At 40.2% G+C, this 144,179-nt stretch overlaps 1 protein-coding gene across 1 annotated transcript; it reads right to left on the reverse strand.

The window, feature by feature from the left end:
* Positions 1-264: 264 nt before the first annotated feature.
* On the reverse strand, positions 265-68,304 carry LOC118795370 (XK-related protein 4-like). The gene is made up of 3 exons (XM_036553817.1): positions 67,427-68,304; positions 20,201-20,400; positions 265-3,116 (listed from the first exon to the last, which is right to left on the reverse strand). Exons 1-3 carry the CDS (start codon positions 68,107-68,109, stop codon positions 2,152-2,154), a joined length of 1,848 nt encoding a protein of 615 aa, XP_036409710.1. The 5' UTR covers positions 68,110-68,304; the 3' UTR covers positions 265-2,151.
* Between the last annotated feature and the right edge of the window lie 75,875 nt (positions 68,305-144,179).

Below are 144,179 nucleotides of genomic sequence, written 5' to 3' on the forward strand. Positions count from 1 at the left end.
AAATGGGTTTTAGAGGTTGCTCCTCTGTAGATTTACTAGAATACCTGGGGCAAAAGAGATTGTATATCAGACATATGAATATAGGAACAAGACAGTATGTGATGATGTGATAATTACTGCCAGCATCCACTATGGATGAGAAAAAAATACATACATTTTGTGAAACAGCAGCACAAACAAAAGTAAAAACACAAGCAAATATTCTCTGATAAGCCATTATTTGTACTCTGAATAACCAGTTATATATAACAATTTAGCCAGCTAATCAATATAATTATAAATCAATGTGTATAGGAGGTGTTACATCACATATAACTCATTTAATAGCAGGGGGAAGGTATTAAGTCTTTTTTTCCTCTTTCATGTGTCTTCATGTAATGAGGGAAATGAAAACTCCACCAACAGCGCAGTGATCTTTCCTCATGACAGCTTTTTGTGCTTGCTTTTGCTTCCGCAGTTTACCTTTTCATCCTTTTCAAAAGAGTGGGTTGTGACCTAAAACTGGAGAGGAAGGTAACAACATTCCTTTCTGTGGTGAATCCTTCACCAGGATTAAAGACACAGTATTCATTTTTTAAAAGATATGCCGTCCAAAGTAGTCATGTCTGAAATTTTACTCAGAACACTTTCAGCGCTATTTTTTCAGCCGCTGTCAAGTCCCGCTCAACACATTTGCTTTTCATAAGGTTGGCTATAGGCTGTTTCAATGACATTACTGGTTTAAGCCCTTACTTGGTCTTGTGTAAAGTAGAGCAGCAAAGTGCACATTAAGTGCTTCAAATGCATAAGATATCATTTTTTCTTTTTTTTTTTGTTTGTACTGAATGGTAGCTACAAGTAAACCAAAACGCCAAAGAAAGCAGAGGTTAACCCAGGTACCCGTGTCATTTTCACACTCACGCAACTAGTCACATATCATGTAAAAAGGAATGCTGCATCTTTAATCCTAATGGTGGAATGGCTCCATGTGTTGTGATGTGCGAGTTTGGCAGGAAAAATGCACGGCTGATTCCCTTTCTTTCTCTGACGCGTTCCGCATGTGTCCAAGTGCAGCTCACAGACTCGTCATCAGCCTGAAAGCCCACATACGAGGCTGTGTGCTGAAGCTGCCAGAGATGGGTTTTCCGCTGCCGGTGTTCTTCCTCCCGGTGGAAAATTTAACAGCAGAGTCTGACCTCAAGAACCTCCACATGAGCGTGCCATTTTGGGTGGCACAGGTGAGAAAGTTGACCAAGCACTTTTTTTTACCCCCCTCAAATTCAAGTAAATGACAATCTGGTTACTGCTTCCAGTTACAGTGCTTGGCGGTGACCCAGAGTCTGTGAGACGCAACAGTAACTGAGCTTTTGGCACTAAGAGGGAGATGGCTGACCGTAACAGCGCACACAGGCCCAGCTCTTATTATCCTCTAAACTTGCAAGGTCACAATTGTATCCTCTATATTAATTACAGCACGTAGGTCCACTCATATTCATCTCAATTTGGTCCCCCGTTTGACTCAAATAACAGGTAGAATTTTGTTTTCGCCACAAGAACAGTGATACAATATACCACAAGACAGTTGTGTCTGCTGTATCGAGGAGCAGGCTATTTTTATGGATGTGTTGTTTTTGTGAACTATATCCGGAATTGTAATTTCAGTGTAGGGAATCACTGAATAGCCAGCTCAGATAATTGATTGAACATTCTCAACCTGAGGTCACAAAGGAAGCCTATCTATAGTAATTTTCTGTACAGGGAGATGACTGGAGCTGCAGCCACTCTGCTAAGCCATGGCTTGTCTTAAGTGGTCACAGTTGTTCAAAGACCCAGGGAAAAACTGTGAGATCAGCCTTGTATTTATCAGGGGGTTTCAGTCGGGTGAAAATGTGGCCTTTTACTGGTTAAGGTATTCCCTGACAGATATAAGATAAAAACAACAACAACAACAGCAACTAAGTTACCTAAAAAATCATTAAAAAACATTGATAAATCATTTCATCAACAAATAAATCGTGCCTACTTTTGTCCATGACAATCAACATCATGGCTCAATGCTATTTATAGAGAGAGCAACTAATTTATTGCCACAGTCCTGCTGTTAACCCAAATTGATCGTCTAAATTTTTGTATTTATATTCATATATTTCCATAACAGGTACCCCCCACGGGCTACAGCGTGGTCTCGTACTCCAGACGCTCCTGGACCAGAGCATCATCTTTGTACTGGAGCCGGGGAGGAGAGGGAGAACATTCGAAGGCCAGGATGGCCTTCCGTATACTTCTGTCCAGCACGTGCCTCTCCCACGCGGGATACCTGTTCCGGAACAGGTCTATCTTAATCACCGTCTCCTCTATCCGCGGCGCACGGGAGGATGGCGTGGAGGGGGCAGTGGGCCTCACCTGAAACACAGGCACGCAGCCGTCCCTCTCCGTGAATTTGGGATCCCTGTCCGCCGCCGCCGCCGCTGCCACGGGAGTTCCCCGGGTCTGGCCGGCCCGCAGGGAGTTGGTGGCCCCCTCGGCGGGAAGGGACGAAAAGGTGACGGTGGTGTCCTCCAGCGTGCAGCTGGGCGAGTGACTGAACCGCGGCCCGTTGGGGTGAAAGAAGGCATAGTACATGAGCATGAAGACTATTCCAGTCAGGAAGCTGCTGAAGATGACGCAGAGGGCGGGGATGGCGAAGGCGTCGGTGCTCGGGGGCATCCGGTACAGGTACCAGAGGGCACTCAAGGCAGTGTTCTCCAAGAGGATCACGAAATAGTAGATGAACAAACGGCAGCGGGTCCGGCCCTCTTTGACGTTGAACCAGCTGAAGATGTAGATGATGCCCACCACCATGTCGAAGACGATCTCCTCCCACTTGGTGATGCAGAACTCCGTCTCACAGTGGACGATCCAGAAGGTCATGATGCACCAGTGCAGGACGATGAAGATCCCGAAGTAGAGCTGGAACACGGAGGCGAAGAGCGCGAAGGTGATGACGCGGGCGGCGATGGTGAAGAAGTGCCAGCAGAACTGGATGATGACAGCCAAGTAGCTGATGGGCTTTTTGTCGTCTCTGGAGTCACGGAGGGCCTTCTGGTATGAGGCCAGAGCCCAGGCCAGTGACACCAGAGAGGCGGCTGCCGTCAGACCTGGGGAGAAAAGGCAAGGACAAACCGCATTTAAGGTCTGTGAAATCTCAGAAATGACTCGTTCTGTGAATGTCACTGATACATCGGTTATAAATGTATAATACAGTACTTAGACTTCTATAACAAGCATGGGTATTGTGCAATTTAACGTTTTGACATTTCTATACAAATGAAACCAGCACAGAATTAGAATATTACTTCTAAACTGGGAGACAGGATTTCTTTCTTTTAATATATAGTATAATATAATATAATACATATGATATTTATGATATAATAGTAATATATCTGCTGTGGCTGTATGTATTTTTTGCATTACAATTAATTTAACACAGCTTCAGTCCGCAACAAGCTGCCTCTAGGAGTTGTCTTAATAGTAGTAGCTAAATTGACTGGCTTCCACAGAGAGTCCTGGTGCCACGGTTACAATGATGTTTTGCAGCCTCTTCCTTTGGCAGGGCTCCCAAGTCATCAGTGGGAGAGCAGGTTCACATCTGAGGTACCTCTTCGCAGGTAGCTTTGCAGGACACCACAGATTCAATAGCACCAACCCAAAAGTTACAGGACACAAACACTCACATTCAAGTAGAAATACGTACATACAGGATGTAAGAATATCTCCTATTGTTTTTCCCCTTTATGCAACCCTATTTTGGACTTGCCCATTGGAGAGGTTTTGCTCGTCTCACCACGGCAACTACTGTTCTTGTGAAGGAGTAATAGGGAGTAGCAAATACAATCCTCCTATACACTCACATACCAACACACACAACTGCGACTTTTTTTTTATTTTTCACACTGCAAGTCACCCAGCACACAACAGTGAGCTAATAGCCAATTGCCAACCTGCAGAAGCCTGATGAGTCAAAGATTGCCTGAGAGTGGCGAGATGAGCAGCCCCTGCTGATATACCCACCGCTATTGCTGGTGAAACCAAGCCAATTTGTTTTTCCAATAAGGTCTCCTAGTCATTACTGGCTGACAATCAAAGCATGGCTGTAGAGCTCAGCATGTACACAAAGACAACACCTTAACCACTAAGCTACCAGGGAGCCTATGTAAGGCAACATTTTAATCAGGCTATTCAAGGGCAAGGTCAAGGCCCTGTATGTGGGAATTACAAAAGCAAATTAATCTCTGTACACCAGAGATAGGGAGACACGTCCACCCTGTAATGAAACATCATAGCCGTACAGATCTATGAGCATCTATGTCTGCGTGGGATGTTTCAGCCCCTGTCCTTCTTGGGACAGAGATGAACTGACTAACACAGTGCATTCAATACAGGGCTGAATACAAATTTCCCATGTGGGTATGTGCGAGAGGCTGACCCTGAGCATGTTTCGCCTTGGCTCAATGAAAATGAAATTCAAGAAATACGAACATTTCCTCTGCCTCTTTCGGCTTAATCTGCCATTGCAAATGCTGCATTTTTGAGCTCAGAGAGGCTTATTGTCTGGGCCATGTAGTTTATCTATTGCTAACAATGGCTGAGCACAACAGAGTTGCCTATTACCGTGCAAAAAAAATCCATAACAGTACTTTCATTAAATGTATACAACCAAAGAAAAAAAAGATCTATTTGTTATGCCGGTCAAACATGCCAAGCTGTTTCCGTCTGAATCCATTGAGGGAATAAATGATCTAAGGCATGCGAAAATATTCTTTGTCACAGGCCTTAGATCACAGGAACACCGTGTCAAGTCAAGAATAATTAAACGTGATCTGTTCGTATCAACACAGCTGGGGTTCTTTTGAGTCTAAATTGTGTCAGCCGTGTCTCAAAACATACAGAACTCATTTTTCTTCAGAGGCAAGATAAGATTACTTAAAGCCCATTGTTCACTAACATAAAACTACCCCTGTTTAATTGAGCATACAACCAGTTTCTAAACTGAAGCGTTTATGCACTTTTTCTCTGTGATACAGCAATCTCTTCATTTGAAGGATTGCTATCAGCAGCTGCAGAAAGCAGTGGGTAAACAGGAGGTTTAATTACAAAACAAACACTGCTTGAGGCAGAGGAACTAGACCGAACAGGGAGCGTAAAAAGCTGAAAAATCACATCAGCAGGGCGAGATTTCATTCATTGTTTCATCTCACATTAAAACCTGACGGATTGAGACCATGCCCTCCTCACTCATTTACTTTGAGATATTGAGCTCTGAAATCCGTTTTTCAGACGAGCAATCAGTCAGCGCAGGTCAATAACTCACGTTTGTCATTTTTTTTTAAAAAAGGGTGTAATATGAAGTGCAATTTATCGCGGTAATAAACAGTGCATCCGTTACGCTTCCACTGTGCTAGAAAGGTAGGCCTCCCACTTAACACACAAATACACTCCGTCTTTTATTCACCTCTTAAGAGCATGGGGAAAAGCACACAGAGGAAATGAAAACAAGTGGAGCTGTCACTCCTGACCCCGGTTTAGCCTACTCCACTTCACCATCAATAACCCCGGTGAGAAACTCCTCATAAATCTTTATCCCGCCGCCTGCCCGCATTACAATCCCAATGAGACCATTTTGGGGGTGAAATTAGAGAGAGTGATCCCTTTCATTGATTGTTATTACAACAAAGCTCCACTCGGCCTGTCTGTGATGCAAGACGCCTGAAAGATGCTTGCCTTGGCTGCAAGCAAAGCTGGATGATGACTTTTGACTTTTGAGTGTAACCACCCCCTCTTCCTAAAACAAGAGCAGAGCCTCCCTAAACACCTGCTGTGAGATCCTCACCTTTGTTTATGGAGTAAACTGAAAAAATAACACTAAGAAGAATAATGGCAAAAACAATAATACCTATTGTCATTGTTTATGTTATACAAGCAATAATGTTGGATTTCATATTCTACAAATGTAATGTCTGTGACAAGAAACATGCAAACACTGTATGTGGCATCACTAATTTGCTTTCAGTGTACAAAACAGACATTCTCTAAAAATGGTGGCAAAAATAAGTCTATCATTAAAAATATTGAAATGAAATGTTACACTGAACCAGGGCTGCATTGCGCCCCCAGACAGACCACAGAGCACCCCCTGTTGTCTCCTTATAGTATTTATTTTGTTTTTTTTTCAGATATGACGTTTTGTGCCCCCCCTGGATTGCAAGAGCACCCCTCTGTATTTTCTCCGGGCACCGAGGCTGCACTAAAGTATTTGCAACACATCACGTAACACCAACATGTTACACCAACTGATCAAGGACTATTCCAAAGGAATAATACTAAATTATGTAACCAAGCCCTCAATGTAATAAATTCCCCAAAAGGCTCTCTCTGTGCTTCATTGGAATGGAATCCTGTAACTTGGCATGTACTAGTTCAATCCTGTAATGAACATAATGAAGCAAAATTCCCAGTATATATATAAAAAAAAACACTTACTATTTCATCAAAGGATTTTTTTTCCAATTCATAGATACAGGACAGCTGATTTGAGGGTGCTAAAAAATAGGCAATAAATAAATAAATAAGTAAAAATATGATTCAGTTATTTCAGGTCTGAAATAACTTCCACAAAGACTTCCTAGATTACATCTGATGCACAGCGAGGGCCACTCAGAATTCAGGCTTTGTCAGAAAAGAGTACAAAAATGATCTCCAAGCGACAGTGATTCAGTCAAGTAACAGGATCATTTAATATCGTTCTTCTCCGAAGCATCAAAAGCTGATCTCTCCAAATAAGCTGCTATTCAACTGATTGCACACAATATCATACTAACTGCAGAGAAGCAAGAACTATTATCTTAAAAAAAAAAAAAAAGTCATAAGAGAAGAGGTTAGCTGTAGAATAGCTATTCCATTACAAAGCGGGATAATTACACCCAATGAGGAGAGTAATTATAATCTACTGGAGTGCAATTAATAACACTTAAGAAGCAAATGGTTAAATGCGAGCTATTTGTTCACAATCTATGTAATATTTTGATGAATTAAATATTCGCTTATACAATAGAGCCTATATATTTAAAAATCATACTGAATTTAATTGCAATTAACTGGATTTTTGTTTGGTACTAATCTTTTACATGAGCTACAAAGATTTTATTTAGATTTTTGGGCCCTTAATTAAGAACAAAAAACTATTTTAGGATCAGAAAACAAACAGCAAGAAAAAGAAATAATTCCCTTGACAGACACGGGTAATAGATCTTCAGCTTGTCCTGTGGCCCCTCTAAGCAGTTTTCACTGAAAACAAAGATGTGTGTTTCTTGGAGGGAAGAGAGCAGAATGTAATTTACGAACAGCGGCTGAGAATGAAGATGACAATTCAGGATAGTAAGCCTGTTAACATGGTAACACTTAGGGTTTAAATGAGGCAACTGACTGGTATAGAATATAATGATTAGAAAAGTATCTACCGGGACACAATGGCTAAATGACTTTGTGATTACGATAATAACCAGCGGGCACTAGGACATTCATAAGAATGTTTCTACACACATGTAATAATTCATGTTTTATTATTGGAGTTATTATTGGAATAACCATTTTCAGAAACTGAGACACAACTGAGACACAAAACGATGGTGGCTTGACCAGAGACATGTAAAATACTTCATTTGTTGCAGATTATCTGCAGGTTATACGAATACTTAATTGTGCTTTTCTACTGGTTTATAACCAGCTTGAATTCTTACATCTATAAGAAGCTCTCCGATGAAGTTATCCAAACTGGGACACGTGCAACACTGTGTCTGTAAGCATGAGAAAGTCAATAATTTGTGGAAGCTGAATACAATTTCAGTCTCATCTCCTGGTTCTTGCCCTTTAACATTGGGGACCATTACAGTCAATTACATTGTTATCAGACTTGAACATGTGCTGACTGTCATGCTCTTTAATTACTTTCACTTCAAAGCCATATTGGATGGTTTCAGAAAAACAGCTTTCCCTTTTCTCTTCAGCGCTGGTACATCAGAAAGGACAGAACCATTGTGTGCCTTAGTTATCAAAGTTGGCAGAAAATCAGTCTTGGTTTCGTCCTATTTGCCCTCATATTGTACAAATCTGTAAACCCTCTTACTCCCTCCTTTTAATATATTTAATGAGCAGGAACTTAAATAAGCAGAAACTTTGCTGGAAAATGTAGAATGACACATTTGGTCAAATATGCATATATGTAAAAACTACTGTCATCAGGCCCTCACCGATTAACTGAGCAATAAGCTCCCATTAATCAGTGAGTACCTCAAAAAGGGACACTACCATTCATAGAGCCGCTTTCCTGAATTAAAAACAAATAATCAAAAATAGACACATATAAAATTGAAAAAGTTGGTCAAGGTGCTCCAATGGTGTAGTTGACCATTGTGTCCTGATAGTTTTTGACAAATACTCTCACACAAGGCTGACACCAGTTCTATGCTAAATTGTGAATGACAGGCAAATACTGTAATATTCAATGGGGGGCAAATACTGCAATACAGTATGTATGATATACGGTGGTGACACACTGTGGCTTTTCAACCCACGCAACCCACATAGAACTTATTTTCAAATCTGGACAAGAATGTGTGAGAAATCCAGAAAATTAATAACATATCTGGCCACCAAGGATATATGTTTCATTTGAATAGGTGGGGGACCCACAAACAGTACATTTTCTATTGTCGGGGACAAATATGATGCAAACATTATAGGTTGGCTAACAAATTACCTTTCCCTCTTACCACTGTGACATATGGAGATAAATAGATCCAACTCACTGTCAGATTCAAAGGAAGGTGCCACAGTCCGACGTATAATCGGCTTGACCTATGACATGAAGTAGTTGATTTCATATCCCGTCTGTCCTTCTGTAAAATATGAATGTTTGTATCTCATTACGTTATTGTCATTCAGCAGATGCTCTTACACAGAGCAACTTACAATGTTATGCCTTTATATGTAATTATTAGTTAGGTACCTTGCCCAAAGGTACAACAGCAGTACGGCAGTGTGGAATCGAACCAGCAAGCTTTTTAAACTCATAAAATATACTCAACGTCAGAGTAATATATCTTTTGTATAAAGATTACATATACATTATGATATATTGTCTGCCCATTTTATATTTCTTTACTTCAATTACACACAGACTACCAGACAACACCTTGTATATTCCACATGATTATACCAGGCAAAAAATGCATATAAATATGCAATCATACAGGAGCATAATCGAAGAGTTCTATCTCCTAGCCTCACACTCACAGTTTGTTATTTCAGAAATTTCAGGACCCAAATGCTCTCGTAAGGGTTGCTTCATGAAATGTGCAAGTGAATCTGATTGATTCATGGGGATTTGTTTTGGCATATAAAACCATTAAATTAGATAATATGGAATTTAATATTGTGAAACAATAAGGGCAACTGTCCTCTATGATGGATTAGTCATATTGATGTCTGGAAATATGTAGACATCTACTTCATCATCACACAATATTCTGGATGCTAAAAAGGAGCTTTTAGAAGAGTGCACTGGCTTAGAAAAATTGATCTTTGAGATATATCAGTCTTTACTGTCAGGAAATCTTTATTTGCTGAATGGGTTTTTATATAACTTATTCTTTATGAAATCATTTCATGGTCTAACTCAATAATAGTAATCACATTAGAATTTACATGAAAACAGGTATATGATGCATGTTAAACAGACACATGATTTTACTGTGCACAATAAGACTGGAGTATCAGGTAAAATAAATAAATAAACATATACCCATGAGATACATGGAATGGATATTGTATGCACATTCATCATCAAAACTTCAAAACTTATATGTTGAGCCATACTTCCATGCTGAAAATTTAAACTATAATTCCTGCCTGAAGATAAGCAACTTTTGGACAGTTCATTGCCATCAAAAACACTGAAAATTGTGTTATACTGTATCATATTTTCATGTCTATATGAAACAGGTGAGCTCACAAAAGCTCCTAATATGATATTTAATCTTTGGTGTCTTTTGACACTTTCACATATGCCCTTCATTTATGCTCTCAGGCTCAGAACAGCTTGTCATTTTGCTAAATTGGTTGTGCATGTACATGGTCTAAACTGTGGATTGTGCCAATTTGGCATGTTTCCAAAGGCATTGCTGACAGAGTTGACGGAGTTGGTCTGCTATATAGGCAGGAAGCAGCCCCAACAATATGAGCTGACTGCAGACTCTTTATCGTTATCACAATAACAACAGCAGGAACAGAAAGTAAATAACCTGGAGTGTGTGAGCCACTTTGTGTTCTGTACTGCTGTAATGAAGAATGAAACGAGCAAAGCCTATCCCGTGTTCAGGGGAAAGACGTTTTTAAAAAATGCAAAGCACTGGTAACGGTAAGGGCGGGTGAGAACAATGAACACCAAATGCCAGCCTGAGTGCCAACCTACTCGGTAACATTAGCCTTTTTGAGCTAAACAAGGTTCCGGTGTTCTTTATTACTGCATTTAAGTATAAAAATATTCCACAGTAATGGCGGTTAAGTGCAGAGCAAAACCAAACACTTTTAGCAAGAAGGAATTGTGAGCTAAAAGTGTTTTTAAAAGTGTGAAGCTCAAATGTTAGCTATCAGACAGGAACACAGGCTAGATAAACACAATTAAATAGGAAGAAAAAATCTCATTACTTTGAAAACTATGCCAGGTTTCTTGTGCGCGCGCACGCACGCACGCACACACACACACACACACACACACACACACACACACACACACACACACACACACACACACTTTGTACTGCTGCTGTTATGAACAACACAAATCTGCATTCTATTTCTTAATAGTGGTGCAGGTAGCACTACAGGGTACAGTATGCATTATCATCCTTCATTCCCTTCTGGATCCATCCAGTATGCACTCGATTCACTGACACAGCGATGTTCACAACCTTCTGAGGTTTTTACAAATGTGTGTTTTGACTGGAGGATATACCGAATGCCTCAATTTGACATGTTTATACTGTTGAGAAAACTAACCATGAGTAATGCTAGCATTATTTAATACAATGAAATATTGCCTATAAACATTTTGAAAGCACAACACCTTACACCTCATGTAAGTCAGCCAGTTCAATTAGAAATATTTTCCTGTGCTATGTATTGTTGTAGCTTAGAATTTCAGTATGAAGTTAAATGCAACAGATTCAAAGAGGTCACAAAGAATAAGTTTGTGTCAGAAGATGTTAAGGTTGAATAGAATCTATGCATTTAAACTCTGAGTAATGGTGGTTTTCCTGTAATTAATAATGTGTCATGTATGATTATGACAAGAGAACAACTAAGAATATAATAACACATAAACAATAACACATAAGGTGATCTTTGGTAAAGACAACATATTAACAATGTTGCCTCGAATGTCATCTGCATTTTATTATTAACATTGAATTTGATATATACAGTAGTATCTCTTGATTGTTACTATCAATGTATTTATCTTAGGTTTAGCCATTATTTCTAAATAAATGATTGAAGCTGGGACATTAGTACATTGTGTCATGGGTCTAGATAAAATCCTACTTTCGCAGGTCACAGACATTAGGATTTAACACACACAGTATGACAAACTATGAACCACAACAGAGCATCAACCCTTGGTAAATATATTGAATGGTTCTTTCTTCTTTTTTTTCCAACCAGTTAAATTATAGCCAGCCCATTAGGTGGTGGAGCAGGATAAAAGGATTTAATCACTACTTTCTGAAGTGGGATAATTAGCTGGTGGAGCAGAACAGTGGCAGGAGACTAGGGCTGTAATTCTTATTCCACGGCAGTTTCGCCTCTGTGTGCGTGTGTGTGTGCATGTATGTGTGTGTGTGTGTGTGTCCGTGTGCGTTTCTCTGTGTCCGTGTTTGCTGGCTCCCGCGAGGTTTTGAAGGAACCTGCCGTGAATGAGTACCCAGCTCCTGGACTGTGCAGTCAGGAGGTGATGTAACGCTCTTCCTTGCTTCTTTCTACAGAGTCTGCAGTAATTCAGGAGAGCGGTTATGTAAACCATGGCAAACCGCAGCCTCATGTTGACCTCCTTGAGCACCCTCAACCACGATGGCCTGTGAATCGCCACAATGGGAGGCACTGCCTTTGCTGTCAGAATCACGGTAATGCCTTTTCGTGCCATACACACCACATGCAATTAAACTTCGTATTTATAAGCCCACTCCAGTGACTTCTTTATTTAAATGTTGTAATATTCTAACACAATTCTAAGCATCTATTTAAACAGTTTTTACCACAGTATTTTTATATTAAAGACAATACTGCAACTACTACTACTATTACTACTAACAGCAACAATGATAATGGTAATATACCTAAAAGAATTGAATATGTGTTTGATGTCTTTGCTTGAGTCTTTACAATATGCATATCTACAAAGATTTATTAAACACATGCTGCCTAGAAATGGACTGATTGCCCTCGTCCCCAAAACCTGTGAGACAGTTGGTAAAAGCTTATCTCAATTTGCCTAGCAACTGTCCTAGGAATCATACTGAGCAGACGTCCACCTTGGCTTAGTTATTGGACCTCTTTAGTTCTCTTTGTACCTTATTTTAGGCTTCCAAAGAGAGACGTAAAAAACATATATCTTAGGTCATAGATTATAGTATTACTACTGTTTGCGGCATTGGCATTTGGCATACCGTAAATGGCAAATGCCAACTGTTTAATACTAGTTCAATTGTTGAGCATTCACTTTCAGGGCCTGATGCTTACTGAGAGAAGTGACAAGCATCTGGCTATGTGTGTGCTCTTTTAACACCCTCTTTGGAAACCAGGTAATTTAGCACGTCCAAATACACAGGAAAGCATGCCTGCATAACTTACTTAAAAAGTAAATATCGCTAAGTATTCATATTACCGGACATTTTGAGTTAAGTTGTTCCTTAGAATTTGATACTGGCATGTAATGCTACCATGTACATGCACATTCACATACAGCGTCAAAGAGTCCAGGGATAAAATGAAAACCTGTTCTGTTATGAATGTAAATTGATGGCTTCATTCTAACACATGGCATGGAACCTCATGGCATGGAATCCTTGCAAGCTGAGGATTATGTACAAATCATGGCAACATCATCAAAGGAACACCTTGCAAGACTGCAGGGGTTGGAGCAAAATCTGTAAATTGTTAGCCAGCCAAAATGATCTTTCAGCAAAGCAGAAAACAACCTTGTGGAAAACTGATACAATAACCTACAATAATATCTTTCAAAGCGGTATTATGTGTTACCAAGGAGTCTATCCAACCTATCCACAATACAGAATCCATGGTATAACATGAAATGTTCTATCATGCTACTTTAATCTACTTTAATTTCATTAGGAATTCATAAATATTTTGCTAGAACCCTTTGCTTTGGATTAAGATGAATAAACCTTTAATAATAGTATATTTTTCACATTATACGAGGTGTAGATACATTTTACTAATAGTAATTTTTGGTATGCATTTACACAAAGTGTGTGAAAACATTCCTTGAATAATCGTTTTCAATTAAATACATCTACCCTGAAAAACATGAATACACCCCAAACTGAAGTTAAGTTGAATCACTGTGATAGAGCTTCCCCACCACTGGGTTTTTACAGGGTTTAAAAAAGTTCAGTTAAAGATTGCCAGTTGGGTTTTGCACTGTTTTTATTGTTGTCATAAGTCTCTGTCCTTCTGCTGTATGACCACTCAGATTGGATTGACTTCTGATCTGACTTCACAGGACATGCACACCTCTACTCTCTACAGTGCATTATGTACTACATTACATTACTAGATCAGCCAGTGGTTATGGACTAACCATAATCTAGACCTGTACTGTAATACTGGTTCGAAAGTGTTGGGAGTTGTGTGAGTGTTGCCATTTAAATGATATGAAGAAAATGAAGAAGATTTTTTCCTCTGTAAAATGTGATGACTGTGAAGCTGGGCCTAATTCATCACCCAGTACGTCAATTCATCAAGAAGTGGCCAATAATGTAACTGCATTGTGAAAACATATCAATCTACACTAAACACTATTGTGCTGTTTTTTATCAGTTTGTTAATTAACTTAAATATTATTATTTTATTTTAAATATTGTACTTAACATGCACGCTGCACTTTCTGTAACAAAAGAATGGTGCTGGGCTTTGCCCAAACATATACAACTGAAATACAATGAATGAATTATATAATGAATGAATGAATTAATAACGACACACCCCTGTATTACTTCTTCACTCATCACCCAATAAAGGTGACACACATTATAAGCTATTACATAATTCATTTGGTCATATATAGGATGACTCGCCATGTTAACAATTTTACACTAATGACACTTACTCATCTTGTTAATTTGACTGATTTATTCATGTAGAACTGTGGTTGGGGATTGTTTGGAGTTGTATGGGAAACCCTGGCAGTGCCTCCAACCAGGACGCAAATTCAAACGATCAAACCAAGAACAATACAGAGGAGTCGACTTAATCATTTCAACCCATTTGCAAATGAGCTGAATGCATTTTTGATTTTGGTTTGCTAAATTAACAACAACAACAACAACAACAATAATAATAATAATAATAATAATAATAATAATAATAATAAAACTGGTTACAACCAGGACAAGCAAATCAGAAACCTATAGCAGTGCATTTGAAGAGGGAAAGTAAGAGTGGATTATCAGTTAAAACTGTATGCTTGGGGCATTCAATCAAACCATGATAGCCCTTTGCCCTCACATTTGAATATACATTTAAACAGCTATTACTATTACTATTACTATTACTTTTTAATCTCAGTGACCACTGTAATTGTGAAAATCAAAATTCAGGATAGTTACAGTGAATACCCATATTACGCCATTATTAATTCAATTCAAGAATTCAGGTTCAGAAAACTGAAAATGATGGTGGTGAAAAAGCACCATTAACAGCAGCTAGTGTCATAGCAGCCAATTCAGTTCGAACCATTTGGATGTGGCAGTGTTCTCCAATAGTTGGTCTTAGTAATGTGATACTCCTAACTTGCTCTGTCCTTGAGATTATTTCCGAACATTGTGCTTCAACTACAAGGCTACTGGACCTGGAGCCTGGACCATCCGGCATGGACATCCCACATTTTTACAGTTTGCCATGTGGTGGATTGGCCTCTTGTGACAGCACTGCATGCTGTGCCACTTGGTATAATGGTTTCTGAGTCACAATAGAAAGCCTGTGCTTCACTTACATTAAGCAAACTGCTTTCTGCAAGCCCCAAATAGAAAGGACTCAAAGACGCTTTGGAGAAAAGGTGAGGCCTGCAGCAATTGTGGTGCAATTGTAGCAATTCTCTGACTTTTGGAAACACAGAAACATGCACTTAAGAAACATTTGCTTAATGAAAACTTTTCCATTCTGCACACTCTTTCAAAGGGCAAATTCTGACAAGATGATCACATCAACAACTCAACAGCAAGGAGGTAAGTGAATATGATGTTCCACAGTCCATTTTGGCAGAGAACTCCGCCTGAGACAGAAACAGAGTTTTCCGTCTGAGAATTCTGAACTGGAGGTACCATGGTGCCCAGACTGCAACCACCACCATCACCACCATCACCACCTCAGATCCTCAAAACAACACATTACACAGATCCCGCGTTGCAACAATGATGCAACGCTATGCTGACGACACGCTGATGACACGACAGGGTGTTTTGCAGCACTTGGGGTAACAGACACAGTGAGGCACTGAGGTCTGACTCAGCCACGTGGAGAGGCGGTGGAGACCTCTGTGCTCTAAGAACTTCCTCGGGGGGAGGACAAACAGACCTGGCCAGCCGAAAGATAAGACATGAGCATCTGCGTTGGGGGGGGGGGGGGGGGGGTTGCCAAATAAGATATTCTCATAGGTCTGGAAGTCAAAATGGTAACATTTTTTTTTCCCCTGTAGACTTAAGAGAGAGGGAGAAACACAATGGAAGTCTAGCTGACTCCTTGTGAAAAACAACTGTCACCATGGTAACTTCACGAAGAGATTAAAAAAAAAGACTCTTGAGGAATTAGCAAACCCAATAGGAATATACATGAAATGCATTGTGTTGAACGCTGCCTGACATCAGCTGACTCATGACAGTTAACCACACGTTTGTTCCTCAGCTGAAAATGTGCAAAGTGACAACATCAAGGAGAGCAACGCTGCACAAAAACGCAAGCAAACAAGTAACAACAACAAAAAAAACTACCTCAGACTTAATAGCTGTCAGCTCAAAACACGGAGTGATAAATGAGTCAGTGGGCTTTAACTGATCAGACTAGCCCAGGTACAAGCGATGCGTTTTCAGCTTTGGTATTCTCTCCGCGTCGGAGCCGGTCTACTCCGGTCTGCGGTCGCGTATCAGGGACACAACGTGTCCGGCACATCACCGCAATCTCACTGGAGGCGCATCCCCGAAGACACAGACAGATCTTCAGAAGCAACACAGGCATCAAAGAGAATGAAGAGGAGGATTTGCTCTTCTCCTTACCGTTAGAGGTCTAGAAATTCCCAAAGCCGATCTCTTTTTGCCAAGCAAGTACACAAGAGAGACACAACACCCAGCAAATACCAGCATGTGGTATGTTTTGTTTATTTATTTATTTGTTTTTTTTTTTACAGTTTTTTTTTTTCTATTTCTTGTAGCTATGGTGTGGCTGAGACTTGAGATACAAAGTTCCATTTGACTAGTTACAAAATGAACTGAAACAGAGTAAATCACCTGAATATGTATTTATGATTCAGTTTACAGTTCATTGAAATTCACACCCCAAAATATAATTTAAATATAATTTAAATATAATTTAAAATATAATTTAAGAGGCCACGCCTTCCACCTCTCCCTGCCTGCTGTCAGTATCGACTGAATCCTTCCCAAAGAAGTGCCAGGTGTATATAGTGGAACTGAAAGCAATGAACTTTTTTTTTTTCCTTGCCAACAGGGACAGAGCAGCCCTCAAGGCCCAGGTACCTCCTGACCTTGTCTGCTCCATAGAAACAAAATCAGCCATGTGGGGCAGCAAGCAGTGGCAATATTTAACAACAGGGTTCCGTGTGTCTTACAGACAGCTGTTAAGTAAAACTAAATGAGACTAAGTGGTGGGTCAGACCAAGGTCAATGACACCACACAGCGTGGTGAGTGTCCCTGCCTCACTACTAATCCTGTTGAATTTCCCCTCTTTATCATCACCCATATGGAAATGGGCCATTGATGAACAGACTACAAAATTTTCAAGGCAATTAACTTTTTTTTTCCTCTGACCACATTATCCTGCCACAGCATATTTCATGCAAATATTAATTTATGGATGTCTGAAATAGTTCCCTCTTTCTTCCCCTCCTGAAAAAAAAAAGTACAGGAAGCTCAAGACTCTCATCTGCATTGTGCTGTGCAATCCATGACAATGAGGGGCACTGAGGTCCTGGCGCAGGGGGGTGTGTTAAGAACTGGGTGTACCTCAAACGCTATCCTCGAGACCTTTACAACTCCGTGAACTGAGGAGACCTCGTCTGGTTGACGGGGCCGCACAGGCGGTGCCATTCAGTCCTGCGGAATTATTCAGCACAGCTCTGTTTTACAGAGCAAAAGAACATCTAGTTTTGTGCGGAATTTTATTCTCAGGGGTGCGATGGAAATGGAAGCCTCCTTTCAAGCGAGGCTGGGATTATCGCGCAGCTGAAAGATGGCTCCCCACTTGTAGGATATCAGAGGGACACACGCGCTACAAGTATGTTATCACACTCAGCGGAAAAAAAATGTAATCTCAAAGCTAAAGCAGCGCGCAAAAGCAAAAACATGTTCATTGCAATGCTCCACCACGAGATAAAGACAGAGCTGATCTTGGGCCAAAGTGCCTCGCTTTACCTCTACAGGACATAGCAGTGATCGCTGTAAATTGCTTGCTTTATGTGTTAACGGTGCTACACTTAAACTCAATAGTACAGAGGACAAAAAAAAAAGAGATAAACCTGTTCTACTACAGTAACACGCCTGACTTGCCTCTTAAGTGCAGACAAGCCTCACAGTCCGGCAGATCAGCAATCCAAATGAAAGGCAGTCATGTGGTGGGAACAGATAGAGGATGACACATGAACAGTGGAAGCCAACAGCAGGCCTGGAAGCTCCCCTACTGCTCTGACAGTGGCCGGACCCACACAGCCAGGCATAATTAAACGTGACTCACTGCTCCCCAGTGGGGATACATTCTGTGTAAAACGTGCGGTGGGGCCATACATTACGGGGGCTTCAAACAACTCCTCACCAGAGATGGAACTCATGCTGCTTGTTTTCAGAGAAGAGGTGAAAATATGATTAATCGACCAAACCATTGTACAAACCTCTTTTTTTAGGAAAAAAGAGACAAAAACAAAAAACAAAATACATGCTGTAACCACTACTGCTGCTACTACAACTATGACTACTATGACTATTACAACTACTACTACTACTAATAATAATAATTATAATAATAATAGTAATAATAATTGTAATAATAAAACAACATTTCAAGGATAGGTATAACTAGGCTTATTTCGATTAGTTTAACATCATTTCTTCTTCCTGGAATGTAGGAGAAAGATGGCCATTTCTATACGCCTGTGGTGAATTAAAAAAAGACTTACCAGTGAATTGATTTATATTCACGCTCCCTCTGGCTTTGAGTAAATGATTACACTTCTTTGATTGTACACTCTTTGGTTGTCCCCTTCCAATTACCTTGTCTGTGAGAGGCTACATTCCAGATGACAACAGCTTCAGAAACAGGCAAGTTAGAAGATAGTTGCAGCATGTTAAGCTGCTCTTGACCCCCTCCCATAACTCCCAGGATGAGAACCCAACATGGCTGCGCGAGCCTCGGAGGCAGGATTGCTCTCAGATCAGCTCGCTCAACTCTTTGACAGGTCAATCTAATCCACAGCTGTCTCTGAAGCATGCTGCTTCAAAGAGAGGATTCACTGAGCCTCCAGCAGCATAGTGTTTTACAGGACCAATCCTTACCCAGCTAATGGACTTCAGAGTGAAAAGAAAAAAAAAACACGCTGAAAAATACTTTTAAAATACTTCTAAAACAGCAATACAGTGTTCTGTGGATGAATATGTGTATGCTTTGTGTGTGTGTGTGTGTGTGTGGGGATGGGAATCGAGAACCGGTCGGAAGCGCATGCCTCCGAGGTTGTCGATTTCTTTTATCGATGCAGGCATGTTTTTCTGTCAGTTGCGCATAGGTTCTTTGCATATGACGTCACAAACCAGCGCGCTTTCCAGATGGAGGGCTGGCAACTGGAGGCAGGTTCTGAGGCAAGTTGGCAACGACCACTAACACTGCAGCAATGCCTATGGTAGCAAAATGACTGTAGCCTTACCTTTCACAAAGTGGTCACTGCATACACGAGTATTGTCGGACTCCGCTCCACCAGACTTAAGACGGAGGTTTTTGATCCATGTCTGTCGCAGTTTCTCTGTGAGTTTTTTAAACTTCTCCCCTTTGTGTACCACTATTTTCGGGACTATTGTTGCCCTTGTTTTTTTCCCGATTTGATCGGTTGGAACAGCCGTAAACAGCACAAATCATAGGCATTGCCACAATGTTGGTGGTCATTGCCAACTTGCCTCGCAGTTTTAGTTAACTAGCTAGTTAGAACTGTTTACTTTATCAGTCAGTTTTATATTTGTTTTGCAAGTTACATCCTTTTAAGAAAAGGAGCAGTGTAATTTAACATGTTCAAATGTTATTAGGCAGACATTCTACACTGTGTTCAGACTCAGAGATAATTATACAGCTGCGTTGATGCTGAAAACCTGTGTAGGCCTACTTTTCCACACAGAAAATTGATCAGTGTGATTATCTACATGCTTGTATTCCATGTGTCATAAATGATGAGATAAGATGGAGATTTTGCAATTAGAGTCTTCCTACTGAGCACCCCCTGGAATTCTGAGGCAAGGTAAGTTTACTTAACTGCTGGGCAAACCTCTTGCTTAACTTGCCAGCACATGTCCTTCGTGTTTCATAAGCGGGAGGGGCTGGCACTGAACTAGAGTGGGGAGACGTCAGAATAGATCACCGCTGAGGAGGCTTGAGCGGTCTCGGGCCCGGCACTCTTACCTTGAAGGGCCTGCAGTTTGTGCGTCTGGATTATAATGCAGAGCTGAAGCACCAGCTGAGGAGCACTCTCCAGGAAAGTGGCCAGCAGATGCAGCATGCTGACGTCTGCGTACTCGTACACCATCCGCCAGTAGAACCGCCATCGTTCGTGTTCGCTGCTCCGCCGACTCCGTATGCCCAGGTAGATCGTATGGAAATACCTGCAGGTACAACGAAGGCCCCAGTTCAGACCCCATGTCCCCGACAGAATTTAAAGCTTTCCTGAAGCCCGTGTGGTATGTTTTGCTTCTCCATCTGATTTTATTACGCGTGCACTTCCCCCCTCCTACACTGGCAGGGAGTTCTTTACGAATGGCTGAAATGATAGATATCTGTCTGTCAGGTACCAATGATGCCCTCAGTTGGAAAAGGTGACCTGTAGAGAGAGACTTGACAGCATGCGTTTCATGTCAATGTGTTGACATGTGAAGCTGAAAAAAGATTCACTGCAATTGTTAAACTGGGTATCTGTGTGTGTGTGTGTGAGAGTGTGTGTGTCTGTGTGTTTATGTATGTGTTGGTGCTTGTACATGTGTGAATGTGTGTCTGCGTGTGTGTGTGTTTGTACTTATGTGTTTCTGTGATTGTGTGTGTCTCTGTGTGTGCTTGTGTGTGTGTGCATGTGAGCCTGCCTCTTTGTGTGCTGTATGTGAGTCTGTATGTATGAGACATTAATGACTTCATCTGTCAAACCGTCACTTAACCAGTGCAGATACCTGACAGATACCCTGACGGATAACTTGAACATCTATGCAGACACATCCTAAATATGGAATAGAATATTCCTCTACAGACTGTATGACAAGAAACCTGAAATAAACAAAGCATAGGTGGTGGAGTAGAGTGCAGGATGTCCAAAGAAGGAAAATATATACTTATGAAACTGAGCAACTTTTATTTATACATTTAACTTACAAACATATTGGTACTGCTGAAGTAACACTTTGGTCAGTGCGGATGTACATTTCTTTCATTAGTTTTCAGGAAAGCTTAAAATTAATTAATGAACTACAGACCAGTTTGTCAATACATGTTCCAGCATCACCCCACAGACACCCCCAAAAATCACACTCGCACACATTCCCCAGACAGGCCACCAACCACTCAACTCCCCCACTTCTAAACAGCTTTTTACTGACACATAGCTGGTTATTGCTATAATACACCTACATGATTTATGAGTCCCAAAATGTATCTTCACACTGTAACTTAATGTTAATGAATGCCGTTAAATTCTGGCCTTGAGAGTCCCATTAGCTGGCATTTAATAGACCTAAATTCCAGCTTGATGACAATATTGACTTCTAGGTAAAGCCCCTTAGATGATCTCTCGGCTGTGATAGGCAATCAATTCATTTAAACTGAGAGGCAGGAGATCCACGCTTCTTCCACCAGAGAGCCTGTGCTTATGTTTACTTCCATTCTTTAAAATTAGAGTAAATTAGAGTCTTGTTCTTTATTAAGAAATACACTATTTCATTTTATCCAGGTTTGTGAATTTCAGGAAAGATTCTGCTATTGCAAGGTTATTGAACTGGGCAAGTAAAACTTGGTAAGTAAAACTGGGTAATTAAATAACTGCGTGTTACAGGAAATCAAAATTAGACTAAAAGCAGGTTAAATCATGATTCTGATAAACATAAATTTTATTGTTGTCATATTCACTCAAAATCTTTTTTTCAGTCATATTCTGAATCATTTCAGAGTGATGGATGCACTCTGTGAAACAAATAGTGCCACTGTGATTTATATAAATCATGCCAATACTCAATTGAAAAATATGCTAGCACATCAGCAAATATATTTATTTATCAATAATCATCTTTGAATCATCGTCACATTGTCACACATAATTACAACAATAATTCAAGTCTCACAGACGCAGGCCTAAACATGCACAACAACAACGACATTAAACAGGGGACCTGCCAGAGATGTTTGTATAAGAAAGATTAATAACAACGCAGCCGATGCAAATGTAATGCACAGTGACGCTTAAGCAAAGCTATTTTTAGTCTCGGGAGCGCAAAGACTGAATTCAGCTGTGAGGCTTACGGACAAGAAGCACTCATTTCAGGTGATTCTAAATATACTCTCCATGCCCCACACAGAGATGAGAGGAGCGTCTCTGGGCTCAAGCTGTCTTGAAAGCTCTCTTCCTGCTCTCCTGAGCCTCTCTGGGCTCTGAGCTGGAACAAATAATTAAAAGATAAACTGGAACATACAGCTCCTTGAAGGTCTAGCGTGCATGTACCATTCTCACAATCTTCAGCACCACCGAAGCGGACACCACTATCTTCCCGGAGAATTAATTAAAAAGGAGGTTTAATTGACGGTGCTTAACTGACGCTCTCTTGACGTTATGTGTCTCCTTTACATTCTAGTGGCATGAGGATATTTCAGAAGTGCCGGTATGAAGAATCCCCAATTCTAAGAGTGGTGTTTTGTATTGTTTTTAATTATGCTTCTATTATATTCTTTTCCTGAAGCTTACAATGTGTACTGTTTTAGTGTGCTCAGCGCTAAAAACATTTCTGATACTGACACAGTATTCATTTAAAATGAAAATTATAAAATTAAAATGAGCAAATGAATAATACTTCTTCACACAATAGTTTTGTGACTGTCCATAAGACCAATTATGACTGCATCCATTTGATTGAAAATGTGTTTTCGAAATGTGACACAGACATTTAATTAGCCATAGCCATAACAGAAAGGTGCCCATGTGAATTACAAAAAAAGAATTCTGCAAGATGAAAACATTGCTTAATGTCAAGAATCACATACATTTTCAATACCAAATTTACAGTTCTTGCACTGCTTCAGCACTCAGTATAAAAGCAATATTTGTGGCATTCAGAAATGATTAATGATTTGAATGAAACATAAGCATTTGAGTAGTAATATTCGTGATGTTACCGAAAACGATGAATGATGTACATGAAACATAAGCTACTGGTACCATGGAAGTACTGAAGTTCACATGAATTTGCCACTGAAAACAATGAACAGATGCAAGCAATTACACAGATAACAAGCATCAATCAAGGTAATGAGCAGATAAATCTACAATAAAATTTTCTAATCAATCTTACCGGGTGATAATACAGTACCACACTACCGCGCACCATTAAACTATGTTCGCTTCCAAAACACAACATCAAAAATATTTTTGTGACATGATAATTGCAATGTAGCTAAAATGTAACAAAGGAACAAAGCTTCTGGCTGTGTGCCTCTAATGTGCAGTGCTACTGTTATGATAATAGTGTAAGAGGGTGGCTGTAACACAGTCAAGTGTTCTATTTCTGAAATGCCACTGCCATGTCTTTCAACATCAGCATGCATATCCACCTTTTCTGGGATTCCTTCTGTAGCTCTCACCCACAAGCAACACATTAGTGCCCACAAGCACCCTTTGATAGATTAAAAAAGCTATAATAAAATAGATGTACAGAAAGTGATAATCAGCACAGGACGTGAAATGAAAAATTACACACTCTAAAGCGATAAGGCAAGGGGTATGTAGAGCAGACTGGCATCATCAACATAAGCTAGTCATATTCTCTATATTTGAAATATTGTCCACTCAATAGTTTTGTTCCTTGGGCTGGTTTGATGCCACCTAATGTGGTCTCTCTAATATAAACTTCATTATGATTTTGCTGAAACTGCTTGACTTAAATTAGTGCAGGAAGACCCAATGTTTTAAAGCATGTGAGTTAGGAGTGGACCTAAATCATTTAACTACCGGGCTCACTGACTCCAGTGCCAATTAATTAACTAACCTTGAATCCTGTCGGGGAGAATGAGGAGGGTTTATTGGACTCCTGCCCCCACCCACCCCCGAGCTGATATTAGAATTCATTTGCTTCTCATTTTAAAATGGAAACAGTTTTGTTCAAGCTGCTAGCTATTTAATGCAAATCACCTATATTTGCAATGAATTTGATTTAATTTGAAAGAATGAAATAAAAAAAACAGCTTAACTTCAATACCTGATGCATACCTTTACAGCTGAGGAGACAAGAAATTAGGTGTTTAAACACTGCACTCTGCTACTCACCCAGCAGTGAAAATCTGGGCAACAGCCAAGACAGAACCCCCAAATATACTCTACTTTATCCTGGGGCTATTTGAGTGCTGCAAAATGGATAGGATAGTCTACGCCATTGAATCAGAATGTGCTTAGGCAGGCTACCAACTAACACTGGAAGAGAGCAATTACTGCTTCTGTAGTTAGGGGCTTTTATTCTATTTAATTTTAGATAATGGTTCCTTTAACTTTCATTGCCTATTGGTGGGAACACTGTCATGAAATGGACAAGCTTGTATCCTCCCCCAACACACACATGCACGCACGCACGCGTGCACACACACACACAAACACACACACGCACGCACACAACACACACACACACACAAACACAAACAAATATGTGCATGGCAATGGTATAACATCTGCAAACTCACTTGGAATTGATATATTCTGATATGTTCAGATAACATAACATCCACTTTATTGAGATCATAGATCTATAGATCTATAAAATCAATCGCTATTACACTCATTTAAGCTAGCAGTGACTGCTAGCTGGACCTGCACTACATTTTGGTTCTATTATGTTACAGTGTTTTTTCACTTGTTTGCAACAGGGACACTATTCTTGACATCTCCCACCAGAAAATCGAATTAATGGTTGTGTTAACATTCAATCCTGTCAGGTATAATATGTTTTGCAGTCTCCGGGCATTATACATACTGCATGACTTTAAGCACAATGCCAATTTATCTGGTTACATCTGAGGGAAATCAACTTCATGCACTGAGCACTGAACAGTTGGGCCCTAAGGTGATTGCAAGTGGCTCATAGGACAAATTACAGCGGCCCTGAAATCGGTCTTCAAATGGATTACTATGGTAACTAAAAGCGGGTTCCTTTGACCGTAAATCCAAAACCTGCCCAGCAGAAGGTGTCATAAAGAAACATGGATATCATTGCTGTGAACTGGGTCACTGGTATTGAACGCTTCCTGAAAATGAAAACCTGTTTTCCAGGGTCACCCCATGGCTTTGTCTCTGCTGGTCTGTCAGTGCAAATGTCCGTGAACGTCCCACACAGCAGATCTTAGATCAGGATAGGCCATAGTCCTCTCACTGTGCATCTAGCTCCTGTGCTGTAGCAGATGACGCCAATCCTTGTAGTACCTCCCTGGACTGTGCAGAGACAAAACTCCTACCTCTGATGGGGTACCAGTCAGCAGAAGCCAATATTATATATTTTATTCCACTAGTACGCCATCACAAACTCGTAGGATCTGTGAAATCTACAAACCCTCTTTAAACATCCCAAATCAACTTTTGCAATTACTTTTTCCATACTGGCTCCAAGGCCCATCAGTGCTGCATAGAATGTGCTTTGCTCATCAATATGTTGCATGATTTGAAAGTGTTGTTTTTTTTTTTTCTTAGTGCCTAAAAATGTACTGGTGAAATCTCCTGAATTAAAGGTGCTCGGATATATAGCCTGTCGGTCATTCTATGGGGTTCTTTTCCTTTTTACTATTTACAGTATTTAGTACTGTATTACTATGTTTTGTTCTGTAATCCTGTGACATTTTTTGTTGGATCTATTGCATCCTGTCTTGCACCAGAAGATGGATGGTTTTCAATCATGCACACACACAAACACAAACACAGACACACACACGCACACAATATTTTACACTATGTAATATATAGTTCCCTCTAAAAATACAAAAATATAAAACAGCCCAAATGCACATGACATTCATGCGGTGACTGTCAAGGGGGATAGAGAATGGCACTTCTGCCCTGTGGTGCTGTTATTCAACGACAGGGGAGTGTTCCTACGCATGGTTTTGAGTGTGCATAAATTTCCATGCAACCTTCTGTGTTGATAAATCATATACTTTCCATGACAATGTGATTAAATTCGATTTAGAATGAAATTTGTGTGTGCAGGGGATTCATATATAAGACCCCTAATCCCACTTCAGTATATCTGTGTAACATGTACGTTAATCCATTTCATAAATATCCACCAAACCTCTTCAATACGAGCTAGTAATAATTTTTTCTGCACTATATGTATTTTCCATACATTGTTTATTTTTATTTAGATTTACCCACCTTTCATTGCAAGGTCTTTATAAGATGAATTATAACTTAATTATAGATTAATTGTATGCCATTTGACATATTGTATCTATTACATACCCTTATTGTTGAGCCAATAGCCATATTACAGTCCATGTTGTGTGGTCTTGTGTTAGTCCAGCCCAATGACACTACTGGTGTTGGCCCTCTTACAAGGGAGCTCTGGACAAGTTAAACAAGCTGCATAAATGTGATACTTCTGTCATGGCTAAAAACTGAACTGACCAAGAGGCAAAGGAAACAGTATGATCATTGATTACACACACACACACACACAAAAACGAATGACAGAAGAATATAGGGATATTAATAGAGTATTTTTCAGGAATATTTTGAACTACAATGCAAAATACAAGCAGTTGTGCCTATCTGGAAAAGCTTTCTGTGTGATGCCATATGCTATAGCTCTGATTACAGGTAATCCAATGGAAAACAATTGTGCAGCTGCACAGGGGGAAATGAGTATAATGAGCCAGCCTGGTTCCAGCGGAAAAGCTCTGTGGAAGGATATGGCTGCTCTCCTCTGCACCACATCTTCTATGCTACTACTGCTACTGTGCTACCGTTTCTTCAGTAACTTTCCTCCTCTCATATTGACCGGAATGACTAACGCAAACTCATGCAATTTCCTTATTCATCACTGGCTTTCATGTGTAAGGAGACCTCCTGCTAGTGCAGCTCACCCTCTCTAGTGTGACCAAATCCTGCCATTCTGCAGCTGTAACTCCCAACAGCAAATTATTCCTATTGTGGGGGACACATGCCCACTGATAATTGTTTTGAATAAACTGTTTCTGCGAAAATTTCAGTTCAATTGCTGCTTTTATATAGTAATAGGATTTGCCCAATTTGCAACAATTTACAATTACAATATGTGGTCTGTCATGGATTCAAAGGGATGAACAAGCCTTAAAATGGTGGCCCCAGTGCAACTCATTGCATTTCTTACTGAATTTAAGACATGAAATAATTAACTTTAATCTGTCAAAATGGAGCTTTGTGTAATAAGAGGTTAGTTTACTGGCCTTTCCCAGATTAGTGCTGATTACTGGATTTTAAAGACATATCCTCAGTTGTATTAAACTAAACAGAAGGTAGAAACATCTGCACTATGAGTAACACCACTAGATTCCTGTTTGCATGGGGCTGCTGGATATCTTAGAACAGTTGTGTAGGTTTGCTTGTGGATTTCCACAAATGGTGTCTTATTTAATGAATTAATCCTCATGCAGACTGTTATGCGAGCATGTTTTGTAATAACCAGGTCAATTTGTTGCACATCTCAGCTCGAGGGTGGGTGGGGGGGGGGCTCCTCTATTGACAAGAGGCGGGCTGGCCTTGAGACGATGGGAGCAGAGATTGACACTGGCCATGCTTTACGTTCGAGCAGTAATTACTGAATCACTTACCTGTGCATTCATCGATACTTGTGTGACAAAATTTAAGAGTACACATGGCAGCAAGTTGTTAATTCCCTGTTCCTCCCTATCCAAATGTATGTCACATAAGGAATTTTATTCCTCTTACTGTTAGTGAACATATATCTATGACATGGTAATGATGATGCAGATCTTATAAAAATATTGATCTGAGCTAGTTCTATATTTTGATACCCTTGGTAAGTAGACCTTCACAGACCTGGCCTGTGAAAAGGTGACATTGCTTAAATGTTACTAAATGCTACTCATTACATTATTGGCATTTAGGAGACACTCTTATCCAGAGCAATTTACATCGGTTACGTTTTTTTTTTTTTTTTAACAATGTTATCCACTTATACAGCTGGATATTTACTCAGACAATTCTAGGTTAAGTACCTTTCCCAAGGGTACAACAACAGTGCCCCAGCTGGGAATTGAACAAATAACCTTTCGGTTTCGAGTCCTACTCCTGAACCACTCTAGTACACTGCAACCCATGCTACTCTATGATTCCCCGTTTTTACAGATGTCCATGTAACCATGCAGGCAAAACTGGCATCGCTAAAATCTCTGTCTTCTCCTCCATAGAAGCACCAAGGACACTGTGTATCAGCACAAGATACAGTGGTCGCCAAACTAGACAGGACTACAGTGTCGTCATATTCATGGTGTGCAATGAATCAATTTCAACATTATACTTTACCCTGGGTAAAAAAGATGAATCACATTATGTCTTTAACAGATGAAATGTAAATGTATCCTGTGAAGAGCAGAAAGGCAAATTCTGAAATGTCTAAACTAATGAATAATGCAGTGCTCAGCAGACTGCAGGAAAGAAATCATGAAGTTATCAGACATTACTAACACAAGGACATTTGGGTACAGTGTTTGACGCTGTCACAGCATTAAAACCAACTGTAAAACCACTGTCTTTATCTCTGGTGTCCAGTGAAAGCAACTGATATAATGCAGATAGCAACACTTTATCTGTTGCTCTCAGTGTTCAAAATAAATGCTCTTACTGTATGCAGGCACATATTTCCGGAATTCATATGAAAAGGCATGCTGACTTATACACTGTGATCTTGAAACAATACATTCCGACATTACTGCTTACCTCATTACACTAACCCCTGTTGTTCTGAAACAAATTCCACAAAGCGCCAGTTAATATTTCAAAGCCCAGGTTATTTGAGATAAGTATGATTGAACCTGCCTTAAAAACACCTCATATGAGAAATATAAATAAAGTTGCATTTAAGTACAGTTTGGAGTCAACGTAGAGCAAAAAATGTCATGTTATCTTTGAATTCACATCATTCAAGCAATGGTCTCTTTTCTTGTTCCTGCACGTACAACCAATTGCACAGTTTCAAGCTGTATCTGATTTGCATAAGAGGAATGCATATAAGAATAACTTTTTGTTGTCTTAATATTAGTGTTGAATAAGCGCTGCTTAAGAGATCCAGCAAGTATTGTAATATTATATGACTTACAGATTAAAATTGACACTTACAGAGGAAACACATTTTAAACCATTATGTTTGCTGTACAGCTAAATATGCAGTCTACCCTCGATTATAATCAAACCTGAACAAAGCTCAATTTTCAACATTCAAGTTCAGTAAAACTGAATAACCTTCATGGTGTAATGTAAACTGCAGTCAGTCGCTGACTGCATTCTCTTAATCAAACTTGTTGTGCCAGTCCCTTATATCTATGCCAAGCAAGGGAGTCTCCATGTCCTTGTTGAGCTCAGTCTTTATTTGTGTCTGGGAGAAATTAATTTTCCTCTTTCCCTCCTTCTTCTGGAGACAGCATTGAGGAATTAAAGACAGGGAGGGCTGAACCAAGATGTCAGGGAGCTACTGCGTCAACACATCTGAAATTCTTAGAAATGCTCTCATTTGCATTAAGTAGCCATTCTGGAAGTGTCAGAATAAATATTCTCTGCTAGATTTCCTCAGCTTCTCCCTTAGAGTTTTAACACACACAGCAATATGCAAATATTAACTTTTTATACCAATAAATTTTTGGGTCAAATTAAGAAGTTACATATACCTAAAGCACCGTGCAGTGTGATCCGTATAGGAGAAGATTGCACTAAAGCAAAAAGCTGTTCATAGGCATCAGCATGCTTTCATAACATCTTCAAATTATTTCAAGTCCGCTACATACATCAATGTTGTGCAAGTAATTAAATTAGTAGCACTGTAATCAATTTATTAAGTAAATCTGATGAAACCTGAAAACCATTTGACTGACTCAACCCCTTGCAGCTGTATAAACGTAATCAAACATGCAATGCAATATCAGTAAATCCTTGTTTCCTTAATAGCTATGTTGCCAGTATTGTATATTGTTGAAAAGACCATCAGCTCCCACTATATGTGATATTCTTGCTGTTATTCTTGTAGTTTTGGAAAGCTTCCTTGAGATAATCTCCATGACCTTTGTCTGAACAGCTATTGTTTTCACAGTGGCACTGAGCAGCATGCTGCCTTTAAGTGAAGTTTAAGGTTTTGGACAAAGGGGCATTAGGCACATACAGTGGTTAAGCTTTGCTTGTCATGAATGGCCATGTCTGTCCAAAAGCTTCCAGATGACCTTATGTGAGAGCAGCAACCTACAACAGCGCGCAGAGCCTCTGACCAAGGGCATGCACTCATGATATCCCAGCTACTTTTTGAGGCCCAGATTTCAGAGAAACCTTAAACTGATTAATAACATTCTTGTACAGAAGAACAATCTTGCAACGGATGGCACTCGTGTACACAATAACACACTTGTACACAACAGCACACAGAAGGATAACACACTAAGCTGTAATTCCAGACTGAATTTATTAGTTTTTATTTAAGATACATGATAATGTATCTTAAAATGTTTCTTGTTATTATTATTATTACTTGTAGTAGTAGTAGTAGGATGTGATGGCATTTAAGGAACAGCACTGTGCAAGGCCTGGTAATGGCACAGCATAGGCAAAATCTCATCAGTGCAAATGGAATAAACCTGGAATTATGTACTGCATAAATGCTGTATCACTAGATATAACCGTAATTCATGCTGGATGTAATATAAAATCAACAAGAAAACAACAACTCCAAAGCTGACAACCCACTGACTAATTCACCAGATCCCTCAGCTCTGAATATCTAATAAGGATAACCAAAACCCTGAGAGGAGTGGGTTTGGTCTTGATGTATGTAAGACCAGCAAGACAGATGAGAAGTAACAAGGTTTATCTCAGACACAAGCCTTTTAAATGTCCAGATGATTACAGAAGTTATGCTGAACAAGTGAAAGAGGAACAGCACAACTTGAGCAAAATTACAGCCAGAGATGCAATTCATTTGCATTTCAGAAAACGTGGGAGAACAGTCTGAGCTGATTACAGCGAGATCAGTACTGAGATAAAACCCAGATACCCTTAAGATATAACAGCTTTTAGGGCCAAATTACACCTTTAGACTAATATACCATTGTAATTATCCACAATTATTCAATATAATGGGACCAATGGAGAAAGAGGAGTATAATAAACTCAGCAGGGAGCTGGAATGGAAGGGTGAATATACACTAATAAGCCAAAATGGAGGACATTGCCATGCAGTATGATGATAAATCTCCAGGAAGGATAACAGGGCCCATGGCTGCAGTGACACATAGAGATGTTCTTATCTGCATGTTTGTGAAAATTATAATTGCACATAGGCCTTGCACATATGAATTTTAGTGGGCAGCTCAGAAATCTGAAGGGAATTGAAGGGAAGCTAAAATTTTACCACCACATTTTTGAGGTGCAGCACTCAAGAGAGTGGCCAAGCTTGAACCGCTGCCCCTCAGAGAGCGACACCTTCTCAGCGGTCTAAAAGGGTAATTTGTCTCCGTGTCATGTTAATTTGCACATTTAAGAGCAGGGGCTCCGAGTGGAACTCTGATAAACATCATTCAAATGGGATTAGACAGATGTTGATGCGCATCCTTCCTTTGATGGGATTAGATGTGCAGCTCTGTTGCTCCCAGCCTGGAAGCTGACCACAAAGTGTACCGTGCATGCACTTGCATAACAACACGGAAAATCCCAGGGCTGTCGGATCAGCAGCTCAAATCTCTGCCGCCGTTAGAAGTGCTACAAACGCGTGTGAATTCTTTTCCGGGTTTTGCACAAAACGCAAGGTGGCATTTGTGAAAGGGAAGTTATTCTGGACAGAGTGGGGAGTGGGGGGGGGGGGGGGGGGGGGGGGGGGGGATGACGGGAGAGCAAATCACCAGATACGTGCCACACGGTAAAACCGCCTGTGAGGCGTCCTTTCAAGGCCAGACTCGGCAGTGTGTGGTGCTCTCTCTCTCCCTCTCGTCAGAGCTGCTTTGCCAGCCCCATCGCTGTCACTCCCCGGCCTTCAGCATTAGCTTGTGAAGGAGAGGAAAGTGCGACCTGCGTCACCTTTCAATTTGTGGGGCATCTGCGGGTTGATCATGAGCCCCCAAGTCCTTTTACTGTCTGAGCCACTCCAGAGCTCAGAGTAGATTTTTCCTTTCGCTTCCAACCTCTTGCCATAGGCATTGAATGCAAACATATACAGTATAGCAATGGTAATGGTAAGGAGCAGGGCTTGCAACCGAAAGGTTGCTGGTTCGATTCCCTGCTAGGGCACTGCTTCTGTACCCTTGGGCATGGTACTTAACCTAGATTTGCCTCAGAAAATATCCAGCTATGGATAACATGCAAAAATTGTAACCTATGTAAGTTGTTCTGTATAAGGGCATCTGCTAAATGACAATAATGTAAAGCAATGATTGGTTCTCTCATGAGAAATCCTGACTTCTTCTCAGCTTGTGTGTGACCAGGAGTTCAGAGTGATGAAGGCTTTTGTAGACCTTAAGCCCAGAGTTGACACTCTTTCCTTCTTCCAGTAACAATGCAGCAAGAAAACGCAAGAGCTGCCCTTTGTCTGCTCTCTAAAGCCACACAAGAAAAAAATGTCTTTACACAGATGACTGGGAACCACACCGCAAGGATAACCTTGGCAACGAGGTGCTGACTGGCAACTGCCAGCAAATAATTTAAATATTCGGATATAGCACTATCTATATCGTTATCTATATAGCACTATATTGATAATAATGGTCTATTGATTAAAACAGGAAATATTACCACATTTGGTTAATGTTGAAGAAATAATCCAGGTGGAGCAGTTGTTCTGATTCAGAGGAGCAAAGCCTTATTCTCTTACCCGGGGAGAGTTAACACATGCACGCTAGACAGGTGATGCAGTCATCTCTGATATATTGTTAGATACATTCTCTTATATAGGGTTTTTCCTTCAGGAGCATACATGATTTACTATGTGATTTATGACACACATACATAATGTGACTTCATTCTCATCTTCCTGTTTTGGTTCTATACAAGTGCTCAAAACTGGTTCTGGATCGCAGGAGTCCCTGTTACCAGGCAGAGAGACCTAGATAATGCTAGCATACACGGTTAGCTATCTTCCCAGCTGGGAGGCACCTTGCTAATATCAGCAGTACATTCAGCTACACAAAACAGGTCTCAGGTCAGCAACAGGCTACATGCAGCTTCAAGAGAGCAAAGGTCATCATTTCATGTTCTTCATGAACCATTCAGCACTCACACTCACATTTTTCTTCCACAGATAATATATTCTTGAATATGCTAAACTGGTCATCAGTGTATTCCTTTCCCACAGCACAAAAGTTTCTTGTTTAACTAAAGATTAAGAATTAAACAACACACCTTTCAATTTGTCATTCAAAATAGGTACATGTAGCAAGACTACATCCGGACAATATGTTAATATTTATTTAATGTATTTACATTTGTCAGGATACAGCTTTATAGCAGTAGCAGACAGCTATAGCACAGCTTGGGCAGCTAGGGGCTCACAAACCAAAAGCATTTGGCATTTTTCATTTTCATGCTGTAAGACAAGACATTTGAAATATTGACAGTATAAAACAGTTGTCATTGATCAATATTAGTCTTTTTTTCAAAAAGTCAAAATATACAAGGATGCAAAAAAAAAAAAAAAAAAAACATGGAGCCTGGGCGATCAAGCACTCATCAGAAGAAGAAAAAATGAAATGCTCAAATTCATTTTGGACAACAGGCTTTGCCAGCCTTCTGGTGCTTTAAAAATATCTCTACTACAGTGGTAGATTCACACTGAGTGACATTTACAGTACTTCAAGGTGAGAGTGTGCTTTGACAGCACTTGACCTGCTAATCGTGGCTGGAAACCTAAATGGTCAGCAGTACAAGTCTTTGCTTTTACACTGGAAACAGCGGTGGAAATAGCCTGCCAGGAGACCAGACCACAGCAAAGCCCGGAGAAGAGCAGAGGCACATACAAACTTGTCTTTTCTTTATGCTTTCAGTTGCTAAGCAACGGGAGCTGCTGAGTTCGAAAGGAGTTATATTCAGCAGAGAAGCAATTAAAGGAGAAATACTGTAACCTGCACTGTATATAAATCGGAAAAGGCAATATTTTCCTACATATGATTAAAACTTCCACAAAAAAATTCCACAAAATTCCAATACTTCCAAAGATTCCATTGCCCCCAAAAAAACATTTCCTGCACTCAAAAATCACTTTTGTGCCCCCACATAAAGAAAACCGCGCATGACACAAGGATCAGTGCACAATGAAATTATGAAAATACGGTTTGATATTGAATTGAAGGCATACAAATTTCAGCCATGGAGCACCCAATGGCCAATGATTACAGTGAAACCAGAAAGACATGTTATGGCTCAAAATTCCAATTGCAGGCCAACATATTACACTGCATGTATGGCTGCTTTCCTTCCTTGAATGTATTTACTTGACTACATACCACACATTTTAGTCATATCTGCACAGCACAGCATACCTATGCTGACTAATAGATATTTACTGCATTTCTGACCCGGGCCTGAGCAATTACTTGGAAGACAGACATACATAAATCTCAGTACTGCTAAAGATTTCTTGATTTGATAATTTTTTGTAAAAAAAAAAAAAATCCATCTATGAAAAAGTTAAATATGTATAAACAGAGCAGTTTATTAATGTATCTTTCCTATCTTGTTTCTTGAAAATAGCACCAACTGTTGCAATCCGTCATGCATGAGCACAACCACCTGCAAGCATACTGGCATTGCTGGGAAGCTTTGCTAAACTAAGAGAGTAATAAACTTAAATATTATAAATGGCTTACCCAATTGCTAAGGATGAGGGCAGGAGTATATTTACAAAATCCTAATTGACTCATGCCCCTGTCACTCTGTGTATTGTCAGCTCACTGCCTTGATAGCCGCTGATGGTCATACCTTTGTCATGGCTTGATGCATACTGTAACCATAATTTGGGTCTCATTACAAACCTTAAAATCCCTTGTTAGCAGCACATATAGATGAATCCTGTTTGCCTTTTTGTTCACTGACCCATTTTGCTGTCCCGAGGCTCATTTATCCTGGGGCTCAAACATGGATATTTAACCCAGGTTCTGCTCTCCCTCAGAGAGGCACATTACACAGGAGAGTCAGTGGCGGTTATGTTCTTACGACCGCAAGGACCTCTCAGGCAGTGAGCCTTGCGGATGATGAACGCCGCAGAGACCCTGCCAAGCGGAACCGTCTCATCCAGAACCAACTGATCCTTGTCGTTTAGCAATTAGTAAGTTCAGCTTTATTTGTGCGTGATGCAGATGAAAGTCAATGGGATACGCTGTCATATATAAAGTGAGAGTCGCATAACACTGGGAGCTACATTCTTATCATTGATAGGACTGAAGTTAAGGCGCTTGAGTCCTCTGAGAGGAGTACTTCATTTTCAGACAAACCTTCGCTTGATTGATAATACCAATCAATAGAGTCGCGCATCAGAGTGACAATGACTGAGCAGCTTGGTGGGAACACTGGTTGATAATACAGTCTGTGCAAACCTTTATCTTAGATCACTTTCATAAAGGTGGCAATCAGTGTTCTGTTTGCGTTGTTCATTTGATCAGCCTGCACTTTTTGTGCTTATCCTGTTTGAACAAAATATTACATCTGACTCATACTGTGCGTGCATTTGATGGTAGAGAGAACACAGGTTAGGAGCTCATTGCAACCAGAAGCTAACTGTTAACTATAGCATGGTCAATCACCACACTTCTTAGACGGAACTGATGATTTTCTCTTTCAGTCTCTCTGTAGGTGCAACAGTTATCTCGGCACTGGATACAAAGGTTTTTATTTATTTATTTACTTTTCGAGTGGGAAGTTGGGACCGACTAACAAGTCGTAACAGAACATCGCATTCATGTTTTTTTTTTTTGGTTATGAGCGCTTGCTTCAGACACCCTGTTCTCCTTTATAAATACAAGCGTCCAGCCGCTATTTACAGAGGGCCCCAGGCAAGAGAAGGCATGCACGGAAGCGTGTTCTCCCAGGGCCAGCCGGGCTGCGACTGGCCGTGTTCGGCGTTCGGTAGCCTACAGATCTCACTGGTGTGTCACGTTGTGTCAGGCTCAGCCCGGGTGCCCGCGACTCTTAAAGTGGGCTCTGACATTATTCTCCAGCAAGCCTCAAAGCTCTGCTTCTCTTTTCTTTTAAAAGTGGGAATCAGAGAAAAGAGCTCTCTGCTGAGGCCCAGCCTCCTGGCCACACTGACTCAACAGAGGCTGCATGGAGTGGAGAGGCTGCTGGGAAGGCATAATGTGCCCCTCAGTAGACACGTGGAGGGCCTGTCCCCTCACTCACATTATTATTATTATTATTACTATTGTAGTAGAAGTAGTAGTAGTATTGTTGTTGTTTTTAGTAGTAGTATTGGAGGTAGCTGTTGTAATAGGATTGGTTGTAGTAGTACAGATGGTCTCGTTATTTTCAATGTTTATTATTATTATTGGTTGTTGGTAGGTTTCCATAATGTGTGAAGACAGCATCAGCAATTTTCCTCGGACAAATTTCTGAGTGCAGCATTACTGGTGTGTAGCCAGTGTCCTATTAGAGGGGGTCAGAGAGGCATATCTTTCTAAATTTGTCATTCCCCTCATCAAAGTCTGCTTTCTGACAAGCTGAGATTCAGATCAGGACATATTTTGATTAGGATTCTATGCACACCCATACAATGTGGATTTCTTCAATTTTATAATGTATCCAATTAGGTTAAATGGCAGGACTCAGTATCGGATATTTGATTCCAGAGGGGTCCTTGATTGTTCAAAGTCAAAAACTATTTTAAAAGGGAAATTGGCAGTACCAAACACATACCAAGGGTATAACTTTTGCAAGAAAGCCTTATGAATGCTTGTATGTACAACCAAACACAATCCCTGAATGTTATTCTCTCATAGCACCGCAGTAAATGCCTTTTAGCTCATCTTCTGTTTGTTTGGGTATTACTCGGTCCTACCAGTACATATATAATCCTTTGAAGTTCAAAAGGAAAAATTAAATAACACAGTCCCTGTGAAGAAAGAAAGGAGCAATGTTTAAGGGACATAATCCTATTTTGTTTTTGTTTTTTATTGCTTTTCCAATAGGATGTAATCTGTGTGGTTTCCTTGTTTTGTAAATATTTGCAAAGCATATTTTGCTAATCCAGAATACAAACAGTTCTGAAATATAATATTAACTACATGAATTAAATAGGAGGTTAAGAAACTGTGTGAAATGAGTGAATATAAAACTTGACAATACTAGCAGACTATCTCATTTGAGAACGACTTGAGCAAAATGTACAGTATGAAACAGAAATAATGAAGTATGACTTAGATAGTGTGACCTCGGTTGGTATGTCTTGACACCAAGCTGCATTCCCAGAGGTTTCAGACAACCCACGCCTGGCTCTCTGATGACAATGATCTGTGTCATTTCATATGTAAATATTGTGAAATGTCAATATAGCTGTGGATTTTTTTTCCATGATTATTCCTCTCATTATATTGCTATTTAAATTTAAACCAAAAAACAAAATGGCTGGTTACAAGAGCCGCTGCTGTTCAGACATACTTATCTGTATGTGCACATGAATAACTCTTGTTTCAAGAGAGGATGTTACATTCAGACAGGATCAGTGCCAGGTCACATAACAGCATCACATGACCATCGTTCTCAAATGTGATTGGCTTTTGGCCCTAATGTAACAGCCAGACATGTACCTATCTCAGATTCATTTACAATTAAAGATTGTAAATGCACATTCGTTTACATTATTCATGGATTTTGTCAATTGTTTATGTATAATTTGCATTTAGCTCTTCATGTTCATATGAAAAAGAAAACACATCCACATAGTATGTTTTATAAAAGAACGGCCTTTGCACTCCCATGCCACAGATGTTCATAGTGGGTTTCCAGGTCTGTTATACAACATACTCAAAAAATTCATCATGAATCAAGTCATTATGTCTCTAAAATTCTTGATCAGTTGCTGTCTAAAGAGTCCCTGTAGTAGGTCACCCCTTGTGTCCTTCAGTCCACATCGGCTCAAGGCTTGTTTATCACAGATTTGAAATAAAAGCAAAATGTTGTGCAAGTAATGAAGAAAAAGTACCGCGTCCATAAATGTGTTGTTCAGCGCTAAGGCCAAACTGCAAAGCGGATGGGACTGAATTCCACTCTCAGGGGGGGAAGGTGAAGGGGACCGATCTGAAGGAGTTATGGTCCTGAAGAAAACTCCCCTGGAACCTGGCTCCACTGTTGCGCTGCCGTGTTTATGACAGCCATTTATCTGCCCCTCAGCGTGGGGCTGCGGTGAACGGTCCGCAACACATGTATTACTCCTCAATGAAATCCCATTCCTTATGACAGCTGTAACTGATGAAATAATGGCAGCTCTTTAAAATAATGGATACAATTCCCAAACTAAATAATATATGGACACCGCAATAATAACACCTGTATGTCATGTGGTTCCTGGGGTGTCTGACTGTTGTTGCCACGAATAACACCGATTCAGTCCAAAATTCATAAATCTACTTTACAGGTCAGGTCTCCAATCCAATGACTATGGTAAAACAGGGCTTGCTCTCAGCAGTGTAAGCCTAGATTCAGTCTATGGCATTTTTTTCTCACACAATGTTTTGATAATATCAGTGCCACAGGTGACAAATGTTGCAAAAACACTAGGGCGCTTAAATTCATTTTTTAAATTCTCAAATTTGAGGACATTGGTGGTCATACTGAATGTGTTTTTTGTTCACCAAATGTTTTCACATATCATGGCAATGGCAAACTGGTGATCAATATTTCAGCATGCTTATTTTGTGAATTTTGCTCATTGTCAGTGCTACCAAGTATAGTGAAAATGAGTGGATATGAATTTTCTGCAAACACATTTTGTTTTCCAATACATTTAGAGTAAACCTAACCACTGAAGAGCAGGGGTCAGGGATGCATGGCTGGTGGACAAACTTCAGCACAGTTCAAATGGTATTATACACACCTGAGTAACTGACAATACATTTCATTAGAAACAGGTAATATGTCCCATTCTGCTGCCCCTATTACATGTGAGTTCCCTCCTTTTGCATTACATCCCATTGTGTTCATGGCCTACTGCACATGTTAGCTCTTCAGTGTGGGACCAGACCACATATTGTCCCATCACTGCAAGTACCCTGTACTACAAGCACTGCTGCCTCTGAGCAACCCTGAATATGTTTAGCAAACCATGAATGCTGTGATTTCTTTTTCCACCTGCATTTGCTTCTCTTTTCACAATTACAATGAAGTAGTGTAAAGTGTAAAAGAAGAATGACCACTTGTGAAAGGATTACATTTAATATGCAAGATGATGGTCTGGAGAAAATGTCACTACAATTTATGATTGCTTACACAGATCACTGACTTTAACGTGTGCTTTAATGTGTATGGTGGTGTGTGTGTGTGGTTGGAATTATACATTTATGGCCGGCTCAGCAGTAAAACAGCTGAATGATCACTGTTGAGGGGATAGACATGGCATTACCCCTGGTTCTTCCCACCATACCTAATCAGAAATCTAATCTGATACACAACACATTTCTCTCTAGGACATTGTTAAGGATTTTTACGTTGCAGTGAAGACTGCTGCCAACACTGCTTAGGAAGGCACGGGCAATCATTCTTTTGTTAAATTAGCCCTACCAATGAACAAGTTCTTAAACATCAAGAAGACAGATTTAAGAACCTCTACACTATGATTTGGATAAACTTGGAGCCTTAAACCAACCTGTGCCTGCACTATGGAATGTAATCACTACCAGCCTTCATGGAGGGAGGCACATATCATTTTACCACAATATTTTAAATGAACTGTTGGTAAATTTAAAAAGTGCCTTTATCACAGTGTGCGAATATCTGGTGCTTTCATACTGCCTGATGAGGAAAAAAAAACAGCTGAAACATTGCGTGAAAGGTTTCTCTGTTTTCCATGCATCTATCACGCGAAAGTAGGTGTGACGACACCGGGTCTGATAAGATGCTATAACGTGAAGTGACGTTCCGAGCTGACCGGAGGACTACAGTGACACAATGTCATGTTACCTGACCCGTGAAACATCTAGCCCACAGCTCTCCTGATTCCAAGTTGCTCAAGGCAACACTAATCGACAAAGGGAAATAATCATTAAAAAAACCCTGCTTTTGGACACAATTTTTAAATTTTTTATTTATTTTAAGGTAAATATAAGGACAAATGATTGAATCAGGACATGAGCATGCTCTGCTTTCTGTGGCTTTGGCCATTATGACCCATTCACGCATACGTGGCTTTGAAGGGGCTGTGAGCAAACCGGGCTCTTTGTAACTGAGACAAATGCCTTGCAACCACAAATCAGATCAGACTGGTTTGTCTACTACTCCTGTGTTATCAACATTGACTTCATTTTCCTCACTCTCCTCTTGCCTGAAGCCAGATGAATAATGTCTCAGAAAACAATTTGACATCCTAGCGCTTGAGTATCCTTGAACTTAACATTTTGTTGCTTACAATAGAAAGCAGTCTGGCTGCTACATCAAACTGACTTATTTATTGGTCTAGACAACCTTTTGACAAAAAAAGCCTCCTTTGAAAAAGGAGAAAGGTCAATGACACTAATCACCCAGCATGTGTTTATTTATTATTAACACTATACTTTATTAAAACCTAGATAGTCTTTGCAATATTGAAAAATGGAAAGGTTAATGACACAAATTCCTCAACATCTGTTTATTTATTTATCATTATTTTGCTTTATTTTATTAGTTCTAAATAATCCAGTCCCACCCTAATAATACATGTGACTACATTCCTGATTACTGGCAATAACAGTATTGATTATGGTTAAAACAAACCTGACTGTGATTCCTGCTTATAGTAAGTATCATAAAGTAAGATTATTTGCTATTATATCCACTGGGATACCAACATTTTGACTTAACATATGTTATTATCTGTCATTCTTTAAACTTCAGTAAATTGGCCCTTTTACCCTCACTAAATGAGTCAGACACATTCACATATGTCCAATTCACACACTAGAAGAACAGCAATTTGTATAATAAATAAAATTTATTCTGCTGACTCATTAGAATAATTAGCAGTCAACACCTGTATTTTTCCATCTATCAGGCTGTCAGAATCATGTCTCTCAACTATGGTGCCAAAGCTTGCTGATATTTCAATGGTAACATGAACTGTATGTGATTTAATTAATGCATCATGAATTAATTAAGCTGAGGAAGAGACTGTATGGATATAAGATGGTAAGGCACATTGTCTGGAGCTTTTGATATCATTCAGCATGAATACTGTATGTGTGAGACATACAGGCGCCTAAACATACATACACACATACATGCATTCATACACACATACATACATACATATATACGCATCACTGGCAATAGAGCATTACTGCAGATGCCTTGTCATAGTCTCTTATGGCAAAAAAGGTGAGCAGATTGCCTGTTCTGGTCCATCGACGGACTGCAGAGAGAGTGTAATACATTACCTACAATATGATGCGTCTAGAAATCCAAAAAGACCAGAAAGAATAATCATATTTTAACGGTTCAAATCTCTCCATGCAGTAAATTAAAACTGTAGCTGCAAAATACCCTTCTATTGTTTTGTTTTCCTGTGGCAGGTTCCTTTTCATGTTCAACAAGCATGCTGACTGACATTGATAAAACAACAGGACACTTTGGGGTAAACACAGAGGGCGCATGCAAGGTCTTCTTTGAAAACCAAAATAAAGCAGAAGAAAGGGTACAGAAATGTTGGATGTGTTCCGTTCCAGACAGCCAAACACTGGCCATGGTAAGCTGTAAATTTCTTCTATTAGAAGGATGCTGACTGGTGCCTACAGGTACAAAGATGTTTGTCAGTTCTGTGGAAAACCCTCAGTAAGTCAGTTTGTTGACTTATTTATGGATTTTTAATGTCTCTCAGGGCCTAATTCAATCTAACCACAAAGCGTTGAGCCCGTAGCTCAATGACTCAGCGCGCTGTGCTGTAAGTTCTGTTGCCTTCTGACAAATTTATAGGTGGCTCATCTTACAGCCTAGTGCATGAGGGGACTCCCCACTTGGATAATAGCATCTGAAGTAGTTTCCAACTGGATGTGTGTTTCTCCTGACCCAACCTGGCACAGAGCAGACAGAAAACGCATCCTGGGAAAGCATTTAAAGCCATCACCTCAAAGACCCTGAGAGAATAAAGGTGAGGAACAACTGCTGGAAATTGAATTAACAGGTGTACTCTTTCCATTTGCGGGCCAAAGACAGGACTGGAACTACGCCACGGTCTCGCAAAGGTTAGCAGGAGAGACACAATGCAGCATTCGCATCTTTGGCTTTCTGAGTTTCACAATGAAATGAAAACTAAAACAATTTTTCTCAACTGACTATCTTTATGGAGTGTGGCGTCAAGAGGAAAATCACTTCCAGCTAAAATCTGGCCTATTAAATCAAACGCTTCCAGGGCTTGAACACTTAAGACCATTTCACCATGCAGGTCAAGATGTTCTATTTCAGCTACCACAAAGAAATGTCATCTACAGTCTTTCACTTTATTAATTGCCAATTTCATCTTTAACAACAGTCACTTGAATGATCGCTTTTGGTTAGCCCATTGCTGTTTCTTACTCTAAACTATACGAGCACTTAGGCAACAGGATGTAGTACACAGCAATAAAATGGCAATGATAGTCCAGTGCAGTGAAGTAAAGAATCATTACATACCCAAGCTACTGTTTTAAGACAAAATATTATGGCTGTTTTTGTTTATCCCCGCAAACAGAGGGATTTTGCTGAAATACATACCTCAGTTTGATGTAATGAAACCACTCCAAGGAATTTGTTTTTCTCAGGAGCATCACGATGGAGGCTCACGTTACAGTAGCACAGCAGACACTCTTATGCAGAACGACATCCACAGCTTACAATTTTCACGTTACCTTTATCCAGCTGGATATTTACTGATGTAATTCAGGTCAAGTCCCTTTATTAAGAGTACAGCAGCAGTGGTTCACTGGGGAATCCAACTGACAACTGGCCTTTGGCCTTGAAGCCTTGTTTCTTACCAGTATCCCACGCTGCTGCCCGAGAATACATATCTACATTGAACTGAAAATGTCTCCTCTGTGCTATCAGTGTGCTTAAAGCAGCTGACAGACACACAGCATATGAATGGCAGTGGGCCTCCTGCTAGAACATGCAAAATGGCCACAGATGTAGATATTGTGTGAAACCACACATTATGTCATGGCTCTGCAAAATACAGCGATACAAAAGATACTGAAATACACACTCCGCCAGCTCAGCCAACCAGCAATTCCACCTCTAACAGACTGCAGTCTTCAACTACCCATCGACGTCTGCTCATTTTCTTTTGATGGGGAAAGCCTATAGGCGTGCATCTGGAGGTTCCGCAGATTTTCAGAGGTAATGCGTTTACAGGCGTGAAACACAGGCAGTGACATTAATATGTTACCCACATTAAAACGGCACCTGCTGTAATTCCTGACAGCAATAATCTCTGTATTGAAATGTATTCATCTGAAAGTTAGAATTCCCTCACGGCATATCCAGGGCTGAATGCGTCAATCCTGTGATGTAAAGAGCTTAGAGGAAAGTGGCATGAAAGCAGCTTTGCATTGTTTACTGACCGTCTGTGATTGCTTTCTTGGGGTGTTTAAAAGTATCATATCTGACATAGGTGCTTTCATGTCTACAGCTGGAAAAATATGCACATTCTTATCAAATCGTTTTACCGGTACACTAACACTAACTGTACATTAACTGGTAGGACTGTTATATATATACCATCATACTGAGGTATACCACCATACTGAGATAATATTTGTACACTGTAGGTTATTTAATTAATTTATTACTCTCCTGCATAATTGCCATAGTTAAGACTGTATGTTGGCTGGGTCTGATTGAAATCATTGTAGACTTTACATGTTAATATCACTATATAATCTCCCAGATGTTTATTCTCACCCAAAATGAGTGTTGGGATTACTTGGTGACGAAAGAATAAAAATCTTACAACTTCTCTGTACATCACCAGGATGGTGCAAACGTCTCCAGTTTTTCTGGCAACAGAATCATCCAGGTGGCAATGCTGCCTGTTCCCTTTTCATGAAGAGCCCAGATTGTTAAAATGCTTTGGATCTGTGAAAGGTGCTTTACAAATAAAATGTGTTTTTATGATGACTGCAGTTCATTAAATCCGTTCTTTTTATATATTGTCCATAGGGCAAGGCTGTTTTTGTCTTTTCCATAACATGATTAATATGACTGTAGTTTATTTACTGTTTTTTATTAGATATTACATGGTTGTGAACTGTAGGAGCTCTTTTGCTGTTTGATTCGTTGAAAGTTTCATAGCTCGTTTTATTTTTATTTGTCTGTATTGACCTGTACGATGGCATGAGATAATGGTATATTTGCATTATTCAGTTACTTTTCTGCGTTTCAATTTTATCCCTTTCAGCATCCAAGCACCTCCACTACCCAGAACTACACCTTTGATATTATGTGATTTTTTTTTAAAGACATTAGAAAGCATGTCCTAGAGTGTAATGTGGTTTGCACAAGGTCAATATTGTTTACTGCAGATAAGGCAGCAACCGTAGGATTAAAAATTTGCCTCATTATCATTCAGAGCATTGACCTGCTTAATCAGGCCCAAAGCCGCCAAACCGTGATGTCATGTGGAAGCATTGCTCGCTGGTTACCAGCAGAGAAACACTTCTCCCATTCCAGAGAGAGAAAAGAGAGCAGACAGCTTTTCATAGCCCTCCAAGTACATGTGAGATTTTCAAAAAGGGAATTTCCCCTGTGCACATTCCACATTTATGAATCAAATATTAAATACGATAATGAATTCCAATGAAACATGACCTATATTGTATTTTGATGTTTTGTTCACTGCTTTGGTTTTTTTGTTAGTTTTTCAGTTGAATTGTTAGTGAACACAGGTGCGCTGATAAGTTAAAATTTTGTTTCACACACAGGAAGGTGTCCCAGGCATCCCAGAAGAAAACAAGTGCTTAGAGATTAACAGACAAAACAGAAAAGGAGGAGAAAACATACTTAAATTGGATAAACCTAAATGGTTAGTCAGGGGATTAGTCCAAGTTTAATGTATCTTATATACTGTACCTTCATCTGAACAGAAGAACCATATGAATCAGATCAATGAACCTTATCTGCATGCAGTATCGACAGGAGAGATTCCAGTACACGTCTTCCATTTGTTGAGCGCTAATTTGACTGCTGAAAGATATGGCTGCGGCTCACCTGATTCAGCTGCAATTACTTGCTGTCTGCAGGCAGACTATGCAAGAGGGGCTCTCTCATGCTTCCTGTCTGCAGGTTTGGTTGGAATAAGCAGCTCCTGGGTTTCAACACGCAGCGACCCCGAGGCTTCCGCTCCCCTCCCCTCCTGTGACATTGGGATCCTCAAGGTTAGGAAGCCCTGCGTTCCCATGGCCACTGCGCTCGGGGAAACTGATGTCACTGCAGTGCTCCAGGCCAATCTGGCTCCCAGGACGCCGTCCGTCTCCGAGCGCCGCGCGCGTCGCTCACACAAAACCCTGCTGACACCACAGTGCGGCTGACACACTACACCGCTGCCCGGCCCACACAGCACAGGTCCATTCACACAGCACAGTCCAGTAACATATGACAGGGAGGGCCCGCTTCCATTCCGTGCTGTTCCTGTTTGCACCTTCCGCAGGCTAAGAATCAGAAGCACTGTCTAGGAGACTGCAGGTGTGATTTTTCAGTTTTGCAGCTTTCAGTGCTATTTAAAACTCCTGCACGCGTGTAAAGAGTTGCCTGTAAAAATGCACAGTTATGAGTAGTTTTGATGCAATATGCTGCAATCTACCTTATATGCTGATGGTCAAATGGAAAAAGCAATTTCTGCTTACTGTTACAGTGGTTTGCTTTTTTATCTTTGGGTGTAGACTTCAAACGGAAGTGAGGAAGTGTGGATGCACATTATTGCTTCGGATTCCTCTGTCGCTGCCTAGCAGTGCCTTATTAATTTAGGTTAAAGATCGTTATTATGCTTTTTTTTTTTTTTTGCATTTGCATTTGCTTAACTTGCCAAAGTGTTCATTTTGCATGAGCTGGGCCACAGAAACACTGGGCAAATGAATTATGTACTACTACAATAGAAAATAGAATTACATTTCACATATTCATGCCCTCAAGGGAGACAGAAATGAGCTGAGTGAGACGTGTCTTTCTGTCAGATTAAGAACACCTATAATCAAAGACATTCCATTATGTAATCAAAGCATGTAGCTATTGCCATGGCAACAGAACAACTCCCTGGAAATCCATGTTAAAGATCACAGACTAAGATAAAAAAGAACTCCAACAAACTCACCATGAGAGCAAGTATGAAGGCAGACATTTTAAAAGATGCATTTAGTTCAGAAATCAAGCTTTTCATACAAAGTCAGTGGCATCAGTGAGGAGGTTCACTCAATAGCGACACACAGAGCATTGTGTTTTAACAGGTTGACTGTAATGTCACACGGAAGGTAATCTATACTGCATGTCAATCTGACCTTTAAGCACTTAACCTTGATTATTCTGAATGCGGCGTTTGAACCAAGGGGTGGTCTATTCCTGATCTCACGAGAAAAAAAAGCAAGCCTTGCACTTTCAATGAGTCACATCCTTTGAAAATATGTGCGAGTCATCTCTAGTTTTGTTCTAGTTTTATAGTCTGGCTTTTGTCTAAACATCAAAACAACGGAGTCTTCACCATGTACAAAACACTCATTTATACGCTCTGTACGTTCCCATGCTTCGTGGTTTCTGCAGGCGATAAGTGAGAAGTGCATGTCCATGGAAATATTTGCTACTTTTGACAGGGTTTTGGGTTTTGAAGTTCTTCCTTCACTGTGATGAAAGTCCCTAGCTGGCAGCAAGGCTAGTTTCCATCATTGACCAGAGGAGGAAGGTCACGTTACAGACTTACGGGGTGTAGCTTGGAATGATCAATCATGCATGCATGTTCTTGACTAACCTGTCACAAAACGCCTCATTTTTTTATTGTATAACCACTGCTTTCATTTAAACAATGTTTAATAATTGCTTGTGTTGCTTTAGGAAGGTGAAGTCTGTTATAGATCTAGCAAAATTATACCATATAAACTAAATCTAAGTACCTACATAGCAACAAAAACATGTGATATGGCTTTTTTTCCAGAGTTACAACCTATACACGAACTGTGATAAAGCTGTTTTGCGGTATGGTTTTTGTTCTTTAACATTCACAGTAGCAGTAGTAGCTTGCAGAAGCCAGCTAGCTAACAGAAGCTGCAATGGAATAGCACTGACAGCAACCACCAGTGAGACTGCTGTCACAAAAATGCAAACACCCCCCCCCCCCCCCCCCCACCACCCACCAACAACAACACACAGTAGGGCTGGGTCGTATATTGACTTTTTAAGTCATATATATGACTTAAAAATGAGATATACAATGACACAATACCGTTTATATCGATATAGTTTGATGTTGCGTTACATAACCCGTTTCTTCCGTAAAGTCGTGCCAGTGTTTGGATCTCTCCTCTCTCACACTTTTCACTCAAACCCGCCCCCACACTCCGTGTCTGCACGCAAACCCAGTGTTCTATGGATTTGTCCTATCTTATCGAAATGTCCTACTGTAGCGTAGATTGATAGTCATATCTGTCGATCTTTGCTACCGTATCGGAAAATACTACCGCAAGTAGGTTGTGCTACCTTAGAAGCCAAAAAAGGTTGGTAATTCATTTTTTACCTAATCAGAAAATGGTTCTACGCTAATGACATTATTGTTTTCATTAATTCATCCAACAGAAATTTCGAAAATGCTGTCAAGTAAATTTTAATAATAGGCATAGCCTACTTAGGCTACAATTTATCCATCACATAAACTGTATGTATTTCGACAGTCTACTTCACATGTTGACATGTAAATTTGTAGTCTAGTTTGTCCATCAACATGCTCTAATCAATACCAACGAAAAACTTTCAGTAGCATATTTTGATATCCTAACCCTATCATAAAAGACTACCAGGACTATAGAATGTTCTAATAGTCTGAATTACCTTATCAGAAAGTGCTACCAACATAAACCTATTTTTATTTAATATATTCTATTTATTTAATATATTTTTTTCATTTACATAATGATATATTGTGCAGCTGTATATTTTCAAACAGGGTAGGCTTGTTTTTATTTTTGTTCTGTTTACATTTTTATTATTTGCACAGCAGTGTGTTTTGTTAAGCAGGAGAGGAAAACCTTTTGTACTCTATGTTAATCAGTCTGTTGTTGAAAACAACTGAATGAGCATTCTCAGAGATAGCCTATATTAAATAAAAATAGCTCAATTTATTTTATAAAATTTTTCTTTTACATGTTTTGCAGCTGTATATTTTCAATATCCAGGGAAGGAAACCCTGTCTTAGCATTTTATTTTGATCACAGTCTGTTTTAATAAAAGTGCTTGTGACATCTCACATGTGGCTTTGACTTACAACTGAACATTTAGCCCACTTCATAGAAAAAACTGAGATATATATCATGCATCGCCATTCAGCCTAAAAATACAGAGACATGATTTTTGGTCCGTATCGCCCAGCCCTAACACACACACACACACACACACACACACACACAAACATCCTTGCAAGATGCCTTCACTCCAGTAAGTAAAACCACACATCAATGGCAAAAAAAGATATTAGACTTTATGTGTACTGGAAAAGAGGTATCACCCTCTCCAAATTCAAATTCCCCTTTCAATACTTTCAATCTGTGAGTACATCATCACCAAACAATACCTTCAACACTTTGATCTAATTTGTGTTTAATCATCTCCTAATGTGAACGGACACAATGACATGGTTAATGATTTATTGTGTGACTAGATAAAGTTAATGACTGTAGAAGCGATGTTAGACAGTACATAACGAAGCCAGATATATCTAAATAATTAAAACTTTTGCAGAAAACAAGGATTCTTAAAAAGAGCATCGTTTTTTTGGGGTTTCACGTTTGTTTTCTGCCGGTCACTAATGTCATCCAAATTTGCAACATGATTGCCGTTTGTCTTTTGATATGAAAATTGGGTTAGCTAACTGAAAGAAGATGGTTTTTTGCAGGACAATCCTCGGCCTCACACAATCGGCTTAATCCAATATATTCAAAGTATTGCTTGCTACCAAATTACCCCAGTGAAATGGAAAATCCTCCATTTTGAACACATTTTAATGGAATAGTTCTGGGTTGTGCCAGTGCTATCTAGAGATCAGCACTATAAACCTGTCTTTACTGATGTGTTTCAGAAACTGATCAGCCCAGCAGTCACAGTATGCCAGATATATCACAATAATTTGCCCTGAAAAGCACTGATCAGCACAGATAAATTATCTACAGATGCACAACAAAGAGTAGGATTTTTGAGTGTATACAGCAACTTAGTGCTTGCCTCTATTTTATGTACTGGTCTGCCACAGAGACAAAAATAAAGGTTTGTAATAATGGGCCTATAAATGGAACTGTGTTAAGAGTAATTTAACATAAATATTTGTTTGGTATGTGTGTGTGTGTATGGAAAACCTTAAAGAAACTCACTCTGTCAAGTTGTAGCCATATTTAAGATTCAAAATTAGCAATGACAGGAAGGCTAAAATCTATTTTTCATGAAAGGTCACTCCGGAGAAGAGCTTCTTTTTGGGCCTGTGCCTAGAAAAAAACATACTTGTAAATTTGCTGCTTCGATCATACTGCAAATGGCCAAGCGAGCTCAAAATTGCTGATCACCCACCTTTGCCAGGACCTTGGCCTCAAACCACTTGCTTCAAACAGACTGGTAATTACAGAAGACATCAGGGTCAAGCCAAGCTCTACAAGTTTCAGTCATATGGCTCCTTATAAAGATAAGAGGAGTTAGGTGCCTTCAAACTGTGACCAGATATTATAACATAACTTGTAACGCATAACTGGTTGCTCTGCTGGTGACGAAACAGACAACAGTGTGTAAAAGCTGAGGAGGACTGAAAATAATGGAACCTGTCTAAACAGCATAATTCTAGCGTGCTGCTGGTCCCTTTATCCAGCAGTATTTAACAATATTTCATGCAATGTTCAAAAAAGCCTCACACATATTTTTTTTTCTCTACATCATTCATACAGCAGTGTTCTTTCAAAGTGCCAAGGAGGAATAACATGATGACGTTATTATCATAGACAGTGAACATGTCATATATATATATATTTTTTGGGGGGGATCGGGTAGACAAATGTGTAACAGACAGATGCAATGTTCCAGAATGGTGGACAGATCGGGATAAACTGGCAGCCAAGCTGGTAATTAATGTTTTGGCATAGCTTTGGCCACACTAGCAGAACGAAAGCCTTTTCGGCTCGGAAGGCCAGCTGCTGTCCGCAGGTTACTTCAATGCCAATTTCACCCTCTGACAGACTCGCAAATACAGTCCCCCAGAATGGATCTTTGTGAACGGCGTACCCTGCTGGTCTTTGTACAGCAGCGTTACTGCCTTGTAGTTTGGACATACATAAAGGCTGTGTAGACCTAATGTTTTCTCTTTTTTTCCTGTATTAGATCTGAATAGGATGAGAGGGTGAGTCCATGACAGTGTCATGTGGAAGCCAGAAAGACAGTGTCACCCGAAGAAAGAAGTGTATCCTCCAGGCCTACTGGGCCCAGGTGCCCAGTGAAACTGGAGCTGCTGCTGTTCTCTCTGGCCTGCTCTGAAGTGGGATGTGGGAGAAGGGTCTTGGTTAGAAGAGCAAATAAAACCTGACATGCTGGTTATAAAAACTGTCTCAACCTGCTGTGCATTGTCTGCTGTTTTCCTAGTTTTTCCTAAAGACATCCCCCATTGCTTTAAAGTCACTACACATGGGCACGTGCACACTCACACACACACACACACACACACACACACATCCACACTGCACACATACACGCTGCACACGCACCGCTTTGGCAAAGAGCTTTCTCAAGTGGACCACCGTGTTGAAAAGATCCCCAGGAGTACCTCTGGGGATGCAGAGCTAAATAGAGTCTCGTCCTGGCTTGCATAACTTTCATTGGCAGACCGTTAAGCCTGCAAACATGAAAATGAGCAGGCGCCCTTCAATTACGGGGAGGGAACTGAGTGGTTAAATAATGCATACGATGGAAGGCACATCTCTCATCGCAGTAACACGGCACGCAACACTTAAACATTCATTCAGCCAGGGAACTACCGACACAAGCCACAGAGGGGTTTATCTGCGGCCAGGGCAAGGGGTTTTCATTAGGTTAGGTCACATAAACACTCGTCTTTGCTGTAATTGAAACAGTTACGCCGGGACCCCCTCCCAATGCCATTAACAGAAACTATTATTTGTTGATGTTATTTATATCGAACATCCTGTCTTATTACTCTTGTCAGGTGTAATGAAAAGGTGGGGAACCAAAGCCATAAAAGGAAGGGGAAAAATAAAAAGAGAACGATGGCAGCGTGTGCCACAGACAGAGCTGCACTGAGAATAACTCATTTACGATGTACATTTGACGACAGAGGTGAAAATGTATGGGACGTATAGTCAATAACAAGCTCTGGCTGCCTCCCCAACCCCCCCTCCTCCCCCCTCAGGGGAGCGTCGTGCGGAACAGAGCTCCAAGTACGCTCTTTCGCGGTCGATTATCGACTGGAGATGCTCTTGTTCTCTAGCAGCATAGCCGTGCAGGACACGCACACCGTTCACAGCCTTAGAAGAGTTAAATGGAGGCCACCCCCGCCCACATCCACGCTGCTCCGTGACTGCGCCCAGCCGGACGCCAGCCGATGCTGGATTTGCGCTCGCTCAAGGTGCTCAAATCCACTCTGTCTCTCTCCCTTTCTCTCTCTCTCTCCTTTTCAGGCTGCAGGTGGAAAGGCAAAGCCTCTGGATTTAGCAGAGGGAAACAGTGGTCCTTACAGAAAAGCAATACTTGTTAAAATATGAAATAAACCTTTTAAAAATGTCTTATGATTTATAGTAATTCACTTGGAAGTACTTTGTATTATACAAATATATAAACTATTAATATAACCATAATATAATTTTGTTCACATTTATTTTTTCCCTTCTACAACATATATAGTGTATATGTATGTATATATTAGGGGTGGGAATCACAGAGTAACTCACGATACGATATGTTGCTGATGGTATCACGATACAGTGATTCTGCCATACTCAATACATTGCAAGGCAATCATCTGCGATACATCATGATATCTGTGTAACTGAAGAAAATACCCACGGAAGGCGTCGGAAAATGCAGCCATTGTGTTACATATTTTGTGGCAATTAAAGTCATTCAGTTCAAGTCAGGAGTTCATTCTATATTTTACATTAGATGTTTTCTGTATGGCCTCCGTGTGTATTGAAATAGGCCTACAGGTGACAAGCAGTGGTGACTGGTGAGCTGGAAACAGGGAAAGCCCGAACACTACCTTTAAATCTATCAGTCCTTTCAACCTGTTCCCCTCTATCCGCCTTGATTAACAGTAAAACAAATAATTCACTGAATAGTCTAATCGACACCAATCGCGTAATTAGAATAAATGTTTATGCTCGCGAAAACCTGATTGTCTGAACTTTGTGTGCTATTGCGAAAGCTACAGCATGAGATTATTTAAGTAACAAGGATGGCAATTTGAGTAATTAAGTGGCAAGTAATCCCAAAGCTTTCTCTTAAGTGTTTGACATTATAGCTTTCTTTATAGCACGCAAACTACAGACAATCAACGCAATTTCGCGAGCTAATTTATCTCAGTTAAGTCGATGCCCTGTTTTCATCAGCCCATGACATTAGGCTATAGCTAGCCAACGAGCTGACGAGCTAGTTGAACGTACAGTTGTTACCCTACATCTTTATGGCGGTCAGTTGTCCGATAATAACATAACTAAGTAGGTCATCAAATTAACCATAAAGCAAGTTATTAAAATGAACGTCTACAAGTGTCAGGATTATGCAACCTGACGGTTTAAATTCGCGAACTAGACGTTAGCTAGCTAGTAGCCTACCACCGGGGTGTTGGTCTGGAGCTACGGTCAGGGTGGTCAGGAAAAACACTGCGTAACGTTAGTTAAGTAATTGCTAACGGGAACCAACGATGAACTTGATCTTAGACTGTGATGCTCTAACCACTGTTTTTTGGATAATGTTAGGTAGATAAGCTTTTGTTTAAATGCCTAATCACGCAGAATAGGCTACTAGCGATATAATTGTAAAGTACCTTTCAATTTAGACTATTTTGTAAGTAGGAGTTACCTAGCTAAGTTGGCTAACTACTCAACTGAAGCCAGCTATGTATATAAAACAACAGTCTCTGCCATCCAAACCGTTTAGTCAGCGTTACTTACTGGAATTGAGTTGAACAGGTCTCATTTCCAGGGAGGACTGAGAAAGAGAAGCTGTGCGCATTTCATCACGCAAGTTTACCCTCATTCATTTCATAAGCGCCACTACGAGGAGTCATGAAGTAGTGACTCTGGTAAGGCAAATTGGCGGGGGGAATCCGTTTAGAGCGCCTGCATGTTTTTTTTTTTTTTTAAATATCGATATATGACGCCAGTGTATCGATAACGGATCGCAAAAGGAAGTAATACGATATATTTGCGTATCGATATTTTGTCGCACCCGTAGTGTATATATAATTGTGTGTGTGTGTGTGTGCGCGTGCGTGCGTGCGTGCATGCGTGCGTGTGTTTGCGGCGCGTAAGATTTTATTTCTTCATAAACATATTCCCTAATCTCAGATCCATGTGAGGTGAAGGCACTAGCCGAGAGTGAATCAAGGCTTCGTCCCCACTAGATTACTACAAATGACAACCTCTGCGCTGAGGGATGACGACTCTGCTCTGGCAAGATAACTGGGACAGGCTGTAGGCAGAAAAATGCATAGCCAGTCACTGTCATTCTGCAGGCTGCATGCATATCTGCTTCAAGAATAATGCAGTTTATAAAACACCCTACGTCAAATGTGATGGAGATAAGTGCCATCAAAATAGAAATGATAACGACACTGTGTGTTGTAGAACAGCCTCTTTGCAGAGATAATGATATTTTATTAGGTAAAAATAATGTGTTAGGCTCTTATTTTCTGCTCATTGAGCCATTAATATTCTTTGTGCTTTTTGCTGTATCGCATATCATCTTGAGAGGCGCATTCTACATGTATTTCTACTTCTGCATTTAGCACACTGAATCCACTGCCTCCACTCAGACGATGTACAAATTCAAAATGACACCGTGAAACAGAAGGACAAGTTGATTAAAGTCTAATATTATCAACAAAATCATGTGTGCTGATTGATTTATGAGGTCGATGCAACAGCATATTTGGCTAGCAAAGGGAACGGCAGGTCCGTTAGTGACAGATTTTAGACATGAGGAGGGAGCTAACCAAGGGGTTCTGCCCAGTGTGAACCCGGTGGTAAGGAAAACGGAATATAACTATGATACCACAGAAGGCCAAGATCTACAATGTGTCTTTTTATGGCAAATCCTTTAAGAAAATTCTGATCTGAAGGAATGTGTTTGTAATAATTACAGTCCACCGCACTTGCAGGGAAATATCATTATAATGATATTTTCAAAAACAGAAAATTAATAGTACTTAGTAATTGATGTGTTACTAAAAAAGTGAAAGAAACACACTAACTGATAATCTCTGAAAATATTTACTGTATTGACCATATTTGACTTATGGTCAAATATGTACTCTATACATTCTCAAAATCAAACAATATGTGCATTTTAAGGGAGACTGAATTCACAAAATTTAAATTTGTTTTAGCAATGTAGGGCTGCATCTGTGAGCAATGTTGTAGCACCTGTGCTGCTCCTGCTGCACCACAGTTGTACTTTACAATGTTTCTCTGCAGCTTACATGCTGTGACATAGTGGTAAGAGACAGGAGCAGCTCAATTCCCTGGTCAGGCACTGCTGTTGTACCCTTGAGCCTGCACCTACATACCTAACCTGAACTGCTTCAGTAGATATCCAACTATATAAATGGAAGACAAGTTGTTCTGAGTAAAAGCATTAGCTAAGCAAATAATTGAATGTATTTTCCAAAAGATCAAAAGGATAAATATGCCGTGCATACACAAAGTATGCACTGGCTCTCCAAAGTTTGGCATTCTTTGCTAGCAGCACTATTAAATCAATAAAGCAATTCTGACTTACTCGCTGCAATAGACTGATTATATCTTGAGTTTTCACATTTAAAATGATGTATTATTGCCAATAAATGTTCAGACTATTCCTAGAGCTTTTTACATCCCAAACATTCAGAGGGAGCTCATTTCAAATGAAGGGTCATATAACTTAAAATCAGACTCACCTGAGGTTAACACAGTAATGTATTTTATTCGTCTCTATTTAATCATTTACCTTGTTTTTATCAGGTAGGTTTGCTTTAAACTACATTCTTTCTGGTGGTAACAACCTTGGAGGGAGGTGGAGAGACTCAAGGGTTTACATGAGCATTATGTTACCTTTCTGATTTGGGTGGGACACAGGTGAGAAATTCCCCACCCTTTGAAACAATAGCTATGGACCATGACCATGATGTAGGACCTTAGGAAAATCTCTTATTCATCTCATATGTGGCTCTCAGACAATTTGATCACATTAAGAAACAAACCCTGAGTGGAACAGCAACTAAACATAAAAGAATGTAGTTTGAGACTGAATGCTTAAAAACATCATCATCATCATCACCATTATCATCATCATCATCATCTTCACCATCGACATCTCCATCACCGTCATCATAATCATCACTGTTGCACTTTTTCTCAAGCCACGCAGTGCCACGTTACATAAGCAGGTGATGCCCCCACAACCTGTGCATCGTCTTGTTGCTGTAGTAACCATTCCAAAGCTCAGACTCAGAAACCCAGAAGAAAACGGTCGAAGCAAATCTCTGCCTGCGTCTGAATAGTGCCTGTGTCCTTTCCCGGGCATGCATTTAAATATACTCTCTATACTGCAGCCACTACTCTGCACTATTTTTCACCAACTTTGCACTTTTTAGACTGTTTGCTTGTGTGTTTGCCGCTTAAATGAGTCATTCTCTATTCTCAATCTATAATTGTATTTTGTACCATTAATTAAAGAAAGGCATTCTAATTGCAGTACTTGAAGAAAAAGGAACAATCTGTTAACTACATGTGGCAATTAGGAGCGAGCGGCACCAGTTGTTTCTGCTTGTTTCTGATTTCTTTGTGAGGGGGGGGGGGCGACCCATCTGCTGTGATCCCCTGAGCCCCCAACTCCATCTCTCGTCATCCTGTCACTCTCACTTACACAGCCCAACCCCGAAGACCTCACATTGCCGAGATGGAGAAGGGCCAAGAATTCTCCACCACAGCAGGCTTGCATGCTTTCATGCTTCTTTAAGTGGACGGCAGCCCAGTGAGTGGCATATTTCCTCAGTGAAATAAAAAATGCCAAAACACAACAAACAAAAAGCACCAAAATCCCATTTTCATCACGACATGAACTAAAACATCTTTCCAGCGCTATAGTAGTAATTTCCACATTGACCCCAAAACACACCAATGTTTTCTTAAAAATATATTTTATTTTTATATCAGTATTTTTAGGGTCCCCTTTCATTTGAATATATCCTATATATTTGGTGATACCCTTTACAGCTACTTCTATATTGAAAGAGCAAATCACAAACCCTATGCATACCTTTGGCAGTTCCAAGGTTGATGGTCTAATATTTACAGCAAACACCACTCACAGTGTTATTTTAGGGATTTCTACTACAGACAATAGTAACAGCCTGCGGAAACTCCAGACTACTGCTTTTTAAAGAGAAGTTTGTGAGATGTGTGATGCTGCCCTGCTATGAAATGTAAGTCATAGTTTCTGGCAAGACATAAAGCAGACCCTGCTAACAGCTGGCCAGAAGTTTCAAACCTAATACATCTCAGAAAAACAACCTTGAAGACAAAGACAGAGACACTGCATTACATACAGTATATAGTACAGCTATTTTCCCCAGAGGACTGAAATGACAAGATGTGGAGAAAAAAAAAATCTACAGAAGGTCTCTGTAGAATATGCTGAAGGCTGGGATTTTGACTTGGCATTTCTCCATCACTGCTCCTGATTGGATATGACACATCTGACACTGGGATCACTCTCATTGTTTCTACCAGTTAAATAAAGTCACGAAATGAAACCTGCTTGTAGCTTCCATTAGTTGGGATAATATTTAAGAAATTATTTAAACTGTGCTGCAAAACAACAATATGCACGCTTAATGTGTTATATGAGAAATGTCTCATATGAATATCACAAGAAGCAGTTTTTATCATATCATATTTTAATAGGACAAATAAGATGTTAATTGATTACTCCAGCAATGACATTCCACATTGGTAATTCAAATAAATTGGCCATATTTAAACTGAATTAAGGAACTGAAGTAGCACATCTGTGTAGAAGAAGCCTCTTCACATGATAAGTACAGTGAATGCTGAACGTGCTGGCGTACAGCGTTTCCACCACTAGTTGTCTTCGAATTGAATTATGTTCAAATGATCTCACCAGGGAATGTTCTGTGTACCAGTTTAAAGGCTGTGGAATAAAACAGAAACTGCAAGGAAATAACAAAATAAATTCTACCCTTCTGGACCTGTCATGTAAGTCTTTATTGTGCGGCTCATAGAAATATATGTATACTGACCAGATTAATGGGGCGAGAGGCTTTTTATTGTTTCACTCATCAAAAGGCGTTTGCAATAATGTTAATCAACACTTACAAAAAATGGGAATACATCATATATTGAGTCTAATATTTCATGTAATTGTGATTAATATTTGCCTTAATACCAGGGGGTTTTGGGTTTGACTGATTTACAATTTTTATGTCTTAAATTTTTATTTCATCTGATTAGAATAAAGCTCAATGACATTGTCCACACAGACCATCTGAAAACACAAAATAAATTTAGATCATTTTCATTAAATTTTGGGGCGTTTATTTAACTTTTGTACATCTGTGGTATTCCCGGACAAAAATGGATGAAATTAATGGATGAGGCTACAAGAAGGAGAAAAAGAGAGAAATTGATAGTTCAGGAGCATGTCCATCCATCAGATGGACACACTGCCACACCCTAACCTCATATGTTTGTGTGTGCATGCACACACACACACACACACACAAATGTGGATGGAGGTTAATCGAGGCTGGAACCAGGGGAAGACCTGTAAGAGGAGGCTACTCCTGGAAGAGCTGGGGAAAGCCATGCTGGCACCGCTTATACAAAGGTGCCAACATTTACTTAAAGCACTACCCTCTGCTGCGTTGGTGAGAGACATACAAGGGCCAGAACCAAGGTCTCAGGCAGAAGAGACAAAAGGAGGAGGTGCACACTGTGTGCACCAAGAGATGCCAAAACAAGCATTGTGTGTCTGTAACGCAGTGCACACATTGCAAGGCACATGCAAAAACCATTACCTATTGTCGCTCTAGATGAGGACACAAAACCATCATGTGATGGTTGATTGTTGATTGATTGCTTGTGAACGTTGTTAATGTTTCTGTTATAATTACTAATGTTGTTGTTTTTCTGTGATATGTTTTGCAATATGGCAAAGTGTTAATGTGTAAATAGGCTTAAGCCTATGTCCCTTCTTTACTAATAAAGTCACAATGGTCAGATTTGACTGGGGACACCACAGATGTTAGTTTGTGCCACTTTTTAAAAAAAAATTGTAAAACCAATTTTCAATTAAATTTTCAATCAAAACCAATTTTCTGGTTAAACATTAAAACATATAGTCTGTGATAAATAGCACAATACGTTTCCTCTGTTATTTACTATAGTCAAAATAATCCATAAATAATGCTACTTTTACTCAAAAATGTGTTGTATAAGCTCAGGTCAGTGAGGCCTACTGGCCAAAAGTTCCAAACAGAAATATAAAACCTGTCATAATTACTACAAATAACGTTGGTAAAAAGATCTAATGCAACATCTAATGATAAAATATGCATAATAAGAGATTTATAAACAGGTAAACAGGGGTCCCTCATTTTCAACCAGGAACACAAAAGTAGGTAGCATGAAATGAACACAACACAAGGGTTAATATACTAAACACTAACAACTGCACCTGTTGTCTTACTGGTAGCGATAGCATTTTAGCGTCTGATCGGGCAAAAGGTCTTGCCATGGACAGGTGATTGACGTTCAGGTAATAGACTTGTCTGAGCCTCTTCAGGGCACAGATCTCAGCATCGGTTCTTACTTGGTAATCTACCATATCTTAAACATACCTTTCACTATTCAACACAAACATTCTCTTTATTATGAGCAGATGTTCAGCTCCTGTGTTCCTCTGTGTAGGAGGCTCCAGCTTGTAACAGGAGGTTCTGGCACTGTCTGCTTTGCTCTGCTAGCTATTGATGTTTGGTTTTGACCACATTTTGCTGGGACACCAAGGAACCCCCTCTACTTTACAATGAATGCCTTGGGATCTTCAGTGACCACGCTGAGTCAGGACCTTGGGTTTAACGTCTCATCGCCACTGCGGGGTATTGGTTATACACGTGGTCCGGGGGGGGAGGGGGGGGGGGGGGGGGGAGCTCCCTCCAGCTGGCCCACCAACACTACTTCCAGCAGTAGCAATCCAGTCCAGCCCCACATAGGCCTCACGCAGGAGAAAGTTATGGGGTCGCACAGTTGCTGACCCAAGTTGCTGAAACCCTGTTTCAATTATACTTTTCGCCTTGCGCCAAGCAGTGATACCTTTAACAAAGCCATGTGTCACTCTCCATTTCACAGTGGCACAGCCTGATATGCAGATCTGTGTGTTTGCTGAGGTCAGGGCGGCCTCAGCTGGGACTGTGTGCCTGATGGAACTATTTCTGGGAAGAAAATAAAGTCAGTATCACTGGATGAAGGCCACATCCCTCACCAGCTTATTTCTCTTCCCATGAGAAACAAAATTTGCTGTATTTTTTCATATCTAAACCCTATGACCTTTTTGCTTGCTTCTTTGAAACAAATTCAAGCAATAGAGAAAACAGTTGCAGTTCTAACTGGAGCTCCGGAATTATGAATTTTTGACAGTCTTAGGAACACGACACAGACGTGGTAGTGAAATAAATGAACAGGCCTGTTTTATCTGCTTAATTCTGATTTTCACAGAACAGGGCAGCAAAAACTGCTCTGGAGAACAAAATAAAAATAAATGAACTGTATGTATTATTTTCATGGACATGTGTCTCCCACAACTAAGCACAATGTATCATACGTTTTGAGGTCTCTTCACTGTACAGAAGTGACAGTTAATAGACAAAAATTAAATCCTTTTTGTTCCTCCCAATGTAATATTATTTCAATAAAGAAACCTCCCAGTCAACCAAAGCCAGATTATCAAAGGTCTTTCCTTAGGCATTAGGCTACATAATTACTGCCATTCAGACCGACATGAGCATGACACTCATAGAAAGTACTTTAATTCTAGTAATCCAGCAACTGCTGCCTGTATGAAGAAAATCAATAAATTCTTCTCCTGAATCCTTACAGTAGTTTTAAATGCCACACTGAGCTCAGAGGGAAAGCAAAGCCTTTAAAGACATTTTATCCCTATAACATCAACAAAACAATACAGTTACAGTCTGCATATATTTGTTCTACTGGAACTGTCCTTCACTTTTAAGACATATCACTTCCTAAAAAAGTTTTGACCGGGGACCCTTTGCCTACACACAGCATCAATAAATTGCACACATTCAACGAATAGAACAATTTCTAAACAACAGTGCAGCAGCTCACACACACACACACACACTTGATCCCTCTCTTCAGAAAGTGGACAAACTGCCCCTCTCTGACGTGTCTGTTCCAGATGTGCTCTACTCAGTGTCTTTTATAACATGCATGCAGGTGGAAGTTTGAATAAACATATCTGATGCCAAATTTTGGTATGAGAAATTACAAATAACGTAGGATGTTGTTTTCTACCCACCAGTCTGATGAACAAATCTGTTCATTTTAACTGTGCAGCACCTACTTTACTCGTTAAATTCACTACTTCTGACGCTTTCGTTTTAATCTTTGCTCCCAAGAACAGTTATCTACATGGCAGCTACAATTTCCTATTTACCATTAAAATATCTTTATTTACCCAGAAGAAAAACAGTCATGCCTTCTTACAAGTACTGACACACTTTTTCAGAAAGCATAACATTCTCATCTGGAACAGCGTTAAAAGCTGGAAATCCCTCACATCTCTTCCCCCCTTCATGGTGCATGGTTCTCAGAAGGAGTGGGAGGTGTCTTATGCTTGCCTCTTTCCACGGCTCTCTTTAAAAATAATCATATGCTAATTATGTAAGCCTGAGCTGTTCCAGTTCAACCAGACTTTAATTGATTAAACGACAGTATACTTAATGCCAGCGTTACATATATTAAATCAATATCATTAAGTGCCTGATTGCATTGCAGTATGCACTCTGTGCTCTAATTGTAATGAAATGGTGAAGCTGTGTGCCAAACTTGTCCAGCTGCATTATATATGGCCCAGTGAACAACGTTTGCTTGTTATGCAGCTACAGATGCAGACAGAGCATGCATTCTCTTAGACCCCTCCCTCTGTATATGGGTTTAACTACCAGAAGTGATTAAGTTCACCAAGTAAAAGCTGTATCAGTGCATACGACAGACCGATGGACACCAAGTGTAAAAAGAACTAATATGAGGAAATGTTACACATGATTAGAAAAAAAAGTCTCATTTTGACACAATAGAAATATAGCTACAGGAAGATGAAGTGTGTCTTAGAGTGTGGATTGATGGTTATAGGAATGCAGAAATTTAGGAAAATACAATTGAAAGAATATATTTTTATTTATATTTTGTGACAATATTTACCAAAGCAGGTTTCTCAAAAGTTAACATACTAGTGAAACTCTTTTTTTCTTAAGAAAGCATTTCTGAAGAATTCAGATTAGTATTGCCATGTACTATCAATTTTAATACATTTGTGGGGAAAAATGGAATCTAAAAAAGCAAACAAAAATCAAACGGTCATTCTTTGTGGTTGTTGTAATGGTTAGATTTTAGTTTGTATTCAACCTTTAAAAGGATGACCTTTGGCAATGCACCTTTGGCTTTGAGAGTCTCAGTTCAGTGGTTATTGAGGAAAATGCACCTGCCATTGACCGATCTATAGGCCTATCTAAAAGAGTCCTTTCAGAAGTGCTGATCACAATCAGGAGCAATCAGACAAAATCAGATGGAGTGCTCTTTACTGTCATTCAATAAATGCTTAATATTGCATTTAGATCCATGTGCAGCTGCAAAAACATTATTCTGCTCTGGGTTGCACATTGTTTGCTCCCTGATGCTGGAGCTGGTGCAAGCTCATTTGCAGGGCATTCGTGTAAAGTGCACGTCACCAAACAATCAGTAAAGCTGTGAGAAAGATCCATGACCCAAAAAAGAAACTGGGGACATAATGTCTAAAGTTTACAATGTCCAAGACTTATATCTGCACTGAAACAGAATGCAAAAGACCGAAAGATTGTGGATTGTCATGAAACTCTTCATGTGTAACAAATGCTTAACTGTGTCAAAATAATGCACCGTTAAAAGCTTTCACAACAGCAGACAGCACAACAGCACTGTGCTGTATTATCCTGGGCTCTTTTCAGTCACACTCACCATGCCACTTGTTGCCATGCCAAGTTCATCCGCATAGCTCTTTATATGTGAGAGCTTGGACATTACAGTAACTTTTCCAGAACATGATATCTAGAAAAGGTCTTTTTACACTATTGTTATTATGAATTTTGGTATGAATATCCAGTTATTCAAACCAAAATCCAATATAAACTGAATTATATAACCACAAAAGGCTGCCAAACACATAGTCCTGGGGAAAAAAAAAAGCAATAGCCCATTTTACAAGCAATTTTAGTCTTTAAATTTTGAAAAGAAATGGCTCCACAGGATATCACACCTTTCATAAGCACAGTGCCATCAAAAGTGTGGCGAATATGTGAATATGAGCTGCATGAGTTACATACAGTACACACTGACATCATTATCCTGGCAGAAGCTCAAATGACAATGAGTGTGCGCTGTAGGGCATCTGACTGTAAGTGCCATTGACAATTTGGCCCTCTAAAGCTCAGCATCAGATATATTCACCTTGCTTCACTCTGGAAGGACCAGACCATGTTTGCACAACATATTTGGGTGTGGCTAAGTTACACTATGTCATTTACATAGCTGGTAAGTAGCTGTTTTTTCCCCAGTGTGAGAATATTGGTGTCATTTTTTTAAAAGAATGAAAGAGAAAACAAACTGAAGTACATTAATTATACAAACAAAATAAATATATAAAAGTAACAGTAAACTGTAGAACAAACATAAAATATTGTATGTGTTTATGAAAATGGGTGGTTGCTATTTCCTCAGATGAATTCAGGAGAGCAACAACCTTGAGGCAAGAGCGTAAGCTCATACTGAGAGCTGGATCTCTCTCTGTCTTTCTCACACACACACACACACACACACACATACACACTTATGCTCAAATATTTTACACATTCAGGGCACATTTTAAATTTCATTCTGTTTCAATGTGATTTCCAGTTTAGCTGAGTAGCCACAGACACTGTTCTCTGCACTAATACATCCCACAACATTACACTGGGCTATTTCTGGGACCAGCTCACACACAAATATTGAGCTAGACCTCACCTATACAGATTAGCTGCATTTCCAGACTATCAGAGCTTAACTCTTAAGGCAGCAAGCTGGGCTTTGCTACAGCTAGAGAACCAAACAGTGCACAAAAGGATTTCTCCAGACTGCTTCATCATGCTCTGCTTCTCCGCGCTGGTTTAAAATCCACCCATCACTAAGACTTTTCAAGCACATCACCTACAGCAACTGCAGTGTAAACTTAAGGGATGTTTCATGTCCTCAGAGACTACATTTGCTGAAGGAGTGTGTATATGCCTTGGGCCGTAGTTGGTAAACTGTTATATGAGTGAGATTTTTTTTATACAGCACTCAAAGCTTTAGCAACACACTTTAGAGACACACCTGAACAGGCATACACATGTACATACATATTTCATACATGCATACTGTTTGATAAACACACCTGAACAATATGTACCGTACGATGAACGCACCTGAAGATATGTACAGTATGATAAACACATCTGAATATACATACTATATGACAATAAGAAAATAACATGTCAATGATGGTTTTATGGTGATTCATCACATTCTACAAATATAATGCACATTTGTGTTATGTGAAGATGTGCAATACCACACACACATCATATAAAACTAAAGCATTTTTATTCCATTATTGGAAAACACCTGGTAACCGGCCATTCAGAAGCATGCCAGAATCCTAAAAGCAGACAGTGAAATTCAGTTCAGCATTTCCAGTAAAGCATGTGCTATTGCTACAGTATTCCATTCTGTACTGAGCCAGCAAAGGGGCTCTAGAGATTCAGCTCATTTAATTAAATGTCTAATTATATGCTGCAAAGGATACCCTGTTCTAGAAACCAGACTGTGATGTTCCAGGCTGAAGATGAAGATTGAAGTCAGCTCTACCTCGATATGGTATCAGCATTCAAATGCAATCATGGTGATCGGATATTCCCAGAGACATTTGAACTTTACAAAGGTATCCAAGTCACACATCGACAGAAAACATTCGTGAACAATTCTGTGCCAAATGCTTTGGTTGTTCTGAGGCTCAAGCCGTCAATCTGTCCATTCAGCCATCGTCAGGAGCTGCGTTACCCTGCAGAGGGTTACAGTGAGCCAAAGCCAAGCCCAGCACGCACAAGGCAGGGCTGCACGCTGACAGAGACATGGGTCCGCCGCAGGGCACACGCACATGCGCGCAGACAGGCACGATTTAGGAATGCCTAGACAGCATGTCTTTGGACTGTGGGAGGAAACTGGGGCACTGGGGGGAGATTCACATGGACTCTGGGAGAACACACAAGACCCTGGTGCTGTGAGGCTCTTAAAGGCAAATACACTCATATACAATTGAGAGTGTTCTTATTTCTTCTTCACTACAGTGGGCATGACTCCCTTTGTGTCTTTTTTTTTTTTTTCAAAAATTATTTCTCAAGCAAATAGCTGTGGACATTGTCATGTTTGTGTAAGCAAGTTGTACAGCTCTGAAAGTACTGAGGTAATGAAAAATGTATATACATATACATACATACATGCTTGCTTACAATTACTTACTTGCTGCCTTGCTCACTTAAAATGTTGCTTACTTAAATTTATTATTCACGGTTAGGGGAAAAGCACACTGGAGTTAGAGTGAATCTGGCCCTGAATTTGGCAATGGGCAGTTATGGAAGAAATCTTATACAACCTTAGCACCTTCAGAGCAATTGGACTCAAACTGGTTAATTAGACCAGAAATGTGTTCTTAAATTGGCACAACACATTATACAGTTTTGGGGGGAGTTACACAAATTAAAGAAGTATATTGCTCTTATTCCATCTTAAGGTACTTCTTGGTAACCCAACCACTAAATAATGGCATAAATCCTAAGTACGTATAATTAGTTCAATGACTCAGATAAAGATAGGGTAATACCTTAGGGACATTGGGTTTTCACGCATGTTTGTGTTATTTTAGAAAAAACACAAATATAAATTCATATAAAAGAATCAGTGAGCTGTTGTCAACTGCAGGACTTAAACTGAATGACACCTGTTATAATTTAATATTTGAGATTGCCAACTATGTATAATATTGATTAATATTGATATTGTCAAAAGGCAGATTAGATCAAAACATTGAGTTGATCACAAATTGCATAAAATGTAAGTGCATCCTCACTAAAACAGAACCATGAACTTGCTGACACATGAAAAAGCCATTAAGGATATATCTGCGCTCACGGTGTTTCTCTTCTATATAAGAAGTATCATTGACTGATCATTGATAGGAACCTGATTCTGAAAAACAACAGTTCATCCACACCGATGCCAGTATTCCAAATTGTTAACAGATATGTGATAAAGCTTTGATTTGGCACAGGTCTCAAAAATATAATCAATGTAACTTCATTCATCAAGCTCATGAGAAATCTGCACAATGATCTGTTGCTATAATGTAAAATCAACTTAAATTGTCTTTAGAAAGAGGTTCCATAAATTGCACAGTATGTTTTTAAATATCAGTTTGCAATAATATCATCACTTCAGATTGTTATAAAACGTAGCTGCGTACATCTTACAACAATTTTTTGATTTTATGCTTTCAGATGACTAAAACTAATGATATACATCCAGATGTATATCATTAGTTTAATCATCCAGATGTTTGTTCAAATTTATTGAAATGAATAATACAGAACAGTTCTCCTAATATAAGAGTTGTTCAGAGTGACCATGGTGTCTTTATATTCTATTTATAAACTTTGTGCACTTTTTTATTTTGCTGCTTTGGAGGTATTTAGTACAAAATCAAAAATGTCATGCAATACGACGCTTGTAGCTATACAGTTACCACACCATTCACGTCGTGTGCAATGCAGTTGTGCGTTCTTTTGTTTTTTTTTTTTACTTAAAGTGATCATTGCTAACACTCATAGGCATGTTTATACACAACTAAACCCATGACCAGTACATTCATATTCAAAGTCCACATTCCACGCGCACCACAAGAGTGTGCATTAGACTCCCCGAAGACTTTGGGGTGCACACACGGGATAGGCAGCATATATAACACAACTTGTGTAGCTTAATCCATCTAGAGATAAAGACTGTTTTTTAATTAGATAATACAATTACTACAACAAACCCTACCTCCGCCACCCTACCACCACCGACAGCGACTTCAATCGCTTTGTTGTGACAGCTTATTAACAGTAAGCTGTCAGGACACGGAGAAAGTGAACACTCCAATAGTTTCCTGGAGTCAGTGTGAGTAGGTAGGCTGTTAATTTGAATACTAATAGGCAATCTTACCTCCATATCTGCCCAAGCTGCAGGATGTGGATGACTGACTGCAGGAGCCAAATGCAGAACGAGCAGGATGCCGACCTTTTCTTGTTAGTCCGGGTCGCGGTGCTGCTGTTACTGCTGTTAGTTGCGGTGTTGCTCTTGCTGGCGGTGGAAGCCTGTCTCTGGGGTGTGGAAGGGTGGGCACCCACGTCCCCATGCGAGGCAGAACCGCTCATGAGCTTCCCGTCCATGTGGGAGCAACTGGCAGCACCACCGGCACCTGAGCTCTCCTCGGTGCTGAAATCGTGCACGAACCATCTAAAACTAAAAACCTGCACAGAAAACGACCCGAGCACCACGAAAAACAACGTGAGCCCGAACCACCAGTAATCGCGACGGAGGTAATAATCGACGGAAAGCCAAACATCTGTGCCCACATCGGCAAAATACACTGCAACTGCGGCGAGGATCCAAAGACAGTCCCACACCGAGTAGTTTTGCTGCTCCCTCCCGAGGCGAAGACACGTCGAAGAGGAGCCGCAGCAGCGCGAATCCGCATTCACGAAGTCTCCCTCTCCCGTTCCCGAGTCCGGCTGCGATCCTGGGGCGAGCCCCTGCACGGAGCCCGAGTGATCCGAATTTTGCAAGGGAGTAAATGCCACATCGCTCTTTTTCATTTTCAAAACCCCATCCGACTTAGCGGCCATTATAGCAGCCCTCCCTTTATCTAACCGACACCGTATTGCCCCTTCTCCTTCCTTTCTCTCCTCCTCCTTTCTCTTTCTGACTCGGTGTACCAGCGAGCAGAGACTGGGCTGGGCGAGCTCCTCTTCCGCCAGCTGCAGCGCCGCCTGTTCATAACAAAGCAACACTTCCTTTCGGCAGCAGGTATGAACCAAATGCTCTCCCATGGCACACATTTAGACTATGACATCATTGCTTTGCAACTCTTCTTCTGTCACTTATCACACTTATCCTCGCCATCCGCTGCTGCAGTGTAGGCGGCACGTACTTATTATATTATCGTGACAGTAAAGTACCACATAGCCATGGATACAGAATTTAACTAAAATAAAATAAAATATCCTGAAATTCGCCGCCCTCTAACCTCACATTTCTGTGAAAAAGCAGCAAATTTCAGCAGATATTTCTGTAATTGACATTGTATGAATTGTTATATAATATTTGTAAAGGAATATCTAGGACCATAGAAATAAACGCACGAATCTATCTTATTTCAGTGAAACCACAGTTAAAACCCATCAGATTTGCTCATGTTGGTACCTGGATATTTTTTTACACAGTCGTCTACAACCAATAAAATCCAGAGCTATTTTCCATAAAGCCATCAAAGTATAGAATGGGGACCGAAGTGCATCATCGTTTTAAGTTGCATATGTATGTTCACGCGTGCATGCGCGTGTAAGGGAAGCGTATTTCAGATGCATTGCCAAGTATGGTTGTACTATAGGTGTGCAAAGGATGCTGTACAGGAGACAGTTCAGCACCACGGACAGTACCCGAAATGTACAGGCGTTTTAAGATTTATGCCTTCTGAACATAACCACGCGCTCGTGTGTCAAAGCAGGTCTATCGTGGATAATCAAGTTGAATTGAAGACTGCGTTTAGTAGTCGTGGGAACCGCTTCATTTGCCTGCTTGCGACTAGTATGTGTATCTGGCGTACAGGTTTTATTGATGAGTTTTTAATGTCATGCCCTCGACATGCCCTCCATTTGGAGCTTACATTCCCATTCGCATAAAGCCACTATAAAACAGAACAATTATACTAGTTACTACTATTGTGCTAGTTATAATACTTTTATTCAAACACTGATTTGTGCTTTATGAATTTTGCATGATGCGATACATATAGTGGTAGTGTACGGTAGTAGTAAGTATGGCAACATATTCATTAAAACAATGAATATCCCGTATTAAGAACATCATCGTTAGCCGCACTCCTGGTACTAAATCGCGAATTGCGTGATAATCAATTCTCTTCAAATCCCCCGTTACGAAAATTTCAGTTGAAAAATGAAGCTAAATCCGTATTTTAACACTTGGTGGGTTTGACACTCTAGGAGTCTGAAAGATATAATTAGTATGTTTATTTTGATAATGCTGAGGCGTTTTGGCAACAATAATTCATTCATTTATACACAAATCCAAACCCCAGTAAAATCACAAATTACGAAAATTACTTTTGAAACTCAAGTAACCGATGGTAAGAAAGAAGGGTTTTAAAAGGGTTTGAAGGTTATTGGCTGTCTGGCTACATACTAAGCTGGAGACAGCGAGGACCTGATCCAAATCCTCATCGCCGTGTTACCTTTGCAACAGCATCGTTGCTGTAATGCCAATTTGAATAGCAGTTATTTTCTCCGCGCGTGAGGTCTAAGAAGAAGAAGCGCCCTGAATTCTTTTCTTTCACTATGAGGATTTCAGATGACTAGCTGACTGCCAGCGCGAGATGATGTGTTCTTAAGAGCCCTCTGCCAGCAAATTACAGTGAACGAATATGAGCTGTTGAGCAGTCAGGGGCATAGCCTCATGGTCATGCCCCCTGCTTTACACATCCACAAAGGCACTTTACTTGTGCAGAATTGCTTCCTCTCCATGTGCAAGTATATAAATTGGGGAAAAGATGTGTTAAAGTCAAAGTGACCTGGCATTTTATGATTTATAAATCGTCTGGTATCTAAGCAACAGATGTCACCAACACTTTTATCAAAGAGTCCCATGACAAAAAAAAATACACAGAGGGCTATGTGTAGTATTCACATGCTAGGCCGCTCCTGGTGTTTACTCTGAAACCTCCTGTGTGTGTGTGTCGTCACAGAGAGCACACCTTGTCCTGGTTCACCACGACACTCTCCGATTATGTTGAGCCCATCCCCAGTTGAACTCACACTCAGCTGAGTACCTTGTCCTTGCTCAACACTCGAAATGTGAATTCGCTTGCAGCAACCCCCTTGGTCTTCAATTATTAAATCTTGTCTATTTTATTTATATTTATTTTCCACCAACACATCCACCTCCCTCACCACAAGGTTCTCATTGTAATGATACATCGACACATACAATATAGAGCAACAAACCATACAATCAACACATTGTGGAGTGGAACATTATGAAAACAAAACAAAGCAAACAACCAAAAAAACATATATAATGTAATGAGTGACCAACAGTGTGTGACATATATCATCAAAATCAAACCCTATTATGATTTTTTAAATAAATCCTATGAAAGCTTTTTAGAAAAAAATTGACAAAGCCTAACACACTGGAGAAAAATGTTCCCCTTTCTCTCTTCAAGGCTAAATGTACTTCCAGTAGTATTACTCCAATTTTTGTTTGTGCTCTGAAACAAAGAGGAGCAGTGCTATGAAGTATTGCCGTGTGATTGTTTTGGTGACCATCAGACACAACACAACACAACACAAAGCTCACATTTCAGTGCTGTTGAAGCTTCTTTTAGAATTTCTGCATATCATTCTGCACACCCATGACAAAATGTAACATTTGAAATAGATGCACTTACATGAACCACACATTTAATTTAAGCACAGCAGTATGATTGCTGTAAACATTCACAAGTAAACTTTGCTGTTTATGTCAAATTTTGTAACATCAGAATGGTTTCAGAGTTCTATTTTTTTATGTCAGTGTTATGTGATTACAGTAATGATTAAAATCCTGGTACCGAAATTACACTGTAGAAAGATAAATAACATAATCTGTAAAGATTTTCTTCAGGGACACACAGGTAGACTGTGTCGGTCTCTTGCATTATGCTGTGTTTCCTCAATCATCTAGCAAGGGACCTGTAATCAATAAAATTAATATATAATCAACATACACTCGTTATTTCCTGTACAAAATGCATCACATTTACTTACATAATTACATCATTATTAGGTGCATCCGTTTTATTGACGTGCATCGGATGATCAGACAGATATGAAAGGGGGGAGATAGTAACCTTCGTTCTGCAGCTGAACAGTGGTTTTTCCATCCTCTTCACCTTTGGCCAGCCATCTGCAAAATCAGTCAAAATTTGCACAAGTGATTAAATCAAGGCACCTTCTGGGTTCAGTACACCTGAAAATTACAGAGCTTAACATCTAAATGTTTGAAATGACTGAACTGAACACACACCCCATACCTGGAGACTGCTTACCTGCTGCAAGGGAAAGTAAATTTAGCTTCAGACTGCACGTGTGTGATCTCCACTTTCTCCAGAAACCAGCCGCTTCCTGAAGAGCGGAGCACAGGTGGGGTTCAGTAACTGAGTTCATCTCACTGTTGATTGCTTTTGGTAGATATACTATTTTTTTCCTGGGAAGTCCATATTTTGTAATTTAACTCACATGCATTGAGGGTTGATATTACAATTTCTCAAGTAATTTATTTCAACATTATCATTATTATTGTCGTTGTTATTAAGTCAGGCAGTCCATTTTTATTTGGTATAGCATACGTTGCAATAACATAGTTTGAGCACTTCGATTATTGTAATAAATTACTGTTGTTATTATTATATATCTTATTTTTTCTGTCATCATGATTACAGTACAATCTGGTATTCATTGTTTCATAACACTGAGCACCTGACTCAGATCCAGTCCCACCCTGCCACTACTGACATATGTCAGAACTCAGCACGCTGGATGCAATGACATGAGATTTGCTGCACTGCACAACATAATGGCTCATGCTTTGTCTTACTCCAAATGGTCCAAGACATTTTGGCAGGAGTTTAATAGAGGCATGATCATATCCTGCCCTTATGAAATATGCATACCCTAATGGAAGGGGCATCCTTAGAGTCGACTTCATTCTCTATGACTCTTTTGACTACTTCATTTTTTTCCCGGTAATTAAATATCCATGCACATAAAATTTCATTCAGGATGGGAGCTCAGGTTATTGATTCCCCATGCAGTGTATAGTGCACCATGACTCTTCACCAATTAACTATTGACACTATTGGCTTTTAAAACCTACGTAAAATTGAAGTGGTGGTGACCGATGGTGTCATTTATTCATTTAATGTGTTTACACAGCACATTGTTGCATCTGCTGTCCTCTGTCTCAACGGATACTGAGGAGAGCAATTAGTCATTTTGGTTTTCTCTGGGCTGACAAGACGTTCGAAAAACAGAGGTATCTTGCATTCTTGCAAGGTCCCAGTGCCAAAATCTCTGCACAATGTATAAGTGAGTAGGTATTGGTTACTGTAATTTTGTTTGACCGACTCTTTCTGAAAGTTCAGGTGGAGCTTTGGTAATTTTTTCCACTAATTGGAATGAAGTTCAGAGTGCTTCCTGGGTGTTGCAGCAGACTTACCAATTCCTTTTCCATCATGGCCAATTTCGATTTTATTGAGCTTACCAAGTGACCTTGTAGAGATCTTAAATGTGTCAACCTTGGGAAAAAATATACAAATATTGAACGTTAATATTCGGAACAGGGCAGTTGAGTTTAATTATACATCCTGCTTTGGTAAATTTTTGTAATTGACTTCCTCCGAATGCTTCCCATTAGTTCTCACAGTATTTCCTTCAGATATGAATGATGAACTGAGGAAAATATTTTAAAGAAACTGACAAGAGAAGGCTGAATTCATCACGGGCAGTTTGTCCATTCACCACACAGCAGAAGCAGGTCTGTGCAGTATATGGAATTATAAGACCTTCAGCTGAGCTGTCTAGTGGACAGAAATGTCTGTCCGCATGAGAAGTGTTTACTATTCAGAAAGGATAGCCTTTCTTGTTGCTTGTTAAAATTCGAGTGACATAAACCCTAGGGTTATCACTGTTCTAAAAGATGTGCACAGTCTCTGCATCAACAGACCATGGCACATATGCCAAGGGCAGGTCTTTTTGAAAAGATTGCCCTGTTGAAGTGGCACATGACCAGCGCAATGAAGCCACTATAGAAATCAAAGTGCTACGCTGATTCCAGCCAACATACTAAAGATGGTCCAATTCACTGATCCTGATCAGAAAAAACTACCCTAGAGGAAAACATTACTCTGGGGCCTGTGCCTCTTGCTGGAAAAGACTGCTTTGCGATGGTGAACTGTGTAATCACCTGGCCTTTTTCAAAGGGATTACGTGTCTCTCGGGGTGCGTTGAGGGCAATGGGTTCAGATGAACCTTTGTCCCCACACAACACCAGAGAGACATTTGCATCCGTTCCTGCCCCTAATACATCCCCTGTGTATGTGCTGACAAGGTATTCGTTCACGTCCAAGCTGGTTTCAGCCTTATGTTCTGACTCCACTTTAGCAGACATCTCTGCAGTCTCTTCCTGTTGATCCTTTCTGATGACAGTGGTCAGCTGTACTTCTTTCACAGTGGGCTGAATACCAGCATGACAGTCAAAGTCCCTGGAAAGATTTAAAAAGACCACATTGCTGACATAATATGTGCATATGTTTATGACAATTCGTGTGTAATAAAATGCACAGTCTGCATAAGCCTAAATTACATGTGTCAAGGGTTTTTTGAAGCAAATAACATTTTGTGCCCTCATCTCCAACTCAATTTGCCGAAGGATTAAGAATTAAAATCCAATTACAGCCCATTTATTTTCATTCAGGGCTTTACTGCCACTGTATATCAACTGTGTCCATTTTCAAATGTAAAATAGAATACAAAAAGTACAAGTTGCTATACCAAATTGGATTGTTTTAAACATTTTATAGTTTTTGATGTTTCTTATTTTTTAACATGCAGTGAGACTAATGAGAGAGACATCTTTAATTAAATGGGGCAGGGGTAATGCATTAGGCGTGTTCACAAGCTGTCATATTGGTCAATATCTTACAAGTCGCTGGCCAGTACAGTACTAATAACAGCACTAGTAATTAAAGTTGCTATTTTTCATGACCTACTGTACATCACATTCATCTCATGTCATCCATGAAAACATTAATCATGACAGCCTTGTATGTGACAAGGAATTTTGTAAAAGCTCTGTATCAAACACCCCTGTACTGCACATAGTACAATGTATAGTGTGTCAAATATAAGCATATCAAGTATATGAAGAAAATTATTATTGACACTGATGTGTCGCATGGTATGTTACTTACTCATTGACCTTAAATACATATACTTTATCTTCGTCTGTATTTTCTTTCAGTTGTACTTCTTTAATATGTACTGACACCCCTGGGAAAAATGGAGGAGCAATTTTCATCACAATTTTGTTATCCGTACATATCTTTACTTGTCTATGAAAGCAGCAACACAGTAAGTAAATATTGAAAAAGGGACACAGGCAGCATGCTTTCTTTCAATCCACTTCTGACTGCTGGGAAAAGTTACACTGAACTCTCAAACCTCTCATTCAGGCATTTAGCTAATTTTGTAGGGAAGCCCATAAGCACTTCAACCTAGAGCAAGATTGTACATCACATAAAATTAAGATTACACATCTGAGTTCAGTGAGTTACAGAAATCAGAATTGGAAATCAGACAAACAGCAATAAAAGCAAACACAAAGGTTCTCTGTCAACAGATACATACTGTAGAAGGGGGAAGAAGCTCCCAACTGAACAAGGAAACAAAATCTGGTCGCTGTTTTTCAGTGTTTAAAAGCAAGTCAGTTTGTGGAGGGATGGACAGGAAAGCGAAGCGAAGTTTGATACTATATTCACCCTTAAATGTAAGCTTTACTTCATGTCTCCAGAATTATGCAGCAGATTCATCAGAGATTTATCAATGTTTTACTCATGGAATACAGATTTATGCAACACACTTACGTTTTTCGCTACAGATGGAGAGGGAAATCCTGTTCAGTTCACCCAGGTTCACAGCACAGATTTCAAAAGTGAATGCCTTAAAAGTAAACATGTTATTGAACTACCTCACATAACACTGCATTTATACATACTAAGATCAGACAAAAATGTAATGATTTGAATATATGGGGTCCTCCTGATATGCTGTCAGTCAAGTAAATGGAAAAATGCATTTTTTTTCCTGGATGCATGGTGACTGTTTGTATGAACAATGTCTGTTTTCTGACCTCTCAAGGCTTGTGATTTCAGCTTTCCTACTTTCATTGCTGGTTACCATGCTAATACATTCTAACAAAACCAATATTTAAAAGCATTTAGTGCTCATCTAAGACTGGTGGAAGGGCACGGACACTGCTGGCATGCCACACGAGCATGCTGGCGGTAAGACAGAAAACACTAAAATACTCTAGCTGCTGATTTTTAACAATGTTTGTGACAAAAACACTGTCTGACGAATTTTTTTGGTGTTGTTTTTGTTGAATAGCATGCTAGAAAGTTAGAAAGAATATAGCCAGAGGAAATGAAGTTGAGCACAGAGAGCTTTGTCACAGAGGGGAAATAAATAAACAATGAAAGAGACAGCTGATTTTCCCTTGGCCATTTCTAAAAGGAGTAGAAAGACATGGACTTGCTCATAAGAAAAAAAAAATCAATGGATTTCTATGAGGCGCAAAAAGAGGCTTTGTGAGAGATCGGGCTGTAGGGGCACTGCATTGTTGTAATGTGGAGAGGAGATGGGAGTGGTGGAACAGGGGCCCGCTCCAACTCTCCGCCCAAGATCGTGAAGCATCCCTCGCCTAGCTGACGGGGGGGGGACGACCGTGGCACCTCAGGCGGCTGACGCACAAACTGACAGAGCCTGCACAGAGCCGGGTAACGCTTAAAGATGACAACATCTGTCTTCATTAACGCCGCAGAGGGACGCTGTGTCAGAAATAAACACCTCGATGTGGACAGCAGGGTGGAGGTTTGATAGATCAATTAGAGGCCCGCTGACATGTGGAGACGGGCCTCGCTCCCACTGCTGAGCCGCACACCTTGGGGCCGCCTCCCTGCTCCCGGGACCGAAGCGGTCGGAGGAGAGGCCTGTCGCCAGTGTCCCCTCGCTGGCCGTACACACACAGGGCCACCTGTGCTGGCTGGCTCGCTCTGTAGATGTCACTGGAGAGTAACGTCATGTGGTAGGCGGCCACTGGGGGAAACAATGATACACGAAAAATCTGGTCATAGGCATTGTTAACTGTGGTTGGGGGGAAAAAAAGTGATAATGAGAGTCCCTGCAGAACCACGCGTGGTTTCCGGTGTCTGTGGATTCATGTAAATTTGCCAAAATTAATATTTTATTTCATACAAGGCAGAAGCTGAGCCCCAAAGCAGGTGTCAGCTCACTATGTTTAACAACCTCAATTTGGTTAAAAGGAATGCACAGCCTTGCCACTTTAATGACATTTGTCTACTGCATACAGTATATTGTGGCTACCATTGACAATCTGAGTCTGAAAACCTGTCACCATTAATGGGCAAAAATAAACAGTTTGGCATTTGTATTGCCTGAGCCAAAGGCTGTTTTATATAAATTCGGCTGCTAATGGATGTTCATTTTTCTCAGGAATAAGCACTTCTGTTATGTGGAATATCAACTATATGCTTCTCTAATTGTTTACAAATGGCATTTTAAAACTGCTATGAATATCACTGAAGCTGATTTCTGATTCAGAGTAAGTGACATGGTGAGACCTACATCTGAGTATTCATTCCCTGAAAGATGCTTTCAAATGGTTAACACCACATACAGAGTTTTCTAAAAATAGTAAAATCAATATGAATGGAGTGCACACAAAAAAAAAGATATGAATATTACAACATATCTACACTGTTATGTCTGCATCCTTTTTCGTGTGCTGCAAAGTCTGGCTTGGAGGGCCACAGTGTGTAAGATGAGACGCGGTGCTGTGCTATTGAATGTAAGCCAGAACCTAAGACACATAGCAACGAGAGCACTGAATTACGTTAAATGACTCTGGGAAGGTTCTGTGTTTCATTTTCAGAATTAAGATACACTATCCCCTTAGCATGATCTCAGCGACACTTACCAGATAGGGCGGGCCTTAATGGCCATTCCACCGGGACCTCCAGCCATCTGTCCCCACTGGAGCTCAGAGGGAGAGCCTCATTCACAGAGCACACAAAGGAGTCCAGCGTGTCAGCGTTCTGTAGCCTGAAGGGACGCAATACCACCCTGGAGCCCAAGTCTGAGGGGCTCCGCAAACCCATCCGAATTTTGTACAGCTCCCCGAGGTCTTCCGTGACGTTCACCTGAATACGAAGGTGTGTGCATTTTAGACGGGCCTTATAACAAGCTGAAATTATCTGACTCTTTTTCAAGTCTTAGCACTTTTTTTAAATGATCATAATCATAATTATTGTTATTACTGTTCTATTGCCAGAAATGGTGTAAAATATATCCAGACTCGTTATGATATAATTACTCATCCATAAATCTCTTCACACTTTTACCATTGACCGTGTTAGTCATTCTAATAGCTGGATTACTTACATCGCTGTGGCACTGCAAACACATTTTAATAAATGAGATCCATCCTAATTGATTTGTGCAGCAGCTCCTTTTGAGAGACAGGAGCGGTATTGCATCCCGTCATGAATGCATCCTAAGGATTCAAATATTCATTTTTCTAACGGTGTCAATCACGGCTCCTAATGAGCCTCCTCCAAGGGTGTGGCATTTGTCTGAGGCCGCATTGATTGTCAGGTGCAGTGCAATGCACCCTCATCGCAATTCAAGAAGGCACACACCGCGTGAGGCAAAACCACTCGCCGCTGATAGCCTCTGTCAGTCATTAACACTTTTACTTCGGCTGAGAAATAACAGCGCAATACCAACGAATCTGCATCTTTTTTCACTTCCGCCATTAAATGGAAAATATAAATGATGCCGGTCTTATCCTGCTTTGCTCCTCAGGCAATGACTGGAGACATTTCCATAAGGTGCTCACCTCGTAGGCTGCCGCGTCCGAGCTCCTCGGAAATGGCTTTCGTCTCCAGGAGAGATTCGCAGACCGCCCTTTTGTGCCATACATCACCATAACCAGGTTACCCACAGTTCCCTCTTCATCTTCCAGAGGCAGGACCGGGTAAACATTCCAGAGACCATCTGCATATAACAGCATCGCATTTACATGAACGGATTTGCAATTCATCATCCATACATATTCATGCTTAATATTATTTCTGATTTTTCTCCTTTATTACTGTGATATTAAGACTTTTTAAACTGTGGTAGCTTTCCATTAGAAAGAGTCATTTTTGCACAGAGGAAGCTGCCAGGTATCAACAGGCACTCTTGGCAGGTTTCTTGTGCAGTTGGGACACAATTTCTGAAGTGGTTAAAATTAGAAAAAAAAACAAGTCTGCTCCCACACAAACTCACTTAGCTTCACAAATCAGCCATCATCCGGTGTGGTAAATCTATAAAAGTGAGGCAGCAGCCGCGCACAGAGGAACTTGGATCATGCTGACAAACGATGCACTTTCAAGAAGGCGAAGGCAGACGTGAAATTGGCTGCCTTACGTGTGTTGACTATACCTTCAGACATTTTAAATGCATTTCTAACATTATGAGTGAATTATGAAATGAGTACATCAGGAAATGAGCACCGAAGCCTGAAGATACATTTGTAATATTGCTTAAGAAAATTGATTTTGAGGAACTGTGATTTACTTCCAACAGAAGAAGCAAACAGCTCTGTAAAGGTCTCAGCTTGGTAGGGTTTCTTCAGCAAAGACAGAACAACCACTTTCTTTTTCAAACTCTTATAAAAATGTAATCTAAAAAATGTAATCTAAAAATTGTTGTATGGAAAGCTTTTGATATCACTTAATTTGTTAGATTATACAATAAATCCTAGCAATTCAAGGATTTGCAAAAAATAAGTAGTAAAAATAAGGCAGTATTTACAATGACTGCTGTAAGGCTTGTAAGCACTGAGCCTTCTTGAAAAGCAGATATACTTACCAGATTTCATCTCTGGCCCATTCTCTACTTCAACAACACTGTGTTGTTTGTATTCTAGGTAAAAAAGCAAAACAAATTTGTACCACTGACCCCCTCCAGAAATCAGTAATGTCATGTTTAATTACATTTCAAACCAACTCGTCAGAGATTCTGACCTTGCTATACTGCTGTACAGCAGTTTCTGCATGCTTTTGCACTAACACAGAGGCAGAAAATTTGAATTGAGAATCAAAGGGAAAGCGATCGTTATACAACGATTTATTGCCATAAAGCGAAATCTAGACTAAAGGTATAGAGGACTTAAAAAACATCATGCAGTCAATGTAATGGAAATTTAAACCGACCTTTTACGGGTACTTTAATTATTCGGTTTTTATTGTTCAGCTGTGCATCCACAACAAAAACAGCCTCTTTCTGGAGATATATCCCCTCCTTCACTACGATTTCCTGGAGGGTCCAGTCAGCACCTCGCCCTGTCTCCAGCTCCACCTCCTCTAGCTGTCCAATGTCCACTGACTGCAGCTGGAACTCTGCAACCTGGGAGCAAAACAGCTTCATTTTCAAAACTAGCATTACAATATTCCTACTGTCTTCTGCCTGCTTTTTAGCTGTCAAGTATAAACTAAAGTTTGATTTGGAAAATGCTGACGATGAATGCAAGACAAACTGAAGACAAGTCTAATCCTAATTTGCAAAATGCCGTCACAGTATAATAGATGCAAAGTATTCGTAATTGACACTCAACGTGTCTGCTAAAAACAGACAAAGCCCAGTTTTGTGTGACGGCAACCCTGCCTCTGTATTCAGCAAGTGACATAAGTGGTTTATACAGTACATACGCACTACTCTTTGAGAGCACGGTGAGGCACAAGGCTTTGCTAAAACCGGCCACCACTTTGGAAAAAAAAAAGAAGCTGGGATAGAGTGGGCTGACAGCTGAGGATTTCATTCAGGCCAGCGGTGCAGCTCTCTTATCGGGCTGTGTCAAAGTCTACAGCCTTTGAGCGCAGCTCCCAGAGTAATACCTTTCCTGTGCTAAAATGAGAGCGGCCTCTTCCTCTTGTCAGTTTCCTTTTGCCCGTGTCCCCGTGTGACCCCCAGAGGGTGACAAACACGTCTGCTCCTGTGCGAGACTTGGCGGAAGAGCCAGCCTTAAGAACCACGGTGTACTCTTTCACTGTGTGGGAAAAAAAAAAAAAAAAAAGCACAATCGTGTCACCATTGAGATGAGCGCCGCGGTGAAACACGCGCTGACAATGGTAGTCCCACCTGTTAACAAGCGATCACCCGGCCTTATCACAGGAACCTCCACCACTGTGTCCTCCTCACAGTCTCCCAGGCTATGCAGCACAGGCAGCTCAAAAGTCTCTCCTGTTGTTCTGTTCCGTAGCGTAATCTAAACAGAGGGAATCAAATTAAAAACATACAAATTCCAACCAGCCATCAGACAATGGCCAGCAAATATGTGATGAGTAAAATGGATGATGGGAAAGGATTTCTGTCTTAACGTGTCAAAATCACGAAATGTTAGGAGGTGAAATAGATCAACAGAATATTTTCCATGTTGAACCTTTCTTCACAACAACACCTATTCAAATTCAAATAAATTCATGAAAGAGACAGAGACGAAATTGCCCCCTCTGTATAAGAAATAAGGACTGGTACAAAATGTGCATTATTCAGCTATAGCCCTTTTTCCTCTTTGAAATAGTCTTTCATCAAAGAAATACATGCACACCTGGTGCACATTTTTATCATCGCAAATTTTACTTTGGTAAGATATGTTTATACACAAACCACTGTTTTAGAATGCATATGTATGGACTTTGTGACATTTATTTGCACTCAGTATTGAACATAAAAGATAATCATCTATGAAAAGTCACAGTTGAGTACCACATCAAATTCTGCATTACAATGGCTTAAGAAATGTCATCGTGAAGAGTGTCTGCATTATTCCCTGGGTTATGTAGAGCTTGCAGTATTTTCTTACAAGTTCCTGGCACACCTGGCCTGTCTTGGACAGTGATATAGTGACAGTTTCTACAGTGTGCATAGTATAAACAAGCCACATGGTAGAAGTGAAGCGCTTGAGGTTTGGATTTAGGAGTAACCTCATCCTCCATCAGTCCCTTCTTGCTCTACTATTACTACAAGGGTAACAGAGTAAAGGATTATCATATGGTTTGCAGCAATAGGTATGACAGAGAAGAGGAAATCCTTGGTCCCCTGCAAGCCACATGTCATGCAAATAACCCATAAGTGGACCAATTATGCATGCATTTTTAATACGTATAACGTGTACAATGTAATCTTCCTGTAACATCTCAAAAATTGAGAAAAATCCCAGAATTCTGGTTGCGAAAATGGTGGAAGTAGGACTGGCTCATTAGTCCTGTAAAAAATGTGTCACCTTGGCCCCAAGCACATTTCTGGCACAGTTTACACTGCATCAATGGATTCGTGGACCTGCACACTTCTCCTCCAAAACAACGACAGCCCCAGTGGGAAGGAGTCTGCACCGGTGAGAGAGACTATGACCAAAGCCATCCTTCAGCAGTTTCAATTATGCTGCACTTTGCAGATGAAATATCCAGGGGTTTGTGTGTGTGTGTGGGGGGGGGGGGGGGGGGGGGGTTGCGTGTTTTAAGGACAGAGCTGTGCTGTCCTGCAGACAGATCTTTACCTCCCTGCAGTGCCATGTTGCTCCTTTCTGTGCCTCCTTAACTGTGAGGCGCACTTTTGTGATGGCCCCTTTTCCAGTATCCACCTCCACTATGGCTTTGTGCATGTGGCCTGGGCGGAGGGACTTTGCTGGGAGAGAGAGGGGAGCGCACGTGCCCCTCTCACAGCACACCTCCAGGGCCACGTCCAAATGTGCATCCGAGCTGGACAAGGCTCCCGTGGCAATGCAGATGTCCCATATGCCTATGGGGAGGAAAGGGAAAAGGGTTTCATAACACTGCTACTTTCCTTTTTTAGGTAGCATCCAGGACAAATACAATACTTTAAGGCTCTGTCCGTACCTCTAGTTAGTATAAAAAGCAATAGTTACGACTGTACCATGTACTTGCTCTGTCTTTCAGTTGATGGCATTTGATTGAAAATTTTCAATGTTTAAGTTGTGTTTATGTTTATGTATGGGAAATGCCATGTCGAGCAAAACATAAAAAATGCATTTTGATAATAATAATAATATGAAGAAAAAGAAGAAGAACAACAAAACACCTTGTTTAGGATTATATTACTGTTTTTTAGTTTTCATTTTTTAGGAGATTTTCTTCCAGTTCCACACTGAAACTGTGAACGTTACTACCCACTTGAAAATGTCTCTTTCACCCTCACGGCAATATGATGATGAAATTCATAAGGGTAACACATCTCCTCAAATCTGAGAATAATTTTTTATAGTTAGGAGCCTTGAATTAAATAAACATTTATGGTAATCTTCCCCGTTAGAAAGCTAATGGTCTCCTGGCTTTTTTCTCATGTCATTTCTCAGGATGTGTTCCCCTTTTAGTTAGCAAACAGAATATTTCGGCATCTTAATTTCCATCCCTGTGATAATGTCTTTCCCAGGTCTTCACACATCCTTCTCAAAAGATAGCATAGGCTGAATACGGCATGGCAGCTTCCTTTCAGCTAGCTCTCTATTGCCGTGGAATAAGATCTGTGAGGTAAGAACTGGCTCACAGTAAATGAAATACAGTATCTCAACGAGAGACAAGATTTCAAACTTTCTTCTGAGCGTGATCTTGTGAACTTTCCACAGATGACATGCCATTGTGACAGTTAATAGATGTGATTTTTTTTTTTTTTTACACAGCGAGTTGTCACTTCGGAGGCTGGAACAGTAGCTTCAGCCCAATCCCCTGATACAGACTGGCAAGCAGACACAAGCACAGTCACCCTGCAATGAGATGGTGACATATATATAGCCCTGTCCACAGAGCCAAGCAATAGCTGTCAGAAAAATAGGACTTTACTGTAGCTCTACAGTATTTGGTTAAACAGTGGAATAGACAAAATCCATTGTAATGGCTGAATGGAAATACAATGATTATGTAAAATACAGTAAACCTTCACAAATATGTAGAATATACATTCAACCCAACAAGATGATCAATGTACTATGTATTATGTATCTAACATAACAGCAGAACACACAAGTACATCATGCCTGACTTCACACATTACATTCAGATGGTTCTTAGTGATATTCTTGTTGAGCATGCTACCCATAAGCCAAGCGATCAAGCTTTTCACAAAGTCAAATAACCTCTACAGATGAGGAAACAGAAGCTGATTGCTGGGAATGCTGGCAAATTGAATACTGAAACACCGTGGAGGGGAGAGAAGACAATATATAACCACATCTACCCCGTGTCAAGAGATGGGAAAACGTGCCGTGCTGCCCATATTCATTTTCACCTCAATTATTTCCCAGCCTGCGCCTGGTGCTGAGCACTGTGACAGGATTTCTGCAGCGTTTTTGCAGCTTACGGAAAGCGTGCGCACAGAGATAGCAGGCGAACACACCCTGAGGAGCTGCTGCTGTCAGTTGGCTGCGACTGCTGACTTTTCCAAGGAGTTTCATTTCTCTTTCTGTCCATCTGTCACCCGTTCCGCTGTCTAACCACCGTTGGCATGGAAACACAAACTCGGCGCCCGGCTCTCTCGGGTCTGCCACCGTTATCCTGTCCAGGTACCACCCTGCTCCGTAGCCCAGGCTCCCGTGACCCACGGTGACCCTGGCGAGGGCGCCGAGGTCCACCGCTCTGAGGGGGAAGACGTCGACCTGACCGGGAAAGCAGGACGGCCAGGCCAGTGGTTAGCATTTGCTTAATTGGCATGGCATTTAGCGTGCAACATATCCCTTTCAGGGAGAGTAAACTGACCTTCTTCCTGTCATATCAGGCCGAGACGTGTTTGATGGGGTGCACCATGATTAAAGTCTAAGGTCTTTCGATTGCAGCAGAATAACCATTATGACATTCATGTAAATGCGTATAAAGACTTATGACATTAGTATGACCATAGTGCTTGCCATTTACATACAACTAATTTCTTGTGGAAATACTGAAAAAGCTTCATCAGTCAACTGCAGGGTACATTTTGTCCACAGTCTGTAAAATCTTAAGAGGATTTCAATGAGAATACCAACCACCTGAACCCCAACCACCTTCAAAAATATTTAGGGGCTAAACCTGTATGGTGGGAAGTGGTGCGAGTTTTTAAGTTGGAACTGATGTATCTCCAGCATCATTAATGTCCACTAAGTCCGTCCCCCTGTGTATTTGATAACTTGTGCTTCAATTCTCCTTAAAAGGCAAGGATGGGTGAGACAGCCTGTTTTGGGGGTGTGGCCTGTTAAATCACTGACCTTCCCTCTGTCCAGCAGCGGCCCTGACGTAGCTCCACCCAGCTGTCGTGCGCAGGTGTCTCCGTTCTCTCCAATCAGAGTGAGGCGGACCTGGGCATGGGTGGAGGCAGCAGGGACATCCCCTGTGTGCACCTTCACTGAGTAGAGCACATCTGGAACCAACAGACACATCAGAGAGGGGCAGTCTGTCCACTTTCTGAAGAGAGGGATCAAGTGTGTGTGTGTGTGTGTGTGTGTGTGTGTGCGTGTGTGTGTGTGTGTGTGTGTGTGTGTGTGTGCGTGTGTGTGTGTGTGTGTGTGCGTGTGCGTGTGCGTGTACGTGTGTGTGTGTGTGCGTATGTGTGTGTGTGTGTGCGTGTGTGTGTGTGTGTGTGTGTGTGTGTGTGTGTGTGTGTGTGTGTGTGTGAGTAAATGGGAGTCAGTAACACGCTACTGTGCGTGGGTTTGCTCCAGAGCCTTCAGGATGATCTGAGAGTTCACGTGAGGAGATTTGAGGGTGAGACCCGGCTGCAGCACAAACACAAGGCCTGATTCTCTAGAAAATCACAGCATCCACTGCAATACTCTGTGAGCTCCCTATTTACCATTGCATTCTGAAAATGTATTCCAACAGGGAAGGTTTAACCAAAAAAAAATCACTGACTGCATACGGTGTAAGCTAAATGAATGCAGCAAAAAAATCAATGACGTTCTGCTGAATGCAGTCTGCTCCGGCTGGGTCTAATGTGCGCTTTAGAGGACACTACAGACTCCCTGGTCCCTGGATAAGACACAGTTGAGTGGAGGCTCGTCATTTTGAGCTGCCATCTGCCATGTCTCGGTGCCTCAGATCCACAAATTCAGAATGAGTGGTAACACTGTTCTGACAAACGGGTGTGGACATGTATGTGTGTTTGTGTTGGAGAGGGTAAGGTGCATGGGGGAAGGTGAAGTGTGTGTGTCTGTGCAGTGTGTGTTAGAGAAAGAGAGAACGACTGTGAATGTACGGGTGGCTCTGGGGGAGAGTAAGGTGTTTGTGTGCATGTGAATGTGGATGCGTGGGAGGATGGGGTGTTTGTGTGCGCATGCATGCGTGTGTGTGTATGTGTGTATGTGTGTGTGTCCAGGTATTTGTAGGGGAGGGTAAAGTGTTTGTGTGTGTATGTGTGCACATATGTATGGGTGAGGGGCAGGTGTCTGTTAGTGTTTGTATGTGTGTGTGTGTGTGTGTGTGTGAGTGAATGATTGTGTTTGCGTGTGAGTGGATATTAGTGTGCATACTCTCTTTTGGTCTCTCGGCTGTTACTATTCCAGACACACTGCTGTGTCGCTGGAAATGAAGTCACTCTTGATTTGGGTGACGCACCTCGGAGAGGGGGCCTGTCAGGCCTGACAGCTGCCAGCTCCGTCACGCTCTCCAGCCAGCGTTCGTCCGTGTCGAATCCCAGCTCCCGCTTCCCCTCCACTGCCTTGACGCGCACCTATTGTCAGAAGGAGGAAGAATGTCATGGATCAGATGTTCAGCCTTTTTCCAGGGAATCTCGTCATGCAAGGGGGACAATTATGAATGAACCCAGAATGAAAATAACTGCTGGATTTATTCTAATGAATGATCTGCCAACTGAGTGAATGAATGTTTTTTTTTTTTTTTTTTCTCGACTCTACAAGCACATAAATAAAAGCATAGCAAATAAGATCTCACCTTTGCTTCACGTAAACAGTTTAAGGAAAAACAAAGAAAGTGGTAGTGAGAATTATTCACTGCTGGGGCATGAGTTTAACATGGTGCTGTTAAAGTATGGCTGGCTGCGGATAGCACTCTAGGGAACACTGTACCTTTTCTAACCTGAGTAGGTTGTCTTCCTCTAAGCCTTTACAGATGAATGACACCTTGAGGAGGTCACCTATTTCCCCTGCACACACCTGTTGAAAAAAAAAAAAAAACATTTGTTGCTGAACTGTATCTACAGTAATAAAAACATTAAATTATCTAACATTTATTTGTTTTTACACCACAGCAAATTCTAGATGCTAGTGTTGACAACAGCCAGGGTGCTGCCACACAAGGGGGAAGACGCTGTTCGTACCTTGAATGGTTTATCACTGAAGTTCTCTGCTCTCAGTAAAGGACTCTTTCCTTTCTCCCCAAAGAGGACCACAGACACATTTGTTGCTGGCCCTGGAGGAGGTGAGCACTTCACCCACATGCTCCAGTCCAGAGTCCCCTGGGATGCAGCCTCCTCCACAGGGTTGACCATCAACTCAGCCCTCTCTGACACATTCAAAAGACACCGTGCACCACTTTCAGAACTGAGTGAACGTGGCAGAACTGATGTGAGTAGCTTGTGTGAGCCTTGCGTAAAGCCCGTGGAGTAGCGGGTAGCAGGTAGCTGAGCGGTTGCAGTGGTTACGTCACTCCCTGAGACCTGGTTAACTAGCGTTGTTGCCGACAGGCTAAGGGCAATTTGCCTTTAGCTCAACTGGCAAGGACACTGGCCGTAAGGGGTTGGCGGTGAGCAGTGAGAACCCATGTTCAAAACTCGCTCACTCGCTGACCCACGTAACATCTAGTTAAAATACACAATGCAGTCTACACCCGTTACATGAACTGCTGACGCCAAGAACATCAAGTCCTACCTCACAAAGGCTCAGGTGGGACTGTTGATTGTATTGGCATTGGCACAATATACTGTGGGTGTGAAACACTGAATAACAAAGGATGCTTATTATATCTCCAAATAAGGTAAGGCAGTTTGTATTTGTAGGTGGTTTATTGATTTATGTAAATCAATTATAAGTTAATTACTAGAGAGGACCTTGAAGCTGTGTCTGCACCTGCAACTTTTTGTAATTTTGTAAATTTTGATGAATGAGAATCAAGAGATAGAAGCCTTTTTAAAAATAATTCCAGCACGGATCTTCTGTAAGTTTGTATTCGCTAACAAATGTGCCATTAAAAGTACCTCCATGGCTGTCAATTACAGAGTGAAATTACAGAGTGAGTGAAATAGTGAAGGCTTGAAATATTGTGTCACTCATACCATTTAAAGGAATGCATACTTTGCAGAAGTCTCTTTTCTTAGGATGGGGCTCAGTCCAGTTATTGTGTACAAAAATATGCTGAGTCACAGGTAAGTCTCCATCTTGCACCACCACTTTGTCAATGAACCAGCGATCTGTGGAAACAGCATCTCTGATTTGACATACAGTGTAATCATAAGGAATATCTACAACACTGAGAAAATAATAAGAAAAAACCTACATGCTAAAAACACATTTACCTTTGCGTTGACACGTGTGTCCAATTACTACTTGGTTCAGTTTCCCAAGATGCACTGCTTCAATGTGAAAAATGTCCACCTGACAAACGCAACTCTGAGATGAGTACAAGGCTCACAAAAACCAAAAAGGGCAGCATTTTCTCAAGGAAATCACAGCAGACAATCGACGCTGGTACCAGACATCCGGTATGAGAGTTGCTACTGAATCATTGTTACTGTAATCACATTTCAAAGCCAGGACATGGGATTCCACAATTAGAATAAAACCTTAACGTGCGCCTGTTTTCAGAGGAGATTGAAAGCTTATACAATAATTACCCTGACATTTTCATTTAATTTTACCCTCTTAGTGGTGTAATGGCCCTGTTTAAATAATACTCTAATTCAATAACAGATACCCACTGTCAGCTGAGATGGGAGGCACAGTGAATTACTGTTTCCTACGACCAACCCCTTCCTCCACAGCACTCGCAGTGTCCGAGCTTTTTTTTTTTTCTATTACAAAAGGAAGCGCTCTCTGCGCACTCCCACATTCTGTTTGAGACCGAAATCAATTGATTTCCCAGAAATGTGAGTATTAGATAACCACTTTCCAGTAGGACTTAAATAGAACTTTTGCTGGAAGACATTTTCCCTCTCTGTGTCTGAAGCTGCAGTCTCTCAGCCAGGCAGCCAGGGTTTTCTCATGAGCACTCTTAGCATCTAATCACCTTCACTGCAGGAGCCTGCTGCAGGGCCACAGCGGAAAGTAAAGGTCACTTTAAAACAGGGAGGAAGAGGCGTTTTAAGAGCCATTAACACGGCAAGCACAGTGGTTTTTTGCCAAAACAATCAACTACTGCTGAATGTCATTTTGTGTGTACAAATATAAAGAGAAGAATTAATACATAAATAATGAATTCAAAATATATACGCACAGAGTGTCACATCAACAACTGTGATCTTTAAGAAAAAACAATAATCCTTTATCTCCTTTGTATTCTTTTGCACTACACCTTACCTGCCCTCGACAGAAAGTCTGCATCTCATTTCTGTATTTGGCGAGCCACCGTTTCCCAGAGTCTCCTCGGTCGCCATGGAGACGAAGGTACACATCCCCCTTGAAGCCAGCGTTCTTCACGTCTCCGGTATGCACGCTGAGGCAGTACCTCACCACTGAACAGGGGGGAGAGCAACACATGCCAGGGCATTGCAGTGCGAACCGACATGACAGCTTCTGCTCTGCAAAAGGAACCTCCTTTGGGAAAAGCCCCTGCACAGCTTATTTGTGTATCCCTCAGCCTGCAAAAAAACTGTGTGATTGCACGCTGCTCTGTGAGATACATGCTCTCCCATTTTCCCCTATTTTTCTAAAAGCCAACAGTTCCTTTTGACACGGTACTCCGCTTCATATGCCCACCCTTTTTCTATTCAAGAGCTTAAAAGGGAAGCAAATACTATGTCAGTGCTAACACGGATAGCATTAACCTGTATTTCCCTTCCTGTCAAACACCTCCCTTGTGGGGATGGGAAATGCGTCATAATATAACAGTAGAAAAATTAATTGTGCGTAACAGATTAACACTGTCAATAAACAAAACAAGAAGTTTCATGCATTGTGTGAGAGCCTGTCTGATAAGCGAGGTTGCTGCAATGTAGTACATCAGTTTGGGGTTTCAAGCTTGTCTTGCAGATTGTAGCACACTTCACCGAGTGCAGCGTCCTTCTTACCAGGACTCGGCTCCCGCTTGGGAAGCAGCACTGGGAGCTCCGTGTGCGTATACGCCCGTGCATCAAACAGGCAGTTAAAATCCAGCCGCATTTCCAGCTTTGACTCTGGGTTCTTTAAAGAAATGCCTTTGAGCCTCCATGCCTGTTGTATCTGCTCGGGCGTCGCGGATACGCGCACCTTGTAGATTTCACCCACTTCAGACATTTCTTCCTGCCACGAGAATGGGAATATATGGGGCACATCAACATCAACATGCCTGTTATGCTGGGGAGTGAATGTGAGCAGCACAGAATGTTAAACAGATTCTGTTACAGTGCAGCTGCTGGGCTGTGGTAAGCCCTTGAAATGAATGTGCAGAACCAGCTATTTCATGAAGTTACACTACATTTTGTTTGTATTTTTCAGAGGCATCAAACTCAATTACTGGAGGGCCATGTGAATTCTGTTTTTTATTATTATTGGGGTTCTAAACAAAGATCCAGGAGGAGAATTTTCAGACAAACCCTATGCAATTTAACCAAACCTAGAAAAAATTCTCCTGTCCACAACCATAAAAATGCGCCCTATGAAAATTCTTACCACTTCCTTTCTGCATCAGCTGTATATGGCATCTGTCCTTCACCCCACTTCCCCCCTTTTTTCCCTATTTATAATGTCCACACAGGAGTCGATAATGTCAGCCCCAAGTGTGATCCTTTCATCGGACTCCAAGTCAAATAAAAGTACCACTATAGCCATATCAGAATGCTTTGATTGTATTAGAATGCATATCTTAGTTATTACTATTATTAGTAGTAGTGGTAGTCGTAGTAGTAGAAGTAGTGGCAGTATTTTGCAGCAGCCAATTCTGTCAATTATTCTGACAATAAATATAAAAAAAATAGAAAATGTAACATTATTATTTTTGAATCATTTTTTAAAAAGTATTTGAGTAATGGTTGGGTCAAAATGAAAACAGGCATAGATAAGGCCTGTCAGGAATTGACGTCAGATTTGACATCACTAGTTTATTCATTAATGCAGCGTTTCTCAAACCTCTCCTGGAGGACCCCTTGTCCTGAATGTTTCAGATCTCTCCCTGCTCCAACACAGCTGATTCAAATGATCAACTCATTATGAACTCCTGAAGCTGCTTAATAACAAACTGATCATTTAAATCAGCTGTGTTGGAGCAGGGAGAGATCTAAAACATGCAGGACAAGGGCTCCTCCAGAAGAAGTTTGAGAAACACTACATTAATATGTTGATAGTGTCAGTAGTATCGCTAAATAGCTGACTGACCCATTAACTAACCAGCTTACTCACTGAGCAAGCAGCTCCCAAAGAAACAACCTAACATTTTACCAGCTTAAGGCAAAAACAACAACCAAACATAGCAGAGCCCATACACTATCTGGGTGATATCTGTGAAATATTTCACCACACATATGAACCTTTATCTGCAGAGTGGGTCCAGTGATATGCAGTGTGAGTTTCTTCTGGGATTTTTCTCCACACACAGTGAGAGTGGCTTGGACATCACTCTGCATGCTGTCGATGTCAGAGCCAGAGATGGAGAACAACCAGACTCCAGACCAGACCTGAAGGGGCCAAGGGACCACTGACCTCTCACCTGAATGGGAAACATCATTCAGAACCACAGGGAAGCTTGTAAATATTAAAGGTGCATCAAAAAGAGAATGTGTTGTGGTTTAGAATATCAAATCTTCAGCCGTATCGTATCATGTGTGCATGGGGAGATTCCATCGATTTTCAACCGAAAATGCTATCAACAACAAAAGCCACAGGGTTTAAAAAGAAACTGACATAATTTACTGTCATTTTACTATGGTATAGCATTAATTCTATTAATTCACTTTAATCTCACCTTTCAGATTGTACCACACATGTATAAAAAATACTTAAAGATACACTCTAAGGTCTAAGTCAATTTAGCGATAAGTATCTTCCACTTAAAGGACGTTTATGGCATGTATGATGCCAGTCTAGACCGTCTATCAGAGGAAGAGAGCATGATCCTGTCGACCAATCGGTGTCTTTGGATCAGCTTTAGAAGATCAATTGTATATCAGAACCATCACTGCAGTACACTATAAAATAAGCAGTGTTTTCACTTCGCACTGAGAATAATTTGAGGAAATAAGGAATCAGTTCAATTTAACGCTGAACAGTGGGTTTAAAGGGCCGACTCGGCTTTGATGTTAACGACACCAACAGGAAAATATGTAAATCTATAACATTCTTGCATAACATTTCTGGCAGACATTTTTTTCCTTTATCTTGACAGACATTTTGGTCATAAAGGCATTCTGCAGTTGAAAAATGCTCCTTTAAATCCGGTAAACCCATAATGAAATTACAACACCATGCATGCTTTATATTTAAGCCGGGTAATAATATTATTCCTAATCTTACACTAGTTGTGTTTACTTCATTCTGTTTGAAAACAAAGGTTATAAAACTGCTCGTGTTCCTACTTCTTCCTTTAATCCGCGGGACATCCTGTTCTCCCTCAGCTGTGTTGTAATGTTTCCCTCCTAATGGATCTGAAAGCTTTCGTTTTAATTTGTCTGACAGTGCCAATTTATTTTGATGCAGTTGGTTGACCAACATTCCGTGGGTGCCTTAGCTTTGCCATGCTGTCTGTACCGAAGAGATAACGAAGAACTAACCTCATGAGATGTAATGAATTTTACATGCTGCTCCCCTACCAGCACAGACTGAAAGGCTGCAACCCTAATTAAGGCACAGAAATAGTTAACACACGGGGTGATATCAAATCAAAATATGCAAATCAACACTGTACAAACACAGGATGTTAGCAGAACTTCTCTGAAGCATCACCAGCTCTCAAGATGCAGCTCAGCCTAAATAGAAGGGGCTGGTTTGGCCACTGAAGGTTTCATTATGAAGGTGAGTTATTGAGAGGATTTATGTCTCAAAATATAAGATTACTGATGAGTGTTTTCTGCTCAAAAAGATAAGAATAACCAAAATCTTGCCCTGGTACAGATTCATCATGGCATGAGAGTGCCTCTGAAGGCTGTAAATTAAAAGCCATTCTAACAAGATTCACAGTTAATGTGGATTAACAGCGTTTCATCCCTTTCCAGCATTCTGCTTCTCTGCCTCACATTACCATCTCCTCACAACTCCTGGGTTCAGTCATTTATGTAAAGTGTGTACCTACAGTACCAGTCAAATAAGATATAATGGTATAAGATAATGGGATAAGATAAAGGGAATGAATAAGATAATGGAAAACACACATTTGAAGACATTTTGGTCTAAAGACATACAGTATGCCGAAATGCTTGAAATTTGTTTCTTAGACAAATATAAATCATGAAGTTGATTCCTATGTATGAATGTCTTTCAATTTTTTTTTTTTAGTTTTAAAATTAAAAAATATTTTTTGGCAGAATCTAAAATATAAGATAGTGTTGATTTGTTTAACACTTTTTTGGTCACTGCATAATTCCTTTTGTATTATTTCATAGTTTTGATGTCTTTACTATTATTCTAATAGTGCGGAAAAGAGTAAAAATAAAGAAAAACCCTTCTATCAGGAGGCATGTCCACACTTTTGACTGGTACCGTATAACATTCCAAAAGGAATGGAGATATAAACTGAACAACGGTTAGCAACTGCACAAGACTGACTGACCAATTGTCTTCAGGTGGCACACTGTGCTTCGGTCCCCAATGTGATCATCCAGCCACCTGTGGCAAGGGAACACCCACTCTGTCCCCACCGGACGGGACTCCTGCACTGTCACCAGCCGGACGTACAGCCCCGCTCCGTACCCTTCTCCGTCATGACCAAGGGTGACTTTGTTCAAACGCCCCAAAGACACCGACTCGAGCACAAAAGAATTCACCTGTCAAAAGGCATTAAGAGGAGAAACTGAAGCGGTCCCACACAGACAGTGCATGAATATAGACAAAAAAAACACCCACATCATTCAGTATTATGACAAGATATACTACAGTGTACAAAATTAAGGAAATGTTAGAAAAGTGAATTAAACAGATGATTTGCAGTGAAACTGAATTTATAAAAGGATGGATGAAATGTCACATTACAGCACGTGATATTCTTGGACTCTGATCCAATAAAATCACGTGAAACAATAATCCAATTTTATTTAGAACACTGATTCTCAATCCTGGTCCTGGGCTCCCCCTGCTCTGCACGTTTTCCATCTTTCCATCCTCTACCTACCTGACTGAACTCATCAGTGGCACTTTTGATTAGCTGAGCACACCTGATTTAATCAAGAGCATGTTAGTCATTTCAATCAGATGTGTTTGGAGCAAAGATCGATAGAAGATATGCAGGACAGGGGGGCTCCAGGAGTAGGATTGAGAAACACTGAGAATGATGAAGGAATGAATCATATCAGTGAGAGAAGTAACCTTGTTCCTCTGGAAGTTCGGTCCTCCCTCAACAGATCGGCAGAGTTTTCTTGCTCCTGAGTCACCTTGCTCTCCATGAAGAGTTATGTACACATTTGAATATGTCTCGGCGCCCCAGTTGCTCCCCATATGAACTGATACGATGTACTCATTCACTGAAATTGAACCAGCGCAAAATGAGAACATGTGCAATTAGGTTTTAATACTCTTTAGGCAATACTGATGCGAATGATTGTCTTTCACAACAACGTTAACATATGGTACCAATTGCACAACATCAGTATCAATAATACTTTTATTAATTTACATGAATTACTTCTGTAATATCAGCTGAGCCTGTCTTACAGGTGGGTCTGCATTTCAGTTAAATTTGCATTTCAGGCAGGTCTACATTTCACCTGGGTCTACCTTTCAAACAGATCTACATTTCAGTTTTTCCTTGCATTTCAGTTGGGTCTGCATTTCACTTGTGTCTACATTTTAGCTGTATCTGCTTTTCAGTTGGGTGCACGTTTCAGTTCAGTCTAAATTTCAGTTGAGCTTATATTTCAATTGGGTCTGCATTTGCTTTTTTTACTATTCATACCCTTCAGAGGACTCCTGCCTTCTTCCGCCACAGGGAACTCCTTCACCGTGTCGGCCTGATCTGAGTCCATGGGCAGCCAGCAGTCACAGTCACAGGTCAGGCTCTTCCCTGTCCACAGCTGCTCCATCCGGATCCAGCCCAAGTGCCAGTCTTCACTCCCAGGCTCCGTATCCCAGTGAATACGGATCTTATACACATCGCCCAGCTCTCCCACATCAATCTGCAACGGTCACCACTGAGACACTGGCCAAACAACTAAACATGCTACGTTTCTCAATGTACCATATTTTGACACAAGGCAGGGGCAAGACACACAGCCCAAATGTTTTAGAAACCTATATTGACCAGTTATCAGCTCCATACGTTTACTTAATACTGTATATTACTCCTTTGAAAACAAAGTGCTAATCATGCCATTCATTCAGTGATATCACTCATTAAAACAGTCATATCGCAATAACAGTACACTCTTGGAGTCTGTAGAAACATCAGTACTTCATTTAAGGAATCATTTGCTGTCATGTAACATTATAAACCACATGCAATATTTGTTAGCATAATATTTCGATATCATAATTTATTGTGTAATGCATGTAGCTGAGCTCAGACAATGTTATGTTTACGTTTAACAGAGAGAAGCGTCTGAGTTACTTCACCTAATGAGAGGAGAAGGAGATTTATTTAAAGAGACCTCCTTCGTTAACCTCATTCAACAACTCCTGGACCTTACGGCAGAAAGCATTTCTCCTCAGCAAGACAACTCCAATGCAGTGATTTCCCCTCTTTATTGCACTTCATGGTTTGAGCCCATCAGACGTGACTGTGCTAGTGAGGCCATCTGCTTAACTAAGTTTATCAATCTTAATCACATGACACTGTACACATGGAGCTGGGGGCCACCACACAGCTGCCATTAGGTCAGGCCCATCATATTCCCCTCTGAATTTATCTGCAGTCAGTTTACAAAACATTATTCAGCATGTAGAAGTACTGCTTCATCCCTTTCTCTCACTGTTGGTATTATTTTGGAGGCTAACACTAATTAATGTCTGCGCTCAAACTGGTCGCAGCAAACATGTATGATGTGAAATTGAAAACAAACGATTACTGGATATAGACGACTAATAAATGGCGTGAAGCAGAAATATCTACTGTTAGCTTTCATTTTGGTAACATTACTTTGAAAATGCATTACAAGAATCCCTTGGGTTTGCAATGCTATTGAAAGAGACAAATTATGGTTATTACGACAAATGCATTATATTTGAATGTGCTTGCTGATCTTGCACTTTGCCGGTTTTCACTGTTCAAGCACAGTGGATTTTAACAGTGTCTACCCTAGACGCCCGACATTCAGAAGAGTGACAGATGAGGATGTTTTATTGATCAATACATAATCCTTCCATAATTTAGCCTTTTAAAATGTAGGTGTTTGCATTTGTTTTTTTTTCATCCAACATAGGGGCCATTCATTGAGAATTGGGCACATTCAGTGAACAATATGTTGCCTAACCTATTTATGCAAAGTTATGATGGAGCCTACACAATATTGTTATGATATGATGGAAGTAACATCACAATGTTAAGTTATAAAGACAAAACCATGATGAAAAGAAGCAGTCTTTCAGTCAACAACCTACAGAACAGGATGCACAATAATGCAACAGATTATTTCTTTTATCAGCCACATACAGTGTGAGGAGAGCCCAGTTTATCATAAAGAGCATGCTCTGATACATATAGGACAGTAGAAATAAATCAAACACATGAAAATACATCTCCAGTATATCCATTTAAACAGATATTTCCTGGACTAGAAATTTCCTTTCTCCCAGCTACATTCTGTGCCTGTTCATCAGGCTTGAACTCACACTCCTGCTCCACCAGCTTCAGGCTACGCAGGTGGTCTTACAAAAGCACTTAAATTTTTTTTCCTTTTTTTTTTCTCAAACTCTTACCAAAAATTCATCTCTTCCTCCGGGAAGAAAACTGGCTGTTCCAGGTCTTTTACTGAGGAGAACAATGTCATCGCTCCTGCCCTCTGACCCATAAATGACAATGGACATTTTCTTCACTTTGGGCACAGGGGACTCTGCATGGGTGCTCACTATGGCTCTCCACTTCCCTGCAGTAAGAGTGAAACAAACACAGCGATTACCACCTTGAACGTCATCTGCGGGCATGCTGTGCTATTTTCATGACACCCAAAAAGAAAAAAAACGAAAGAAAAGCAAAACAGCCTAAAAGGTAAAGGAATATTGTTTCCCTTTGAGGTTGGGATATGTTTACCTTTTGGCAGCTCTTCCTGCATGTTTTGATAGCCTGAGGAAATATAATATACAGCAATAATTATTCAGGTGGGGAGCTTGTTTTCATTGTTTCTGACAATAAGAATTAAAGTGAATTTACCTTGAACAAACAGCTCTCTCTCAGTGGTCCCATCATCCTGGTACACATCTAGCCATCTGCAGGAGTGAAATCACCACAGAGAGAAACAGTTATACTAGATTTAGAATGCCTCTGCAATGCTATACACCTCTCAGAACTGTAACTTAGATTCCTTTTAATATTCCAGCCATAATCACATAATTACCATAAACGCTACAGCCTTGATCTGCAAAGTTTTGTTTGATGAAAATCACAAGGCAGATCCAGGTCTACAATGCTACATTCAGTTTAAATTAGCTAAAAGAGTAGGACTGATAAGGAATATAGTACATCAGAGCTGAGAATCGTTTGCAAATACAAACTTTTCAAGCCACGTGTTAAAATACTGGGAGCAAGGACAAAATCTGAAAGAAACATCAACCTGATGTAATGTACCTGCTGCAGAGAAATACACTCTCCTTCTCTCCACTTTCCTCTTCAACATTGATAATTATCTTCTCAAGAAACCATCCGTTACCTAATGTGGATACATACATAGCATATATAGCCACAGAATACTATGTACGCGAACATATTTGATGAACAAATCATAGATGTCTGCTGCTGTCTGCATGATTTAGAATAACAGATACATATTTTGACATGTTCAACCGCAAACATGTCTCCTGCACATTTCCGGCTGAACAGCACTGCCAGCACTGAAGCGAGTGTCATTCTTATTCAAAGACAGTGAGTGGAGCACTGTCCTGAGTGGAGTGAATGCCCTGTGCTGAACGCTGGGTGTATCGTGAGTTTGTTGAGAAAGAACTCTGTGATGGTCGAGAGAGAGCTCTGTGCTGACACTGGGGGTATTGTGAGCTTGTTGAGCGAGACCTCTGTGCATCACTGATGCCTTGTGAAAAGCGAGTGTGCTACGTTATGGCTCTGTGCACTGTTGATGCTAGGTCGGGGGGCAGTTGGTAGAGCTTGGTACTGTATCTGTCATTTAGATCCTGACTGCACTGGATGTGCTAGTCTCTGCTGACCTGTGCTCACAGCAAGTCTGGGAGAATGAGAACTGAGAATATCAGGAGCAGAGCTCTGTTTCGTATTTTTCTGCTCTCTCATAACCTTGTCTGTAACTACTGTTTGTCCTTCAAATGAATTGCCCCATCATTGTCTTGAATTAGAATCTAAAATTAATTAAAGTGTTCGATTCTCATAAAGATTTTTATCATGCACATAAACCCTAAATTGCTTGGATTTTATTGAAGTTTCCTTTGTATTTACCTTCTTTTCTCTCTGACATTCCACAAGACAGTCTTACAATTTTGTCTCATAACTATTACGGGATATCATTGTCTTTCCTATTAAATGACATGACATTCACTAACAAATCCACAGCACAGGCTGTGACAGCAAATAAACAATGGCCGCACAGTACCTGGAAAATATGTGTTCTTTCTGCCAATGTTTGTATATGTGTGTAATTAATAAAACATGGAGGATAAAAGGAAAGCCAATATAACAAACATGAAGAAGGGAATAATAAACCACAGGCAGTTTTATATGAACACGTTCTAAACATAAATATGTGCCTGTTTTTCCAGACTGCAGCAAATGGCACAAATTACTACCCCTTGAATGGCCCTTCCCTGTAGTATATATATGAGTGTTTACTACCCTATTTTATGACCCAATTACATGCAAAATTACCATTTTGTTTATTTACATTTGAGGTGCATACTATTACAGTGGTGTAAATTTACAGCATTATTAACTCTGCACTACATAATTTACCTTCTCTTTTGATTGTTTTTTTCTGCTTCTGTTTTTTCCTTATATGTTCAATTTTCCGACAGAACAACATTGCAAAGTACAATTACCTGGACCTGTTCCTGTGTGTCCTATAATAACAGTTTGCAATTCTCCCAGAGATACAGCTTCAATGTTGAAAATGTCAACCTTACAGAGAAAAGAATAAGGACACCACACATCACACACCTATGAGGACACCATCATTGTTGGCTTCTACATCAGTCTACATGTGCATCTTCAAGAACACTGGGTATTCACTAAAGCTGCAACAACAATAGGGAAATGGTGGGAAATATATGATCTTACCTTTTAACCTTAAGATTTTTTCATACTCTGAATTCATATTTAATATTACTTAAAGTCATTGGAAGTTGGGTCTAAAATAGCAGCGGCTTTCTACTCATTTTCCACTAAACTGCTGACTTCCAGCCATACAAATACAAATTTTGGCAGTGGGTGCCCTTACCTGTCCTCTCTGGAACGGAACTTTGCTGTTGGCTGAGTGACACAGCTTCCTCTTCCCACTGTCCCCCCTGCTGCCCCGGATGGTGATGTACACTGTAGAGTCGGTGTCTGCTCCAGGTCTGCTCCCAGTGTGGACATGGACCTGATACGTCAGCACTGAGAAACATGCAGAGACATGCAAATTCCCACAACTGTTCAAATCCACATTTTCAATCCAGCATTCCACAGTTAGCATAAACAGGCCGAGAGTACAGTAGCCCTCCAGACAACGGACCGCTCTGTTTGCTCAGGTGAACAGATTTTAAAACAATTTTCTTTACGCTTGAGGTTCTCGGAGAAAGCACACCTTAAGCTATTCATTTTTTACCTCTTGGAGCTGTATAATACTGTGATTATATGTGCTACGTATAATTCAGTTGTGCTCAAGCGAATTTAAAGTGTTAAGCATAAAGGAAGAACCACATCAGAGATTCCCATAATTCATAAAGTTCTTGCTTTAAACGAATTTTGACCCAAGCCATTTTTTCTTAGGCCTGAAGGTACACTCTGCTATCTGTCAGGCCGGCACACAAGCCACCTATGGAACACCACCGCAACAACTCATTTTATGGTTCCACGGGGGAAATTTTCATTGATCTCACGAGCATCTATCTGGACCGTGAACATGGTCAGAAATAAACCCTCGTTCTCCTCCACAAAATAAGACAGAATTAAAAAAAAAGCATAAAACTGATTGACCATAAACATGTGAGACAGAGCAACAGATGCCTGGTAATACCCTGTACATCATGTGTTATTTTAATCACGGCTTTCTTCATCATAAAACTTTATAGAGCACGGCATCCTGACTGCTGTGAGTAGCAGCCGCTAACAAGGCTCCTGGGTGAAATCATAAAACAATCATTGACTTTTCCATCATTCCAGGCTTTTACTGTTATGGAAATGGATTTGACTCCGCGGCAATAGTAAATAAATCCAGCTTTAAAGTTACTTAGGTATGCTTTGGGCATGGCATATAAAATATGAAGCCAGTGTATTTTAGTACTTAAAGTGTAATCTAGAAGTTGAAGAGGTGCATCAATCAGATGGAAAGCTTTCGGAATGTGTTACCAGACTCACAGTTAGAATAAATCAAAGTTCTTTCCCACCCACTAATAACAAATTACACATGCAGGGCTGATTTCATGCTGTCTGGGGAAGTGCAGGGAATCCACAAATATATAACCCACTGCCAGTACCATGTTTACAATGAACCTGTCTGTAAAAATGAATTCACATAGATATAAAAAGGTGGACTTAAATCATAATGTTAATTATGAAGAGACTGTAAAGTGAAAAAATAATACAGCATATTTGAGGGCCATGTTGTATTCAAATCCAGGAAGGGGAATGTCACCTTGGAGGACTGGTTTTCAGTCTTGTCAATGTATCATCAAATGGAATGGTCACGTTCAGGAAAATCACAGTCATGCTTTCTGACCACAATGGCCCATTAATGGCCTTTTGTGACTGGCTCATATGTGTTGCCATTACCTGGCAAAGATACCCCTCCTTGGTGGGGAACCGGCAGCTCCTTCCACTGGTCTTCTCTGTTTATGACATCCCCAAGCCACTGGTGAACAGGGAGCGTAACCTGACTTCCTGTGTCCAGCTCACGTAGAATCACCTCCTCCAGGTACCACTCGGGATGTTCCCCGCTGCCATCATGGCCTATTCTCAGCTTATATAACTCCCCAATGCCCCGCAAATTCACCTGAAGTGAGAGAGAGAGAGCACTGTCAGCTTCACAACAAACAAAGACAATCTATCACTCACTCTGAAACACGTCACATGCTAGGGAACCAGAGCGCCTTGTTACAAATGACTGCACTGCACAGCAAATCTAGCATATTGTCTGACTTATTTTTTTCTTGTTTTCTTGCAACATGAGCTGATTGACTCAAATGTTAGATGCTCCTATAGACGTCAGTGTTGACTCCTCACTGGGACATGAAGCCCGTGATCCAGAAGAGCTGTGTCTCTTCAGTCAGGTGTTCAGAAGTGTGGCAGAACCTTTATTCCATTCTATTCTTCTCTGACCTAGATATTTACAAGATAGTCTCAGAAAACTGTCTGCAGTTCTGTGGGAACTTCTGAGCTAAATTGCTGCCTGACCACCAGGGTTATCAGAGAGAAGAGTTTCAAAATCGATTTGGTGACAGGAGTGATGAATGCCACAATTATAACTCACGGCTTATTATTTCTGTCACATGAGATGATGAAAACGAAGCTTCGTCCATTTGATGGGCGGGACAGCACAGTTATCTTACTCTCTTACTGTCATTTGCAAAAGCCCCACTCTCTGCCTTTATTCGAACTGAAAACCTAAATTATGAAATGCTTAATTCTTTTGTGTTAAACTGAGTGACATTTGCACAGTAATAAGAACACATTAACCATCTAATTAACCATACAAAATGTCACAACAATGCAAATATTGAGTCTAACTATAGTCTAACTATAAGGATTCTGTGTTCGTGAGCTTGACTATGAGACCTGTAATACAAAACTATGATGAGACCATTGCCTGACATGACATTTTTAATGAATTACTTTTCTTCTTTTGGTTGATTTGTTGTTGCTGTTTTTTCCCAAAATGACCCATGTTCAGTCCTGCAGGATTCTCATCTCACCTGGAATGTGTCTGCACTGTTAGGATTAAACAGCTGATGTTTCCCACAGCCCAGAATAATCAAACCAGAGTCTCTCCTCTCTCCGTAGGCACACAGATATACAGTGGCGTCCGTGCCAGCAGAGGGGAACTCTCCTGTCACAACTGTCACCTTCCAGTCTCCTTCAACTGCAAAGGAGCAAATAAACAAATAAATAAACCCTGCTTGGGTGCATTTAAATGAGCTATGTCTTTAATTATTTGTGCCTCATATACAAAAGCCTTAAAACTAGATTACGTTTTGATATTAAAATGACAGTTAAATGTTGTGTAAGGTTTTCAAAATTTAACAGATGCCAGCTATATTAATATAATTCAATCTGGTATCACTGACAAGGTAAACATGAGGAGCTGGGGTAAGATGATCATGGATGAGCCATTGTAAACTTCTGACAGGCTGTTTTCTTCAGGAAAAGCACTAAATGTACAGCTGTACAGCTGAGCGTTAAAATCTTATCCCTCTAACATTTAATCTGGCAGCTGACATGGAGTAATTCTCTAAAAATGTATTTTCACTGACCAAATGAAAAACAGTATGGAGATAAATGCTAAATTTCCAAACACATGCAAACTAGCATTTGACATTTTTGAAAATAGTTTTTCAAAGCTTACTAATGGGCACAGAGTTATTTTAATCTCCAGTTCTCGTATTACCATGAGTCCTGTCATTTCCACTTGGCTGGACATGTATTTGAATCTCTGTAAATACAAGTGTGAAGAAAAAAAAAAAAACACTGTCATGCTTCAAGAGCAGAAATATGGACTGAGAAATATACTGTGTATGGGATCAGATTCATCTCGAAACAGCAATGAGTAAATGAAAACACCGTGATCATGACCCTGAGCTTATAGATAAGAGTAGAGGGAAACGGGAGGGGTGTGGGCAGTAATAAGACTGCCCAATATCATCAACGGAGTGCTCTGTCCATTAGCTCCTCTTGCAAAACCTCTGACTGGTATTGCACCATGCATTTTACAGTGGAAATGTCACTCTGTCAGCAATTTCAACAACGGGCTCAGTTTTTTTTCTTTGTGTGTGCTCATTTTCCAATATTGCAGCATGTTTTCCCCTGTAATTCTGCAGATGGAATATCAAAGAAAATATTACAGCTACCAGTTGTTCTGCATCCGTCATCATTTTAAAATTTATCCTTATTACAGAAAAATAATTATACAATTGCAAATCAAACAATAAAGATAGAACATACTCAGGCAATGACAAGTACTAAAACGACATTACAATCATAAGTTTAAAAATCATTCAGGGAATTACACAGGGAAATGATTCTAACCTTGAACCTGCAGTTCCACGCTTGTTTTCACAACACCTTCTGAAGTGAAAGGAAGCCACCTGCCACACAACATTTCAGATATAATACCAAAAACACCATTTTCCCATTAACTTAGTACCAACATGCATATGCAGCCATGATGTTTAAATCAGACATTTTTGTTTATAGTCTTTAATCAGATTGTTCATAGCCCTTGACCTACAGTGATCTTTGCAGAAGACTGACAAGTAAGTTACTGTGGTAATTGAGTGGCAAGGCCACACCCACCTGCTTTCATTGGTTTGAAGGCCAGGGTTGACCAATAATCCAGTAGTTATAATCTGAGAGATAATTATCTCACAACCATAGACCCACACATAGGAAGAGAAAAAATGAGCCCAAATGGCCAAGTAAAGAAGACACAACTGTTCTGTTTTGAAACTACTTTCAGATCATTCAACACCATATCAGCCACAGTAAATGTGAAATTGGTTTCAGACAGTGGGAACTGCAGTGTGAATACTATTAATGTTACAGCCTGCAACTCCATCTTGTCCTGGGCATCTTCCCACCAGCCCAAACGTGCTATTATGAGCAGACAGTAAAATTGAAGTGCATGAAGGGTACCGCTCGCAGTTGAAGAGGTACACAGAGTCTCCCCCAGCTTCTCTCGCAATGACTCTCTCGCAGTACCAGTAGTCTGACTTGCTAAGTGCCTCGCACTGCAACAGAACCTTCTGGAGTTTTCCGAGAGACACAGCCTCCAGTTGAAACGAGTCGACCTGCCAGCCCACACAAGCCACATGTGTTACAGTGAACACAAAAAAGCAGATATGTTGCATTCCCTGAAACCTCTGAAGTGCTTGGCAATGCCCTAACAACGCTTTCAAAGGAATAACCGAATTATTACTATACATATTACATGAAGATGCACACATAGAGGAATGCACAGGGTATTGTTGTTGCTAACAGGCTGGTCACCTGTCCTCTCTGGAACCTTCGGGGCTGATGGGATTTGTGCAGCTGACGCAGTCCAGTGTCTCCTCTCTCCCCACTCAGAAGGATGAAGACAGGAGAGCTAGTCTCAGCCTGGGCCAAGTCTCCAGTGTATACCGCCACCTCATACTGTACCACTGACAAAACACGCCCACAAATACATAGAACATGCATATATTGTACATTTATTCAGCACAGTACACACACATGTGTACAGTACACTACAGTACACAGACACACATGCATGCAGCACACACATACGTACACACAAACATACATACATGAAACATATGCACACATATGCAGACACATACACTCGACATAAACATACACGTACATACACAATAACACAAATACACTGTAAATGTTTTGCTCACAAACATCAATGCTACACACTTATAGGCCATTTTTTTTTTATTTGTCTCTTGAGGCTTTCAAATTGAATTCTCCTATTTGCTTTTACCAGGAAAAACAGGTTTTCCATCTTCTGTTCTAACTGGTAGTTCACATTCAATCTCTCCATTAAGATGATGTCTAGACAGCAATCGACTGGCATCAAATGTTAATGTATGACCATCTTTGAGTTTCCTCATAGTCACCTGTGTCCAAAGAAAAAAAGGAAAAAGGGAACAGATTTGTTTCTTTACTGGCCCTCATTATCTGTGCAGAGCACACTGCAACTATAACTTCCACCTTAATCAGTGCAACCAGCAGAACAACCGCAACATCAGAATGGTAGTAGTCTCATTTTCTCAGTTATTATTATTATGATTATTAATATTACACTTTTGGCCAAAAACCTCACCATCACACAGTACAATACTTGTACAATACTAGTAGATGCTGTATACAAATGGTAAATGTATTTCAGATATAGCTCTTCATTTTTCATGTTAATGATTACCTGTTTGGGTTGGTCTCATCTGAGGTGTAGGAGAATAAATATACAAAGGAATGGATGAATGAATAAATGGATGGATGGATAGATGGGTGGATGAATGAATGAATGAATGAATGAAATAAAGTCAGCTGTGAGCCCTTACTCACCCTCTTTAGGTACCATTCAGATTGCTCACTCTGTCCGTCATGTCCAATTCGTATCTTATAAATGTCTCCAACATTACCAAGGTTAATCTGAAACAAACCACATCATCAGCATGCATGTTCATCCAAGCAGCTGATTTACAGGCTGCATGCCTTTCTTGTATATTTATCTCTTGGTTATTTATGCACATACTGAAACATATCTCTACGATGATTCTCATTCTCATTCCCAGTTCTAAAACAAGCTTTCAGTATGTCCGCTTTGGTACATGATGTTATATTGGAGTGACCAATACTCAATGTTGTTGATTCTTACACATCATCGCAGATTAGGTGGCAATGGAAATTAAAGGAAAATGTCTGATAATCCAACAAGCTTTGTTTCAATTAAATGTTCAAATTTAAGGAAAAGAAGTGCTGCAGTGGCTATACTTAATGCCCCCAGAAATGACATTATAACGTGTCTATACATAGATGTGCATATATACACACATCTATATACATATGTCTGCTTTTTATCTGTGAAACGAAGCAGAGGCAGGCAGCATAGCTAAATACAGAAGCTGGAAACAGGCCACTGAGGATAAAAGAAATCAGAGATTTTTTATTGTACAATACTGCCCACGCCTCTTGGCTAGTTGTGCCTGAGGTACTGCCAACAAGTAAAATTATCAACGCCATCTACAGTACATTGCATTCATCCCTAGTGGAATACTAGACTTCCTCACCCGAAATTCATCCTCCTGGTTAGGGCAGAACAGCTTGTCCGTGTTGTTTTTGCCCATGAGGACAGGCCCCGAGGTCCCCTCCGTCCCGTAGACCCACAGGGAGACCTGGGCTCTGGTTCCCACGTGACCAGTCAGAACTGACACCATCCAGTCATCATCAGAGCACAGCAGGGGCTCCACCCGGTTTGCCTTCAGCCCTGCACAGAAACACAGGGCCTTGGTACAATGCTGTGTGGTGTTACCCTTGTGCTGTAAGATTTTACCTTTATCTAAGATTTCACCTTTACCTGAAACAGGGGCAGCTACATTGTATGCAGATTAACTACTACATGCTGTTTTCATGTATTGCATGTGCATGGTTTATTTACTAATGTATGGCATACTGTAGAATACTGCTTCATCTGAGAAAAAAATATATATCCCAGGAAGTTCTGATTTCGATGAGTATGCTGCCACCTGGAGGCCATACACAGCAAACGGCAAAGACAGGTTTAGAATGGAGAATAATGTAACAGCTCACTTTTCAATGAGGAAGAGCGTGGTCTGGAAACAGGGGGAACCGGTGCTAAGCTCCTGCTATGTGTCTGCTTGTCATTTATGTCTGTGCCTGATGATACAGAGTTGTCAGGGGTCTTCTCTCTTCCACCTAAATAAAAAATATCAAGAATAGGTTTGACCTTGGAATACCTCACATGGTGTCTTTTTTTCCACAGCCCACAGTATTTCTCACTTTTGAAATGGCTATGGTTCTTTGTGTTTATTAGATCGATCCCTTAATCATCAGAAAAATACACTCAACACATGCCACAGCAAGTTAAGATAAAATGATCAACTTATCAAATCAGTGATACATATTTTTCATGAAATATATTACATATCCTATGAATGCTAACAGTAGCCTGAATTCACTTACACTTAATCACCTGTGGATAGAACATGACATTACTATCCCCAGTGTTGATGAGTGGTGCGGCTTGCCCGTTGGGGAGTAACCCCACGTACATCCCCTTGCTCCTCAGAGACTCCAGACTGAGCGAGCCCCTCAGGCGGTTTCTCTCTGCCCTGAAGTGACAGCACGGGTCCCCAGAGCCCTGCACGTGACAAACATGTACAATGTCTGACAGTTCTGAGGTGGGGGGGCTGCCTGAAATCCACACAGATTCCTGTTAGGCCCGGTTGTGCTTACCGCTCCGTCACAGCGCCCGCCCTGGATCCTCAGGTACCTGCTCGGGTTCTGGACGCTCTGGAACATGTACACCCCACCGCTGACCTTACGCACGCGCAGGTGGGACTCCTCAGCCTGCCGCCCCGTGCCCACGCACTCTCCCTGCGGTGTGATTCTCAGGGCCTGGCTGGCGCTGCTGTGGAGCAGGAGCTCTGTGCCGTCGCGCAGGGTGCCCTTAAACAAACACCACACCCTGGCACAGTTACGCACTACAGCCTGTCAATCACAGCAGCACCACACCCTGGCACAGTTACGCACTACAGCCTGTCACTCACAGCAGCACCACACCCTGGCACAGTTACGCACTACAGCCTGTCACTCACAGCAGCACCACACCCTGGCACAGTTACGCACTACAGCCTGTCAATCACAGCAGCACCACACCCTGGCACAGTTACGCACTACAGCCTGTCACTCACAGCAGCACCACACCCTGGCACAGTTACGCACTACAGCCTGTCACTCACAGCAGCACTACACCCTGGCACAGTTACACACTACAGCCTGTCAATCACAGCAGCACTACAAACCGGCAGGGCAAGACACCACAGCCTGTCAATCATGGCAGCACCACACACTGACACTGCTAGACACCACACACTGTCACACACTGTCAGTGTCACGCACTCTCAGTGTGAGAAAATGCTAACACTATCACATTCTGTCAGTCACAGAAACGCCACAACTAGAAAATGCCTCAGATAGGCATTCAAGAGGAAGCCTCTCTCACACTTTCATATAATAACGCAGATGGATCAGACTGTTTGATAGAGCACAGGGACACGCTGAAAACAAAAGCACAGTTGCTTTAGGACAATAGTAATGAGGAACATGTGGCTTGCACTTGACAAACAGCAGAAAGTGCTAATATCCCTGACAGCAGGCGGGAAGAGTTTCTATCCCCTTAGGGACAGAGCCATCACAGCATTAAGTTTCTATCACCTTAATGCTGCGGTGCTAAAGATAAGCAGAAACTGGGATTCGTTCTGCTGTACCTTGACATGAACCACAAACTCTCTGGAGAGGTCCGAGTAGCCAGTCCTGCCATCAGCCGGGAGTCCCTCTGCGCTGAAACTCACGGAGTGGCCTGGATTCTGCACAGACTCCAGCCCCACAGAGCGGGTGGGGTGCATTTTCACCTGCAGCTCACAGAGGGCGCTGCCGCTTTCCTGGAAGTGCGTAGATACACCGTTGGATAACGCACAGAGTTTACAACAGCTGTTACTCTCAGTGCCGCCAATTTACCATCAAGGGAGGCGTCATTTTATGCAAGATCTCTTCTTTCATATGAGTGAAATACAAAACTCAGCAGTGGGAACAACAGTTTTACTATGTAAAATATTATTAATATAGGAATGGTGTAACAAACAAATGCACAATGACTATTCAAATTATGTATACATTCACTATTTTTGTATTTCAATGGCTTTGTGGTTCAGCCTGATACCAGAAGGCTGTTGCTCCCTCCCCAGCCTCAAGACTTATAACTCAGTACCCTCTGCTTGGTACTCAGTGTTATAGCAATGGCCTTGACTGTTGTGGGAGGCTGGTGTCCCAGACAGCGGACCAGTTCGGAGATATGCCTGATGCCACAGGATACTGGGATACAGCCTGACCCCAAGAGCCCTTTAGGCTGGGGCGAGGCTCCCAGATAAATGAGGATGAGACAGAGTTCTAATTTAAAACCTGGGTACTGCGTACCAGGGTGGTGACTCTGCCCTTGCTGATAGCCAGAGCGAAGCGTGGTTTCTGAACACTGCGGAACACTCTGATGTCTGCTCCTTTCACACGCAGTTCGAAAAGACCTTCGGCAAGAGGGAAAAATACAAGTCCATGTTTTCTAAGCAGACATAAATTGGAAATTGCCAATGAATTATGCAAAAGTTCATAAAGGTGAATGCTAATTAAATAAATTTAGAGGAATATCTCCCTGAAGCTAGTCAGCAGGTCAAACTGACAAGCAGAGTGAGAATGCACTGACTAGCCCAGCACCTCTGTGTTTTGGTAGACATACAACATTGCTCTGAATACAAAAAAGTAATCTGCAGAAATTTCATTAGATGCTCATATTGCCACGATGTTTAGATTGAAGAGCACATGCAACACTGATACTGATCACAATTATTAGTGTGTAACAGCTTGATGATAGTCTTCACATTCCTGTAATCTTCATACGACTGTAATCATACTGCTGGGCAGGAAGGAGGGTGTTGAAAGGCACTTTAACTCTAAGGTATTGATCTACCATGCTTGTCTCTTTTATCTCCAAGAGCATCAACTGATCCATCTGGAAGCAGTCGAATGCATTTTCTTGTCAGTTTACAAAAGAGCTGGATGATGTTTCCTCTTTGAAATTTCCATTTCTCCGAAGACCACTGATTTAAAAGAATAAAAGGAAAAACACAAACTCATTACAATTGTTGGAACAAGATTCCATTCAAATGAATTGCTTTTAGTATATTATAAATCAAATTTAACAAAAAAACCATGTGAGGTAATGTGTACTGTACTTACAATTTCCTCTGTTTTGTGCTCAAGTTCTTGCCCTACAGAGTAAGTAAACACACATAGACAAATGAGAAAAATCTGACCCCTTTTACTAATATAGTTATGCAGTGATGGTGATTCTAAAATAGTCAGACCCTGGCACAATCATTCGCAAACTGTTTCCACCTACAATGCCACTAAAAAGAACTCACGAGCAGAAGTGTCAGAGCTGTCCGCAGCATACAGTTCTCTCACTATTTTCCCGTCCATCTCTCCCTGATCAAGCCATCTGGGCAGTGATAGTCAAACAGACAAATAAAGAGAATTACAAATATTATGTGATGTAGAACAAAACGAGTCAACATTCCTTTTTTTGTGGTGAGAATGTAATAACTAATTGTGGTGTAGTCATTCTCGTTAGATTGAGAAATGATTCTTTCAAACCTGTGGCAAGGGAAGGTGTACTGCACAGCCTTTGCAGGATCAGTAAGTACCACTCTCTCCAGAAACCAACCATTCCCTGTGAAAGAGCAGACATTTTCCCATGGGGAGAGAAGCAATGATGACTGCAGGTTTGGGACCACTGTCACTGATAAAAAACATTGGCTGTCGGATGAGCGTGAAGTACATGTTAAAACTTATTTTGCTTCATTTCCTTGGCCTCTGCAGTAGCAGTGTGTTCCTCCCAGTAACTGAGCATTGTCTCTTTGGCATGAAGTGATCCAAAGACTGACCTCAATTACTTCTGAAAACTTATGACTGTCCAGATCACAGCTGTGTTTGAACCCATGTTAAGTAACAATGTCTCCTGACCTGCACCGAGTCCATCATGGCCGATTACAATCTTTTTCACATGCCCCAGATGAACTGCCTCAAGCTTGAAGACATCGGTCTGCATTAAACAACACAGACCTTAGTACATTGTATGATGCACTTTAAAAATTTTCAGTATATAACTGCATTTAAATTAAGTTGTTGCTCTATACATGTACTATTTAATAATACATTCTAGAAATGGCTACTTTGGCCCCTAAAATTGGACCCATACCTGTGCATTAATGTCAAACTGCTCTTACTGTGAAAGAACCATTTGATATACATATATTTCGATATTTCTATCTGATTTACATTTTTAAAAACTTAACTACCTTAAAAACCTTAACCTTAACCTAATATAGTTGCAATGAGCACATTCAGATTGCTCCCAATAATGACATTTAATCCAGAAAAAAATCTCAAACATGGCTGAAAATTGACATTTCACCGTAATAATGACTCACATTATTCCACCAAATCAAAAAGCAAACAATATATCAAGCACAAAATAAATGTTCCTGACAGATCATCTCAATTGGCAAAATTCAGTCCTATGAACCATTTGTGATCTGAGTTCAAGAAAGCAGTTAGCCATCAAAAACAAGATTAAAGTAAACAAGTATTTGCCAGAATATATCCAGTGGAAAAGATTATATATGTGTACATTTCTTCTGTCGTTGCATGTTTTGTTTGTATTTAGTCAGGGGTATGACTAGCTATGGAGAGCACTGCATATTCTAGGTTCTGCATGTCAGCATTTCCTCCAGATGTATGTTAAAAGCAGTGGCCTCCTGGACACAGCACCTGTCCTTTGTTAAACATCTTGGTCTTGTTTGACTTGAGAAGCTGCCTGGAACCGGTGTCCCCGTTTTCTCCATAGACAGTAATGTAAACATTTGCTTGAGTTCCTGCATTCCACAGGTCTCCTGTCACAACATGGGCCTGGTACATAGTGACTTTGGAGAAACAAAGAAGCCTTAGAACAACAGCCATACTTCCTCAGACACTGGGGCACAAGAAAACAGCACATTAAGATGCTTTTAAAGAATCAAATCAAGTGCTTAGAAATGCACTGAGACATACAGACTGGTGGTCTGGAATCTCTAAGTCATATTTGAAAGGTGATAACGATTGTCAAGGAAGCAAATTGTATATTAAGACCCCATGCAAGTAAGTATTCCTCAAATATTTATAGCATTTTGCTGTAAAGGATTAAGTCACAAATATTTAATCTACTATGTATAGCCGATTGTAGTCTTATGCGAAAAGAAAAATTTGAAGTAATGCAAAAAAAAAAAAAAAAAACGCTGTTTGTGAATAGGTACATTTTAGTATCAATGTAATTCAAAACGTTAACAAAGATATCAAACATGTAAGGAAGTTACCTGGCAGAACAGGGTAACCATGGTGTATAACGGGCACTTCAACGCATATGTCCCCATCCCCCTTCTCGTGCGACAGCCAACGATTGACAGGAAAGAAGAACATCTCCTCACTGAAAAGGTTCTGCAGCCGCACCTTCGGGAGTGAGTGTTACATTTACACACCTGGCGCAAAACCGATAATTATGTACTCATATGACTTTGTAGCCTACTGTATGCAGAGGGTAGAATGAATCACCGGTTTCTTTGATTTCAAAAAAAAAAAATTAAATAAAAAATAAAAGCTAGATTCCACCTTGTGAAAACAAAGCTGTTTTTGCTAGCGCTAATTAACGTCAAATCATTTTTATCATAATCGTATGTGCTGTGAGAACGCTGCGTGACTGCTGCGTGGTCTAAAAGTGTTTGAGGCGATTCACTGAAACACCTTACCTCTTCACAGTGCCATCCAGGCAATTCCCCACAGTTGCTGTGCCCCACGCGAATCTTGTAGAGATCCCCTACATTCCCGGCATCTACCTTCTCAAGGCGAACAAATGGATATGTACATTTTCCATTTTATACACGAACAGCCTAATAGGTTGACTTAGAGTAATCGTAATTGTTACTGGTGTATATAGGTATAGAATATAAACAATAGTATCGCTCACAAGCAACGCGTAAACAAGCAAAATTAATATTACAAATTTTTGGATATATTTAAGACAATGATCTTGGATTTAATTTTCTCAAACAGAAAAGTGAACCTGTATAGTGATACTCTGTTGATACACAATATGGTGTTCTAATTCTTGTAATTTTGATCATTGAGAATCTCTTAGTCTCATGGTTGTCATGGACTTCTAGCCATTTTATGAAAAAAAAAAATCATTGTAAGTGAATCAGTCATGCTGTACTTTCATAAGCGTTTTGTGCACATACAGCAAAAATGTCCTCTTGCCCAGTGTTGAAGAAGCCTTCCTCTCCTCCAGACAGAAAGATGGGACCAGAGCTTCCCCAGCTCCCATACAGGTTGATATACACCTGAGAGGTGGTGCCAGCCAAGGGCAAAGAGCTCGTCAGGACTGATACCCTCCATCTCCCTCCTGAAGTAGAACCAGAGGAGCACCCATGCAGTAAGGTATAGCATGCATGGTCTATCCTGGTCTCTAACATATGCATCAGGGCACAAGTATTCCTGAGGTCATATCTCTCTACCATAGGCTGTGTGTTTGTGTGTGCACATGCATGAGTGTGTGAGAGACAATGAAACAGTATCTTAACTTCAATTACAACCATAGTTTCTTTTTCTATGCAAACAGGTAGCTCGAGTTCATCATTGCAGGATGAAGTGAAACAATGTTCAGTGTACAAACATCTGCAAAACAGAAAGGTAGCCACACATCATTTATTGAACAATGACATCACAATAAAATTCAAAGACAAGTACACACTGTACAGTCAGGGTTTAGCTGCCAGTAACCTTTGAAATATGTATCAACAATATATTATACAATGTTACTTCCTGTTATTTTCTCAAGGAGAACTGCAAACATGCATCCTTCCTGTTTAAATATCATTTTGTGTTGTTTCATCTGAATTTATCTTGTTTTCTGCATGCCTGTTAATGCATGCATTTTTTATTTCAAGGAAAAAAGAAAAAGAAAAATCATATTCAATTAAGAAAGATATTGGTGCATGTGCCCTCCGTGAAATGGCAGATGGCAAAAATATATGTTTCTTGCTGGATGCATGATTTGTTCTAACATTACATTAAAATCCCACACATATGTTAAGACAAACACAAAGTACATCTCTAATAATCTATCAGTTTAAAAACTCCATACAGTTGTCTTGTTTCTTGTGTTGTTAATAAATAAATTATCTCGAAGGTATCATAAAGCAACACATCCACAACCCAAACAATAATATCTAATAATATTGCGACTAATTCACACCAAATAATTATTTTATAATAATAAAATGACTTTAATTTTTACTCTTGATGTGGCTCATGTTGCAAAAATGAACACGTGTGCAAACACAATATGTAAGCAGCACAAAACATAGATTTCTGAAATTGTTCCTTTTCATTATAGAATATTTGCATAAAGTACTTACCAAATTGTGATATTATCTACATTGTTTTAAATTTTCAAAATTCTTTGACATCTCTCACATTGTTATATATAAATATCTTCTGGAGTTTCTACTGCAGTTGGCAAAACTGTAGAATAACAGCGTAAATTACACAATAATTTGTACAGTAGTCAAATATGAGTGTCAAATTGAATTCATTTCTTCAAAAGTCAAGCAATTTCAGAGATAGCGCTAATTATTGAAAAGTGAATTTAGTAGTTCCAATTTCTAAACAATATTATACCATAAAATGCACAATGGTATGAATCTCACATAACCCCCCACAAAAAATTGTGTGTGCATGTGTGTGTGTATAGGCTATTGTTCATACCTTTTTTGGTTTAATCAAAAAAACAGTGTAACTAATGCACATTTCATGGCAGAGTTCACATGAGTGTTGCTTACAAATGCTTAACAGTACCATGTCAAGGTAACCTAATTTTATTAATTAAAAACCATTATGGAGTCACGTTATAAACAACACTAAAACATTAGGCACAAAAGTATTTGTAGAATTTTCTTCCCATGATAGTCGGCTGTCACCCTGTTTATGTTACAGGTACATCTTGTATACACCTTGCATTTGAAATTGTAGCAGGCATATCATTTCTTTACTGTTCATTTTTTTAGTGATATGGTATAAAATTGATCAACTACAGTATAGGACAATGCTGACCACAAAAGAAGTGAAGGATCTCCAGGGGATCTTGCTCTTGGATAGCTCTATTGCTCCTGGTCTGTGCTCTCGAAGGCTGCGTTACCACGGCGGATGCCTCTGGGTGCACTTTGTTGTCCGTTACCTTGAACTCCGCAGATGTAAAAGACGGAAGACTGCCGTTCTTCTCTGCCCACGTTTTTGATGCCTCGTCAGTCGGGGAGATTTTCGTATCTTTCTTTTTTGAGACAGCATCTGCTTTAGTGCTGCTATTGCTTTTGGTGTTCAAGTCATCCTGAAATGGGTCCGAGTCACTGCCGTGCGGCAGGTTGAAATAGGTGCACTTTGGCACTGCGGGCTCTGCCTGGTCAAGCTCTGGAGACGATATGGCAGTGACAGAAGACTGGCGATTTCCAAAATGTGAGTACGGAACATCGTCGCTTGTATTCTCCTGCCCGGTGTCAGCAGACATGGTGTCTAAGTTTCCGTACATGCCAGAATGCTCAGGCGGAGACTTTCGAATGAGGTGATTCTCTTTGAGGAGCCATCTACCTTTGTCAATCAGGACTCCTTCACTCATGTCCCCCTGTGCTTTCATAGCAATGCATTGTGTAGCCTCATTATATACATCGCATGAGCTTGTGGCATTGAAGTATGACAAATCAGCTACCATTTTAGTCCTTGCCTCATGTAAAGAGGTGAGGCTGCCAACACTGTTCTTTCCCGGACTTTGTTTACGCCTTGATTTTGGTGCAGATGGAGGTCTCTTACTCGCACTTTCTTTGACATTGGGATCACTCCTCCCATACAGCCGTTCGATTGCTCTTCTAACGTAACCTTTGGCAATGGACATCCTTCCAGAATCATCCTCTCCACTTTCTGTAGATGTTTCTAATGATGGCTGAGATCTGTATCCCCCACTATCAGACGTCGCTGATCTGTAATCCGACAGGTCTGATGTGCTTGAGCTTGGATGCTGTTTGTTGCCATAGAGGAGGTCCTTATTATTTTTGGCCAAAAACATTTCCCTGATTGATTTGACCCTCATTCCTTCAGTCTCTTTCTTTAAGCTGCCTTTTGAGTCGTAGCTAAAAGCTAAGGAGGAAGATGACATAGGAGCTGAAGTCACAGAGTTTACTAAATTCTCCAGTGTTTTTACAGACTCAGAAACACTGTTTTTGATGCACCCTTGAGACTCCTTCCTCTCTTCTTCCTCATCTTCCTCAACAACAGAATGGAGGTCATTTATATTTCTTTTGTCACGTGATGTGCATACTTGTGAAGTTTCCGTTTTCAGCTCTTCTGTCTTTCTTTGCTTGTCACAGAGGTCATCATCCCCTGGTTTTTCAGCATTCTGTTCAAAACTTGACTTTTCCTCAGCATAGCTATGCTGTTCTTCAAAAGAGTCACTCTGCTGCTCTATACAGCTAGGATAGTCTTCTTTAGAACTGGACTGCTTTTCGTCATCGCTAGCCAGCTGTTGGGCATAGGAGACCTGTTCTCCCACAAGGCCGGCCGGATCTTCATCGCAGGGGGTCTCGTCTTCATCAAAGCTAATCTTTTTCTCTTCGTAGCTATGTTGCTCTTCTCTATAACATCCCTGCTCCTCCATACAGAGCGCCTCATTCTTTTCAAAGCTTGAATCTTTTTCCTCATTACTAGTCTGCTCTTCCACATAACTAGCTTGCTCTACATCATTGTTAGCCTCCTGCTCCAAATGGCTTCCCTTCGGTTCTGCATAACTGTCCCGCTCTTCTTCTTGGCTGGATTGCTGCTCTGTATAGCTAGACTGGTCTTCAGTATAGCCAGATTGCTCTTCTCCAACACTAGAGTGACATCTACTGTTATTTGCCTGCTCTTGTATACAGCTAGCCTGTTCCTCTTCGTATAAAGCCTGTTCTTCCTCATAGCCAGACTGATCTTCTTCATAGCTAGTTTGTTCCTCTGTATAACCTTGCTCTTTTCTGTGGCTAGACTGAATTTCTTTTCTGTTTCTTTGCCCTTCTACACAACTATTATTTTCTTCTTCAAGGCAAGCCTGCTCTTCTTCATAGGTAGGTTGTTTTTCTTCATAGCTAGATGGCTGATCTATACAACTTGCCTGGTTTTCCACACAGTTAGCCTGCTCTTCTTCCTGGCTTGTCCAATTTTCTATTTTGTTATCTTGCTCCTCAATATGACTTGACAGTTCTTCAGTGTAGCTAGGCTGTTCATTGTCATAGCTTTCTTTTTCTGCTGCATAGCTGGGTGGTTCTTCTTCATAGCTAGCCTGTTTTTCTCTGTTGTTACCTTCCTCTTCTGTCTGTTGCTCTTCCTTGCTATCCTGATCCTGTACAAAACTAGCCTGCTCATCCTTATGGCTAACCTCCTCTTCTTCACAGCTAGCATGCTTTTCTATACAATGATCCTGTTCTTCTTCATTGCTTGTTTTCCACTCCTCATAACAAACCTGCTCATCTTCACAAGAAGTCTGCTCCTCTTCAGGGTTAGCCAAGTTTTTTGGGCAACTATCCTCTTCTTCTGTGAGGTTCTCTTGTTTTTCTTTGAGGTTAGCTTGTTGAAAAAGTGCAGCTGCCTCTTTTTCAGAATCCACTTCAACACTGGTACCAGTATCAAAGTCTGCACTTGTGGGTTTGCCCGTGACTGACGGAGAAATATTTTTCACTTTCTCTTTACTGATTGATGTAGCTAAGTTGACTGCATCTTCTTCTAACACTGACTCCTCAAAGTCATTTACTTGTTTCTGAGGACATGATTCACCAATGCTACTCTTCCCTTCAGAATTTACATCACTAGTTCTTCCATTAACAAAGTCAGAGAATTGAGTTGAATTGAGTGTTGTAGTCATGCCATGTTCCTCCACCAACACTTGGATACCAAAAGGTTGTTCTTTTTTTATAATGCTCTCTTCTGGGCATCCTTCAAATGAAAGCTGATGTTCATAGTTATCAGAGGAAATTTCACCATTTAGAGCCTTGTCGTTGAGTTTCTGAAATTCCCTCCAACTCTGCAGCAATTGTGCAGACGTAGAGTTTTGCAACTCTGAAAGACTAACCTTCAACTCCTCTGCATCTTCAATGCTAGCAATTTTCTTCAAAGACTCCATCATTTTCAAAGCCTCACTGCAGCTCACATTATTTGCAAAAGAGACATTATTGTTGAGGTTAGAAATCCCTTGCTTTAGTGCCATCACTGATAAAAATGCAAGGAGCACCTTGGAGGGTGACCCAAACGTTGAAGCCACATGTGACGAGAAGTCTGGTAAACTGTGGGACTTCTCCAAGCAAGAGGGGTGTTTGTGCTGTGACATCTGTCTGATTGATTGAATTGAGGAGCATAACTGCTCTAACACAGGTATCATGTCTGGCTGCTCTGTCATTTCTGAAGCGAAATATTTGTTGGTTCCAGTCTGAATCATGTCCAGGTTTTTATGCGTTCTGTCTTGAGTACTCTGGGTGGAAAAGCCATGCTTTTTGTGATGGCCATCATCTGATCCCTTCTCAGTTTCTTCTGTTAATACATCTGATGTTAGTCTGTCAGTAGTATTTCTAGTACTTTTAAGACAATCCTCCAGTATGGGCTTGCTTGTTTTACACTTTATTTCTGATTCTACTAGCAGACTCTGTTCCCCACTTTTTATCCGAAGGGCGAGCCTTGCTTGCTTATCTGCTGCCCTGTGCTTTATATGATCCATGTATGAAGGTTTTACTGGCTGGGATCTTTCCAGCCAGTGTTCCACATATTGTTTGACAACAGAAGGAGATGAATGGAGGGCCGGCAATGGAACACTTTCACTTAAATCCTGAGTACCTCCTATTTCATCACTCTCCTCGTTCATTGAATTCTGTTTCATCAGTATCTTTCTGACATGGGTCGCCTCAGCGGGAGGCAAAACTTCTAGCAATTTTTTCCTTAATAACGTTGGAGTGTCTATTGTGTTCATGTTAATCGAGTGATCTCTCACAGGCTTCTCCTCAGTTTTAATCAGGTCTGCCTCAGAAGATAAGCCATTTGAGTTTTCAATGTTCATTGCAACTGAGTTTGAGCCTTTAATCAAACTGTTTCCTTCTCCATTTTCTTTCTTTTTCTTTTTTGTTTGACTTTGCTTGTGCTGAATTTGTACACTGCTCGGCTGGTTTTTTATGCCTGCCCGGCTTAAAATGTCCATTTTCACTTTTTTGATGTCTTTCAACATGTCTATGTTAAAGTCCTTTCGTTTTTTTTCTGGGCTCATGCTCCGAATGACATTATTCTGTTTTACTTTGGGTTTTGTGGGCTTTTTCTTGCTTTGATCAACATTTTGAACCACTGGGTTGCCTCTACCCATTTCTGGGACTGACTCTGAAAATTCTCTTTCTTTGAGGGATATTTCAGAAAGAGAATTGATTAGAGTCTGTGTTTCACTGCCAGTAAAAGATGTGAAATCATGGCTATACTTGCTTGAGGGAATCCTGGTTTCTGATGATAAGGACAAGGTATCAACCTTTCTCCCACTGAGAGATTCTGAAGCACTGGATGGTCGCTTTAGGTCCACTTCAAAGTCATTGGATGGGGAATAAATGGCTGTGTCTGTAGATGCTGGTCGCTCATACATCAGTCCATATATAGGATGGCTCTGAACATGGAATTGTGTATTTGCAAAAAAATTGTCATGGCAGCTCTGTTGCTCATATATATGTAATACTGTTTCTGTGACTTGCTCTCCATGGTCTTGTATCTGAAGAAGTTCTGCAACTTCTGCTGACTTAAATTTGGGATGCAGCCTGTTGTTATTGATTTCCACAGACCCATATCTGCGAGGTTTGGGGACGGGCCTACTGCTGCACTGCCTTACCATACAGTACTCCTCTGAAACTTTGCCATCCACAGACTCTTCTGTGTAGGAGTATGCACCCAGTGCACTTTCCTGACTACCTGTTTCTGTTTCCATGTTGATGCTCTCCATCGAGGTATGCCTCATTTTAACACACCTAGGCCCAGGGGTTGGTGCCCTCCTTAAACTGGGCTGGTTCGACTCAGCTGTTGCACTGCACATATCATCCCCCTCTTCCTCACAGAAGTAGCCATTTTCTGTTCGTGGGATATTACTGTCCTCTTTGTATTCATATACATTGGCATCTGGATCTTCGATTTCCCTGGATGGGACAAAGTTTGAATCTGGAGAGTGGCCGTCAGGCTCCGACTGAGAGACACAGTCTGCCTTCAGCTGGTTGGCTACACTGGACCTTGTTAACGTGGTGCTCCAGTGTACCGTCTCCTCCTCCTTTATTGTCAGTCGCACTTTCATCTCCACGGTCATGCTGCCATCCTGGTTGACACGGAAGGACTTCTCGATGTCATCGTCTGGGGGCAGGAGGGCGTTATCCTCTGCTAATTCTCCAGGACAGATGCAGGTCTCGGCCTCCACAAACCCCAGCGGGTTGTTGCGCTCCATCTCTACGGAGCCCATGGGGTTACTGGGGAGGTCGTATAAGCTTCCCGCCATGGAGTTGTGGATCTGATTCACAAAGAACCTCTCTGAAGACAGAGAGAAATTTCTTGACTTTGAGCTGCTGGAAACTGATTTCTTTTTCCCTTCAGACAGACAGTTTCATGTGAGCAAGGGAGCAAAGGAGCAGCAGAAAGGGTGAACGTTAAAGGTGATGAAAGTTGATCATGCGTTATAGGCAGGAGAGGATATTCCAAATGTGGCAAGATATGGAAGAAAGAAAAGAAATATTCATTAGAACAGCAGGAAGAATACATCAAATTGTAGGAATAGGGTCCTATGGTACCACAGTTGAAAATCACAAAATAATAAAGAACAAAAAAACAACAGATTTACTAATGGAAATGGAATAGTTCAGATCTGCATGTAGGTAGCTAATTCCCACAATGCACTGCAGAATAGGAAGTATGTAGGTCATCCATGGAATTATGGGGATTATTCAAACCTCAGCACTTCACGTAGGTTTATAGAGAATCCTGCGTAGATAACAAAGGGGCTGATACATATCGAATGTGTTTGTGTGCTAGGCGGAATATTTTCAACTGAAAACCACAACAAATCTTATTTAGGTGTAATCAAAAATAAGCAGAAAGGTAAAACGATATCAGTAGTTTCAATGTCAGCAAGTCAGTGCAAAGAGACTTTCAAGGTACCAAGTGTCTTCAAAGTTGTTTTACATAATCATATGTATTACATAACTTTTTTGTGCAGCTTAAATGCTGTTTTCATATTAGAAGCTATTGAATATGTTTAAAATAGACTTACATCATTTTTTAAACATAAACATCTTGCAAATGCTTGAAAATACTTTGAAGTTACTCTTATGTAATGTGAATGAGCGTAGACTTACGAGTCTTTGGTTGCAACCTATTGGGCGGCCTGCGGCTGGAGATTGCAGGCAACCGAACAGGAAGGGAGGGTTTCTGAAGATCATAGTTGCCTGACTTGAAGGGCTCACGGCCGGCAGCCACAACTGCCCCTGAACACAGAATAAGTGCCGGGAGACCATCAACCTGCAATACAAAGAAACATGTGTTTTTTTTTCCCATACTGCAGTTGTGAAGGTAGATTTTTACCCCACACTTCTAATTTTCACCATATGCATTTTTTATACATGGATAGTTAGCTTGCATATCTGTGGTACAGTGACTTGAAATATTGGTCATCTGGACCTTTTGGCATATTAACCTGAAAAGTCCTTATTGGGACATAAACATATTTCAGTTGTGGTGCCAAAAGTGACTGGTAGATGAGCCAGTGTTGGTTGGATCGCCTTGGGTGTTTTAATGCCTTGACATGACAATGGAGATTTAGGCCCATTGATGCCTGTGATTATTTATCATTTCTGTGTATAATGGCCATCCTGGTGAAAATGAAAGTGCATACATGATGGCATAAAACCCCATATATTAAACCATAACAGTTATATGTAGAACACTCCCTCTCTTTTCCTCTTGAGGTTGTGCCTGTCATTTTTGATTATATGTAATACTGCCAACCAGGAAATGCTTCTTAGGATACTGTGCCACAGTACTAGTCCCACACTGATATGTACTGAATATTCTGTCTTACCCAGTCTCATAGGGGAAAAATAAAATCAGATTTTGAATGCTTGATAATGTTGCCCATTTACCAGATTAACATACTAAGTATTTGTAAACATTTTGAGATTTTCTCTAATAAAGAATCAGTCACATAGAATGGAATAGAATAGAATGGAATACAACAGGAACCATCTTATAAAGGTAAAAATGTTTGTGCATACATTCTGCCCAGAATACATCCATTTATGCAAACATTTTGTAACTTATCTCATAATATACCATACAAAATACACGTTTTACCATTTTCTTTTTTCATTTGAACCAACTGTGCCATATGTATTTGTGTAATGTCAGATGTGAACCTATGTGCTGATAAGGCCACTTTCAGCCAATTGTAGTCTGAGAATCATGTGAGTAAAACAGATCAATATCTAATCTAAATAATCTTATTGGGACATATCAGAAAGTAACTACACATGGAGGTTTGAGGCACATAATACTATGATCCTACATTCATTATTCCACAAAATCATCAACCTGTCCCAAGATGACGCTACAGCTAATTGGATGAGATCACAACCAATGAGATTAGCTTTTATCTCTTTTTTTTCCTCTGCACTATTTGTGGATTGCAGCAGTGTGTCAGGCAATGGTGACGTTATGTTTCAGGGCTACTGTAACACGTTAACCCCAGTCTTGAGTCCAGTATACTGGTATTATCGTTCTAAATATGGCACTTTTATTGGAACCACAATTCAGGTTTTAAACTCAGTGGCATTGCGTCCCTAAGCTAAAGGGCATCTATAGCTCTCTCTGAACAATCACGACAGGTCCTTCTCACACCTTCATTTAGGTTAACAGTTTCTTTTTTTTTAAATCTTGAAATTTATTTGAAGTTTTTTTGAAAAAAAAATAAATAAATAAAGTCAGTAAGTACTTGAAAATTTGCCTAGTAGAAAACATCCGGTATAAAGGAGGCCATTAAATGGCTGAACACCGTGTGTCCAGAGCAATGTAAGAATTCAGGCAACTATGGGTATTTAAATTACCTAAACAGCTCTTTTTTTGCCTAATGATAAGCATGTTGGTCTTCATCAGAGTGACATTTGTGGCACTAATCAGTACACATGACAAATCGGATCGTATGTTTGAGAAATTTACATTCACAGTTTATATTTTAAGTTTTGATTAACAAAACCTTCCAAATTGCATTACAAAAGAGTATCACTCATAAAGATTGTACAATGCGCCTCTTATGGACCAGATTTCCATTTGTAACATCTATGTTGCATATCTCATTAATATTATGTGCATTCACTTCATGGCCAAATATTGAGTGTCCTGTGTGGTCATGTGATGTTTACTACTGGTAGTTTCCAATGGAAAATGGATGCTCACCCTTCTGCCATCTGGAATGTACAGCTTCGCCACCGGGAACTGCATGACCTCAGACATGTAATCCAACAGAGACTCGAATGTCTGTGTGCTTTTCTTGTGCAGCATGATGGTGTGCTTGACACTGGGGTCTCCATTTCTGAAGACCACCAGCCTCTTGGGCGTCCACACCCCCGACATGTTGTCCCTCCTCGCGGACCGGCCGGGGTTCTGTCGGGCCAGCTGAATCATGTGGCGCCGGGCGCTGACCGGACGGGCACTGTACCATGGCGGGAGCTTTTTCCTGGCCTTCTCCAGGTTTATGGGCTTGACCTTCTTCTGGTCCGAGCAGATGTAGGACTTGCCGTCCTCCAGCTCCTCCAGGGTCTTGACTGCATGAATGCCACGTGGGGTGGTGATGTTCCTCACTCCGAAGGGCAGCGGGACCTTCTTGGACAGGCTATCCAATAGGCCGTCGAAGGTCTTGAAAGTGCGGCTGTTGATGACCATCCTGAGCCCATTGAACTGGGGATCCCCACTCTTGTAGAAGCAGACGCGCTTGGAAGAGATGGAGTCCCTGAGGTATGGGTGTCGGGACACCCCGGTATGCCCACTCCCAGAGGACTGGTCTGGCTGGGGCTTTTGGGGGGTGATGTCACTCATGCTTTTCAGATTGGCTAAAAGAAAAACAGCATATGACATCAATGACATGACATGGTACGATATGATATGATATGATATGATATGATATGCTTTTCATATGAGCTTAAAAAATAAATTATTATGATGTAACCAAAATAATTCTGGACCCCTTAGAGGCAAACACTGAACCACTAGAGGCTAACCTGAAACATTACCTCCTAAAGCAATTTCTTATGTCTATGAACTTTGTTTAACTTTGTTTAAAAAATTCAAATCTATGGTTTCATGCACTCGTATCTCTACTAGATAGCTTGTACCTTGTCTGGCCAACTATTGAAACTTGAACATGCAGAGAATCTAATATTGTTGACTCCTTATATGGCTTTTTGCTTGGGTTGTACTCTGCCTCACTTGTAAGTTGCTTTGCATTTACGTTTATTCAATTGGCAGATGCTTTTATCCAAAGTGACTTACAAGTGAGGTACAATACAACACAAGAGAAAAACCATACAGAGTCAACAATATTAGAAGCACTGCATGACAAAGTTCCAAAGGTTGGCCAGGCAAGGTACAAACTAGCAGGTAAAGCTAATGAGTGCATTAAACCATTACAATTCTTTTTTAAAATTTTATTTTATAGTTTAGTAGGAGATAGTTTTGGTCAAGAGAAGTTGCTTTAGGGGGGAAATGCTTCAGGTGCTCGAGTGAGAGCGGAAGAGCTGTGTCTTCAGATGTTTCTTGAAAACAGTGATAAAAGCGCTTCGGATAAAAGCATCTGCCAAATGAATAAATGTAAAATGTAAATGTAACACTGAATCAGGAATTGTTTTTATTACCCTTTTCTAACCGTCACCTTAGCTGTCACCCCCAAATCATAATTTGTTGGCTGGTGTCATTCTTTGTTGAGATACATATGTACACTCATAAGTAGCACTCCCAATACATAGCAGTTTAATCCAGTCCATGTTTTACAATAAACTGGTTAGGATAGGAGCAGCCAGTAGCTTCCTCTCAAATGACTCTCTTAATGACTCTCTGCTTCCATTGAGGCTGCTATTTCCATCCTTGGTACACTACAAAGATTAGAATATCTGTGAATTCAAATTACTGCAATTCATTAAAATAGAATATTACATCAAGTACTTTCCATCAGGTATTTTTAATCCAATTGTTCATAGCCCTATGCACATTATCCTCCACATTTAAGGTCAATCAAGGTTGTGTTAGAGAACAGTTAATGAGAATCTCTTGGATGTTAGTGTTTTTTGAAGACACAGTTTGTGCCTCTTTTGCTCATGGAAATATTTGGCAATATTTAAACTAATAATTAACAAAGCAAAGTGTGTGTTCATTTGTCTGTGAGCACAGGTGTTGTTCACTTCCCAGCTGAAACTGCATCATTAGTACTGAACTGAATCTGGTATGCTGACCTGTTTTGTTTCTTATGTAAATACATACAAGGAAAAAGATATGTTCAACTGTCGTCATTTTCTGATCATTACATTATAAAATCAGCTTTAAGGTAAAGTTACTATTAAAAAATATTAAAATGTGTTTTATTCAGGTTTACATAAATGTAATGTACAAATATAATCAAAATATCTCACCATTTCAACACTTATATACAATACTTATACAATACTTATATTATATTATTATATTATATTATATATATTATATTATTATTCAACACAATAATGAATTCTCTTAAAGATCCTTTTCTCTGTCCTTTCCCTGAACCCCATGTTCAGGTCTACAGTTTCCCTTGAGAGCTTTGTTTCAGTATATGCATACACAGTATATTAAAACAGCCCATTGGTTATATGTTATGAAAATAATTCAGCAATGACAAAAAGATTTCATTACAGCAATAGATTCTATGCTTGAAAAAAAATCACATTTCACTGCACTTTTTGTAAATCTTTTTCAAAAAACAACACCTCACTGAACCTGAACAGAATTAGGCCTACAATCCTTTCCAGTTCACCTAGATAATCCCTCCCCACATTTAAAAAACACAATTTAGAATTAAATTCCACTCCCAATAAAAAGACAGAAAGACTCACCTAAATTCACATTTTAAGGAAACTTGATTTTGATAAACGTATTCCCTTGACGTTCTGCCTCCGACATCCTAGCAACTGAAAAACAACCCCGTGCACTTGTGCAGTTATTCTGGGACTGGCAACATCAGGGCCAATTTGCTTAATCTTTGCTCACCGTTAATCGGCACAGAAACGGTGTGGCATGCAAGAGCTACAAGGAGAGTGTGCAGATTTTGGGCGAGGCAGCGGAGGTGCAGCCACAATGCTGAGTGAACACCAACAGAGTCCCTATTTGCCATTTCCAAAAAGTTAATTCAGGTTCGCTTTAGTGGATAAATTGTTCAATTTAATCTGCTTCCCTTTTTTATTATTATTTTTTGTTTAATAAAACTGTTGTAGGTCAATGCTTTGGATAGACAAAGGGGTAAGATTAAAATGAGTTCAATTTTTAGCTTGGACAGTATGTCCCAAATTGTAAACTAAGATGAATTTATGACAAAAAAAATTGCAGTAAGTCTGAAAAGTAAAGAAAGATGCAGACCGCATGAGGTCTGGAATCTAACATGACCATTTCACAGGCAGGGGCCACCGGGATCTTTCCCCAGCTTCTCATCCAGTATAAAATGATTCATATCATTTTCTACAGGTAGAATTGGCACACTTTGCACATATTTCCCCATAAAATGAACATGGGAGCTTGTTCAGATGACAAAGCCCAGATGGCCGGCATTGCTTCTAATTCCCTAGCAAGGATGTAATCTGATTTGAGAAGTCTTTGGGTAATAAGGATTAGAGATTTACATTAGCTGGCAGAGTAATCGAAGGCCCTCTACAAGGGGTGTGTTATTCACAGTAGGAGAGCCGCACTGATTTAGAGAGGCAGAACAGATTCACTTTATTTCAGTGGCCAGACAAATTTCACCCAGTCCTTCTCCATAGACCAAAATTTAGCACTATGTGTCTTCATACATTTCCAAAGCTACCTATAGAGTTTGTAGTGATCCACAATCAGATACTGTATCACTTCTGAATTGTCAGTTATGTGTTTTAAAATGTGCAGTCATTTCTCATGTCTTCTCATTTCACTGTCCATAGCAAGACAATTTTCATTTCATTTTAAAATTATCAGTAAGAACATTCTTATTTTTATCAGTAAGAACATTCTTTTTTTATTTTATAATGTGTCAGCAGTGGTGTCACCATAATTATTTTATGATCGATTGTTTTTTTCTCAGTTCTATGCCCCAAGGTTGACCTCAGCAAAGCCTGACAGCAAAGCCTGATAGAGCCTTGCCTGATACCTTTGTTTGCTCCGAAACTATTTTGGATGCCAACATTGCGGAATCAACCGACTAGTGCGGTTCCATAGGATCTTGTGTAAGTTATCTTGTGTAATCACCCTCGACCAAGACTAAACTTATCCGTGGCTCTATTTAGGGACGTGAGGGCTTAATTTGTTGCAGATTTCCAATTTCCAATTTCAGAAAGACCTTTAAATAAATCCACTGAAGCACAATGACCCAAGTCTGAAAAAGAAGCATACTTTTAATAAAATGCCATTATACGTGGATGCATTTGCATACATGGAAAAAAATTGTCAGTTAATTTTAGCAAACATTCACTGAAGCATACACTCAGAAGTCTGCAGTGTAGGTTTTTTTAAGGTCTTGTGCCAAAACAGACAGGGAATCAACCTCACGTTTTTACTCCATCAGCTTAAGATCAGGAAACCCCTGTAAGCCCACGTCAAACGGACTCTCACTGCAGCCTTAAACTTGTCCATCACTAAACTTACACATAACAGTTTAATTATGGAGACAATGTTGAGCAAAGAAAGCTTATTTACGTGGGCGTCAGTTTGTTTTGAAAAGTGCTGGGGACAACAACGGGTTTGACATGTTCACACCTTTTTAAAGTGGTGGGGACGAAATGGGCCACGACAAAAAGTGGTGGGGAGATTCACACTCATACACTCAGCGTCCCCAGTGTAAGTGACACCTATGCTTATTTTTATGCATTAATCAGAAAGTGTATCAATCTTACTAATTTGCTAAATTGCTGAAAACAATTACACTTTTGCAAATCAGTTGTAGTTGCAATTATTTTTAAATTGAATGAAAGTTAATTCATATTCTTAAATAAACACAGTGACAGCATCTCAAAATAATAACGTTTACACCAGCTCAGCATTTCACTTTACAAAGGATCGTATTGATTTCAACTTTGTTTTGTTCATGAAAAAATTAGTAGTAATACTGATGATAAAAAATTATTTGCCAGCAGTTTTGCTTTTACGCTTCCGTTTATTATTATTGGCAAAATACAATCACATATTTACATCTAAACATCTTAACATCTAAACGTATTGACATCTAAAAAATTAGTAACATTAAAGCCACCCACCAAATTATAAAAAAGATCAGATGTTATCTGTGGTGAATAAACGTATAAGAAACGTGTAAAGTTGGACTCATTGTGTAATGCATGCTCATAGGGCTGTTAGCACTGGCTTCATATTTTACTTTAAAATATTATGATTCCAGCATACTCTGCGAAAATGACAATAGTGTGATATCTGTGTAGGAGGAGTGGGATGGTTGATTCATTTTTTGCACTCTGCAGGGGAGTAAGCAACTTTCAGGAACAGGGCTATTAATGAAAAGTGACATCAATACCCCGATGACCACCGCGAACCCTGACCCCTGCTCAGTGGTGCTCGTCAGCATTAGTCACACGGAGGAAGTCTCTGCCCTGAGAAGGGGATGTGTCCCACCAGCAGGAGTCCTGGATCAGCCCCGGCCTGCCGCACACAGAGACAGCACACGAGCCTCCCTCCAGCTCAAACGCGGAGTATTTAAAGTGATAGATGCTCCCATAACGCATCTGTGTCAACATTACCAGTGTAAACGTCGAGGTTCATAGTCCGGCAGCTTGAACACGTCGGCAGTACAGGGCTTCAGAAAAGAATTGCTGTCACGAGATGTCCCACTGTGCCTTCTAACATTAGCACTTTCTTACATAAGCCGACAAGCTGTGCTGGGAAAAAAAAAAAACACTCCAAAATGTGTACGCTCTCCTCCAACATGTCTCTGGCTGAATTGCTAGCATTCTTGAAGTGCTCATTTTAAAATCATGTACTAATTCAACACAACAACTGCCATCAGCAACCACTGTTTGCCTTTAAATCAAAAGGTATGTCAGTTTTATTCAACAGAAGGTGTTTAGTTCCCTGAACATAAATTGGACATCCATCCCTTGAAATCTAAAGGCGCTTTAGGAGCTTTGGTTGATTTGTGGTTTAGGATAACCCCATGCTTCATAGCGCGATGCCCAATAGTGCCCAATAGTTTCTACCCATCCCACACTCCCCAGCAGTGGACCTGCAGCAATGCTGGCAAGAGCTGCTGCCTGCCAGAAGGCCTGCTCGCAGAACAACATGGGCCAGAAAAATGTGAAAAATCCCTCAAAGGAAGCCTGAGCAAACAACAGAGGAAAGGCCTGGCCATAAACAGGTAGGCATGGAGTCGGCATTCCTACACATTCCTCTATCTTCTGCTGATAAGCAGCTCAAGTCCCTTTAAATAAGGGGGGGGGGGCACTGTTTGTCTAAGCTGATGGCCCCCACTGACTGCAGCCTCGTGAGGGATGCCTGGATTGTGGAGCGCAAACGCTGATCGGGGCAGCAGAGATAGACAGAGAGGAATCCTGTCACGCAGATAGCACAGAAACAGCTGGGGATTCCAGCACGCTGCCAGCACTACACACTGCCCTGACTCCACACGCGCAAACCTCATTTTTAAACAACAAAGCCTGATATTGAATATCAGAGGATCGCGTGAACACACACACACACACACACACACACACACACACACACACACACACACAGTTTGCCAGAGGAAGGAATGTGATTTATTTTAATATCAACTTATTCTATATTCTTTCAAATGCATTATTTTGTTTTGTTTTGTGGAAACTATCCACAAATTGCCAATTGTATATGAAGGCTATTTTTATTCTTAAAACTTTTTAAACTCACAATTTTAGACTTAAATCATTGTTTTTCACCATCATTTTGTGATGTACATCTTTCATTACAGCAGCACGTCAAACAATATTTTTGGTAGGATGACTATCTCTAATTGCAGTTTGATACAGAAACTAAATATTTTGATCAGGAACTCAGGTAAAAAAAAAAAAAAAAATCTTTCCAGCATTCCATGGTCATTTGAATGCATACCATGGTCTATTTCTGGCCCATTAAAATCTAACTTATTGGCGCCAAGTTAGGTTCAAACTGATGCTGCTAATGGAAAAACATGCTTGATATGTTCTGGCTTTGTTCCCACCTCTGTATTGGGGTTTGTCTTCTTAAAGCAGCTGCTGTTCCAAATATGACTGTGCCAGCACTCTGTGCAATAATGCCACAACTTATTGCAGGGCACAAGACTGCAGGGGGTTTCAGTTTCACGTCCACAGCAAATGGACTATAGTAAAAAAAACAAAGCTGCTAATTTTTTTTCAGGTTTTAATTGATGTTCCCTGTACTTCTTACAGATGTACATAAAATCACCCTACACTGGACGGATAACCGGTGTGCCACTACAGTCTGCAGGACTGTACTAAAGACACGCTGCATAGGTGAGCAGGGCTAGTATATATATTGTCATACAGTCTGGGAAGCATTCATTCACATTCGTTTATGTATTGACACAGTTAATTACATTAACCCATGGTTTCCTAAGGGATCAGAGTTAAAACACATTTCATCTGAACTTGTTGTCGAGCTGCACTCAAATGTTACTGGAATTCACTACTGTTTAATTTGGGTTTGGCAGCAGTAATTAGTAAAGACTGAACCCCCATTAGAGGAGTATGCAGAACAATCTAGATGATAGCATAATTAGCATTACAATTGCAACAAAAGTATATCATTGCATAACTGCTTCATCTCCTTTGGTTTTCATGTTTTTTTGTTAGTTTTCATACTTCTACATGATTGTGGCATAGGTATCTGAATGACCTTTACTAGTTTATAATAAGAGGTCAATATATAAGTGTAAGTACAGTGCAACAACATACTTTGTGTCCATCATTTTAGATTGCATTATATGGTGTAGTGGCTAGAGTACAAATTGTAATGAATTCTAAATTCTAAGTTAAGGGGTTCAAATCCCCAGGGTAACACTGCTGTTGTGACCCTCACCAATTATTATAGGTAATAATTATAATATTATTACAGGTAATACTCATTCCTCTTGTCTACCACAGCCATGACATTGCTGAGTGAATATAAATCTTCCCAAAACAGGCGCTGTATCCGTCTTATGTCGGCATTATCGCAAATATGTCTGCCACTGCAAATTCCTCCCGAATACCTCATGCTTGGGGCACAACCTTTTCTTTTTCCGATGGAATGTGCAACTTTTGAATGAAACAGCTTTCAAAGGCGTCTGCCAAAATCTACAAAGACACCCCCCCTCCACCCTTTCCATATTCAGCGCTCTCTATCACTTGTGGCAAACAGTCAATCTGCCCGGCGAGAGCCGTGCCTTTCCGCAGCAGGACTGGGCCGGAGATAAGCACACTCCTCTCCGTGATAAATCACTCCACACGGCCCTTTCATTCAGTCATCCCGGCATCATTCAATTAGCTTCCCTTATTGTGGCCAAAGAATGGGCCTCTGTAAAAAGCCTTGCTGTTACCATTTTATACTGTAATAGAGACACGGCCATCTGCACACTAATGCTTGCTGAGGCAGGCAACATGAAGAATTCTACATCCTATAGGCCTGGTAAAGTGCAACATTATACATTTAGTCAACATTCATATGAGTCAGCAATCACAATTACTTTGATATTATTATTATTATTATTAGTAGTAGTAGTATTAGTATTATTGTTATTATTGGAGAACAGTGGCATGAAGAATGAATACTTCACCAGCTAAGCCGTGGTAGAAAAATTGGCCAAACTCTCAATTTTGACGTCATTGAGTTTGTCAACATGTTACCTAAGCAATTCTTCACAGAAACAGGGTGAGGTCAATATGGGCATAAAAGCTTAATCATCGTTTGCAAATGAAGATAAGATTTTCAACATGGCAGTTGCTAGGATGGCATTCACACTTTAAAAAACTGCAAGACTTTATGCTAAAAAGTAAACTCATACAGTTTTTAAGAAGTCAAAGGACTTCCTTACAATGAAAAAGTTATAATCTTCTGTCAGAAGAACAGGTTTAGTGCATGACTGATTAATGTGATATTTAAAATGTAATGGTATATTATTTCCAAATGCAAATAAAAGTGTTATGTGAGGATGAACAACCTGTCTACAGTTAAATTTGGCCAGACTTGAGACCAGCACTGGCCCTGTGCAATGGTTGAACCCTTTGTCTGTCATAATCACTTAAAAATAGTGCATACTCTGTGTCTCCACTTTGCTGAGACAAGCCCAGGGGGACCCTGCCCACTGCCCCCCCTCCAACCAGCTGATATAACAGAGCCCATGAATCAGAGCGTCCCGCGACTGTTAGCTTTGGAAAGTGGGGGCGGAAAGCCAGTCCGGCGCTACGAGCGGAGCGGCTATGCGCGCCCCTGATAGCAGTCAAGGTGAGGAGTGATTTATCCGTTTCTGGTCAGGACATCGGGAACATTAGACAGCCTTCCTTTTGATTAGGGTCACCGCTCCAATTAGCACGTCTGGCGGCGGAGCAGCAGCGACGGGCTGCCCGTACGTGACACCACCGCATCCTGAATGGGGCGCAAATGGAGTTTCCATACCCCCAACGAGCGGGCGGCGGCCTACCCCCCACAGCCCGCCGGTTCAAAAGTCAATGCTATTGAACTGGCCTTGACATTTCTCAGCCCAACAACCAAAGGATGTCATGAATCTCTGTCTCCAACTGTTCACCAGAACCCCCCCCCCCCCCCCCCCCCCCCAGAGAGCCCATAAAGACAGCTCTCTTCCTAATGTTCAAAGTTCAGCTGCAGGTTAGCTCTCTGCTCTATTTACCTATGTGAAAAAAAAATCCACATAAACATATCTAAATTATGGTAAGTACAGTGCTGTTGATATGTTATGCAAATAAAAAAACAACATGCTGTCCAGACAATTTAAAAAGCTGAAGAAAATGCTTTGAATCAAAATAATGTCACAGTCATTTGAGGAAATGACTGCTAATCAGTATAGATTAGGCCTGAACAATACATTGTAAACTATCTGCAGAGCTATTCCCATGCTGTTCATAAATCTTAAAACATGGTGTTTAACACTGTTTCTGTTCTGCAATCATTAGGGAAGACTTCAGAAATCGGGAAGTCAGGGAAACATAGAAGCAGTGTCTGTCAGACTTGCAGGTTGGACATTTTCTGAGAATTTCTGTGAGTGATTACTGACTTAGTCAGATAAAGGGACAATAACAATGATTCATCAGGGAGGCTGGCTAGTTTCAGGCCCATAACTGTACATTACTATTACTGAAGTCCATGGGGAAAGAGCTGGAAGTCTGAATCATTTTCAATCAAAGAATTAAACAGGAAACAATGTCATGTTTTTTTGGATTCAGCTGACCCCTTTTGACTTTTTTGAATTCAATAAATATTCAGGGTTAAATCAAATAAATAATGAATAGTCACCTAAAACTGAGTGACAAACCTCTGCTGGATTGGGTTGGGTTTGTATTGTTCTTCCTCTACCTCAGTTTTTTATGTGACTACTACAGTGTTACATTACTATCCATAGTTATGCCTGCAAGACCTCTGGAAATAATGTGATATTTTACATATAGAAAGCACTCTTCTTTATAAAATTGCATTTTATGATTTTATTTCATTAAGTAATATTAATTCAATCTTAGGGATGTTTTATAATACTGTGTTTGAAAAGAAATTAATTTATAGTGAAGCAAAAAAAAAATTAAATGCTGATTTAGAATGATAAAGAATTACTATGAAACATTGATTGGCAAGTGTGTGGTACGGTACAGTGACGGGTTCACTGTGAAGGATGAGCTCTCCCTAATCACAGATCGTACCTGTAAAATGTTGTCAGTAATATTTGTCAAATCTGTGGTGAGTGTGTTTGTTTAAATATATGTTTAGAGGATACTCAGTAGTGTTCCAATTTCCATATTATCCAATTCTATATCCAACTTCTAGTAATAGAGCTCACTCAGTGATCTTTTTTTTCAGACCACATAGTTGTGAGGAATGTTTGTATGGGAAGACTGGCTACTGTCTAGAGTCTCACCTGTCCAGTTAACTGGGCCTTAAAACACTTGTGGCTGCTGGTTTAGTTAGACTTTGTTAATGCTGACTCCTGGTTTGTTGGGGTTTACAGTAACTTTATATTTCTAAATAGTCTCCTTTTCTTTTTATGTGCAGGCCATTGGTCAACACCATCCCATAAAAGTACAAGTGATGAAGCCACAGTCATGTGGAACCAACAATGACTACAGCATGCATCTCCGCAGAGACCCAGATTAGTGAGCTCTTTGATTTGGCACCTGCTAATTCAATGCTAGATACCCTGAGGCTTGCATGCTGACAATCCCCTGACAAGCTCTGTGGCATTTCAACCCAACATAACCCTTACAGCAGGAGGTCACTGTGCACCACGGACAGGACCTCACCTCCCATATTACAGGAGTTTTAATCAGTGGGGTCTGACCTCATAAGCTTTAGCAACCTGCCATCAGTCACAGACTGTAGAAGTGGCGTGAGGTGAAGCATTGGAATCCATAGAAACTGTTTCTATTGACCTCACATGACAGCACAGATCTGTCCTTCGGACTTCGCCCAGATTTTCTCGGTCAGTTCACGGCCTGTCTCCCAGGTTGCACCTTATTACTGTTAGCTCAACACATGATGGATGGGTGGGGGCATATCCATCTCAACAGAATACACAAACAGTCCATATAGACACAGCCCTACCAGGTGTGGTGTAACTTTTGCCTTGAGGTTACACACCACACTGCTTCCGAGAGTGCAGGGTTGTGACATGAAAAGAGGCTCTCTACTTCTCCTGTGACACAAATCCTTTATTTTCCTTATACTTAATGTCATGCATGATTGATCTAATCATTGAATAGGCTGATATTATGATCAAGAAAATTATAGTCGTAACTTTTGATTTACAAGACTTGTACTGGATCTCAATCTGAAAACATTATAAGGACCACTACTTTATCTGATGATGTTTGCTTGTTTAATTTAGACCATCATGTCAATTTTCATTCGTGATACTTTCAAACTCAAGTGATTGCTTAATAACATTGATTACATTCTGTTTTACAACCATTTCTATGTACTATAATATCATTCATAAGCAACACTCAGATACCCTTGTTTGAATATCTACATACTGTACAAATATGTAAAAATAAGACATCATGCACAAAACATGGAAGGCCATATAATTAAGACTCCATGATTCATTAATAGCTTTAAAAAAGTCGCGTTTTTATTCAACATTCTTAACATTTTATATCTTGCCTTTTTAAATAAAATCTCTCTGGTCAGAAAGCAACATCTTTCAATAATAATAAAAGCAGCAGTCATGCTGTTCTGTACAACTATAATATTAAGTGTTGACATAAAACACCAAAGACCTGGTGCCAACATTCCTACTGCTCTATGAATTATTTTGCATAAATTCCTCAAATAGGTTATCCCTCTGCAACTTCTTCAGTAATGCCCAATGACAAAGCAAAATAGATATATCTGCTTACCGGTTCTTGTGCCACCATACAGACAGTGTGCTCGGGCTGCGGTATTAGGTGTTAAGGATCCAGTAAACTTTATGCGAAAGGTATGTCTTTTGGGCAAAGGCTGAGCAGGTAAAGACTGCAGATCACGTGAGTGCAAAGCACAGTCATGATCACTTTACTGCAGAGTCTAGCAACTGTAACCAGTATACCAAACACAGATATCTTGAGGTGTTCCCCCCAGATGACCTACATGTTAATTAGTGTGCAAAAACCACAACACACTGAATATAGATTATTTTTTATCAAGATGGTGTGTCTTTTCTGCAGTATTAACTGCTTTATATAATGTTTATCTTTCATATTCATCTCATACCATGGAATAATTAAATGATTTCATTTGTAAGGAGTTGTCCTTGCCATCTCAGCTATTCTCAGCATACCATTACATATTCCTCTTTAATTTACATTAATGAATGAATAGCTGCTTCATTTGTAGAATCTGGCACATGCAAAAAAGCAACCATATCCTGTAGCATGAATCCTGCAGAGCTAGGCCACAGTGGTCCAGATTGTGATACATTCAGCCCTCTATTAGACAAATCCATTAAAGACTGTGGTTTGTGGTCTGTCGCTGTTAGCAACAGGTGATACATTTGTTCAATGTTGCATTTTATCTCCTCCAAGATTCCATTTCCTGTGCCAGTTTTTCCATAACAAGCTCCATGTAACACCTGTGCAGTGATGGGAATGTGAAATATGAGAACCCCACACTTAAACTGGAGACACAAGTCATCTGAGGTACAGTGGGCTACACATGGAGAAGAAGAGACAGATTTAAGTGGGATTATTATCCATTTTCAGTGTATTACTTCATCTGGTTTACAGGTATTGTTTTAGCATGTGCAGGGGGAAATGTTATTTTAATTATACATTTGATAGCATAGTGGTAAGGAGCAGGGGTCATAACTGAAAGGTTGCTGGTTGCTGATTCAATTCCCCATTGGGGCACTGCTGCTATAGCCTTGGGCAAAGTATTTAGCCTAAAATTGCCTCAGTAAATGTGTAGCTGTATAAATGCATAACATGTATAAATTGTAACCTATGTGAGTCACTCCGGATAAGAGCATCTGCTAAATGGCAATAATGCAATAATGTAACTTTTAGAAAAATGGGCAAAACTAGGAAAGGATATGGAATGAAAGAAACTAAATGCTATTTTATTTAGGAAGCTTAAAGTGCAAAAGGGTCATTAGCTATATATCAGCATAATAATGAAAATGTTAAGGGCAATTGGTGGCACAACACACACGATACTGAGGTTTTTGGAGAGATTGGATGCAACTGCAGGCAGTTTCAAAGAGGCATTGAACAGTACAAAGCATGAGCACCAAAAGAAATTATGGACTCATAAATATGTATGCATAAACATGGAAATATTGAAGTTCTGCGGGAAGGAGATACCGTGTAATCACATAAAAATCATGTAATTACATCTCATTGTATGTGCATGTGTTAATTGGTAATCTTATTATTGCAGATCATGGCCAAAAATACACATCCAGTGATACATTTCACGTACATTTCATATGAAAGCAATGTATAATCAGTCTCAGAAGTCAATCAACAGCGAGTAAAACATAATTAAGTGAGAAATCAGTCAGAGCAAAGACTAGGAGACAGTAAACATTGGGTTCCCTGGCTTAGTTTTGAGAAACACATTATGGTGTGTTAAAGACCACTTGAGAACTTCTCACCAGAATCACCAATACTGGCAGGCATTTGAAAACTATATTAAGAAAAAAAGAGGAAATACTTGAATAAATAATACCTTCATTCAAACTGTAACTTTAACTGTGCATTACACAGCTAGTCAATGTGGTTAAAGCTAGCCTTTTTGGGAGGACAAGTTGGTGGTCAGCTTGTTGGGACACACCATACCTATGAGATCCCAAGAGCCCCATAGGGTTTCTTACAGAATTAAGCACAATAACTCGGAGTTCTGACTCTGCTTTTGTACACTCCTAATGTGACATGTCTGTGCTCGCTCATAAGCTGTACTTTCTCATTACCACCTTTTCAAGTCCTAACTTAGGTCATAACACACAGTAAGACCTTCATTTACCTTGCAGTAATACCTTGACATATGTATTCCTGTTTCTACACTCTATAACTGAAATCTCACATGCAAAAGTGTTAAATGTCAAACTGTGAGGGAAAATGCATCTCTTCTATTAATCGAACAAACCTCACATGAACAAATATAAGTATGCTTGATTGTCAGTTCCTGTGACTTTGGAGCCTTTTATAAGAACAACGCTATCACAAGCAATGAAGGACATACATTAAATTACAGCAACATCACTTGCCTGGGCCACATTTCTGTGGTGTATGTGTGAAGTGCCACAACATCAACCAAAACAAATCTGTGCCTTTAACATGTAATATCTCTTGGACTCTTAGACCATAGCTGTTGATGAATTCACTGCACTAATTTTTACATATTGCACTGGTGTCACATCAACTATGATGGTTAGCCTAATATAAGCCACACTATGTATGGCCCCAGCACAGATGAATACAATCTTTATGTAACTAAAATTAAAAAAAGACTATTTTATTCATTGTGAGTGAAGCACAAAGACATTTCACATATAAAGACAAATAATGCAGATAATCTGCATGAATTATAACTCTAACATATACTGCGTAAGTACAACACACTGTATAGTCTCTGACTACATGGTGTCCAACAAAATTGCAGAGCTGAATGGCTGATAACTTCCCCTGAACCTTTGCTGCATTTTACAGTAAGGTTTGACACAAAGTTCAACAGACTGCTGTCAATTTAGATGATAAAATCAATAAATACATTATTATTATTATTATTATTATTATTATTATTATTATTATTATGGAAATTCACAATACTCTTTCAGTGAATAAGTTTGAGGTTGCTATGTCAACAAGGACTGTGATGTAGGCCCCAGCTTGTGAAATGACTCTAAATTCTTCCTAAATTAGTTACCTCTTGGCCTACTCTATATAACAATGTAATCTATTTAGGGAACTTCATGGAGTGCTTTGGAATGATGACATGCCAATGTAGCTCATTCTTTTCTATTATTAGTTACTGCTGTGTGTCGGTATCATGCAATGGAATTATTCATTCAGACATCACCCATAGCTGACAGCTGACCTGATGTTGTTTCAGAGATCCCTATTACTACGCTGTTTATGTGTGTGCTGCTGGGAGAATCGTTTGTGACAGGGTACGAATGTTTCACCTCGAATGAGTGGACCGTGCTGTAAAACAACAGGGAAGGAATTAAAAACATCTTAAACTATTTGCTTTTACAAAAAGTGGAAAACAACCGTAAGCTTACCTGTGTCATCTACACTTAAGCTTGTCCTAATATTATTTTTGAATAATAAATCAATGTCTGAGCGGACGTTTACTGTATCGGCATTTCCAAAACTAAAAAGCATAGAACTGTTCACGTAGTGCACTCAAACTGCGCGAGAGCGCCCTCTAGCGCAAGCATCTTTAAATTGTTTTTAAACTAAGTGGTGGTGTCAGGAAAATCATCCAGAGAGACTGACAAGACATTTTAAATATTTCTGCTACACAAAATAAATGTTTTGCTCTGACAATTAAACCTTAATTTTACTGTGATATTGTTATTACTGGTATCCTTACAGCAACTGCTATGGTCATATATCAGTAATAGTAGTGGCCACTAACATACTCCTTATGCATGGTTATGGTCCCAGCTGCTTAGGGTAGTTTATCATCCTGTGATCATAGACACCTAGATCAAGACAGCTTGAATCTTGGGAAACTGAGTTATGAAACATCCACTTCAACAGGAGAGGAAACTGGAGTCTGCTATAAAGGAACTGGAAGTTTATTGTTTGCTATTTTAATGACACATATTGTGTTTGTGAATTGTTTGAAGTTCAGTGGCTTTAATGACAGCCACAAAGAAATTTCAAAGGCACCTAAGTTTTGATCTGCGCAGCCCTGGCGTTTCACGTGTGAACTTGCATGAAAACCCAAACAAACTAGACAGATTGTCAAAGTCCATCTATTGAGAAAACATTATTATTTGCCATCGTAATACCATCAAACATATTTTGTTCAGATCAAGATTGTCTGTTGCATAACATAGTTCTGGATTACAGCCTATTCTAATCCAACATTAGAATTTCATTTTCAGGCAGTGTCAAAAACTGTGCAAGAGTGTATTATTATTATTATTATTATTATTATTATTATTATTATTATTATTATTTGTTATAAATTAGAAATAGATGTATTATGAATGTGTATATCCTATTAGCAAACATTGGCATGGCCTGAAACATACATACTCTAGCCTATATATATATATATATATATATATATATATATATATATACATCTCCCCCTGTCCTGCATATCTTCTATCTATCCTTGCTGCTTGATTAAATCAGGTGTGCTCAGCTAATCAAAAGTGCCACTGATGAGTTCAGTCAGGTAGGTAGAGCAGGGATAGAATGAAAACATGCAGAGCAGGCAGCCTCCAGGAGTAGGATTGAGAACACTGCTCTAAAAGAACATTATCACGAACATGACTAATAAATTACCTTTCTTTGCTAAACAAATTTAAATGTGCTGAACTTGTAATGTAATATTTATTCACATCGCTGTAATCAGTATTCTGTAAATCTTATTTTGGCATGAATTACACTAACAAGATGGTTCCTGTGGTCTTTTATGAGTTTCTGGCACTTGTGGGTGGGATTTTTTACTGTTCCCCTGGCAGAAATACTCTAGGGCCTTTAGATCTTTTGTTTTTAATTTTGATCTGCTTTCTTGATTTTGAATCACATATGTTAAAATTGGATTGAGGTCAGGCAACTGAGATGATTAGTTGAAAACACTTATTTTGTCCTTGGTTAAACATTTCTCGTTAGATTTGGATGAATATTCTAGATCAATGTTATACTGGAATGCTCAATTTCAGACAAGTTTTAACTTCTTGGCAAAGGGAGCCAGGTTTTTGGCCAAAATGTCCTGGCACGTGTGGGAGTTCATAACTTGCTTGTATCATATAACAAGAAATCCAAGACCAAAAGCTTTTAAAAAACCTAAAAATAATTTTTAAAACATCATAAGTGTTCTTTCATATTTCTCACTTCCCTTAACTTAAGCTTCAGCATAACGCATCTCACCATAAAGCCAATAAGCACATCCAAACAGTTACATTTTAATTTCATCTGACTAAAAGACATGCTTCCAACTGTCATTCATATGTAGTACAGCAAATTTTAATAGCCTCAGAAGCGCCATTGAGTTTCCAATAAGCTGAATAATGCTGTAGATTTTGTCAGATTTTGTTTTGAAGATAACTTGTGTGAAAAATTACACTTTAAATTTATTTAATTTAAATTTATTTAAATTAATTATTTGTGAACAGACTGAATTTGCTCTGTGAAATGCTATTAAGCTCAAAGTATGACGTTGTATTTTTAAAACAGCATACAATATGTACATTTTTATTATTTTATGGAATGTGTTTCTTCCTATGCAGTGAGGGAATGAATAAATATGGAAGACATTGAATATATATAATATATTCAATGTCTTCCATAATACATTGATATATTTATAGGTGTTATATATTATGTGTTCTCTCTCTCTCTCTCTCTCTCTCACTAACTGTGTGTGTGTGTGTGTGTGCGTGCGTGTGTGTGTGTGTGTGTGTGTGTGTGTGTGAAATTGTTTCACAGTTTGCATCTATTGGATTAGTCTCCAGGTAACCATCCCTTTTTCATGCATCCTGTTAGTGATGTTCCCAGTATTCTGTTTGGTGTCTGACTGACAGTATATTCCTGTTTATCCCACAGGAGTCTAAGAGCTGCACCTGATTACTGAGGGAACAGCTTGCAAACAGACTAAAATGACAAAGGCTCCAGGCCTAGCCATGACACTCTGCCCTTTCTGCCTTTATTTAGACTTTATTTTTTTCATGTTTTTATTTTTAGGAAATCCTACCGGCAATCCTGAATTGGAAACAGTGGTGTGAATTTTATAGAGGCCTATTTCCCCTCTGATAGAGGATGTTCTCAGCCAATCTGTCATGTATCAGGCAAACACAAGACAGTGGGCCACGGAAGTGGAGACAGGTGCTCTTGGAAATTTTCCTCACTCGTATATCTTCACAGACAAAACACAATGGTTCTCATTTATCGTCCAGTCAGCTTTATCCAGAAAATCTCAGGATCTCACAGGGCAAATGGATTTCTATAATCTATTTTGGGGTTTTTATTTTGTCATAACCTCACCTTTTAGTGTCATGTAGTTGCCATTCACTTCTCAAGTACTCACTTGTAGTAGTTGACATCCATGACACTAAGTGTATCACAGACAAAAAAAATCAAAAATCATTTTCTGACAGATATTGTTTGTATAGCTCTAAGACATATCATAGATGGTAAAATGTATTTCTGATTTTTAATCTAAATGTTAGAAATCCATTATATGAAATCTGATCTATGCATGATGCAAACTATCATTGGTGGGCATGCCCTCACATTATGAACCAGAAACTTGTGAAATGGGGACTGAGCACAATAAAAAAAACACTACATGTTATGGACTGAAGTAGCTAAGCGTTGGGAAGAGCATCTTAAGGATTTCCGGATTCTAATACCGTACAGTATATTTGCTTTAGAAAGCCTTTTGCCTGGGAGTTTTTCATCTGTGGGTAGACACACTGCACATAGCTGTAATTATCAGCGAAACCACAGAACCACAGGCTGAGAGACACCGCACCCACACCAACCAACAGTGCCGCCTGTAGGCTAACACAGCTTGTCAGCCATATAGCTCTGAGAAACTTTTCTCTCTGTCATCACTGGGAGTGCAGACAAGTTCTTCAATTACTGAAAGAACTTGCATGTTTATGTCCATTTGTAACATCAAACAATTCAGAAACACTTTAAAATAAAGAAAGATTAGACACTGCATATCTGTCAACAGCTGTGGGTACTCAAAGTTTTTGACACATGATGGAAACTGAAAGCAGATGGCAAAGCTATTCATTCTCACACACGGTTGCACATGAAGTACCCAGCTACAGATGACATGTGTAAAATTTGTTCATATTTGCATTGTATGTAATACATGTATTTTAGAGAGTTAAAGCCATATCCCTGTGTCATTTATAGTTAACATCAAGGCAGTTGTGTGACACATTGAATCCCATTATTCAGAAGGAAGTTAGGCATTCTCATTACTACTGGTAAAGGTTAGTCATCCATGACGTGGTGGTCCGCGGCATACTGTAAATGTCTAGAGATATGGCCTTGGGCGTAAAAACAGCGCCGAAGTCGGAAATGATTTCCTGGATTTTTCCTTAAGTAGTAAGGGCCCGACCCTGGGGGGTCACGGGGCCTGTATGTTTCCTCCCCGTCGGTAAGTGACCAGACTGTACTGGAGCCACCTCTCCCCACTGCCCAGGAAAACAGAGCAGGGAGGAAGCACTGTGCTGATGCAGTCATCTTCTAATCGCTGCCGGCCTGGACAGTTGCTAAAAATGTCCCCACTAACCATAGGTATTCGTTCCAAGCGGACAGAGGTCTCCAATGGCTCCAGTTTGCACTCTCGCGCTGTGGGTTATACCTTTTCCCCAGTTACTGTGGGAAGAAAGCATAAGACAATAGGCATGTACTGAGTGAACTCTGAGAAGCTTACATTTTATACTCCTTAAATTTGCTTGCTTTAAAAAATGAGCAATTTACTCAAAGGGTCAGTCACTGTGTTTTTCAAGTGATTATTTTTTTTCCTGAAACTGAATTAAAGTAAAACAGCAATAAACAAACATAGCAATACAAGGGCTCAAAGAATTGTATTTTTATTGTAGGATCAATTCTTGCAGTTTGAATGACCCTGAGCTACATGTTACTTTTTAAACACATCAGCACACAGCTACATACATGCCTAGTCATATCAGATGTATGTGTGGCACAAAATTTACATATACAATATGAGCTAATATGAGGCGAGGTATGATCCGCTGTGTCTCCCAGAGGCAAAAGGAATTGTAAACTGTAATTATGACTAAAATCCTACTGCCTAAACATTCCCTCAGTCCCCACATTTAGTCAAGCCTACACTTTCACAGATGAATACAAGATTTACTGTATTCTTGGTTTTATTCCCATTGTGAAAGCAAAAGCCTTGACCTTTTCTTTATTTTTTAAGGTCAGATGTATTCGAACAGATACAGAACCAGTTTGGACTCATCTGCTGAAGACAATGGGAAACATGCATTCAAAGACATTTTGATTTAAAGACCTATGCTTAAATGCTTGAAATTTGTTTCTTAAACAAATATACATACAGTGAAGTCAATGCCTATGTATGTATTTCTTTCCAAAAAATATTATTTAAAAAAAAAATAAAAAAGAAAATACCCTTCCATGAGAAGGTATGTCCAAACTTTTGACTGGTAGTGTAACTCCTTGTTTATTCATTACAGATGTAAAGACTAGATATGATGACAAGATCACAGTTGATTTAATGTATACTCTAAGTGATTCAGAGTCCACCTCTCCAAAGTTCCATTTATATTCAGCATGCCTTAATTTAAACATACTCATATGTTCCATTTAGTGTGGATTGATGTAATGTACTGTA

The sequence above is a fragment of the Megalops cyprinoides genome, chromosome 2, assembly GCF_013368585.1.
Source record: "Megalops cyprinoides isolate fMegCyp1 chromosome 2, fMegCyp1.pri, whole genome shotgun sequence".
Taxonomy (NCBI): domain Eukaryota; kingdom Metazoa; phylum Chordata; class Actinopteri; order Elopiformes; family Megalopidae; genus Megalops; species Megalops cyprinoides.

Coding starts and splice junctions, on each gene's coding strand:
- LOC118795370 (XM_036553817.1), bottom strand. CDS start 68,109: ATGGCCGCTAAGTCGGATGGGGTTTTGAAAATGAAAAAGAGCGATGTG. Junction 20,401..67,426: donor CAGCTTGGGCAGATATGGAG/GTAAGATTGCCT, acceptor TTGTACCTGCAG/GTATTTCCATACGATCTACC. Junction 3,117..20,200: donor CAAACTGCAGGCCCTTCAAG/GTAAGAGTGCCG, acceptor TTTTCTCCCCAG/GTCTGACGGCAGCCGCCTCT.